Source organism: Bos grunniens, chromosome 23, assembly GCF_055505025.1.
Source record: "Bos grunniens cultivar Pamir isolate PY7600 chromosome 23, Bosgru_T2T1.0, whole genome shotgun sequence".
Lineage (NCBI taxonomy): Eukaryota > Metazoa > Chordata > Mammalia > Artiodactyla > Bovidae > Bos > Bos grunniens.
Window position 1 is genome coordinate 52,473,579 of NC_141187.1, and position 140,856 is coordinate 52,614,434.

Genomic DNA, 140,856 nt, shown 5'->3' on the forward strand with positions numbered 1-140,856 from the left:
AACCCGTTGCCAAACGTGACTGGCTCTCCCTGCAGTCACCCGCATCCCCAGATCGGTCCTCACCATTTCTGCCCCCTGCTTGCCCACCAACACCTCCCGGGCCCTGCAGGTGCCACCTCCCCTCTTGCACCCTGCCGCCCTCCCGTCCCGGCTCAGCACCGCAGTGCAGGCGACCCAGGACATCGCTCCTTTGCTAGAAACGCAGAGTAAAAGCCCAGCCTTCCAGAACCAACAAGGCTCTGTTGCCTCTGCTGCCTCCCCTCCTCCACTGGGGAGGTACCAGACCAGCCTCCTCACCAGACACTGGTCTGCCTGGCACTTCCTTGCCCAGGGCCACCCCCACTGCCTGGCAGGCTCCCCCACCCCTGGGTATCAGGGCAGCAGACTCCTGCCCCACACCCACCCCAGTTCTGGATGAGGTCCACTTGGCCACCAACATCTCAACCACACCTCCATCCTGTCCACGTCCACCCTGGGGTAAGGACGGACTTAACTCCGGTTTCATAGCACAGGATTTTCTCTTGTTTCCTAATGTTCCCAACAAGAGCTCAGTGTGGGGCAAGCACTCAGTATTTATCGAATGAAAAAAACCATCCCAGAACTCAAGCTCAAGTGTCCCGACTGAACGGGTCCCCCACACACTCAGTGAAATAAATCACGGCCAACTCTCCGACCCCAGGAAGACCCACTCAGCCTGCAGAGGGAGGGACAGGAAGGCAACTGGCCAGGACGGCCAACTTGGAGCTTCTTTTTCAATTTATTTGAAAAAAAATTTTTTTAGGGTTTCCCAGATGACACTGGTTGTAAAGAACCTGCGTGCTAATACAAGAGACGTGAAAGAGATGGTGGTTTGATCCCTGGGTCCGAAAGAACCCCCAGAAAAGGAAATGGCAACCTACCCCAGTATTCTTGCCTGGGAAATCCCATGGACAGAGGAGCTGGTGAGCTATGCTCCACGGGACCGCACACAATCAGGCGTGACTGAGCAACAGACCCGCACACATCTCAGCGCTTACCCGCCTGTGCTGGGTCCTAGCTGCAGCACGTGGGACCTTGTTCCCTGACATGGGGTCGAACCAGGGCCCCCTGCCTCGGCAGCCAGGAGTCTTAGCCACTGGACACCAGGGAAATCCTTCAACCTAGAGTTTATTCCTGAACCATAAGGCAGGTCTGCAGGCGGAGAAAGCGCATGCACAGACTCTCGGTGGTTTTGCTGCCTAGGCCTCCGTGCTCCTTAAAGCGACTGCAGGTTCTGCCTCACGTGAGCAAGTTGAGCACAGGATCCCGAAGTCGGACGTGATGCACGGATGAAGCAACGGTGCCCAGGATGGGAGGGGTCGGGGCAGACCACCAACAGATGAGCAGGTGGGGTCCCCCCGGAGGAGAGGGGTGCCCAACAGCGGGAGGGAGCTTGAGAAGTCAGTGAAGCAGAGCAGGACCCTGTGGTCCTTTCTCAGGTGCCGCCACCTGCCTTTGTCTGCGGAAAAGCTTTAGCCAAAGGCCAAGTCTGATCAGAGAGGTGAGAGAACACAGAAAGAAAGGCAAACAGTCAGGGGAGAGCCAACGGTAGCAGGTCAGTCAGGAAGCAGAGTCAGGGACCTTGAGTTCCTTCTCCAGGGCTACAGATGATATTCAGAACCATATCCCGAGCTGAAACCTTCACCAGGTGACGTCAGCTGCACGGTGATCAGACTGTAGCCATGACATAAGCTGCAGCAATTCCGAGAACTGGCCTCAAAGGAATGGGAACCAACCAACTCTGGAACTGAAGATTAACTGTACTTAAATCAATCACGATGATGCTTCAAAATCCTTCAAAATTTTTTAAAGTTGATTTTCATAGATACACAGATTTCTGAACTGTTACCTAGTGTCATTTTTCTTCCCGTGTTTACCCATCAGAATGTAACACTGACAGATGTTGAAACCTTGGATTCCAGGTGGAAAACAGGCAAGAATTGAAGAGTACTTTGAAATAGTTTTATTGGCTCATAAGACCTTTGCATATAAAAAAAATACCCAAAACACTATGCAGTATTAAACCACAATTACATTTTTTTTAACCAATTGAAACTACCCAGAATAAACATTTTTTAAAGGAAAAGAAACCTACAGAACTAAACTGTGAAATGACATGATGACTTAAATACTATGACAAAATAGATACCTCCTGATAACGTGAATCCATTGCACGAAGCCGCCAGAACGTTTCATGAGCATAACGTCGCACGGGTGCAAACGAACACAGCGTCACGTCACACACATAGCTGCAGTAGCCGTGCCCCGCCTCAGGAACGCTCGTCTCTGGCACAGAAGGCGGCCCGGGACAGCTTGCGCCAGGCCCCGCCCGGTGGCCGCCTGCGTCAGCACCGCCGCTGCTTGAAGAAGTCCACGCCCCGCAGCTCCTGCGGCAGGTACTCCTGCTCCACCGGCTCGCTGTAGGCGGGGTTGTACTTGTAGCCCTGGCCGTAGCCCAGGTCCTTCATCAGCCTGGTGGGCGCGTTGCGCAAGTGCAGGGGAACGGGTGGCAGCGGCCCCTGGTGGCCCCGCAGGCAGGCCTTGACGTTGTTGTAGGCGCTGTACACCTCGACCGACTTCGGGGCTCGCGCCAGGTAGACGACGCACTGGGCCAGGAGCACCTGCGCGGGGTGGGGGCGCCGCCCCGGGTTAACTCTGGGAGACCCCTGCTGCGCTGACATCCCACGGGGCCCACGGTCTGGACAAACCACGACAGGGAGGTGTCGCCTCCCCGAGGCGAGGCTAAACCAGACCGGTGGTTTTCTTTTAAAACTGAAAGAACTGTTTATCACATGAAATTCTTCTCAAAACCCCACCACGTAAAGCTAAGCAGGAGCTGCTCTGTCTGTGGGTGAACTTGCAGAGACATCCTGTTCAGCTCCTCTGAGGCTCCTGCCCCCAGGAAACCCCGAGCACCTCTGAGGAGCCCACATGAGACCCTGCCGACACCGAGGTCCCTCCCCCACAGCGTCTAAGCTTCCAGACGGGTCAGAGAGCCAGGCAGCCTCCTCCGTGGTCCAGGCCCAGGGAGGCGCCACCCAAGGTGATGGCACAGGGCGGGGGCCTTACCTCGCACTCGGGCATGCCTATGAAGTGACAGCCTTGGTAGGTGGCGACGGCTTGTGTCAACGCGGACGGGTCGGCCAGGCCTGCCACACATACGAACAGGGGCCAGTTAAGCCCCCGTGCACACCCCCGGGCCGACCCACCACCGCCTGCAGACCCTAACCGAGGAATCCCTCAGAAAAGCCGATCTTAGCTGACTCCAGAGGTGTGCACGGGGTGGTTACTGTGCAGGCTCGAGAACTGTTGTTTCCTTGGAGATAAGCTCTACATCCAGTAGGAAAAACAGGAGCCCACGTACAACACCCATAAAGAGCAGAGGCCATGAAGACAGTGACGGATGGACACGCTGAAGGCAGAGCACTTCCTGACACCAAAGAAAGCTAAGGCTCTGAGATCTCCTTTAAACGGGGCCTGGAGCCCTCCCTTTCTATTAACATCTCGGGAGCTCTCTGATGAAAACCAGAACACCTGACTTCAAAGCAAAATTAAAACGCTTCTTTTATTTCAACACAGGCACCTCGGAGAGATTGTGGGCTTGGTTCTGGACTACTGCAATAACACGAAAACCGAGATAAAGTGAAAACCGTGATAAAGTGAAAACCGCGACAAAGCAAGCTGCACGAATTTTCTGGTTCCCCAGCGTGCACAGAGCTTGTGTTAACAGTACACTGTCGTGCCTAAAACACTTCACTGCTCAACATGCTAACCGTCCCCCAAGCCTTGAGGGGGTCAATCTTTTTGTAGTAATGATATCAAAGAGGACTTGTCACAGACCTCCAAAACAAAAAGAACAGAGATGCAAGTGTGAACGTCTCAAGATCACCCAAGTGCGACACCACCCAAGTGGCAACTGCTGCTGACAGGCCCGTGACACGGGGTCCCACGGACCCCACGGCGACAGAGGCACGAGCTGCGAAGGCGGCCCGCACCCCCGTGGCGTCACTACAGAGGGACGCGGGGACCCGTGACTGTGGGAGCCAGACGCCCAGAAACAGAGGACAGACTCCACCAAGTCCCCGCCCCACCCAGCCCAGGACACTCCCGGGGCCCTGCCCTGCCCCGCCCCGCCCCGCCCCAGGCCTCGCCCAGGACACTCCCGGGGCTCCGCCCCACCCAGGCCCCGCCCCAGGCACTCCCGGGGCTCCGCCCCGCCCCGCCCCAGGCCTCGCCCAGGACACTCCCGGGGCTCCGCCCCACCCAGGCCCCGCCCCAGGCACTCCCGGGGCTCCGCCCCGCCCCACCCCAGATAGGCCCGGGGCCCCGCCCCCCTCCCAACTCCTGGGGCCCCGCCCTGCCCCGGACACTCCCGGGGCTCCGCCCCTCCCCTCCCCAGGCCCCGTCCAGCGTCAGTCACTCACCCACGTCCTCGCTGGCGAACCTCACGAGCCGCCGGGCCACGTACAGCGGGTCCTCGCCGCCCTCCAGCATGCGACCCAGCCAGTAGAGCGCGGCGCTGGAGTCAGAGCCCCGCATGGACTTGTGCAGCGCCGAGATGCAGTTGTAGTGCTCCTCCCCTGCACGCAGAGCCCCACTCAGCCCTGCGCCTGCGGCGCCGCAGGCCTCTCCCGGGCTGACCTCAGGGAAGCCCAAGCCAGCAAGGGACCCAGGAGGGCCTGAGCACGGTGAGCTCCGACACCTCCCTCACCCGGCCCCGCGGAGGGGCTTGTGCTGCCGCCGCTGCCACCGAGGGACGCGGGGCTGGGGAGGCGGTGCTGATCCCCGCCCGCTGCAAAGGGCCTCGGTCTCACGCTTCACCGGGTCCACGATGAAGGCAGCACGCTGGAGACCCCACTTCCTTCTAAAGGAGTGGAAATCCGACTCCAGCACGACGGCCCAGAATCACACACACCCTCGTCTACAGGGGACTCTTCATCGCCCATGTCTTTTGTAAAGACAGACTGCTGTGCTTATGATGTCGACTATTCCAGCTCAGAGATTTAACAGGAGCTGGTGTCAGGTTTGGTATCTGTAAATATGGTTTTATGAAAACAGATAAATGCACATGGCAAAATTCATTTAAAAAAAGAATAGCACAGAATAAAAGCACCAATTTCTACGTAAACTTAATTTTTAATTGTGCCTTTAAGAATTAAAGTGAAAGTCGCTCAGTCGTGTCCAACTCTCCGAGACCCCTTGGACTATACAGTCCATGGGATTCTCCAGGCCAGAATACTGGAGTGGGTAGCCTTTCCCTTCTCCAGGGGATCTTCCCAAACCAGGGATCGAACCCAGGTCTCCCCCGTTGCTGGCGGATTCTTTACCAGCTGAGCCACAAGGGAATTAAGGATTTTAACTCTCATTAAAGAACTCCAACTGAACCAAGCTACTTAAACTAAACACACACCTGAGTTCCCACGATTCCACACCAGCTGTCAGCCCCCTGGTCAGGAGGCAGAGCTGTGCCGGGAGGCTCCAGGCGGAGCTGCCTGGGGGGCCGGGTGCTCACTCACCTGCCCGGTCGTACAGGATGTGTGAGCGCTGCAGGCCCTCCTTCACGTCGCTCTCTGTGACCAGCACACGGCTCGGGGGATAGCTCTGCCCGCCCTTCTTCCCAAAGGTCTTCCGGGCGCTCAGCCGGGCCAGCACAGCCAGCTGCAGCCCATTCAGCCCGGCCCTCGCGTCCCCGTCGCTCAGGTGGGCCAGCGTGTCCACAGCCTTGTCCTCGATGAGCACTGAGGACCTGCAACACCAGCGCATGTCACACTCTGGACACCCCCCTCCTGCAGCACGCTGTGCCTCTCATCCCCGAAAGGCCACTCCCGAGCTGTCCGGGACCCCGAGCCCTGGTGTTGGGGCAAGCCTGTGCTGTTAGCGGCCAGAGACAGCGCGGCTGAGCAGAGCCTCGCCCTTGAGTCCCGAGCTTATTTCACCTGACGTTTGGTCCTTTTCCATCCGACGTTCGGTCCTTTGCATCTCCAGGTTCCACATGCACGAATTCAACCGGCCTCGGACGTAAAGTATTAGAGGGAAAAATTCCAGATAGTTCTAGAAAGCACAGGTTGAGTCTGCTGCACACTGACAACCAAGTACAAAGCATTCAGAACCTATGTGCAACGACCTGCTGCTGCTGCTGCTAAGTGGCTTCAGTCGTGTCCGACTCTGTGCGACCCCACAGACGGCAGCCCACTAGGCTCCACCGTCCCTGGGATTCTCCAGGCAAGAACACTGCAGTGGGTTGCCATTTCCTTCTCCAATGCATGAAAGTGAAAAGTGAAAGTGAAGTTGCTCAGTTGTGTCCGACTCTTAGCGACCCCATGGACTGCAGCCTACCAGGCTCCTCCATCCATGGGATTTTCCAGGCAAGAGTACTAGAGTGGGGTGCCATGCCTTCTCGGTTGCAACAACCTACACATGGTTTATTTACATCCTGTTAGGCGTGATGAGTCGCCTAGAAACAATGTTGGGAGAAACAAACATATGGGAGGATGTGCTCTGGTCCTAGGCAAACATCAGGCTGTCACAGAAGGGGCCTGCGCATCCTCCAGTCTCGTGTTCTGGTGTCCATGGGGGTGGGGGTCTCTGGATCCAATGCCTTGCAGATCCTGAGGGACAACTCTATAAGCACATCTTCATTTTTGTCCCCAGTCCCTCTGGGCACAGCAGCACCCAGGAGCTGGGCCCTGGGCTCTGGTCTGGGACATGCTGCCACAGGGGTACTGACCACGTGTGGACCTTCGTAAAAAAGGTCTAACTGTGACTCCGAGTCTAATTGAGCAACTTTTCCTATTCTGTCTAGTTAGACAAGGTGTCCAACACTTTTAGCTATATAGAGGGATCTTATTCTTTCTGGCTAGCTGCATACGTACAAAGTGAAATATAACTGTTCAAAGTTACAGCTCAGCCGTGTCCCTGCCAACCTTCAGCTGGAAATGTCACAGCAATTAATAAATCAACACGGATCATCTGAAGCAGCTACCTGGAGAACAACCCCGAAGGCCCCACTGGGCTGGGCAGGGAGTGCTCAGAGGGCGCCCTGCCTCCCTGGGGGGACAGCGTCGAGGACCCCAGGCTGCACTTGCCCTTGAAGGCCCACCTCTGGCGTCTCCCAGATGCCATGTCTCTGAAAACACTCCTCTTCAGAGCCTCCCAGCTGCCTCTCCGCCCCCAGGAGTCGGCTCACAACGGAAGGCTCTCCCGTTGGCCCGGCCGCCCCTCCTGACCAGACACTCACGCTACACACCGAGACCACAGCGCTGCTCTTTGCAGAGCGGATTCTGGACGATCTGGAGAAACACTAGACCCACCCGAAAGACAACCCACAGTAGACAACCCACACTGGGGCCAGCAGCAGAGGAGGCGCGGTGGCTCGGGGGAGCCACGGGAAGGGCACACCTGCCTGTGTCTATGCGTATGTGTGTATATGCTTGTGTGTGTGCAAGTGTGCATATGTGTGTGTCTGTGTAAGTGCGTCTCTATGTGGGTATATAAGTGTGTATGTGTGTGTGTATAAGTACGTGTTTCTGTGCGTGTATATGTGTGTATAAGTACGTGTGTCTCTGGGTATGTGTGTGTGATATATGTATATGCATGTCTGAATAAGTGTGTATATGTGTGTTTAAGTGTGTGTGTCTCTGTGTATATGTGTGTATAAGTGTGCATGTATATGCGTATATGTGTGTGTGATGTGTATAACTGTGTCTGCACAAGTGTGTATGTGTGTGTGTCTGTGTGTAACTGTGTCTGTACAAGTGTGTATATGTGTGTCTGTCTGTCTGTGTGGGGCAGGAAGACCCACACGGCCTCGACACCTCGCCCCAGAACTAGAATCCGACGGCCTTTCTCCTCGGAGCCGCAGGCAGCAGAGCGCCCACAGGACCACGTGGGGAGCGCGGGGCTGGAGGCGGAGCGCGGGGCTGGAGGCCTGAGCCAGTGTCGCAGGGCCACCCTTCAGAGGCGACTGGCTGCAGCACAGGGGTCCCTAACCCACAGGGCCTGGTGGACGACAGGCCCCACTTGTGCACACCGAGTGGGCCGACTTCAACTTCCCCACAGCCTCAGGATGGAACGTGTATTTTTAAAAACTGAGACAGATGGGAAGTATAAAAGAAAACAACATCACAAATCCTTATCTGCAACACCCAGAGAGGACAGCAGCTGCCAGGGCGCTTGCTGAGCCCCCTCTGCGAGCCACCCACCAACCTCTCACCTCACTGAGCTGGGGGTGGGCCTGGGGGCAGGCAGAACCTCCGGAACGCCCTGTACCTATCTATCCTGTGACCATCCAGTCAAGCTTCGAAAACAAAACTGGGTCATATCATACAGAGTCTGCAACCTTCATAATAAAACGCTATTTTGAAAAGCAAGCCAGGTACTCAGAACTCTCAGTATTATCCTTTTACCAAACAGGCATCATGGAAACTGTCAACACCAGAGACAAAGGGGTGGATCACCGTCGCTGTGCCACCATCGGGTCAGCGCCCAGAGGCACAGACCGCCCTTGTGAGTGACTGCACCTCGCACACCTGGGGCAGGAAGTGGGCAGAGGACAGGCATACAGGCGGTCTCAGAGCCCATCCTCACGGACAGGCGATGAGCGGGCCTCGTTCGTTATGAAAAAGGCCAATGAGCAGGCTGCGAGAAAGCCTTTAGAGACAGAGAGTTTTCCACAGTTGGAAAATGCAGTCCTCCCCTGAGTGTTTGAGGTCTGCTCTGCTCCACCGTCATCCCTTCCATCAGGTCTGGAGTCATGGGCACCAGGGTGAGTCCACCTGGTCTCCCAACGGCTCCTCATCCCCTTTCACACGAGCCACATTCCAGGATCGCCCATGTCCAAACTTTAGTCTTTCTAAAGTTTAGAAAGTTGGAGTAATAAAAGGCTGCTCAGGACAGTCACGAGGCAAGTCTCCGGATGGGAACTGACTGCCAAGAACAACACTGCACAGAGGTTCCAGCCGCGAGCCAGTTCCCTGCAAGCCAGTTCCTTGCAACCCTGCTGACACCACGCGGGTCCTCAAGAGGAGTAAATACGCTGAAACCCCTCGAGACCTCAGGGGAGGGTGAGGAGGGGTGCTCAGGCCCAGAACAGACAGGGAGGTGTTCAGGGACCTCAGCAACCAGCACCCAGAGAAAAGTGTGCCCTGAGTCCGGAGACGTGCTTTCACGACTGAAGCTTCAATGATCAATGCCCTCAGGCCCCTCTCGGCTCCTCAGTGCCGGCGTGGGTGGCTTTCCCACCCCAGCTCCACCCTCAAGCCATGCAACCTGGCCCAAGTGGGTCCCTGTCCGTGTCCAGGATTTCCTGCACCCCAGGTAATTCCTCCCACATCTGGGACAGGAGCAAACGGCAGAGGCATGCTTCTAACCCAAATAAGGGAAGATCCCTGCTCCACGTAAGGCAATCGATGGCCCACGATTCACACGCCTCTCACGATACAGAGACATCACCCGGAGCAAACGGACGGCCTTTAAGGCATCATTTTCAGTTAGTTTCTTTCCTTTTGTGGAATTGAGTCTGACTTCCAGAGTGCACAACAATCACCCTAAAAACACTCGAAAAAGTTTACGGTAACTTTTACACTAATTCTTACTCAAAGTTTTACAGGGGAAAAAAAAAAAAACTGCAGGAAAAAGAAAACTGGAATCTGAGTACAAACTCCAAAAGATTCATGACGTAAGTTTCTCCTATGAAGAAAATAATCAAAAAGCCTCTCCAGGTTTTCTGAGCCTTGATAAAAAGGTGTGCCAGGAAAAGCCCGGAACCTGTCAGCACCAAGGCAAACGCCGAGAACTAAGCCAGGGGCCAGGCGGCCAGTCAGAGCCGGAGGAGCCTCGGGGGCGCCCGGACGGGTGGTCTCTCCATCTGCAGAGACAGGGCAGCCCCTTTGCAGCCCAGCATCACATGCACCCGTCCATCCTGGAAGGACACCCTGCTCATCCGGCCCTCCAGCCCAGCCAGGGGCTCCCCCCGGAGCCAGAGCTGCTTACTCGGAGCTGCTGTTGCCGCCGTGGCTCAGAGGGTCGGCAGGGCGGCTGGAGTCCAGCACCTGGATCCCCAGGGAGTTGACGGCCCGCATTAGGATGGTCACCACAGCCTCCACGGGGAGCTTCTCAAGCACGATGACTCGGCAGCGGCTCAGCAGAGCAGCATTGACCTGGAAGGAGGGGTTCTCCGTGGTCGCCCCGATCAGGGTGATGGTCCCACACTCCACGTGAGGAAGGAACGTGTCCTGATCAGGAAGGAAAACAGAAGACGCTGACCTGCAGGATCAGCCTGCAGGATCCAGGGTGAGCTGGCTGTTCCTTCTTTTCCTAATCCTGAGTTCAGGATCCGATCAGCAACTTAAGTTGTCCACTGAGTCCTGATGTTTCAATTACAAATGCCTGAAAATTGGAAACTTGACCCAAAGTAGTTTTTCTCATATCAACAGCCGCGGGATACACCTACAATTTCATTTATCAGACAGAAGCAGCATTTTCTGGACACCAAGAAAATGCTAAGAAAAAGTGAGGGTAAGAGGCATGAAGAAGGGCGGAGGGCCTGGGCTCCTGGAGAATTAGTCACCCCCACCCTGAACCCTTGTGCAGTGACCGCACAGGCTTCACACTCAAGTCCACATTCACAAGGACCAGAAGGAAGAGCACGTACCTGCTGAGACTTATTGAACCGATGAATCTCATCAATAAAAAGGATGGTTTTCCTCTTGAAAAACCTCTTCTCGTTCTGAGCTTGTTTGATGACGTCCCGCACGTCGGTTGTCTTGGCGCTGGTTGCCGACAACGTCACAAACCTGATGCCGTGCTTCTTGCTGTTGTTGGCTATGATGTGGGCCAGCGTGGTCTGCGAGAGAGGGCAGGAACTGAGACGGAGGGATGGGCACCAGCATGCCCACCAGCAGCCTGGACACTGCGGCGCCCGGCAGGAGAGCCAGCTGAAACAGCTCGGTGTGTGTTTACACACTAAAGACAATGCTACCCATAAAGCAGGAAAAGCAGCTAAAAGCTCAGCTAATCCCAACCTCCTCTCCTTCATGTCTAACTCCGCTGATGCCTTCCGGGGGACGCTAAGATCTGCGGAATCTCTGGAAAGAGCTGCTGAATGGACGCAGCTGAGCCTGGTGGCAGGTGCGACCTCGCCCAGTCAAGAGAGCAGCAATACCGACCAGCGAGGCGCAGACCCCCGGGCCAGGGGGACCACAGCCCGAAGCTTGCAGGCAGTGCAGAAGAGAACCAGCACTTGAACTGGGGGATCAATGGTGACCCTAAACCACTTGTGACCGTCCGCTGTGGACGGAGTAAAGCAGCAGCAACGCCTCCGTCAGCGCTTCCCGGGAAGTGAAGAAATACAAGGAAAAGTGCGGCTCGGCACCTGGCGCTTACGCGGGGCTGCATACACACGCACATGCTCTCATTAAGTTTATTATTACTGTCGGCATCGCAGTGCGGCAGTAAGGATGGGGGTGAAGAGGGGCAAATGTGCTCCGGAATGAGTGGCAAGGGGGCATTTCATTTTCTGGTCACACAGCCCCATCAGACACTGCGGCTGCTCCTCCGCAAGTCCCAGCCCAGAAGCCACACCTGCCTGGCTTGGGATGGGTCACCCACCTCTGCACTGACCAGCCCAGCCCACTGCCTTTCCAGCCACGAGTCCTCTCTGAGTGCGTCCTGCTCACCGCCCCAGGGGTGTTCTTCTTGTTCTCTGCCTCTTCTACCTCTTCCATCTGATTAAAGGTTCTGAGCATCTTAAGCAGAGTTCTCGGGAATCAGTAAGGATGCTACTGCATAGCACCGAGCTATGTGGGTTAAATCTGACCAAAGGAAAGCACAAGACACACAGAGGATGAAGCTAGAAAGAAAAACCAAAGAAAACACCATCAAGGCGTCTGAATCTCACAGCTCTGAGCTCTTCTGCACCTAATGCTGGGTTTTGCTTTCCACTCTGTGGTGCTTTCTCCCTCTTCCAGCAGATAAAATGTATGTATTTAAGCACTGCTTGGCTCTCTTTCAGTCTTAACACCTGCCTCCTTAAGGCTCCTTCAGACTCCTGCTCAAGTGTTCTGGCAATGCTCTGTTCTCTAGATTGCAGTATCCTAAGTGCCCACCTCTGGGCTTGTGCTAATTCCCAAGAAAGCACTGGACACCAAGACGCACCCAATTTCTTCTTTAAAGGGCAAGGCATCATAAGAAGTTATGGAAAACAGTGGATGAAAGCGACTTGAAAAGGGAAGGAGTTCTCAGGTCAGCCCTGTTAAATAAGTACAGTTTCAAGGTTTGATGAAGAACTGTCTGCAAGAACAAAGCGAATGAACAAGAAACCCGATAGCTAAACAGAAGGAAGCACAACAGAAATTTAAAATTTTTTGCATTTTTTTTTCCCCAAAACTGAATGGACACACTCCTGAATGGGAAACTGCTCCAGGCCACCTGTCCTTCCCCAGAGAATCAGGCTACTAACAGCCAGCGGGTGAGGGCGGGGCGGGGCGCCTCGGGGCCCTGATCGGACCCCCCCATCTCCCCCCGCAGAGGGCCGGGACGGCGCGCTGACCTTGCCGCAGCCCGGTGGCCCCCACAGGATGAGCGAGGGCACCTCGCTGGCCTCGAGCAGCGAGCGCAGCAGCGTCTCGGGCCCCACGGCGCGGCCCTGTCCCACGAAGTCCTGCAGCGCGTCGGGGCGCATGTTGTCGGCCAGCGGCTTCCCCTCCAGCAGCTGCCGCACCTCCTCGGCCGCAGGCGCGCGCGGGCGGCCCCCGGGGGCCCCGAATGCGGCGGCGCCCGCGTCCGCGTCCCAGCGGCCCGCGTCGTCCTCGCCGTCTGCGTCGCCCGCCGCCTCCTCCTCCTCCGGCGCCTCGGCCTCGCCCCAGCTCCGCGGGGACGCGCCGCCCGCCGCCGCCGCCGCCGCCGGCCGCGGCCCCGCGCCCTTGCCGCCCGGGCTGCCGGGCCGCGCGCCCGGGAAGTCGGGCAGCAGGCGCGCGCCGCTGGGCGTGGGCGGCGCGTCGTCGCTCTCGCGGTCCTCGCTCTCGCCGCCGTCGTCCGGCTCCTCCGCCTCGCCCTCGCTGCTCTCGGCTGCCGTCGGCGTGGCCGGCTGCTTGAGCGCCGAGCTCTCGGACGGCCGGCGCCGCTTGGCGCGGGGCTGCGCCGGCTCCGCCAGGCCCGCCGGGTGCAGCAGCAGGCAGCGGTCCAGGTGCGCGTTGATGTGCGCGGCGGGCATGGCCTGCTGGCACACGGGGCACTGCACCCGGTGCAGCTGCGCCAGCAGCGGGTCGTCCTCCGGCCCACTCACCTCCATGGCGGCCGCCGCGCTAGGCCCCGCGCCGCGCGCCCCCGGCTCCGGGAGGCGGCAGGACGCGCGCGGCCCGGCGCAGAGCGCCGCTCAGGCCTCACGTCCGGGCCGCCCGCGTCGACCCGCCCTCTGCCCGCCGCCCCGCCGCCTCGCGCGGCGCGCCGGGAAGCGGAGTCCGCGGTAGCCCGCCCGGCCGCCGCCGGCGCCGGCTCGCACGGCCCGACGGGAAATGTAGTCCGCGACCGCTCGGCGGGCTGAGGAGCGCTCCTTTCCGGCCGGCGCGGGCAGCGGCTCGCACGGCCTGCCGGGAAACGTAGTCCGCGGCCTCTCGGCGGGTTGCGGCGCGTCCCATTCCGGTGGGCGCCGCGGGAGGTCGGCACGTTGCGCATGCGCAAACCTACCTGCGGGCCGGAGCGGTGGGGCACGCGCCGCGGCTGCGCAAGGGGCGTGGCTTTGCGCGCGGTAGGGGGCGGGGCGGGGGCGGAGGGCGGAGTCAGAGGGCGGGGAAATGCGGGTTACGGTGGACGCGGGCGGGACGCTGGGCGGGGACTGTCTCAGGGAGTCCGAAGGGCCACACACAGCGGCGGCCGGAGACACACGTCTAGCACCGTCCTCCCCAGACTGTTGGCCTTTTACCCCGAACGCGTGGTGTCTCACGGCCGCTTCGTGGTTAAACGTTAGGAACGCGCGAGCATCTCCTGGCGCCGGCGGACGAGCGACGTCGGGTTGGGACCCGCTCGTCTCTGGCCTATGGGCGAGGGGATGGCCTTCTCTGAGCCGCGTTCCTGCTCTTCTGAAACTAATTAAAAAACGTGTCACAAACCTGACTTTTTGGTATTTAGAGAAAGGAAACACAGGTGGCATGAAAACAAATTAAACATTTTTAGGGGAGAATTGACTCCTAAAAGCTGACAAGACTGGAATTTCTAATTCATCTGCATAAGAACTGCTTCAAACTTAACCGAAAGGCAACCACCTAAGGAACGTATGAGCCCCTTCTTGTGCAATGATTTTACAAAAAGGAATGGATCACAGAGAACTTGCTCTATCGCCCAGCCGTGTCCAGTGAGTCAGTTCTTGGCATCAGTTGCGCAAAGCATTGGAGCTTCAGCATCAGTCCTTCCAATGAGTATTCAGGACAGATTTCCTTTTAGACTGATTAGTTGGATCTCCTTGCAGTCCAAGGAACTCTCAGGAGTGTTCTCCAGCACCACAGAGAACTAGCATTATATAAAAGATGGTATAAAAAAGAACAGCAAAGGAAATATTTTTTCAGTTGATACTGGATTTAAAGTATGTGTTGCAACCTCCCTGCAATTGTAAAGAGGACCGAAATCCGATTTTCTGATTAGAAGAGGTAAGCAAAAATGAGAAAGAATCTTTACCCTTTGGCCGTCATACAGTTTGAAATGTAGGATCATGAACTTTTATATAACCTTTTAATTATTACCCAGAGCAAATAGCCCCTGAACTTCACAAAAGCAGGTAGTTTGAGAAGAGGTTTTCAGAGCCTAGAGAGAAATTTCCTCATTCCACCTTAGGTTTTATTAGCTGGGCCCTTCGAATTTAACCAACAGAAGGCAGATCAAAAAGAGAAAAACGGGCCTGTGAGCATGCACAGGTCTCATACACAGGGAGTACCTAGTGGTGACCGGGGGCTTGGGTGGGAGCTTAGCAGCAAACGCAGCACACCTGAAGGAAAGTGAGAGGACAAGGGAGAGGGCCTTGCGTTTCTAGGGAGCAGACAGCTAAGGCACATGTATGGGAACCCACGGGAGACACACTTAGTGTATTGAAAAGCAGGGACATCACTTTGCCAACACAGGTCCGTCTAGTCAAAGCTGTGGTTTTTCCAGTAGTCATATACGATTATGAAAATTGGACTATAAAGAAGGCTGAGCACTGGAGAATCGATCCTTTCATCTGTGGTGTTGGAGAAGACTCTTCAGAGTCCCTTGGACTGCAAGGAGATCAAACCAGCCCATCCTAAAGTTAATCAACCCTGAATATTAACTGGAAGGACTGATGCTGAAACTGAAGCTCCAGGACTTTGGCCATCTGATATGAGTGGCCAGCCAAATCATTGGAAAAGACTCTGATGCTGGGAGGGATTGAGGGCAGGAAGAGAAGAGGGCAGTAGCGGATGAGATGGTTGGAGGGCATCACCGACTTAATGGACACGAGTCTGAGCAAACTCCGGGGATAGTGAAGGACAGGGAAGCCTGGCGTGCTGCAGTCCATGGGGCCATAGAGAGTCAGACACGACTGAGCACCTGAACAACAACAGATGGGAGACAAGAGCCAGTTAGGTACGTTATATAGCTTTCTCTGGTGTCGCCTCTGGGCCCATGAGGGCCCAGGTTCCCTCCAGCGACTGTCCTGGTAGATGGGATGGGGGACACCTTTGCAAATTTATGTCCTGCTCTTAGGAAGTAAGGGGAGAGCGGAGAGCTTTTCTTGTATCAGCTTAATTACCTTCAGCTCAGTATAATCTGTGGACTTCCTGGTGGCCTGGTGGTAAAGAATATGCCTGATGATACAAAAGACTCGGGTTCAATCATTGGGTCAGGAAGATCCCCTGGAGAAGGAAACTGCAAACCACTCCAGTGTTCTTGCTTAGGAAATCCCATGGGCACAGGAGCCTGGTGGGCTGCAGTCCGTGGGGTCCCAGAAAGAGTCAGACAGGACTGAACGACCAAACAGTAACAGTGCAGTCCTCAGGCCAGAGTGACAGTTGGGCGTGGCATGTTCTGCTCCTGGTCAGGTTCTGGGGCTGCCCTCAAAATGAGTTTTGAAGGAACGTATTTCTAAATATGGAAACATAGTACACTATGATGATTTTAAACATTTGTAGAAATAAATGGACACATGGTCACCTTTAACACAAAATATTTTGAAATAGTAACAACAAACCAGGCAACACCTGTGAAGCTTCTTGAATCTTTTAATAAATGTAAAGCTTAAAACTTAATTTTTTTAAAACGAATACACACTTACTGTGAAAAGTCTCCTCATTCTCACTGTTAATATTTTAACGCCCTCTTCCAGTCTTTTAGAACGCATTTGAAGACCCTGCTGTGTACACACATACGAATGCAATCCTGTGTCTGCCTCTATTGTTACCTAATAGGTATTTTCAAAAGTTTTTGCTGTAATGGAAAGCATTTATTGTGTAATACTGAATAAAAGTTAGAAGATACAAAGCCATATAGTATAGTCCTATCTTATTACTATACAAATGCTTTGTTCATGTATTTGTATGTATAAATATTTAAAAGAAAAAAGAAAAAGTAAAAATAGAGAAGACAAAACTCTCCGTATCTCCACGTGTACATGTAGTTTACTCCTGTGGTCTCATCCATGAATAAAATCAAGCCACTTGGATGGAAGGCGAGGTGAAAATGCACGGACTTGCCCTTGAATCTGGGCTTGAGTGGGGCGTGGTGTGACCTTGGGCAAGCTGCTGCCCTTCGCAGGCTCAGCTTCCAGACCTGAGGGCGTTCGGCAACGCCTCGCAGGCCGTTGTGAGCGGTCAGCCATCCTAGGAATGTAAAGGTGTTTAGTACCTCGCTGGTCACCCGCTAAGCCCTCTGTGACTCTGTTTTCCTGAACCCTAGCTCATTCTGTCTGAAGTTCAAAGTTTTCTCCACTAGATGGTGGTACCAGAAAAATAAAATGAATAAACCATACCAGCTTCTCTATCCAGATTTAAACTTTCTTTTTTTTTTTTTTTTGATCACTGATATTGTATAGAAGACATAATGTAAGAAGACATAATGTAGTTAATCAAAGCTGACTTCTTTATAGTGGAACTGGAAGAGACCTTATCCATGAAATTTCAATTTTAAAAATTATTATTTCAAGCCTGAGATAATAATTTTGAATAGTTTTTAAAGATGTAATACCTTAAGAGTAAGACTCAGATAACCCTAGTTATGCAAATGATAAACCATTGGTAGAAGAAAGACTCAAAGAGGAAGAAAAAAGACTTTTTGAGCTAGAACAAAGGGCCATTTAAGAATTCCATCTCATGGCCAACTGGCACATGAAAAGATGCTCAACATTGCTAATTAATAGAGAATGCAAATCAAAACCACAATAAGGCACGATCTCACACCATCAGAATGGCCGTATTAAAGAAGTCTACAAACGACAAATGCTATAGAGGGTATAAAGAAAAAGGAACCCTCCTACACTGTTGGTGGTCATGCAAGTTGGTGCAGCAACTATGAAAAACAGTTAAGGAGGTTTCTCAAAAGCTAAAAATAGAGTTCCCATGTGATCCAGAAATCCTATTCCTAGGCATATATCCAGGCAAAACTATAATTCAAAAAGATACACATACCCCTATGTTCACAGCACGATTCACCATAGCCAAGACATGAAAACAATCTAAATGGTCAATGACAGATGAATAAAGATATGGTGCACATATACAATGGAATATTACTCAGCCATAAAAAAGAATGAAATAATGTTATACGGCACCATGGATATGGACCTGGAGATGATCATAGTAAGTAAGACAAAAGAGAAAGATAAATATCATGTGGTATCACTTATATGTGGAATCTAAAATATGACACAAGCGAATTTATACAAAATAGACTCACAGACATGAAGAACAGACTTGTGATTGACAAGGGGGAGGAGAACTGGGGAAGGAAGGGATTGGGAGTTTGAGATTAGCAGACACAAACTACTGTATGCTGCTGCTGCTGCTAAGTCACGTCAGTCGTGTCTGACTCTGTGCGACCCCATAGACGGCAGCCCACCAGGCTCCTCCGTCCCCGGGACTCTCCAGGCAAGAACACCGGAGTGGGTTGCCATTTCCTTCTCCAATGCATGAAAGTGAAAAGTGAAAGTGAAGTCGCTCGGTCGTGTCCGACTCTTAGCGGCACCATGGACTATAGCCTACCAGGCTCCTCTGTCCATGGGATTTCCCAGGAAACTGGAGTGGAGTGCCATTGCCTTCACCAAATAAGTGTAAATCCAGTTATAAGACTGTAGTGAATGAGATCAACGTAGAGCAATAAACCCAGGGCTTGAACGTCCTCCGTCAGTTCCTCCCGCTGTCGTGTTTTCAGCGGCCTTGGCGTTCTCTCTCTCTCTGTCCTCCGGCCCCAGAACCACGGTGGGCCGACGGTCGTGTGCGTGGCTCAGCTCTCAGACCAGCCGTCTGTTCAGTGGCCACAAGGAAAGTCTCAATGTGGCTGCGAGTGCTGCCGGGTAAGGAGCCGCCAGTACTGTCGAGCCTCGGGCGTCATCTTGCCCCTCACATTCACACCCGAGGTACATTGGACATTCTGAGCTCAGTTAACCCCACTGTGACGCACATCCCCGCCGTCTTTAGTCTGCATCCTAAAAGTCAGCCCCAGGGTCGTCCGTTGTCCTTCCTGCTGCAGGGGTCCTCTCCCCTAAGCTAGCCTCATGCGCCTTTCTTGTCCTGACTTTCCCGTGTCCCCTTCACTCTGCACCGCATCTCTCATCAAGTTTATTCCAATAAACTGTACACTTCTTGCTGCTGCACTGAGACCGTCGAATTGTTCTATTACTGGTCTTACTGGTATGAAAGAAGGGCCTTGACTTTTATTATTTCATATTTGGCTTTTATTAGTTTTAAGTGATTTTCAGTTGATACTTGTGATACAAAAAGAATATGTCTGAACTTTGAAATCAGTTTCTGGCACTGAGCTTCAAAAATCCTTGGAATTTCCTGAGTGACAGGAGAGCCAATGGGGTGACTCCTGGCGGGTCCCAGGAGAGCTTCAGGACGGGGGCGGGTCACCAGAAAGGCCAGCCACACAGTTCGAGGTTGGAACTGTGGGCCAGCCATCTCCGGGGAGGGCAGGGCCCTGCATTTGCAGCCAGTCCTGGGAGTGCTGGCCCCTGAGCCTGGAGTCTGAAATGGGCCATTCTTGTGGGGCGCTCTGCCCTGACCCATGGGTTCTGATAAAGCACTGGTGTCAAGAGAATTGAACTGTAGGATGATGCCTACTTGGTGTCAGAACAATACCGTGCCTCTTTATTTCCAAAGCATTTATTCTTTTTCTTTCTGAATTGCACTGGTCAGTACTAGTTATTATTACATTGTTGGAGAAAGCAAATCACTTTACCCCATAAAGTGAAGGGTGAATTGACAGAGGCAAAAATCCTACTTCAATCCCTGATTTTTTAAAACTTCCAGTCAAACAGAGAACAGCTGTGTCTTGGTTCCTATTTACCCTCCGGTTCATTGATCGTCCTTGACCCCCCAGGCTGGTCTGGTGCCTTGCCGTCCCTTCTAGCAGACACCCCGTGGTGCTGTAACTGCCCCCTGCGTGTCCGTTTCCACTCCTGCCCTCGACTTCCGTGACACAGGCCCGTGCAGGCCCTGAGCCCGGCCTGTGGTGCGCTGGGTGTGTCTGAACAGAACCGTGAGTGAAAGCCATCAGGCAGGCATCAAGGGCAGGCTTGACCCTCTGCCCCGAGGTTCACATCAGGAGCACAGTTTCTTCCAGAAAGACCACCCAAGTGGGGCTTTTAGTCATGGAAAGATTAGAGGCAGACTTTCAGAGAAACCTTCCATGAAGAAAAAGGGCAGTGTTCGGAGGTGGGCATGAGATGGTCTCCTGGGAGCAGTGGAGAACTGCAGCTGGCAAGAAAGACTGGCTGGCTCTGGGGAGAGCTGGGTTTTTAACTGAAGGGAGAATAGAATGTGGAGGGTGAGCCGTGATGTCTGTTTCCTTCCTGTCTTTTGAACTGAATTTGAAACCCTACAGGAAGAAGACCAGGATGGTTCAGGAGATGATGGGTGTTCTGGCCACGAATCTGGGTTGGAGGACCAGCTGTACCGCGGTGGAAGGAGGCCTCCCCCCTCCCTGCTCTGCCTTGGCCCGGGGCGTGGTGGGCTTCCCATTTGGACCCTGATGCTCCCACCATGGCCCTAGCAGCACTGCCAGCGCCCAGGGTTCTTCCAGGAGGGTCTTGACAGTGGCCTTCACCCAGCGGGGCAGGAGGGCTGCAGTCCACAGAGCAGCCGGCAGCACATTTCAGTGACCCTTGGAGGATTTCCAGAAATATTAATAAGTAGGGGGTTCACAGGGAGCTGCTAAGTGACTGGTTGGTAAAATGAGGCACGTGTAAAGGAGGATCTCAGAGACGTTGTTAAGAAGGCATTAAAATTACTATGAAGTTCAATAAATGATCCCATCAAAAGTAAGTAAATGACAGAGAAAAAAATGATCCTTGGCTTCTACTTCCACCGCAGGCAAAAATTAATTCAAGATGGACCACAGGCCCACATGTGAAAGCTAGAAGTATGAAGCTTCTACAGGGCAACATGGAAGAATATCCTCATGGCTTTGGGGTATGTGAAAGTTTGTTAGTGATGGCAAACAGCACTGCTCATTAGAAAATATATATATGAGTGTATATATATATATGTATATATTGAACTTAATTAAATTTTAAAGCATCTGCTTTTCAAAAGACATCTGTGGGAAAATGAAAACATAAGCCATAGCCTGAGAGAAAATATTTGTAATACATATGTCTGCACTGGACTTATTTCCAGAGTATATAAAGAAAATTATTGTAACTCAACAATAAGACAAAATACCCGTTTTTAAATGCACGAAAGGTATAAAAGAATGCTTCACAAAAGAAGGTACACGGATAGAAAAGCACGGGAAACATCCACAGTGAAAGGCACGTTAAAGCTGCAGTGAAACGCTACAGGCCGTCTGCCGTGCCAAGTCGCTTCAGTATTTCTGACTCTGTGTGACCCCGTGGACTGTGGCTCACCAGGCTCCTCTGTCAATGGGAGTCCCCAGGCAAGAACACTGGAGTGGGTTGCCATGCCCTCTGCTGGGGATCTTCCTGACCCAGGGATCAAACCACACTCTCTCTAGAATGACTGAAAACTGAAAAGATTGGCCACATTACATACTGTTGAAAACAAAACACAGTTGGAACTCAAGCGTTGCTTGTGCGAACATACAAGGGTAAAATCATTTTGGAAAATCACGTGGCAGGTCTCTTAAAAGGGCAAACATGCCCTTGCCACATAATCCAGTAATTCTGCTCCCAGAGGGTTTACCCAGGAGAGAAGAAAACATACTCCTGATGTGTCCAGAAAACTGGCTGGACACAGACGGTTAGCACAGCCTCGGTCATAACCACCTCGGACTGGAGACACCGCAGAGGCCCGGCAACAGTGGGATGGAAAACACAGAGTGTGGTTTATTCACACAATGGAATTCTACTTAGTAAAAAAATAAACGTACCTGCATACACAGCAAGATGGACAAGTCTTAGAAACATTGTGCTGAGTAAAATAAGCCAGATGTGAAACAGTGTGTGTGTGTGTGTATATATATAATGACTCCAATCATGTGAAAATGTAGACCAGGCAGAGCTCATCTGTGGTCTAGAAATTGCAGCAGTGTGTGAAGGGATGGGGCTTGTCGGTGGCCAGGGCTCGCGGGGTCTCTTGGCTACCACGTTTCTTCACTAGCCAGAAACTGCCTCAGGCCCTGGCCTTTTGGGTAGTGATAGAAATGTGGTGGGCTTCCCTGGTTGCCCAGCTGGTAAAGAATCCACCTGCAATGCAGGAGACCCCAATTTGATTCCTGGGTCAGGAAGATCCCCCGGAGAAGGGATGGAGTACCCACTCCAGTATTCATGAGCTTCCCTGGTGGTTCAAATGGTTAAGAGTCTGTCTGCAATGCGGGAGTCCTGGGTTCGATCCCTGGGTTGGGAGGATCCCCTGCAGGAGGGAAAGGCTACCCACTCCAGTATTCTTGCTTGGCGGGCTACAGTCCGTGGGGTGGCAAAGTGTCAGACGCAACTGAGCGACCAAGGACAGCAGCACAGAAATGTGGAATATATTGATTGAGGAGATGTCAAAACTCACCAGGGCATCCCTGGTGGCTCAGTGGTAAAGAATCTGCCTGCCAATGCAGGAGACACGGGTTTGATGCCTGGTCTGGGAAGATGGCACTTGCCGCAGAGCAACTAAGCCCGTGCCCCACAGCTGCTGAGCCTGTGCTCTAGAGCCTGGGAGCTGCAACCACTGAGCCCACGAGCTGCACCCCCGGAAGCGCGCACGCCTAGAGCCCGTGCTCTGCAGCAAAGGAAGTCACTGCCTGTGCACCAGGAATAGAGAGTAGCCCCTGCTCGCTGTAACTAGAGAGAGCCCTTGTGCAGCAAGGAAGACCCCGCACAATCAAAAATAAAAATCCTCATCACCCTGTACCTTTAAAATGGGTGCAGATTGTTTGTGTAATTTATATAAGGTTGATTAAACCCCCGCAAGATCCTGTTTCCTGCCCCTGAGGATGACTGCAGTTCACAGAGCCGTCAGTGCCACACGCTGGCAGGGATGCAGAGCGGCCACAACGCCCACAGGCTGCTGGCGGGACGCCGTGGGAAGCCTAAAATGGGCTCTTAGAAAAGCTTGCCGATTTCTTACAAAACCAAACGCGCGTCTGCTCTGCGACCCATCAGTTGCACTCTGAGGTATTTACTCCACGGAAAAGATAACATATGTGTAAAATGTCTTGTAGAAAAGTGTTTATACAAGCTTTATTTGCAATAGCAAAACAAACAAGTAAAGACCAGGATACACTGTAAATCCGCAGGTGATGGATAGACAGACCGTGGTCCTTCGTCCTGTGAAATGCTACAGTGAACTAGAAAAGGAGGGGCTGCAAAAGCACACGGGGTTCCCACAAACGCCATGCTGAGGGGACGAAACCAGCGCAGAGGGCACAGGCAGTGAGCCCCTCGCAAGTTCAAGAGCAGGCAAGTCTAGGGAAGCCGGGTGTTAGAAGTCAGTGTCGCTGAGACAGGAATTGACTGAAAGGGGCAAAACAGGAATGTTACGTGTGCGGGTTGGGATGTGGTCTAACCAGGAACCAAGCACTGTTAACAAATTTCTCCTCAATTAAAAAAAAAATTCAAGGGGTTTCCATTTCCAGTAACGGCAGCTGGGAAATTCAGATAGACCAGTATAGGCAACTGCTGAAAACAAGTAATAATGCTGAATAGAATGGCTTACAAATCTTCTTAAAAGTACCAGAGACCTGATACAACAGGAGCTTGCTGTTTTAGTTGCTAAGTCGTGTCTGACTCTCTGCACCACCATGGACTGTGGCCCGCCAGGCTCCTGTGTCCATGGGATTCTCCAGGCAAGAATACTGGAGTGGGCTGCCATTTCCTCCCCCAGGGGATCTTCCCGACCCAGGGATTGAACCCACATCTCCTGCATTGGCCGGTGGATTCTTTACCACTGAGCCATCAGGGAAGCATGAAAATAGGAACTATCTGGGAACAATCCGAGGGAAATGCAAATCCAGACAGAGCAGAAGGACCTGAGCACAAGAGGTCCTTCTGCCCCGAGCGCTTTTACCAATTCTGCCAATTCTGAGAGCGTCCGTCATGCGCCCAGGGTCTACCCGAGTGGAGGGCTCACCCTCAAGCAGAGGGGCCTGATAGTCCTCGCTCCCCCTTCATGAAGCTGGCACCCAGAGGGCAGGAGCCCCGGCAATGCTGAGCAGGAGGCAAATCCAGCCCCACAACCACTGCCCCTAACTATCACACTCATTTTTTCTGGCACTGTTAAATATTCTTCTATGCGTGACTTAATAGAAACATAATGTTCTTTCTCATGGAAGGATAACCAGCTTGTACTTATGTTCTATCTCAGTGTTTTAAATGTAATAAATAACGTCATCATCGATAACTTCAAAGATATTATTTTGCAGTTCTATTTCCTTTGGGGCAAAAGTCCTAGAAGTGCAATTGTGGGTCACAGAGCGCGGCAGAATGGCCTTCCCCCAAGAGGAGGGCAATTCCCACTCCGACCAGAAGTGCAGGGGTGTGCTGCTCTGCGCCCCCAGGCTTCGTGCGCGCTCAGAACGTTTCCCGCATGACAGCTGGGACTCGTAAAGCCCTTTTACCGTTCTACCAGCTGCCACGGTCCTCATGCACCAAGAAACGCCAATACTTTTGAATATGTGGGATAAAACCTAAAAACCTATTATGAACCATTACATAGTAGCCAGATTTATTTTCTCCCTAAAGATACAACTGTTACCCTTGATAAGAAATAACACACCCCTGAGCATGTGGGGCGTCTTCACCCAGCTCCCCGCCAGCCACCATCACCCTCTTGGCTACAAAGTTCTCCCGTGGAAAGTTTCTCTCCTCAACCTTACCCTCGGGAAAAGCAGGCCAACGTTTGGTCAGAAGAGCATGGCTTGGGCTTTGCACTTCTGTAATTTCATGCGTCATTCCTGTCATGAGCTCCTTCTAGCTCTTAAAATTCACTTCTAATTTAGAAGGTAGAAAAGCATCCTCAAGAATGGAAACGTAAATATACCCTTCCTCAAATTCCAGCTGGAAAAGATGATGATTCATGCTGTGCAACAGAGTCTCTAACATTTGGACCTGAACACTCTCACTTTTCCCAGTTGTTTAGAATGGACTCAACAGAAGCGTGAATGCTACCTCACAGCAAGTGTTTTATTTTGTTCTTTCCTTCTTAGGCTTAAAGAATCAACGGGAGGAGATGTTCTTGTGGAACGAGGCAGAACGAGGGGCACGAGGCAGAGAGAATCCTGCGGGGTTGGGTTGGGATTAGAGAACTATAAGGATGAACTCACAGCTCAAGAAAGTTATGCTTCCAGCTCCGTCCACGGAAAAGGACCGGACAGTCCAGTAGCTAAGAGCCCTCTTGCCTTGGTCTTGGTTTCTAAATGCCCTTCTTCCCTGAAACGAACCAGGGCTGCTCTGAGAAATGGCAGATTCTAGAAGAGCAGGAAAAGGACGTGGGGAGCTTCGGCGTCTCTTTCTGCCAGAAAGTCAGGAAGTGCCCCCCTAGAACAGCAGGGGTATGTCAAAAGTATTTTGACCAAATCCGGGACAATTTGAGCATCACAATGAATAGCACAGGGCATGTGTTTTATGTTCAGAAATGATCCTGAAAGGAAGGGTATCAGGATGGGGATGGAAAGCTTCTTAATGAAGAATATCAGTTAACAAGCGTAGAAAATGATGGAATTCAGAAATCACTTCACAGTCAGTGTGGTGATAGCCGATTCATGCAAGAAAGGATACTTAAGTCACAGAGTGATAGATTGTTGTGGAATGGGATACCCATAAAATCTCACAAGTTGCCTATTAATTGCAAAAGGAAAAGGATAATTTTATTATGGAGAAATCTAGCAGACACTTCCTAAATCAGATCACCAAATTATATGATTACTCACGGTGCAAGCCTCATCACGTACCACCTGTCGAGACATTCTGAGAAAGACGTGCCATCAGTGACGTGGTTTTCATGCCCTGTGGTTTACCTGGTTCAAACTATGAGGAAAGATCCAGCAATTCAAATTGAGAGACATTTTACAAAGAAACTGGTCTAAAGTTAAAAATATAAAAAATATCAATGTCATGAAAGGTTAAAAAAAAACCTTGGTTTTTGTTCTCTGAAAAGATAAAAAGGAGACTGAAAAGACATGTCAACAAAACGTGCTGTGTGATTTTTGGTTGGATCCTGTGTCTTATCTCAGGAGACATATGATAATGTATTCGGGGTAAAGCTTCATGAGGTCTGTAACTCAGAAAAGAGAGAGATGGCAAACATTGAAAATAAAAACCTTGGTGAATCCACGTGCAGGGTGTATGGATATTCACTGTACTATTCACGCAAATCCTCTGTAGGTGGTAGGTTCTAAAAATATAAGTCGGAAGGAATGGAACATTTCTAACGAAAATTATACCAAAGTGCTATGAGCTTCAGAAACGTATTTCTGAATTATGAATGGTATTGAGCCATGTACTTGGCTCCTGTTGAATATCATATATGTTTTCTAAGCAGTAGATTAACTCCATGACTTGTATTTACATTTTACAAGAAAGTTAAAAAAAGATATAATTATGTGGACGAGTTGTACAACCTTTATAGAAGTAATGAACTGGAACATTATTTGGTACTTCTGAGGAGACCAATTTTTAAAGGGCCCTAGATGTATTTTTATCTAGTTTTTTTCAATCCTCCTATTTTCATTTTTTATTACATGAAATTTAGCTACTTACTCACTGTCACCTGGACATTTTAAGGGTCTAATATCAGCAGGGTTGTAAACAAGTCCGAATGTTCCATCACATCACTGTCCTCCCGGCTCAAAGCGTCCTCTCCCCAAGTAGAAAGTAAGAGATACAAATTAGCTTTAAATTTCTGTTAATTTTCTACTAATTATGAAACCCTACACCATGCGACATTCCTTCCAGGAGAGAAGAGTGAGATCTTGGCTCTTTCCCACCCACCGTTCGCTCTTCCTTTCTCTGGCCCGAGATGGCCTGGCAAGCGCAGGGTGTGATTTATGACTCCTCGGGTCCAGCCTAGGTCACCTGGAACAGCCGGCCACCAACTGTTGAGTGTCTCTTTTTTTCCTCTTAACAAGTTTCCCTTTCATTATTTATATTATTGGGTTTTCTACTTTCTAAATTACTTTTTTGAAGTATAATTTGCGCACCCTACATTTCACCCATCATCAGTGGACAATTGAACTACGTGTTAGGAAACACACTGAATTGTTCAAAATGTTTTTTGAACGTTTCCGTCACCTGAGTAGATTTTGCTTACAGTTCATCCTTGTTCCTACTCTCAGCCCAAGGCAACTCGAATCTGCTTCCTGTGTCTACAGATTTGCCTTTTCTGGACATTTCATACAAAAGGGAAGTTTCAGTCTGTCTTTCTGACTCTCTTCACTTAGCACAGTGTAGCCAGGGTTAGTGCTGCATTCACTTCTACTGTTGAGTAGTATTGCATTTGAATGGCTACATGGAGTACTTTTCTCCATTCACTGAATCCGCTGCTGGACACTGGACTGTTTCTAGTTTTTGGCTGCTGTGAATGACACTGCTGAACATTTGCATGCAAGGCTTTGTGTGTTCACGTGTTTTCATTTCTCTTGGGTAGATGCCTGGGAGAAGAATTGTTAGGTCAGATGGAGAATAACTTTAACAAACTGCCAACCTACTTCCTAAGACCTGAATCATTTTGCATTTCCTCCAACATGGGTGTTGAGGGCTCCAGTTATCCCACGTCCTCACCAACGTCTTCCTGCATCTGTCTTTTTATTATAGCTCTACAAGTGGGTACGAAATGTTATTTCCTTGTGATTTTAATTTGCATCCCTCTAATGACAGATTTTTGAGCATTTGTGTGTGTGTATTAACTATTATATATTTTCTTTTATAAGATGTCCTTCAAATCTCTTGTCCATTTTTAGAATTGGGTTGTCTTCATATTGTTGATTTGTAAGAGCCTGTGTCAGGATATGAGTCTTTTATCAAATATATGGTTTCACAGTATTTTCTCCATGTCTGGAGCTTGTTTTTCCATTTTCCAATGGTGTCTTTTGAGGAGCAAATTTTGAATTTTGGTGAGTACAGTGTATCAATTTTTGCTTTCCTGGATCATAGTCAATGATGCTTTTTGAAAGGAAAGTTTAATAGCTGTGTAGATCGCGGGGGGCCTTTCTTTGCATTTTGATATTTATGAAGATGGCTGCACTCCTGTGTGTACACATGCAAGAGCCTTGCTGTTCTGGGGCCTCAGGATGCCGAGCAGGCGCAGGAGCTACCAGCACTGCCCAGGCTGTCTTTGCACCAGCCAGCACACAGAGTCTCTGGCGATGCCTGCCTCGCCCGCTCCATGACGGCACACTCTCTTGCTGGTCAATGTCCATTGAAAGCAATCGCAATTTCTATGGCTCTGTGGAATGACGTTTTCTAAGGTTGAAGAAAGTGAAAGTGTTAGCTGCTCAGTCGTGTCTGACTCTTTTGTGACCCCATGGACTGTAGCCCGCCAGGCTCCTCTGTCCATGGAATTCTCCAGGCAAGAATACTGGAGTGGGTTTCCATTCCTTCTCCAGGGGATCTTCCCGACCCAGGGATTGAACCCAGATCTCCCGCGTTGCAGGAGGATTCTTTACCTTAGATTAGTATTTCTATAAAAGATTTGTGGCTCCAAAATAAGAGGCAAATCCAGGGGAAATGTCTGGAGCTGTTTCTACCTCTCCTGTGAGGTTTTCCACTCGTGCCATCTGTAGAGACGCTCGGCTCCGTGGACTTTGGGGGGGTGAGGCGGGGAGGCCCCAGCGGGTGTGCCTGCTCTGCCTGTTTTTCTTGGTGGTCAGCATCGTGCCAGGCTGCTTGTGCTCGGCGCTGCTGCTGCTTAACTTCAGAAGACAAGCAGCCTGAGAGCAGTCCTTTCAGTTGACTTTTCCTTTAGGTCAGTTGCTGCTGCTGCTGCTAAGTCGCTTCAGTCATGTCCGACTCTGTGCAACCCCATAGATGGCAGCCCACTAGGCTCCTCTGTTCCTGGGATTCTTCAGGCAAGAACACTGGAGTGGGTTGCCATTTCCTTCTCCAATGCATGAAAGTGAAAAGTGAAAGTGAAGTCACTCAGTCGTGTCCGACTCTTCGAGACCCCATGGACTGCAGCCTACCAGGCTCCTCTGCCCATGGGATTTTCCAGGCAAGAGTACTGGAGTGCGGTGCCATTACTAGGACAGTGAGGCACAGTTAAAAACCTTCTCTCTAGTGAACTCTGGTATTTTGGTCACCTGATGTGAAGAGCTGACTCATTTGAAAAGATCCTGATGTTGGGAAAGATTGAGGGCAGGAGGAGAAGGGGACGACAGAGGATGAGATGGTTGGATGGCATCACTGACTCAATGGACATGAGTTAGAGTAGACTCCAGGAGTTGGTGATGGACAGGGAGGCCTGGTGTGCTGCGGTTCATGGGGTCGCAAAGAGCCGGACACAACTGAGCAACTGAACTGAACTGAACTAGTGATCAATCAACAGATGTGTATTGAATACATATTGTGCATGAAACTGTCTGCCTGTGATAACTTCATGTCTGCGACCGGGACCTCTCCCCTGAAGTCCAGGTTTCTGTCTCACAACCTATGCAATTCAGATATCTAACAGGCCTGTCAAACACGGAGGGCCTGACTCCCCCCAGAGTCACGTCTCCATCACCACCAACCTCAGCTCCCTCCTCCACATGCTCAGGAAAAAACGTGGAGAGTCATCCTTGCCTTCCGGCTTCCTTTCACTCCTCACATCCAATCCATCGTAAATCCCGGTGGATCTAAATGAGTATAAAGTCCTGGGTGAGATTCCAACGTGGAATAGGAACATCAGGGAGGAACTCATGAAGCCTGAATAAAGTATTTGTTTTTGCTGTTGTTTAGTCACTAAGTCATGTGCGACTCTTTGCAGCCTGCCAGGCTCTTCTGTCTGTGGGATCTCCAGGGCAAGAACATTGGAGTGGGTTGCCATGCCCTCCTCCAGGGGATCTTCCTGACGCAGGGATCAAACCTAGGTATCCTGCAATGCAGACAGATTCTTTACCATCTGAGCCACCAGGGAGAGAATGCCATCAAATTAGCCGAAGGCCACTCACCTGGCTTTCTCTGGGTGTGGGGATTTGTCACCTTATCTGTACTTCACAGTTTAATTACTCTGAGGAAACTGATAACCTCAAGTCAGTTCAGTCTTTTCCATTCTGTCACGTAATCTATCTTTCACAAACACATAATATTGTGAAGTTACTCTGCCTGAAGAGCAAAGTTCTCTGGTCCTAGAGAAACATCCAAAGTTTGGCTTTTTAAAAGATTTTATATAATTTTTATATTCTATTCAAAATGAAAATGTATTCTTATTTAATATGGAAAACACGGATCTGAATTAAAGATAAGAACTTAAATCTTTGAAAAGCAAGAGGCCACTAGAGATGGGTTGGGGTGGAGAGAGGGGGGTCGGCAAAGGCTCTGAAAGACGAAAATGGAAGGATTGTAGGATCACCGGTATCAGTTTTATTTTTTGGGGAATCGAGGTTTTACGCAACTTCAGTAAGTCTAGGAATCCCCTGCTGTTGGGAGCAGGCAGGTGGTTTGTTGGCACTGGATTCCCTTTTCTTGGCTGAAGACGGGGAGAGGCAGAGTGTTGTTTGCAGGGAGAGTTTGTGAAACCTCACTCCTGTTCTTTGTAACTCCCCCGCACGCCTGTGCCTTTGAACTTTCCCTGGAGCTGTAAATAGCTGGAGATGTTGCAAATAATCTTAAGCACTGAGAAGCTTAAAACTGTCGAGTGCTTTTGCTGGCAGAAGCTCTCTCCTATTGTAGTGGGATGTGTTCAAAGTGTAAGGTGGGCCAAAAAGGTGGGCTTCCCACGCTTGAACCCTCCATCTGGGAACGTGCTCGAGATGCCAAGACCAAAAAGGGAGGCAGAGCGGGGCGTGAGATGGCAAAGACAAACGCAGCTCTGTCGTCCTGAGGCTGCTGCCATCGTGACGTGACAAGAAGGTGAAGGTGATATTTCATCCACCGTTGTGGTGCGTCCTCTCCTTACCTGACCTCTGAAATGGAGCCATCGGCTTTGAAAAGCCTGGTGTCTAAAATTAATATTCTTCCCCATCTGACTAAGAAGGCAACAGCTGAGCAACATGAGATCAAGGACCATCTGAGTTTAAACAGGGGCTCAAAGTGGCATTCGAGAGAGAGGCTACTTCCTCCCGGAGTGGACACTTGTCTTTTCAGAAGACTTACTCTGATCGCAAGGCAAGACCTTTACCAGGGGGTTGAGTAGTCGTTCTGAACTCTGCAAACTCCCCTTTATCTGCTGGAACTTGTGCTCGACGCTTGGAGTGGTCTGGACCCCAGCATGTCCTCTTATAAATGGTAATAACTCTATTTTCTTTCTTTCTATGTTGTCTTACATAGCAAGTTTTATCAAACTCCAGGCAGAACTTAATGTTTAATAGTTCTCTGCAAAATTTTTGTATCTTGGACCCAAGCTTTTGTTTTAATGTGCTAATTTTTATGTGGCTTCCTGAGCCAATTTGAGCACCTTCTACAATGATGTATTAGATTTTAGTTATAGTTTGTCTTAGACGTAGCTGTGAAATTCTTATTATAATAACAGATTTTTTCAGGGCAACTTGTAAGAACACTAATGATGGTCTGTAGTATATTTCACAGAGCTCTGGTTGATCCTGTTCACATTTTAGTGTGGATAAGTTTATGGTCTTTCTACGGTTGAGTAGAATTATGTAGAGCATTGGATTTTAAATAATTTAGAATTTCAAAGTATCATTTTATTATACTAAAGGAGTTGAGAAAATGAAAGATGAAGTTTTGTGGGGATAATTACAGATGATTTCAAATTGAGAAAAAGGAGGAAGAAGCAATTTCCAGAAAATCTCCAACAGGGGGCCTCTGGAGGGAACCAGCCACAAATTTGCATCAGCTCCCCGAAATGGTCAGGAGATGCGTGGATACAGACACCCTTGTGGGGCTTTAGTATCGGAGCAGTAATGAGCCTATTACTTCGTTTGTAAGTAATAGTGTAAGTGTTACTAGTTGTAACACTTGTAAGTGTATCTAGTGTGTGAAATCTTCAGTGAAGTGTAAGTGTATGTAGGGTGTGAAATCTTCGGTGCTCAGCTGCTAATGACGCAGAGAAGGGTGTCTGGGAATCTCGCCTATGTGAGAGGACTGTTAGGAAGCCAAATTCTTTTTAAAATAAACATTTTAAGACGTAGGCAGCAAAAGGCTCTGAAAATGGCGCATTTGGTGAGACCACTCCCCCGAGGGGGCAGAATCCCCAGGGGAGGCCAGGGGGCCCATTCCTCACGCAGCATGCCCTTCCCATGTCCTTGTCCAGGGCCAGAGGGGCAAGGCCAGCAAGCCAGTTAAACCCGAAGAGACTGTCTCCTTAAACCGGACGCTTAGCCTAGATCTTCTCTGAGGCAGTGAGGGGGCCATCAGCCGCCCCGTGACGCTCAAGTTGCTTCTCAGTATTTGCTTTTGTAGGAAAAAGAAGGGAGAGAAAGCTTTTTCCTTTCAAAGTTCCAACGTGTGAAACTCAAGTTAATATTTGCATTTCTCTTCCTCATTTGGGGCCCTTTCTCTAGTTAAGATAGAAGCAACCTCAAACTTCCCGCTGTACATTTTCCCAAAGAGTCAAACGTGTGTCTGGGTGATGGGAGCTCTGTCTCTCCCCCTTGCAGTGGAGAGAAGAGTCGTGATGACTGTGTCCTCATTCACAAATCAGAGACCGAGGGGGCAGAGACCACGCTCCAGACACGAACTTCCTTGGACTCACCACCAAGATGCTAACAGTGAAGAGGCTGGAAGGAATCAACGCGTGTTACTGCAGTGACCAGCTGGAGAAGATGGCCTTTTTCCAGTGCATGGAGGAGGTGGAGAAGTGCTTTCTGGAAGAAAGTTCTGGTGAACAAGATCCGAGATCTGGAAAGAACCAGGTAAGCCACGCCCGTCCGTATCTGTCGGACGGTTTTCAGATTCTGTGTGTCGTCACTGGTGTAGAATTAAGGAAGCTCTAGGGACAGGCAGACCCGAGCTTCGTTCCCTGGAGGTGTGCCTCCAGGTGGGTGCGGTCGCCACTGGGAGGCCTTTGAATGTGCAGCTCTCCCTGTGGGCGCCACCATGCTGGGTCACGAGGGTCGTGTGGAAGCGCAGTTTCTTAGGAGGGCTGGTTTGGGCATGCAATCTGGAGAAGCACGTGAAGGCCACAGCTGCTCTGCAGACGTTTCCAGTTCCCTCAGGACCCCGAGGTCCCCACGGAGTAGGGGTCAGGGCTGTCGACAGTGGCCGCTGGCGACAGGCTGGCGGCAGGCCCCGTCCTGGCAGCCGGCTCTTCGGGAGGTCCCTCGCCGAGCGTGGGGGCTACTGCTCTGAGCGGCGGATGCCCCTGTGTGCCAAGCACCCAGCACCGGCTCCGTCACGGTGAGGGGTGTCCTCGGGAGTGGACCGGCGGGCTCTGTCCCCTGCTAGGCCCCCTGGGTCCCCTCCCCCTCCCTCCCGGCTGGAGGGGGCCTCACCTGGAACTTGTTTGTCACCCTGCCCGACGCCCTCCTCAAGGTCGGGACCCCATGTCACCCACCTCGCCTGCTCTCCTGCTCATGGTACCAAACAGGCTCCGAGAACGTTTGCAGAACAAACAGGCCTGTTTAAGTGTGCCCTGCATTCCCCTGGGTAGGGAAGATCCCCTGGGGGAGGGCATGGTGACCCACTCCAGGGTTCTTGCCTGGAGAAAACCGCTGACAGAGGAGCCTGGGAGGCTGCAGGCCAAAGGGTCGCAAAGAGTCGGCCATGACCGAGCGACTTCACTTTCACTTTCCTCTTCGTCCAGCTTCTGTTCCGAAAAACCCTGTCCAGGTAGGAAGGGCATTTCTAATGGTACAACAGATGGTGGAGCACAGCTGTTAGGTGTGAAGAGGGGAGGAGTCTTTTCCCTGTGAGTACAGAGAGATAGACCTTGCTGGATAGGGGGAACGAGTCGGGCTGAGAGTGGTGTTTGGAGACTGCCCTTCCCCTGTGGGCTAACATCTTGTCCCGCATACACCAAGAAGACACTTCCTCGGCAAAACTGAAGTCAGATCCGAGGACTTCCTCATTCGGGCTGCTTGTGATGCAAATGAATAATCAGAAGGGTTTCCTTTTCGTTCATTAATTTCTGTGGAACAGGGGAGACAAAGTATTCTTATAGGCTAACTTTGAAAAAACCAATGATTTGTATAGTTTTTTTTTTTTTCAAAGTTCTTTTTTTTTTTAATTTTATTTTATTTTGATATTTGGCAAAACTAATACAATTATGTAAAGTTTAAAAAAAATGATTTGTATAGTTTTTATGAGTTTGATTAGGTTTCCAGGATGCTTTTTCGCCAAGTTCTGTGATACAAGTTTTGTAAGCAGGCAAGATGGTACTAGGTGGAAACACGAAGATTTTCAGGGAGTTTTGGTGATGATCTGCTCCAGAGAAATCGAGTGAGTGGGAAGTGAAATGCTTTAGGACACTTCTGAGGGAACGCCTGAGGATGCTGGCCCTGCGGTCCTGACAGAAGGTCCTGTGTGATGGGTCTGATGTCTGGCGGCGCCTGCGCCCGGCGGTCACGGCCGCGCGGAAGGTGGGGAGGAACCGCCGCGTGTCCCATTCAGTTTCTCGCCGAGTGGCTCAGGGCCCAGAGGTGTCGGCAGTCAATCTCCCTGTCTCTCCCTCGCCCTGCGGGGGACGGACGGGCCTGGACGGGAGGCACAGAGCCCTTCTCCTTGCCGTGTCTGCCAAGGCCACAGGCCCCGGGGCCCTCGCTGGCCCGGTGAGCGGGTGCCCGGGCGGCCAGCAGGCCTTGGCAGGGCTGGGAGGAGAGGGCCTTCCAGCGGCTCGGATGTCGTCAGGAATGCAGACGGAGCTGGGCTGACACGTCTCCATCTCCTGCTGGGGCCACGGGAAATCTTCACAATCCCGGGCCTTTCTCTCCAGGGACCATACAAACATGCCCACCATGACTCTCTCCACCTCTCCTCTGTCTCTTCATCCCTCCTCTCTTTAGGAAGATTAGCACAGCTAATCATAGTAGGAACCCTCACTGCGCTGCCCTGAGGAGAATTTACTCTGCGTTGCAGGCGCTCTGGTGACAGGCACACTGCTCGGAAGGCCTGAAGCACAAGCTCTTTCTAGAAGAGTCTTTTCTCGCCTAACGAGAACAAACTGCGCGTTCCACAACTTACATCCTTCGACACAGTTCAGCGTAGCTCAGATTCTTTTCCTGCTCCTAACCAGGTTTCTCTGTCACTCATTTTGCCTCTTCTGGCTTTACTTTTGCCTCTCTTCCTCTCTTCCTCTGATTTTTTTGAATTGATAGGACACCACATTTTCTACTTTTGTGCTGTGTTTTGTTCCTTGTGCTTTCCAACTTCCCTTCTGATTGTTTTTGAAAGGCTTTTCTTATATTCTCTTATATTCTACATACTGTTCAAAATCGCCTAAGAAGTGTAGAATTCTAAAAGCTTGTGGCGGAAACACTGGGCTTCCCAGGCGGCACTGGTGGTAAAGAGCCTGCAGGAGACGGAAGAGATGCGGGTTCAGGCTCTGGGTCGGAAGATTCCTTGGCGGAGGGCGCAGCTCTCCTGTGGGTGGCCGCAGCTCTGGAGTGGCTCCCTGAACGCACTCCAGTATTCTCGCCTGGAGAATTCCATGGACAGAGGAGGCTGGAGGGCCATGATCCATGGGGTCGCAGAGTTAGATGTGACTGAAGCGACTTAGCACAGAGCAGAGAGACTATGATAAACCAGCTGGAAAACCACACAATACGGTGTTGAAACAAAGTGAAACTTAAATGAGGGACGTGGCACGTGTGAGTCATGGTCTAATAGCTACCGTGTGCGTCGTTAACTCGGAGTGGTAACGACTCTCATAACTGTGATTAGCAGAATTTCACAGTCAGATCCAGCGTTTCCTCTTCTGTTGTTCTGTTACCCGTATAAATAACCACCATGCTGTATTTCCCTCAGATCTGACTTGCTGTCTGATACACGCAAACACACACACACACACACACATTCTTTTTTCCCAGTGGAAGACCAAGGAGCTCCTGTTCTCAGCAACCTGAGTCCGTTCTCCCCTGCGGTTTTCTGCCCCCTCTGCTGCCCCACTGGCTCTACGCACCCTGCTTTTTCTGCTCAGGCTTGTGTGTGCTCACCTCCTGTCCTCTGGTCCTCAGCCCCTGCTCCCCCAACAGGCACGGTCCCCAGGGAGGAAGGGACCGTGCGGAGGTGGCGGGGGGTCACAGCTCCCGGAATGCTGAACCACTGGGCACAAATGCTGCGAAGACCAAACAAAACAAAGTATTTATGATCAGGATGTGAGTAGGCAGAGCAGATTGGGACAAAGCCTGGGTCTCCCTGTTGCGATGGCAGTCGGCGCATTCAATAGCAGGCGGCCCTTCCTGCCTCACCGCGGTGAAATTGTACTATCAGCGGTGGTCACCGAGATTATAACTTGGATCTCAAAATAACGCAGCTGCGGGCGGAGGGTTTGTTATGTTTGAAGCCGTGCGCCCCCTCCCGCCCACCCTGTGCCCCTCGCCCGCGTGGCAGGAAAAAGCTCCCTGGCGGCGGCCCCGTTTCCCTGGTGCCTATCGTCCTTGAACGGGAGACTAGCGTGCTCTCCACAGTGTCACTTGCTGCCAGCCGGCCTCCCTCTACCCTGCACCTGTTTCCGATCTGTCACCCGGGCCATCATATTTTTCCTTTTAAAGAGGCAGATTAGCCGTTGATGGTGTAACTGGAACCGTCACCGCGGGGTCCCGCAGACCCCGCCGCTCAGCACCGCCTCCTGCCCGGAGCAGAGTTCTGCCTGGAAACGAGCTCGTGCAGGGTCAGGGCGGGAAGGGTAGGATGGACTTGTCACTCAGAAGAAAAGGCGTTTGGATTGCAGGTAGCCTGTGCCTTCTCTCGTCTCCCGTCCTCTGGCGTGTGCTCCGGTCCGTGATGACCCGCGGAGGTCACCGACAGGCGCCTGCTCTTGAGGACACCCAGGTAGTAACGTGGCCGCTGTCCTGGCTGAGTGTTTCTGGCCGGGGAACGGGCTCGCCCCGGCAGACGGAATGCATGCCCTGCCTTGTCCTCCCCCGGGAAGGCCGCCCTGCAGGGGTGGGATCAGGAGAGGTATGCAGCCCTTGTCAACATCTCCAAGTCTCCACCAACTTTCGGGGAACCTGGAGGCAGTCATTCCTGACGTGTATGAAAGCTGGCGTTCTATTTTTGTCTGTGAGAGCTAAAAATAATGTCAGCGTGTCCTCTTCTACTTCTTATGTAACTGAGGGAGATAAAGTGGCACCAAAGCACAGCGTCCTTTCCCCTTGCTAAGAAGTGTCTGCAGAAGAGTGGCCGCCTCTTCTGAGCAAGCTCCCGAGCACAGACGGCCTCCCTGCCTCTTCCTTGGGACCTCTGCCCCTCCCTGCCTTTCCTGGGAGGCCACAGCTGCTCTCAGAATGGGCTTCAGTCAGGAAAACAGGAGAATTTTGAAGTAAGAGAAAGAATTCAGATTCTAAAGATTTTAGCGCTTCCCAAGAGAGAGTATTGTATCTGGGAAATCAGTTCTTCCTACTTGTTTAATTCTTTCATCAATTAGCATAGAATGAGTTATTTTTAGGATAAAGGAGGCAGTTTAGCAAATACTCTAGGAGGTGTTCTGAGTTGCTTTTCCTACCGGAAGTGGTTGTCAGCAGAGCTGCTTATCGCCGTCTCCCCCACCGCAGGGACTTCTGGCTTTTTTCTGCTTAGTCAAGCCCCTTCCTTGAAATCGTGCTGTCCCAGACGCACTCTGTACCTGTGTGTGTATTGCAGGTGGTTCTGTGCTTTGTGCACGGAAACAGTATGATTTTCTTCACTTCTCCCAAAGAAGTAATTTTTGCCTCTTTGGATTTGGCCCCTATTGAAAATGCGTGAATTTATGGTTAAAAGTCTCTCCCGGGGAGTTGGCTGACATGTGTCTATGCCGGCATGTAGATATCTGTCTTATTCAATAAGAAACCACCAGCTCTGCATCTGGGTGGTGCTCGGAGAGCCCGGAACTCGAGGAGCCAGGTCCCCGTGGGGCCCTGCGCCTCTCCGGGGAGCCGACAGGACGAGTGTTCCTGTCACTGGTGCCCAAGCCCGGCTGTGTTTGGCTGTTGCACACATGCTCCGGGGGAGTTGGCTGATACGTGCCTGTGCCTGCAATAGACTTCTGTCTATAGGGGACGCACGGTAAAGAACGGCCCCTCCCCTGGCTCTGAGCGGTGGCCCCCAGGAGTGTCCCGAAGGAGGGGCCGGCAGGGAGCTGAGCTCATTAGGAGTGCTCTGGTGTGTGTCTTTTATAAAATGTCGTTGTAACTTTCTAACAGTAAGGAAAATGTCTCTTAAATTAGGTTTTACAATATACCCTCTTCTCTTTTCCATTGTGAATGGTTATTTGGAAATGCGGGCGACCTCTTGTCTTAAGAGTGTCTACAAGAGCAGTTTTAGGAACTCCCTTTCCAGGGTGTCAGAGAATGCCATCTGGACGTCAGTCTTCACTGAAGAGGTAAAACCGTGGAAGGTATCCTGACACCCTGGGAGCACGTCTCTGCTCGTGTGGAATTCTGAGAGTCCCAATCTATGTCCGTGTCATTTGGGTTCTCAGAATCGTTGAAACTGTGATCGTTTTATGTCATTTGGTGGAATAGGGAAAAAAAGGTCTTATTTTCTCTCTCTAAAAGTTAAATCAAAGTAGTAAAATTTACAAACATTGCAAATCAAGCCTGTGATTCTGTTAGAAAATGATGAGCATATGGATAATGAAATTTCTAGATACAGTTGACCAAACTGTGTCCCGATCCACTTACCTAAGACATGACGACTGTAAAAAGCACGTTTGTCTATCGGGGTTTCCCAGACCAATTTTTCTCACACTCCCTTCATGATTTTTGCTACATCTACACATTACTTTTACTCCTGTTAGTTAATATAATATTTTCACACATCAAGTCGTTAAAAATATTTAGCAAAAGCAAGAACAGAGTGGAATCACAGTTTCGATGTGCTTATTCTAGATTTTCAAATACACAGTAACACACGTAAATAAATTTGAAAATGGTTTCTAGTTTACAACCCCCACGTCACCCCAAGCTTCTAGTAAAGAGGTGACTTCACGTCACCGTTGGGCACTGGCCTCGGGCTGCCGTGTCCAAGTCTTCCGCCTGGGCCGTTGGGCACTTTGGGCTTTATTTTGAAATTTCTGCTCAAAACATAGCAATGATAACAAAGACAGGGAGTGATAAGCAGACAGTGGTGGCAAGCGAAGAAGCCCAAAGTGTCCCCCTGAATGCAGATGCATAGGAAACTGCCAGGTCAGGTTCACCTGGTGCCCCTCGCTGGTTCTCCCCGCTGTCACTGAGGTCCCGGCAGACAGTGGGGCCAAGGCGGGCGTGCATGTGGGGTGCTGGGGGTGTCCTAGGGGTGCACTCGGGGACGGGGAGCGGGGACCCCTGATGGCTGCACCGCCGGGCAGGAGGGCCTCAGAGGGTGAGGCGGGGGCACGATCCTCTGCCTCCTGTCACACCAGGGCCTTCTGCAGGGTGATGCTGCTGCTAAGTCGCTTCAGTCGTGTCCGACTCTGTGCCATCCCATAGACGGCCTCCTACCAGGCTCGCGAGTTCCTGGGATTCTCCAGGCAAGAACCCTGGAGTGGGTTGCCATTTCCTTCTCCAATGCCTGAAAGTGGAAAGTGAAGTTGCTCAGTTGTGTTCGACTCTTAGCGACTCCGTGGACTGCAGCCTACCAGGCTCCTCCGTCCATGGGGTTTTCCAGGCAAGAGTACTGGAGTGGGATGCCATTGCCTTCTCCACTGCAGGGTGATAGACCCCCGGCATTTCCAGCTGTGTGTGGGTGACCTGCACCCTCAGTTACAACTTTGGTCAGGGAGAGACACGGGCTGGTTAGTCCACTGACGGTGCAGAAGCGACAGACCCAGCCCAGGGCTGCCCTGTGAGCGTGGCTCTGGCTTCGTCCCCCCGGGGTCCCGGGGAGCACAGGTCACTGTGGCATTTCCATGATGGTTACGGGGTCAGGGGGCCGGGAAGCACAGACCTTGGAGGTCAGCTGCTGCAGGTCTTTCTCTGAGGGCAGCCTTCTTCACAAGTGGCTGGGCAGCCCTTGGCAAGCTCGCTACCAAGTTCCCATGTGGATGCAGCCAGCAGCCGTGAGGCAGGCCCTGGGTCTCGCAGGCCCCTCACAGGGTGGCTGACCTGTCCTGGACCCCGGCCTCTGGCTTTGGTGCCACCTCTTCCTGACTCCCCTGTTCTTTAGGCTCCTGCACTGGAAACGACCCCCCAGGCCTCGAGCTGGGAGCTTGGAGTCTGAGCAACAAGGCTGGGGTCGTGACAGGCAGGCCGATGCTCCAGTCCGTGACCAGGTGTCAGGAAGTTCTAGAAAGAGGCAGAGAGCAGACTGGCAGTGAGGGGTGTGTGAGCCCAGTCTCCGGGTTGTTTAGTAGACCTTCAGCTTGTAGGCTTTGCCTTGCAAACATGAGTGGAGAACACGGACGCCACCCTTCCTGTTACTGTGCTTTGTGCACCATTTAGGGCTTAGCTGATGAGATGGTCGGTACACGGCGAGTGCAGAGAAAAAAACCGAGCCGGGCAGTCAGGCAAGAAAAGGAAATTTATTAGAGGGAAACGAGAGGGTGACTGGCCCTTAAGGAGAACCTGTGTCCTCCCTTTCTGATGGGGTCTTTCTTATACCCCGCCAGTGAAAAATTCTCGGAAGGGATGGTCATGTAGTGGGAGGTCTGGAATCTGATGGTCTCGCAGCTTTAGAAGGTAGGCGCCAGTGAGAGAACGTCGTTTGGGCAATCTGTTCAGTCTCAAGGGTCACTGTGGTTGTATTCTTCGTTTGCGAGGTCAACATCATGAGCCATCTTATCAGTGAGGCCCCACGTGGGCCCTATTAGGTGGATGGCGTCACCGACTCAATGGACATGAACTTGGGCAAGCTCCAGTAGACACTGAGGGGCAAGGAAGCCTGGTGTGCGGCAGTCCATCTGGTCACAAAGAGTCAGACGTGACGGAGCGACTGAACAAAACAGAACAGGGGGCTTAAAATTAAGGTGGGGCTAAGTATAGAGATTAACTATGAAGACAAGATTTTAATTCATGAATGTATTTTTTTTCTGCGTCCCAGAGAAATGGCTCTCCCTTCTGAACAGCGCAGAAGCTGTATGATGGCGCGTCCCCTTTCAGCTGTGCGATTCCAAGCCCAGCTCTGATCTGTTTGGCGCTGGCAGCGCGCAGGTGCGCCAGACAGTTGACTGCGGACACCTGACCGGCAGACAATGGGCACTGGCAGGGGCCGCTCCGCCCGGGCCTGGCCCAGGGCACCTGTCAGTTCCGGGGCCGCGTCCAGCCTGGGCGTCTTTGAGTCCAGCGTTTGTATGGTTTGCAGGACGGTTCCCCGATCTGAAAGGGGTTGGAGCTCCCTCGGGCACCAGGGGCAGGACGGAGGCAGCAGCAGGAGGTGTAAGCTCTCAGAGCCTGTGCAGGCCCAGACTCCCGAGTCTCTCAGGCCCCTTGGGTTCTCAGGAGAGGGCTCAGAAGATGTTCAACATGATGACCGTCCAGCCTCCACCCTAACGAGGGGTGTTCCCAAAGTGCCCAGAGAAGGGAAGGCTGGAACAGGCCAGGGAAACACGTGATGAGTCTATGCTGACCAGCTCCGTCTGTCCTGGGACCAAGCAGTTCTCACAACGAGGTCCCTGGCCCCCCTGGGGGACCCTAAGACTCTTTTGGAAGTCTGCATGGTCAAAACTGTTTTCTCCTCTGTTCTAAAATTTTTGCCTTTTCCGCTGCTTTGACTCTTGCACTGATGACATCAAGGCAGTGATGAGTAAGACTGCAGCACCTCTGCACAAAATCAGGCCTGGCACCAGCGTGTCCTAGCAACCGTGGCGTGTTTCCCCACCAGACACTCAGACACAACAGAAAGCTTTAGTTTCTGTTTTCTAAAGAGCCAGGTTCCTTAAGAATTTACTTGGTGAAGCAGGAATAAAAATGCATCTGATTACCTGTGTCAGAGCTGAAATATTCACTTAAATATTCACTTTGTGCCTGAATTCTATGCTTATTTGCTCAGTGAAGAATCTCCGAGCACCCACTGAGTGAAGAGGAGGCAGAGTTTGATGAAACGGGGTCGTTTATTTAAAGGGCTCACAGAGCCTGCAGCTCAGCATGCTTACACAGAGGGGCTTATGATGGGGTCTTCCTGTAGAACCCTCGAGGGCTTCTAGTTATTTCAAAATTTAAAAATGGATGATGACACGAGTAAGGTCTTGTTTCTTCCCAAGCTTCTAGGATGAGCATGATGAGTTGACAGGATAATAGAAGCAAGTTTCTGCACTCGTAAGGCTGTGTTTGTATTTTACTCACGGCTGCCTGATGTGAAAAGCCTGCTCACTGGAAAAGACCCTGATGCTGGGAGAGACTGAGGGCCGGAGGAGGAGGGGGCAGCGCAGGATGAGACGCCTGGACGGCATCACTGGCTCAGTGGACCTTGTGGGCACCACCGCCATCAGCTCTGACGGCCGTGATCTCCAGCATTTGTGCTGTTTCCTGTGTTCCGGGCTCCGTGCTCAGCTCTTCATCCCAGTCAATCCTTACAGTGGTCCTGTGAAGCTGTGTAGTTGCTGTTTTATAGATGAGTAAACCGAGGGTCAGTGAGGCCAGTCACCCAAAGTTACAGCTCTGTGCCACGATGCTCTGTCTGGATGGATTAGTTAGTCCCACACATGGAACGGGCAACGAGGTTCATTTGTAGGCCATTTGGTGTTGCCGTTCAGTTGCTAAGTTGTGTCCAAACACTTCACTGGAATTTAACTCACAGACCATTTAACTGGATTTAGTTTTCAGAAATCAAGCATTAAGTATTTGAAAACCACCTCTGACGAATTTTCCAAGGACAGCTTATATCTTCTTCACGTTATCGGATGTGCTTCTCACCTTTGCTGTTTGGTCAGTTGCTCTCCTCCCTGATGCAAACACAGCCAGACTGGGTAGACAGATTGAAAGAAAGGGCTTGTTTCTTTTTCTCAGCAAATTGAGGCTCTTTTCTGGAACTGATGTCACAGTGACCTCCTGTGGGAAGAAGCTGCAAAAGTTGCCGCAGTCCTGCCGTGGGGTCAGAGCACTTTTGGCTTGTCCTTCCAACTGGGTTTTAAAAATTGTTTAAATAATTCATTAATTGAGGGATAGCTGATTTGCAATATTATATTGATTTCAGGAGTACAACACAGTGATTCAATATTTTCCTATGTCCGTTTAAAGTTGTTACAAAGTCGTGGCTTTATTCCCGTGCTGTGTGGTGCGTCCTCATTGCTGGTCCATTCTGTACACCGCGCTTCTCGTCTGTTAACCCCACACCCCTACGTGCCGCCCGCCCTTCTCTCTCCCGTTTCGTGACCGCTGGAGTCTCTTTCTGTTTGGCTTCTGCATTCATTCATACAATGTTTTAGATCCTACATGTAAGTGGTATCATACAGTATTCCACTGAGCAAATGCTGTCTAGGTTTGCTCTTTTACATGATATTTACATGTTGTTTTACATGATATCATTTCATTCTTTTTTAAGGCTGAGTAATATTCCCCTGCATAAACACACACACGGCATCTTTATCCATTTGGCTGTTGATGGGCTCTTCCCTTAGCTCCACACCCTGGCTGCTGGAAGCAGTGCTCCAGAGAAGGCTGGAGTGCGCGTGTCTTTCTGGGTTTGTGTTTTTGTTTTCTTTGGATTGAAAGATTGTCTGGTGCTATATTTTTAGTTTTCTGAGAAACCTCCGTGCTCTTTCCCACAGTGGCTGCAGCTTCCAGTTATCAAAACCAGTGTCTTGAGGCTGCCGTCCGCCTGTTCTCAGCCACTGATTCCTGGGCAGAGGAGAAGCCAGGAAACAAAACGTTGGAACTAATGATTTTCTCAGACATATAATAAGGCTGTAAAATTATAAGCTAAATGCTGTGTGTCAGCGTACCTAAGATATTTAATTTCTTTGTTGTATAATACATAACAGTTTTTATAGTCTGTAGTTTATTAACTGTAGTCATAAGTCTGGACTCTTGAATGGATCTGACTTTCCACTACCTTTAGCTGGTGGACGATAGACAGGGAAGGTGGACGATCCAGGGACCAGCTTGTCCCGCTTTCACCGTGCTGCTCGGTATTTCTGCAGGTGCTTTACACACACTGTACTTAGTGAGAAAGTGCGAGGTGAGCCGTGGTTGCTGTGCGCACAGACTGGTGTGAGACCACAAGCGTGGATTTCACGTCCCCTGTGCTGCCTCTATGACACTGAGCGTATTGCCCAGCCTTTCATCTGCTTCCTCATCTGGGGTCAAGAGTACCGCCCCCAAAGGCTTGCTGTTGTCTAAAGCAGGCTACACAGAGCTTGCTGTGGAGAGAGGCTCACAGACCACACGTGGGTGGGCGTTGTCCGCAGAGCTGGCTTCCCCCCTGGGGTCTGACTGCTCTCCTGCCGAGAGCCCCACCGTCCGCCTTCCCGAGGGACTCTCCTCCTCTCCTCTCCTCTCTCTCCGCCCGGGAAGTCCTTCCCAGTCCCTGGGAACAGGCTTGGAGGCCTCATTCTCTCTCCTCTCCTGGGCCCTTGCGGGTCCTTCTGTCCTTCAGGGCCAGATTCAAGCCCACCGCGGTTGGCTCTAATCCAGCCTCCCGCATCGCCCTTCCGGGACGCTGTGTGCCCTGTGCCAAGTGTGCGGGCAGTTCTGATGCCCTTTCTGGTAATTACCTTGGGTTTGGCCTCTGCTCCTGAAAAGCTGGGGCCTCTTCCCCGGGGGAGCCTGCTCTAGTCCATCGTGCCTTTCACGGCACCTGCGTCACGCGGGTCCAATCTGTTTGTGTTCTAGTTATTCCTAACACGGTTTAGGGACTGTTTCGTACTTTAAACCTTAGACGTTAGGATAATTATTAATATACTTATTTCAACTCTTCAAACAAAGTCACGGGCAGGGCCAACCTCCAAAGAGCAGGATATCTGGAATAATATCGGTGGGGGAATTTTCCCCAAGAGTCCCACGAGGATGTGCTTGAGTGCGTTTTACTCATCTTGATGCGGGCAGGGTGGCCTTGGGAGTCAGCGTGACCTGACACACAGATCAGAGCATCGCCCCGCTGACCTGCTGCCTCCTTCTCTCAAATACAAATTTGTCTACCAGCCTGTATTCTGAAAATGCTCTCACAAAATCCAGGGAACATTGTTTACGGTCATGGCCGAGAGGCATTGTATAGATTCTGAAGTCTGTTTTGAGATTAATTTTCCAAGAAAGAATAAGTTTATTTGAACACGGTTTTTATTTGTTTCTCTGAGGTATTCTGATCTTTAACAGTCATCGTTTTCTGTGTGATGAAGATGGTCATTCACCACAGACCAGAACCTTGTTACTCAAAGGGTGGTCCATGGCTTGCCAGCGTCGCCTGTGAGCTGGTTAGAGGTGCAGACGGTCAGGTCCCTCCCAGACCTGCTGGGGAAGAATCTGCATTTTAACAAGGTCAATTGGTGACTCCTGTACTCATCGAAGGGTAAAAAGCGGTAGAATATTCACTGCCTCCTGCAGTTGACGGATGAAGGGTTCATTCACGTTTACTGTAAAAAACTTCCTGGCAGGAAAACAATCGCTACCACGGTTGTGAATACACGCTTGCGTGTTACAGGCATGTGAAAGCGTTAGTCACTCAGTCACGTCTGTCTCTTTGCGACCCCATGGACTGTAGCCCGCCAGGCTCTGCTGTCCGTGGAATTCTCCAAGCAATAATACTGGAGGGGGTTGCCATTCCCTTCTCCAGGGGATCTTCCTGACCCAGGGGTCGAACCTGAGTCTTCCTCACTACAGGCAGACTCTTTATTGTCTGAGCCCCGAGGGATGGCCTTCATCACACACATGCGCACACACACACGCACAACACTTGTGTGCATGCGTGTACATGCATGTGTGCGTGTGGGCGTGTGTGTATTTAGTGTGTACATCTTTCCAGGGGGTTGTCAGGCTATTTCTTGGGAACCAGACAATATCCTTTCTTGAACATTTTAAGAACATATTTTCCTTGATAAAATAAATAGGTCTAAGAATAGTTCTTTCCATTAGATTTCTCAGGCAGACAAAACACAAAACTAGTACTAGGGCCAGTTAGATGAGCTGCGGGAGGGACATGCGAGGTGCTGGGCGTGGCCTGCCTCCCAGTTAGATCAGCTGTGGGGAGGGACATGTGAGGTGCTGGGCGTGGCCTGCCTCCCAGTTAGATCAGCTGCGGGAGGGACATGCGAGGTGCTGGGCGTGGCCTGCCTCCCAGTTAGATAAGCTGTGGGGAGGGACATGTGAGGTGCTGGGCGTGGCCTGCCTCCCCGTGAGGTCACTGGTCCTCTCCAGATGGACCCCAAGTTCCTGGCCCTTTTGAAAGGCAGGGTCCCTGACGAGCTGCTGTGTTATGGAAATTCCTTGGTCAGCCCTTGTCCACAAGGCAGCAGGTGATCTAACTGAGAAAAGGGATCATCTGTGAGGCCCTTCTAGTGACGGAGGCCCTTCTAGCGTGTAGGCATAGCATCTTGTGGGAGGCGGCTGGATCCAGGGCATCTATTCAGGGAGGCCCTGCTCCCGAAGCTCCCAGGGTTGGGGGGAAGGTCCCTGTGTCTGGAGCTCTGGAGTCCGCCTGGGTTCCGCCCCTCACATTGGACAAGTGACCTTGACTCTGAGCATGTGTGTGGCTCTCTGATATTTGCTCATCCAGGGCATGTGTGCTAAGTTGCTTAAGTCATGCTCGACTCTTTGTAACCCCATGGACTATAGCCCGCCAGACTCCTCTGTCCAAGCAATTCTCTGGGCAAGAAGGTTGGAGTGGGTTGCTGCTTCCTCCTCTAGGGGATCTTCCTGACTCAGGGATTGAAGCTGCATCTCTTGTATCTCCTGCACTGGCAGGTGGGCTCTTTATCACTAGCCCCTCCTGGGAGGTCCCAGGGCAGCATTTCCCAAGCTCCTGCAGATGAGAATAGCCTGTACGTGGTGGGTATTCCAACCCCAGGCCCCTGGAACCACAGCGCCAGGCTCCCCATGAGGGACCTGTGCCTCTAACGCTCTCTGGGGCTCCTCAGGGACCCCATGTGCCCTAGGGACCCCACCTGGTTCCAGTCCAGCTGACTCTCCTTCCCTCTCTGGGCTAGCTGGCACCAGAGGACACCCACTGCCAACTGAAAAGATAATGATGTGTCTCTGCTGGGGGTTGGTTAGGCCGTAGAACAGATACGATACTTGAAATATTTGGTCTCTGTGTGTGATGTGCACTCATCATGCATCTCTTCTAATCAAGTTACTCTTGTGACCCCTGACGTCTCCTTAATTAAGGCTGAGCACAGCACGCATGTCAGAGGGCTCTCGGTTCTGAGGAACAGGTGAGTGCTGGCTGCTGTCATCGAGTTTCTTGCCCTTCGTGTGCTCGCTGGGTCTCTGGGGATCGTGGTTGCGTGGGAGGCGTGGGGACGCTGGCTTTGTGTGCGTATCTCCACTGGGTCTCTGGGGATCGTGGTTGCGTGGGAGTCGTGGGACGCCGGCTTTGGGTGCGTGTCTCCACCGCCACCACAGCTCTCTTACCTTTGTGTTAGTTGCTGCAGTAAACATTTTGTGCCGTAAGTTGGGTAGCAAAAGAGGATTCATGATGATAAAATCAACAGATTAAGAATCTTAGCAGAAGGAAGATGTTACACAAGGTTTAAGGAAGAACCGGTGGTCGGGTCACCCTGTGTCCAAGCAGGTGGATGGGCCTGTCTCTGTGGAGAATTACACTGAAGCGGATCTTCCATGAATCGACTTGAGAGACTGAATGAAATCCAACCTGAGCGCTCTGGGCCCTACACGTGTCCACAAATAGCTGGAGAGGGCACCCGTGGACAGCGGGTCAGGGGAGGTGGCGGCGGAGGAATGTTTGGGAGGAACATCGAAGACCAGGTGGAGAGAAGGCCTGGCTTCTGCAGCGTGAGGCCTCTGGAGCGGACACGAAGGATGGGGCAGTGCCTGTGGCCATTCCTGCAAACCCTCCCCGTTTCCAGCTCTGGGGCCCGAGTGACAGCCTCTGCTTCCCTCCCAGAGTGCCGGTCCCACACCAACCTGGACACCAGTGGCCTTTGGGCTTCCCTCAGCACGGCCCGCACAGAACAGCAGAACCTGCAGGTGGGGCGGGGGGTGCCCTTTGGAGCTGGTGGTGAACTCCGTCAAGGCCAGGACCCAGCTCAGACAGATGCTCTGGACGGGGTGGCCCAGCAGTCTGTGACCAGAAGTGCAGAGACTCACAGGCTCCACTCAGGCCGAGTGGAAGCCTTTGCTAAATGCCTCCCAAGAACCATTCCCGCTGGGCTCCAGCGAGGAGGACAAAGAAATGCAGTTTGCAGAGCCCAGTGTGCTAGCTGTCAGCCACTCCGGCGCCCACATGCGCTGAGGGTGACCTGGGCGTTGGTGATGCTGCCCTCCTTGGGGCTGGCGCGCAGGTGTGCCCAGTCTGCGCGGAAAGCGCTCAGCGCCGCAGATGCGTGACACTGCGGCTCCGTCTAAAAGATCATCGTTTAGCTGAGGTTGAAATGTCAGGCTGTCTGGAGCAGGAGGAAAACCAGATGGGCAGTCCCAGCTTGGTTCCTGGGGCCGGAGGTTCTCTGTGCTCGGGCTGAGTGTCTGGGCCGCGCCTGCAGGCGGGCCCCTTCAGGGCTGTCTCAGGTCTCACTTGGGTGAGCAGAGCGGGGTCAGCCCAGGTGCAGGCGGGTGTCCACCGACCGCTCGCTGCAGCGAGGGGTGGGCCCCAGCCAGCCATTGCGACGGCCACTCAGTCTTTGCTGCTGCTTCTCTTCTTGGCCAGTCCCCTTAATGCTCAGTTCAGAGCCGAGTCTCCAGGTCCATTTGGAATAGAAGAGACACTGGGTCCGTGAAGCTGGACTCACGGAATCCGGCTTTTGCCCCGCTACTCTCTGAGCACGCAGCGGGAGTGCAGGGTGGGCGACATGTACGCCCGGCTCCCCTCTGCCCTCAGTCTTAGGGAGCAGGCAGGCGAGGAAGGGGCGTGGAGGGCTGAGAGCGGAGCGGGTGTAGGGGGGTTGCCTAGTCTGGGGGCACTGGGGAGGTCCCCCGGAGCAAGTGGCGTCTCGGCTCTCACCTGACACGCTGGCATTCAGGAGGCGCTCAATAATTAAGGCTCGGAGTGAAGGGGGAGGCAGGCGTCAGGAGAGGAGAAGACACCCTTGCTGACCGGCCCGGCCAGGCCGAGAGAGCGGGAACCTCAGGGCTGCCCGGAGCCCGATACCAAGGTGGGGGCACCTCCCCCAGCTCCGACTTCCTGCTCACAGCCCTGCCTGTGTTTTATCAGCCCTGAAAGTTAATTCTGGTGGTTCCAGGCCTCATTCCTGGGACTTCTTAGAAATGAAATACACTTGGTGCCACTTCCCCTCCTTCTGAAATTACTGTTGCTATATTTTTAGTACGTTTTAGGGGAGTAAAAAGCATTACTTACCTCTAGTTTTCCACATAACCACTTCTGATGACTACCCCTTTTAAATAGCTTTTTTTTTTTTTTTCAGGCCATCCAGCCTGAATTAACTTTTCTGTGAGAAAAGGTCTTTCGTGGTTTATAAATTTTCATGCAGGATGCTAACTGCCAGGATATTCTTGGATCACAACCAGAGGCTTAACCAGCCTCCCTTAACGATGAGACGAGGCGGGCCTGAGCCGCACCTGGACACAGTGGCTCTTTCATGGTCCACGTTCAAAGTCATGGCACCTCCCGGCTCAACCTCAGGACGTCAGGAATTCTCTTTAAAAACCTGTTTCCTGGAAATGGGTCTTTGCTGTGCTAATGGATAATTTTTCACTTCATATTTTTTTAAGGTGCATAAATTCTATTTTTTCCCCTGGCAAATAGAGAAACCCCAGGGTATTGGGGTGTGTGGTAAGAGCCTCCTCTGTATTAAACAGGACAGAGCATCCCTGTCCTGGGTCTTTAAATATTTCATTAGCAACCGGGGGTTCTTACACTGACTCCTTCTTCCCTGTCCTCCCCAGACACTGGACTGATTATTTTGATTAAAAGTGCTGAGTAAGAGAATGTGGCCTGAGAATTAGCCTCGTAAGTAAATGCCCAAGGCTTTAACCACAGAGGGACCTGCTCTGGGGCTGTTTAGAGTTCTCTATTCGACGTGCCTTTAAGGGAAGCTGGGTTTTTGAGGCCTGACTTCCTCCTTTGTTTTCTCATCCTTTCTCCTCCTGCGCTGAGTGATCCTCCTGGGCTCGAGCGTCACTCCAAGCTGGCAAAGTTCCTTGGTGCAAAATTTTCAGAGCTGCTCCCTCTGGGCAGTAGATTTCCTTCCCTGTGCTTGGTGGCCTGACGTCCAGGCCAGCTGGTGACGCCTGTGGGAGAAGTCCCTTCCTCCATGGGCTCAGCCCCGGGGGCTCAACCACCGCTGACCCTCGATCCACCCGTCTCCTCCCCGGGCGGCTTTGCTCAGCCTGTGAACCACACACAGCGGACATCTTGCTGGAACGGCGAGTTTGCTGTCAGCCAACTATCCATTCGTTCCTGGGGAACCGCTGACAGCTTACTCCTAAGACTCCAAATAAAACAATGCGTTTGCGAAAGACCATGGTGGGTTTCCCGGGAGGACGGTGCCTGAGGAGGTGGATGGTTGCTGGACGCGTCCCCACCTGGATGGGGCAGGGCTGCTTGGCCCAGGGGTTCTGCTGGGAGGACTGGCTCCAGTGACCCTTCTGGGTTATGTCAATGAAAAATCACAGAGGCCGTGGCTCCCAGTGTGGGTTTTAAGAGGCTCCTTTGTAGTTCGTCAAAAACTGCTTTCCCAGGGGTTTTGGTGTGTAAACACTGAGACATACCTCCGAGCGGGAACCTCCTAGAAGGAAACAAAATAAGGCCTTCAGCGTCTCCCCAGGAGGTTCAGAGTCACGACAGCACATCTGATGAGCTGAGCCCACCGTCTGGAAAGTGTCCCCAGAGGCCTAGGAGGGCGTCTGGCCCAGCGCTGCAGGCAGGGGGCGGGCAGGGCTGCCAAGTAAAGGTCAGGAGCCCCTGCAACCTGAACTCCAGAGGAGCAGTGCATCCGCTTTAGCGTGCGTGTGTCCGTGTAGTATTTGGGGCATATTTATACCCCACAGTTCCTCATTGCTTCTCTGACTTGTTCAAATTCTGCAGGACCTCCTGTTTTCTCAGTCACACGGTAACAGGGCGCGGCCTGTGAGCACGCTGCACACGAGGTGCGTTGTGATCGTGGCCACGGGCTGACGCTGGAACCCAGAGGCCAGGTGTGGGTGCAGCTGGTGGGCTGGAACCAGGAGGGTGTGGGGACTCCCGTGGCCCACTGCAGGGGTGCTGATGTCCTTACAGTGTCGGGGGCTGTTAAGGCCCAGTGGGGGAGAGGGACACGGCAGGGCTGCAGACAGGGAGGCCTGGGGCCACTGTGGGGGACAGAGAGAGGCTGACGGGGAGGCAGGGCTTGATGGACTGGTGTGAGGTCAGAAAGCAGCAGGTGTGACTGTCCTGGGTCTCCACATGGGTGACGGCCGGATACACAGGACTTGTGGTCAGCATGGTAACCAGGGGGTAAGAGAAATGGCCCCACAGCCCCGCTGGGTTCTGAAGCCCCAGCCTGACCTGGTAGTCAAGTCACAGGAGAAGAAGGGCCCCATGGGCGCTGGGTGAGGTGGAGGTGGCAGGAGCCCAGGATGCAGGGGCAGGCTGGTCGAGGCCCCAGGCGCCGATGAAGGCGTGAATCTCCTGCAGCTGCAGTCACCAGATGCTCTTCTGTTGACCCCCTTCTTCAAATGTTGCCTGACGGGCTGGGCTGTATTACAGACAAGTGAGTGGCCCCTCCTGAGTGGTGGGGGCACTTCTCATCCCTGCAGAGAGCAGGGAGGAATCGCTGACCCCCAAGCTCTACGTCTGAGAACAGTCTTCCCCCAAAACAAGGACAGACAGGCTGCCCGCCCAGGACCGCCGCCCAGGGCCGCCTGGCCCTTGTGGGGACCTTGGTCAAGCTGCGATACCTGCTGACCTTTAGAAACAGAGGCAGGCGCTGCTCCCTCCTGCCCAGTGCCCTTGGAGTCCTGAGGCACTTTCTGGGCCCTGGTTTGCCTGTGTGGAGGGGAGGCCACATGACCTCCTGGTGGGTTAAGCAGGGGCCACCGGGCTGTCTTGCGTCCTCAGACGGCTGTCGCTACCAGTGGTGACGTAGCGGTGAGACATGGGCCAGCCCCTCCAGACCAAAGCCTCAGATCTGTGCGAGTCCTGCTCAGGTGATTCTTAGGGTTCTACAAGCTTGAAACGCGTTTCTTGTGACAGAGCGTCTGTCCTCAGGGGTTTCCCAGCCCCTTTCCTGGTACTTCCCCATTTCCCTTCTCAGTTCCCGTTTTTATCCCCAGAACCTTGTGGGGCTCCCTAGGATCCCACTCCTTCCTTGTGACCAGAATTGTGGAGCAAGAGAATCCAAGGGCCTGTGTTTGATTTCCTGGTGGATCGCTTTCATTTTCAAGTCTGATTCAGTTAAAGGAGCCAGTTCTTCAAGAGTCATGAAGATTGACCAGAGAGAGCAAATTCCTGAAGCTCTTGGGGTGCCACCCATCTGCCCACATCCATGTTCCCCGAAGCCCCACAGGGACTCGACGGGTACCCCACTTCAGAAAGCAGCGGCCTGTGACATAGTCACAGCTCAGAGCATCAGGGATTGGTCTCTCCTGCCGGGAGGGAAGAAGCTGGCAGTAAGATGTGTACACAGAGGTCTGTTTTAGCCTGAAGGACCGTTCAGTTAATTACAGTTAATTACGTCATCAGGTCTGAGGCTCCTCGATCCCCCGTGTCTCCCGCCACGGCTTTTGTCTTCTCTGAGTCCGGCCACAGGGGACAACATCAAGGGGGGATTTCCTTAGGCGGACGCCTGACACTGGGATCTGGTTTCAGAAACCACTCACCTATGGTCTCAAGATACTTGAGCCAGTTCCTGGCGAAAGGCGCCGGCGCTGTGTGCCCGACCCCCTTCCTCCCCGCCACCCACTCCGTCTGCTCTGCTGTTACGACGTCTGTCTGTAACCTGAGGCACCTTGCGTTTTCTGCAGGCCTGCAGCGACAGGGTCTCGGTACCAGTTTTGGACGTCCACGGCCGTGTATGTCGGAGAGGCTGGCTGCTTCCTCGCTTCTTCAGAAACCAGCGCCCTTACCTCTGGGCTGACATGTGCAGCTGGCAGTGAGGGGAGCTCTGCTTGCTCCCCGGTGAGACAAGAGACTCTCGAAGACAAGAGGCGAGGGGCACTAACCCTGGTGGACCAGGAGGACCTTCCGGATACTGGGGTCTTTCCCTAGGGAGGCCTGGCTGAGCCGCGAGCTCGAACCTGGACCCACGTGTCAGGGTATCACAGAGGGAGCCGGGATGAGATGCGCTCAGGGCCACTGCCAACCGCGGGGTCTTTTGTTTTGCTTCAATACGGAGTCCTGGTGTTTGTTCCCTCGGTACATATGAGGTTAGCGACTGACCACAAACGTTTGAAGGATCGATTTCTGTGATATGAATATTTTATTAATGTTTGGCAAAAAAAGCCCTTTTTCCTTCCCCACAATTTTCCAGAAAGCTATCACTGACTCTTCACATTTTTGTTCCTCAGCTAGGGTAACAAACGGTGTCTAAATGTCTTCCTGCTTGAGTTAGGGCTTGAGTCAGCTGCATCAGAGTCAGAACACCTTTTTCAGAGCCCCATTGGACCCAGACCCTCTGGGATTCCTGTTGTTTTCCCCTAATATACCCCTGTCCAGAGCAAGCCCCCTCTGGACCCTCGGGGGCAGGAGCCCCAGGACGCAGGGTTTGGTGGTAATGTCTAGGCTACCGAAAAGCGCCTGTGAGTCCAGCCCACCCGTGCAGGTGCCGGGGGAGGAGCAGAAACGCCGTTCCTGGCCGCAGGGCGTCGAAGGGGGATGGCCATGTTCAGAATGGTCCACCAGAGAGCCAGGGAGATGGGGACAGAAACAGACAGAATCGCTTTGTGGAGAAGAGCCCAGAAACAGTGAGGCTCCCGCAAGTGCTAACAGCCTCAGGAAGGGCGTCTGTCTAGCCGGGGCTGCCTGGGGCTGGAAGCCCCCGCATCCCAACCGCTTCCCCGTGAGCTCTGACTGAAGATGCCAAAAGCCAAAACCGTGGCTTTATGAGGTGCTCCTGCTGGGCTGCGATGGAGAGGGAGCATGGAAAATAAGACAAAGAGCACACGCAGACTCTGGGGTGCCAGTGAGGGCGGGAGAGCCCAGGAGAGCCTGGGGTGAGCGTGGCCCTCAGCGTTTCTGAGCAACCTTTGCGTCTCCTGTTCTGCCGAATGTCCTTGCATCCTTCCGTCTGGGAAGCTGACTTGGGCAATTCCATATTCTCTCATTTCCGTTCTGGAACGCCTAGTATTTGAGTGCTGGGTCTCCTGGTCTCGGAATTTCTTACCTTTCTCGTCTGTTTTCCTTCTCTGCTCTGCTTTCAGGGAGTTTTCTTTATTGTGGGGGTTCCTTCAAGTTCTCTCGTCAACTATCGGAATCGATCCCAACAACTCTTTCCTATTCTCTGAGCACTTCTTTTATGTAAATCCTGTTCTAGTAACAGAGATTGAACACGTTTCATGGGCGTATTGATGAGTTTTCTTTTAGTTTTTTTTTTCTTGCATCACCTCTGCTGCCTCCAACTTGCTTTGCTTCATTGGTTTTAGCCTCTGGTTTTCGTGCGAGGGCAGAAATGCCAGCACTTGTGGGCATGTTAGAATTACCAGGAAATCCTTAAAAACTCAAGTGTCCAGACCACAGGCCAGTTGAATTATAATTGAATTATAATCTCTGGGACTAAGATGAAATACTTAGTACTTTTCAAAGCTCTCCAGGGTTCTGTGGATAAGCCTGGTTGCTTCTCCACATCCCTCCTCTGCTGTCCCGAGACTCCGCTCTCCTGTCTGGGTCATTCGCCCATCTGCCTCCCGTTTCTAGTGTTCTGTTGCCGCCGTGTCTCCTCATGTTATCTCTTGTTTCTGAGTGGGTGTCACCCGTTTATTGCTGTGGTGGTTTTAACAGGGTCTGAAGAAGGCGCAGAGCGTGGAGTAAGACAGGGAGGAAAGGAAGGGCTCTTAGAGGACGTCAGTTCCAAACCAGGAGGAAGGGTCCTTCTAGTTCAGTTCTGGTGGATACGGACACAGGTACAGCTGTATCAGCAGTGATTTTACTTTGCTTCATTTATTAAAAACGGGGCTATTCCCTGAAAATCCACCCAGATTTTCTTTGACTACGAGAGCCCTGGCACCACCCTCGTCTACAGTTAAAACTTCACAAGGTCAGTGTTTACTCATTTATGGTTTAGTCACTAAGTCCTCTTTGTGACCCCACGGACTGTAGCCCGCCAGGCTCCTCTATCCATGGGGTTCCCCAGGCAAGAGTACTGCAGTGGGTTGCCATTTCCTTCTCCAGGGGCTCTTCCTGACCAAGGGATCAAACCCAGGTCTCCCGCATCATAGGCAGATTCTTTACCAACTGAGCTACGAGGGAGTCCCTACTGATTTATAACTAGTGATAACAGACTTGGTGCGAGTTTGCTTTTCTCTATTTGTTCTGGTTAAAAAATTAGTGTAAACAATATTGCAAACTGGTAAACTGATTAAGAGAAAGATATTCAAGGATCTTACTAGAACTTAAATGCAGGAAGATGAACAAGTTGCTGTGACTACAGATGCTGCTGATCTGGTCTGCTCTGCCCTGAACCACACTTCAGTAGCTGTTAATCTGTGTCACTGAATTAACAGAACTGGAATAAAATTCTTCCTTCTTTTTAAACAGATTTCATAATTTTATTTTTTTACATACGTTTGGTCTGCCTGAACTTGGGACTGTGGCGTGTTTAATGAAAATAACAAGAAGACCAACTGTGAGGTGGAACATGTCATTTCTAGTTAATAAACCAGTAAACACAGGCAAGGAATCCCGGCTGTAAAGCACTGCGCCTTTCCACAGTCAATTAATGCAGAATTATTTGGCATGTTCAATTCTGTAGCTAGGTGGGAGGTTGGTGTATTTAATTGCGCTCAAGCTCACGCACTTACCTATGAAGCAGGGCTCTCTTTCCTGCTCTCAGGGCCGGTAACGGAACCCGGGGCAGCGGTGCCTCGGCCGCCCCGCCCCGGAAGCACGGTTGGTTTGTCTCCCCCACCGTGACCCCTGCCCTCTCCCCCTCTCTCTGTCTTTCCTTCTTCGCTGATGAACTTCCAGCGCTCTGGTCCCTGTGCCGGGGCCAACTGGTACACTTTCTCCCATGTGTGGGTGGATGTGACTCAAGGATGTGAGCCCAGACCTAGCTACACATCCTGCCTTTTGAAGGGTGTGGGTGAGTGTGTGTGTGTATGTGAGTGTGAGTGGGTGTGTGTGTGTAAAGTGTGGCTTTCTCTCAGAAGCCTGGGAGTTTCGCTCACTCCTGGCTGGTCTGTCTACCACAGCAGTCCTGAGTGGGGCCAGTGGAGTGAAAGAGAAGGCAGGGAGCCGGCCTCGGAAAGTCACACGAAGGCTCCAGTGGGACTGGTGACATCCAGCCTTATGAGTGTGAAATTTACAGACTCCCAGTTTCCCCAGCAACACAGCTGCACCTCTTTTGTTTCCTGTTGAGAAAATAGATGACTAAGAGCTATTTTATCCATCAGTTCTGTCAAATAGGCTTGACTTTTGCCAACCACACTGGTGTGACCGAACATGTGAACGACGGTCAGAGTCAGTGCGTGCCCGTGTTCAGTCAGCTGCCGCTTAGGGATGGTACGTGGCTTCTAGAAACAGAAGGGCTTCCCTGTGGCTCAGCTGGTAAAGAACCTGCCCGCTGTGGAGGAGACCCAGGTTCCATCCCTGGGTTGGGAAGATCCCTTGGAGAAGGCAATGGCAGCCCACTCCAGTATTTTTGCCTGGAGAATCCCATGGACAGAGGAGACTGGTGGGCCACAGTCCATGGGGTCGCAAAGAGTAGGACACGACTGAGCGACTTCACTTTCTAGAACTCACACTCTAGTGAGTTGAGTACATGAAGGTTTAGACCCTGAGAGTCTAGACGTCCAGAGGTTTGGTTCACAGCCAAGCTCTCTGAAATGCTCTGGCTTCTCCCTCACGGCCCCAAGGAGGTTACTGGGGCTCCTGCCACGGACCTGCTTTCCCTGTAGCTTAAGGACTGGAAGGGCAAGAAGTTTTCCTTGAAAGCTTTTTACTCTCTGATGCTTATATCTCAATGGCCAATCCTTCTACAAAAGAGGCTGAAGAATGTAGTTTTTTAGCCGAACACATAATCCAGGTGTCTCTTAGAGGGAAGACGGGGAAAGGACATTAGACAGACTGCTCGCGACCTGTGACATGGTCTGTCCAGAGACCAGGCCGAGTGAGCGCATGGGTCCGTGGGCAATGAGGGGCTTCTTCACACGTGGGCCAGAGACCCCAGCCCCGGTGTCCCCAGCACTCTGACTCCCCGAGACTGGGGTCTTGGGTGCTGGGTGTAAAGCATTTCCCAGAGGAGGCAGCTCATAGCAGTAAACGGAATGCTGAATACGGAGAGAGAGGAGATGGGTGCACATCCTGAGGAGGCAGCTCATAGCAGTAAACGGAATGTTGAATACGGAGCGAGAGCAGGTGGATGAACATCCTGAGTGATGCTCAAGCTGGACAAGCTGCTTGACTTCCTGGAGGCTCAGCTCTCCCCTGCCAGGAGGACACGCTCACCTTTACTCCCGGGAGGGCCGAGATGAGCCGGGGTCTGCGGACGTGTCTTGGCTGGGAGCCTCGCACACGGTGCTGCTGACTCAGCGGCCTTTAACCTGAGGAGCTGGGGTCGCAGGCCCACCCCGGACTGGGAGACCCCCGGACTGGGGGACCCCCGGACCGGGCAGATGTGAGCTGCTGGACCTTCACCTGGAGTCCCACACGTGGGTGCTGGGGTCGACGGCCACAAGGTCATTCCCAATGCCAAATGGCGCCTTGTGAGCCGCTCGGCCTGGGGAGCAGGTGCAAATCGGATCTCGCGAGGCGCGGGCCAGTGCCCGCCGCAGCCCACCCGCCCTGGGCTCTGCTTGCGAGTCTGCTTTGTGTTTCAGGAGTTTCGTTTTTATACTGGCTCGTTTACAGATGTTTGATCAGGTGTGAACTTCTACCAAGAAGACTATAAAAAAGCAATTTAACCAGGGAGTCTGAAATGCCATACGAAGGGTCGGCCTCTACACGAATTACGTACTGGACTTTAAAAATGAACAAAGTTGCTCTTTCTTTTTCATTTCCTTGCGAAGCTCCTAGAAGGAAAGTTCAGGAGTTCACTTCGCCTGTTCGGGGCAGCTGTCCCAGCAGCCACACTGTCCTGTCTGACCTCAGTTCTTCTCTTTTCCTGACACGGCCTCTCCCTCCTGCTCACCAGGCAAACACCTGGGTATGTTTTCAGGCCTGGCTCAAGGGGCAACGCCGCCTCAAAGCCTCCATAGCCAGGAGCCCCCGGAGGAAGCCCTCTTTCCCCTGGGCTGGGGTAACCCTGCATCTTTATCGTAAGAGCGTCAGGCGCTGATTGAGAGCTTACCACGTGCCAGCCGCTGGTCTAAGTGCTTCACATGCGTTCACTTCATGCTCATGAACGCTCTGTAAGGTCAGAACCCTTATCATCTTCAGCTTACAGATGAAAATTGAGGCACAGAAAGGTTAAGTAGCTTGCGCAAGATCACACAGCTAGAAAAAAAAAGCCAAGGCAGGACATTCATCCAGTCTCTTAAGCAATTATAACCCATACAAGATAATTCTTTTAATAATACACTTCTCAGTTTTTCTCACTTGATTATAAGAATTTTCTGTCAAGGGCTTTGTCTTATTCCTCTGAACATATTCAGCATTCTATCTTGAATGGATGAATGAATGAAGGGGTATACACATACCAGCATGGGGAAACAAATGCAAACAGTACAGGAAACTTGAAAGTGATGAGAAATTACACTATGGCTCCAACTCAAGTTTCTCTCCACAGTGCATGCTGTTGAATTTCCTGTGATTTCTTTTAGGAATGCCAGCCTATATGTATCTGCTTTAAAGAATTCATCCAAGCAGGATCAAACTTGAACACATTCTGTTCATTCCTAGTACATACAGGGCTATTTTTAACTTAGCAAGACTGAAAAGCGTTTCCCATCCATCCACCGTCCATCCATCCGTCCATCAGCAGACGCTTGAGTCTCTTCCACATTTGGCTGTTGTGGATAATGCTGCTGTGAACAGGGCTGCGCAGATACATTTCTGCATTCTTGCTTTTAGATCTTTTGGGTGCACCTCAGCAGCGGGACTGCTGATCGTATGGTGGCTGTCTGGTTGAATCTTTGGAGAATCCGCCTCACCCTTTGCCCTGCTGGCTGCGCCATTTTATGTTTCCACCATCAGTCCACAGGGTCCCGATTTCTTCACGTCCTCACCAACACTTACTGGTTTTATGCTAGGCTCCCAGGCGCGATGGGTGTGGGGCTTATGTTATTTTACTTCTCTGCCCATGTGGCATGTGGGATCTTAGTTCCCTGACCAGGGATTGAACCCATGGCCCCTGTAGTGGAAACTCAGGGTCTGAACAGCTGGACCGCCAGGGAAGTCCCCTGGCTTATATGACTCTTCATTCAAGAAAAATCATCCTTCACCCTGGGTTTGGGTGGGAGTGTTTTAAGGAGAAACAACAGAAGCAAAGCTCTCTGTGGGACGTGGCTCAGGGCGTGTTTGTCAGCCAGCGTCTGGGCCCAAATAAGGGATCCGACCTTTAAACTGGCTGGGAAGTGCTGCACCGCCCCGCCAGGCTGACCCCCAGCGACCTCCCCGGGGATTCCTGAGTGTTAAATTGTGCCCTGACTCTGGGTGGGAACGGCCTGCTCTAACAAAATGCTGGTGACTGCTTTGTGCTGGCGTTTATGGCAACGAGAGAGTGTTCTTCCAAGTGTCGGGGTCAGGCATGGATACGCCTCCCGGGAGGAGGTGGACTTGCTCCGGGCGGTGGAGTCTGTGCAGACAGCTGACCCGGCTGTTCTGGGGACCCTGCATCAAGCTGGTGTTTGTGATGCTTTTCTTTTTCCAAAAACACTTCCACATTCGTCACTGTATGTCAGCCCCTCAGTGATCTTTAAAACTAGGGGCGATAAGCCAGCGTCTCTAACGTGGAGCGCTGTCCGCAGGGGGTGCAGCTGGTTAGCAGAAACACCCCTAGGATCCAGCCTCCTGACTGTGGGCCAGTGATCCATCTGACAGAGATGGTCCCCTCCCAGAGTTAGGATTTCATGCCTTTGAAGAGCCTGCTTTCTTCAGGACTTTTTCTGGCTTCAAGCAAAGTACCCTGTCGAGCAGTGGCAGAGGGCAGCTTGTATCTGGCCCTTTCTCTGTGGACCCTGGTGGTAAAGACCAGCTCTATGAGGATGGGCACAGCCCTGGGGCCTCCCTAACCTTGGCAGGTGCCACCTAGTGCCCCTCACAAGCCTTCAAGACCAAGGCTGGTTAACTCTGCTCAGCTTAAGGCTAGAGACCTCTGCTGATGACTCTCATGATGGTTAAAACCAATGTCTCCAAGCATGAATGCCATAGACTGAGGAATGCCCTGGGTCTCCTCTTGTTGCTCTGCGTAGCTTGAGTCAGAGATCACGGGAAGTTCTGTGTCATCAGAGAAGGTCTCTGAGTGACCGGTGGTTCCCAGCTGGACTTAGGGCGGCCTGAAGTAGGTACAGGTCTGAGTGGCCCTCCCCAGGCTACTTGCACAAACACAAACCCACGCATAACCAGTCTGTCTTCTGGAACTTGCTCTCTGTGAGCTGAGTGGCCGGGGCACCGGGGCTCATGGACACAGCAGGTGGACACCACTGATGGACAAAGGCGGCCAGCTGAGCGTGGTGGCGTCGCTCCACAGAGGTCATCCCCGGCTCAGGTGGCCCCTGCTGAGAGTGAGCCCCGGGGCATGATGAAGCTGTTGTTCCAGGGACAGCAGAGTCAGCGCCCGGGGGTTTCAGGTTTCGTGACTGTTAGTGGGAACACGGTGAAGGTTTCCTCAAATAGACGGGCTCACAGCGTGTCCTTTTCTGCTTTAAAACAAAAGAGGAGAAAAACCCACCTCACATGCTACCTCTGACATGTTATATACTTACTTGCAAGATGTATGCCTTTGATTGATTATTTATATCTTTACAGAAGCACCTTCTTTGTCAAGGATACTACAACTGGAGGAAAGAGCTTTTGTTTCCAAGGAAAAACAGTCATCGGTCACTCTTAGGTCGCTCTTCAAAATGACTCCCCAGAGCCTACTTAAAAATTACAGACCCGAAATGTTGCCTTATGTCTTTTAAACCAGAGATACCCAACGTTAGCATTACTTAAAAATAGTTTTTAATTAGTGGATAATGTTACACATGAGATGCCCTTCCAAAGCATCTTAGCACTTTACAGCTTCTCAGATGATACCACCCTGTGAGAGTGTGTTCTTGAGCCCTGGGCTGACTCCCCACGCAGAAGCTCCTGAAGGGTAACCAGGTTTCCTCCTGTGTCATGCTCAAACACAGTTTGAAAATAAAAAGTCTTGCCCTCATTTCATTCCATCTTTACTGAGCCAGAGGTAAGAGAATTTCATGAGGAAGTTTGGAAGTAACTGGTGACTTGAGGATATTTAGAATATGGACCATCTGAGGGTGAAGACAAGGACTGCTAAAAAATACCTCCACAAATTTGTAAGTTGCATTCATCAAGGAAATGTTGTGCTAAACTCATTCTTTCTTCTCCTGAGTTATTAAACTGGCTGACGTGAGAGTGCCGTGACTTAGATAAATTTCCACAGCTCAGTTTCTTGCCGTGTCTTGTGGGAAATGCAGAGGCATGTGAACTGGCCAGCAGCAGAGCGGTGATGCTGTGGTTGGCTAGAGAACTATCCCCAGGACAGAGCCCGGGGCCGTGGTCCTCAGCGTCCTTCCTGCTGTGGCTCGGTCGGAGGCCCTCTGTTCCCGCCCTGACTCCTGTGCGTGGCTGTGTGCAGACCAGCTCCCTGGCACTCAAGAAAACACACCTCCAGACCAGTTAGGGTGAGAGATATTATTATGAGAATAAATGCACCACTGCGATCTGGAAAACGGACGGCCAGCAGATTTCAGTACCTGGGACACAATTAGTACCAAAGTGTTTGAGCATCTGTGAGGGACCCTAAGTAAAGCAGGCTGTGCTGTGACCTTGCCCTTCGTCTCAGCCTGCGCAGCATCTAAACTCCAGTGTTAAAGACACTGTAAGGCGCGCTTCCAGTCTCCCGGGGAGGCCCGGCTCCACAGCTGAGAGCAGCCTGCGTGAGAGAGGCGGCTTCACATCTCCAGGGGAGGCTTTCAGGACCGGAAAACCTACAGATGAGGGAAGCTTTAAGCCAGTACATACAAGTGGTTAATTTTTAAAAATGAAGCTTTGATGTCCCATCCAAAAGTTTTCAAAACAAGGCTTGATTTCTATAAGTTTTGCTCCAAATGGACTTCTCTGATAAACAGACATGTCAACATGATCAATTACTATTTGGGTAAATATTTTAAAGAACTGTAAGAAATTATAAGAAATAACTTGTTATTCTATCCTGCCTCTGGACGGCTAGTCCTTGGACGATGGTGACACCGTCTTGCTGGTTGTCTCTTCACCCTGGCTGTCTCAGGCACGTGCCATAGAGGCTTGGTGAATTAAACGCTAGTTCACAGACCTTGCAGAGGAGTCTTGGCTGTGACAGAACTCTCCGCTTAAGACAAAGTTTGCAAATTAGATGGCTAGGACCTGGAGGAGGTAACCCCAGGGCAACTGTTCCCCACCCTTGACTGTGCGTTACTCACAGGAGCTGCCCAAGAAAATACACAGGGCGCCGCTTAGAATGGAATTTCAGAGAACGAACGATTTTTTTTGGTAAGGGACACACATTAATAATTATTTGTCATTCATCTGAATTTAAATTTAACTGGGTGTCCTGTGTGTTCCTTTGCTAAACCTCATAAGTCTAAGGCTTTAGAAAGGGTTGAAACGAGGTTCTCACTTTGGCGGTTTGGCCTGGGATGGGGCGCCAGGGCTGGGGTGCTTCAGAGGCTCTCCAGGTGACTATTCTGCAGGTGGGGTCGCGGGGCGCTGTCCTGTAGGGTACATTTCGACCTTAAACCTGTTCTCATGACCTCCAGTTGGAAGCATCTGCGCCTCCTTTCCGAGGTATCCCGGGCCTTAGGACCCCAGGGGCCAGTGGTGGGGGTCTGTGGCCCGCAGGCCTGGGGAGAAGCGGGAGCTGTGAAGTGGCCTTGACATCTCTGCCCTTCCTGAGACAGCGGAGCTTTACCCTGGGAACTTCTCCCTGTTAGAATTCTCCCGAAAAGAAGTGTCTGTGCCCAGGCGCTGGGCTCCTTGGCTCATCTTGCCATCACAGATGCTGCTCCCAGCTCTGCACGGTCCTCAGAGGTGATGCTCAGCCCCTGGGCACCCTGAGTTCTCAGGAGGCCTCCTACACCCGAGTTCCCACACCAGGGCACCCCACAACCCAGGGAGGCCTCAGACTAGGAGAAGGGCCAGGCTTTGCTGGCCCCTCCAAGTTTGATCGTGTATGAGAGCCGAGTCTAGGCCTTAAACCCTTCGGACTCCCCACTGGAGAATGCTGCTGCCTCCTGGGGCCCAAGCCCAGCATCGGGGCCTGTCAGCCAGGAGCAGGCCTTGCAGGGTTTGTCTTCCCAGCTGGAATCCACAGCGGTGTGTCTCTGGATTCCCGCTTGCTTTTCTCTGCTCACTTGGTGGTGCTGGTCACACGCCTGAACTGGGGAGCTTGCCACGGCCTTGGGTCTGAGGCAGGCGAGGCTCCTCTGAAGACAGTGCCCAGTGGGAGGAAGGGGACTCGAGCGTGAGGTTAGGCCTGGCCCTGGGTTTCTTTGAGCCGGACACCACGCCTCCCTGGCAGCTCCACAAATAAGACACAGCACTGTGGATGGAGACTGGAACCCCTGAGGGCAAGCCAATGCAAGTGTAAGATGGTGGGTTTCATTTTAGATTTGTACGGTTTGAAATCCTGATACCATGACAAAATGGTAAGATCTAGTAATCATTGGAATCATGGGATTAAACACAGAGTTCTGAGCTCATTTGTGTAGAGTTTAGTTGAAGGTGTCCGTGAGTCCTCCAAGGAGAAAAAACTGGGGCTCGGTGCTCACAGATGTCAAGCACACGGAGGAGAAGCTGGGAGCTGCGTGATAATGGCCAAGGCAGGAAGACGCGCCAAACAGCTGTCAGCTCCTGATCACATGTGGACCCTGAGGACCGCTGCTGCGATGAGGTCTAAGATGAAGGCACAGCATCGCCTGCGAGGATGGGATTGTCTGCCATCTGATAGGCGCGTGGCTGATGGAGGGAGGCTAAACCGTTAGATATTTTTACTAGTGACCTATCAGAGATGCTCATTTAGAAAGAAACCAGATAGCATTTTCAAGGATGTGAGCTCTGTAGGAAAATTACTGAGGTGTCCTAGCCAGAAGACAAACCCGGTCTTAATAAAGACTTCTGCACTGAGGCAGCCGTGGAGGGAGGAGGCCAGAGCTTTTAATTTGAGTTGGAGTACAAAGTAAGACGCCAAAAGATTAAGTGGAAGGAACATATAGTCCTGGATATAAACAAAACACAGCCCTGTGAGAAGCCCAGCGCTGGCAGAATCCTTGAGCCTATTAGCAGCTAATTAACTCCTGTGCTAGCTCGGGCTAATGAGACCGATGGCCTGGTCACAGCAAATCCGAGAGGGGACAATTCCTTCTGTCTTGTTAGTGGGGGGAATGGAAACGGGACACGTGGCTTTTTTCTTTTTCCAGGGCCGAAATTCACGACGACAAAGGCTACACTGTATGGCAGATCTGTGAAGTTAAACTTTAAGATCAACTCCTTGGTATCCTCTGAAAAAAATGATTTGAAAAACGACTTGAAGAGAAGCTAACAAAATATAATGCTTAAAGGCAAATTTAAAAAAACAATTTTCATCAGAGAACGTGACTCATAAGCACACATTTTTGTTATTTCTAAGCGTAAGTACGTTTATAGATTCAGTCAGCTTTCCCAGCTTCAGCTTCGGAGCTGGTGTTCTTTGGCTAGTACTTGAATTTAGTAAGGAAACTTATTTAGCATTATGAATTATTAAAGCATTGTTTAGAGGCAGTATATTTAGATATAAAGATGAGACTAATTCTATCAAAATTCTTATTTTTTAATTTTGATAATGATGTTAGGTTACCTGGGGGAAAAGGTTATGTATACTTTCAGACATGAATTTGGTTAAATCAGTATAGATGGGAGCAAGGTTTAGTAAAAATATGGATGATTATGAAATGCATATGAATAGTATGCTGTTTCATTAAATATATATACATATATATATATCCATGTTATAGTTTTAGTTATTTAATCACTTGAAAAGAATTCCTACATTCTAGAATTTTTGAGTTAAGGATTTTTTTGCAGCTGGAGTCCCTATTTTATAGAACATGGATTTTCATAGGAGTTGGAATCCTCATCTGGTTAATTTTCTTTAAAATTAAAAAAAAAGCCCCACATTTGACTTCGACATTAATTGTTATTACTTTTAGGAGAGAAAAAAATTTGAGGTGCTACTAAGAGTAGACTCATAAAAAGGACTTAATATTTTTTATAACATTTAAGCGAGAAACTGAGCTTATTTATTTTTAAATAACACTACTTCTGTGTTAAATAGGGAAAATTGTGCCGATATGAGTGGCTTTGTGGAGTGAGCAGAAAACGAGCAGCAGCCAAGTGCTAGCGGGTGAAGCAACGTCCAGGCTCAGACGTGGCCGACGCAGCCACAGCAAGTCACATATTTGTGTAAATGTACCCCAGCAATAATGAGGTCAGCTTGAAAAATATATTGCTTATAACTGAATTAAATCAAAATGAAAAATTTTATAGTGATTGTTAAACGCCAAATTGAACTGATCTCATTAAATGTGAAATTCAAGTATATTTAGACTTTTGCCTAAATTTTAATACATGAAAATAATGAGACATGACCAGAAGAGTTGGAAAAAGTTACTTCTAACTTTTTTTTCTTTTAGCAGTCTCTCATTTCACAGCTTAGATGTATTTTCTGGAGTTGGATGAAGTAGCCTAGCGTGTGAGCCTCCAGCGCGCCGCGCGTCGCAGTGAACAGAGGACGGGCTGCCGGCGTCGGCCTGGAGGTGGAGCAGACGTGAGCGTTCTGCTCGTGACCCGTCACCTAGTGCGGTTATCTTTCGTGTGAGTCAGGTTCACAGAGAAGAAAGAGCTCATTAAACTCGAGGAGGGGCTGCAGTGGCGTGGAGTGAGCGTAGACGAGGTTTATACGAGGTTGTAACTGAAAACAGACTTCAGTTCTGGGCTTGGGATACCCACAGCTGCAGCTTGCGTCCAGGCGGGTGCAGTGCCGCGTGGGCTGCGGCCAGCTGTCGCCTCCTCGTGGGCATTGATTTATCTCCTGCTCTTCCGGGGGCAGTCTGGCCAACAGTCTCCAGGAAGATGGATGAGCAGCTGGGTGCTGTGTTGCTTCCTGTGGAAACCCACGGAGAATTCCAGGTGGGCCCCCACAAGCCCAGGAAAGTAGGCCAGCCCCTCCTCGTTTTCAGACCCTGTCCAGCCCCAATCTACTCCATTTGGATACAAGTGCAGGCACTGACAGAGTTTCCTTAATCCCCACTATTAGGTCTTATTTGAGAAGAAGTTTTCCCTCCAAACAAAAGTAGTCACTTTAAAGTTTACTGGACCTGTGTCCTTCTCACTCTGGCGACCCGATACCAAAAGACAGATTAATGCTTCTGTTTATACCGGTTCATAACATAAAACAATTCTGCAGTTGCCTGTTCTAAGCGTCTAGAGACCTGCTGTGTAGTAACACAGCGGGTAAGGAGAGCTGTGTGCACATTTGGAAACGGTACTGCGGTGGGCGGGTGTTTAGTGAGAGGAGAGGAGAGCACAGTCTGTGACGCATGAGTCCAGTTGGCACTTTAGGGAGGACGGCGTTGTGGGGGAAGTAGCCAGTACTCACAAGAACCATCGCTTTTAGCAGAAATGCTTCCGCTAATTGGGTGCTCTTTGGTAAAGAACCCTCCTGCCAATGCAAGACACGGAGATGAAAGAGACATGGGTTCAATCCCTGGGTGGGGAAGATCCCCTGGAGGAGGGCGTGGCAACCTACTCCAGTACTGTTGCCTAGAGAATCCCGTTACAGAGGAGCCTGGTGGGCGACAGTCCATGGGGTCACAAAGAGTCAGACATGACTGAAGCGACTTAGCACACAAGATTAAAAGCTCCTACAGTTGAGTGGAGCTGAAAAGACTCTCATTTCTCTTCTCTTCAGCTGAGCTGACTGGGCCTACGTGCTCTTCAAGGTCTCTTCAAGTTCTAGATCATTTTATGATTTAGTAAGTTTTCTATTTCTTGTTTTATTTTGAACGTTTAAAACACTGTGTTCCTTCACTGTGACTTGTGTGGCTGGGAACACAAAACAGTGACGTATCCAACCCACCAGATTGGGAAGCAAAGTACTTTCATTATCTCAATTCCTTTAAAATGTCTGATTTAAGCCTGTGGTGTTTCATCTAAGGCAATTTTGTAGGTTTCTCCTTGCTCTGTCTTTGGTCATCGTGGAAAATAAAAAGCATTTTTTCCGTAATGAAAAATGCTACCTTTCCACATGTATTAGTTTTGTTCATGGACGAAGCGATCTTTTTGTGAACAAGAGATTGTTATTCTTATTGGAATCAGTGGATAGCGCTTTCTTTTTAAAAAAAAATAAATGTATTTTTAATTGGAGGATAATTGCTTCACGATATTGTGCTGGTTTCTGCCAGACATCAGGGTGAATCAGCCATAGGCATCCATGTGTCCCCTCCCTCTTGCGCCTCCCCCACCTCCCAGCCCATCCCACCCCTCTAGGTTGTCACGGAGCACAGCACGGGCTCTCCCTCTTACACGTGGTGTGTATGTGTCTCCACGCCGCTCTCTTGATTTGTCCCGGCCTCTCCTTCCCCCACGGTCCATGCATCTGTTCTCTCCCACTGAAGCAAGGTGGACAGGCTCAATGCCAGCACTGCCCGAGACCAGGAATTCACAGAGGAGCTGAAGTGCGCATCTCAGGGGTCAGTCCCAGAGCCCCTGCCCCTGAGCAATGCTAGGGAAGGGGCCTCATCACACTCCATTCCCCTCAGACAGAGGGGAGATGCGAGTCTCCTGATAAAGGTCCCGAGAGATCACCCTCCTCCGTGTGGACAGGGCCCGAGGCAGAGGGGAGAAATCAGCTCTGTGGAAGCAACTCCCTCACCAGCTGAGAAATGGAAAGAGAGTCACGTACAAACAAGCACACACGTTTCTGTGATCTGCCCTCAGGACACCTCCACACGGCATCTGGTTATTAAATCATCATCACGGCAGAAGAGCGATTCCGAGGACGCAGGTGCCTGGAAAGGGCCCCCAGAAGCGGTTTCTCAACCAGCAGACAAAGATTCGGAGAGTGCGTTTAACTCCACAGGCTTCAGTCCAGAGTCAGCGGCCTCGCAGACGCTGAGAGCCGCAGGGGCGTTAGAGCATGCGGGCCGTGTGTAGGCGGGCTCCTTGGTCCCAGGACAGGTGCAGGGAAGGGCTTCAGTGTCCGAAGCAAAGGCACTGACTGGGCACCTGGTGTGGCGTCGAGCTCAGCGATGCACAAAGAAAGCTAATCAGATGTTTCAGAGGAAATCACTGCGGCTTGCTTTTGCCTCCTGGAAAATTAGGTTTCATGACCCTCATGAAGTAAAATGTGACCGTGCCAGCACCCGCCTCTAACCTTGTCTCCTCCCATCATCGCAAGTGCTCATTACGTCTGAAGCACGTAAGGCAAGTTGCACTCAAGGTCTGCGTGGTCTGCATTGCTGACAAGGTCTCGGGGGAGCTGGACACAGACCTACTCTGAGTAGAAGGGACCAGCCAACTAAACCTCTGGGCAGAGTCATCACAGACAAGTGTATATCTACAGCATTCGCATAACATTCCAAGTTCAGAGACTTCTCAGAGACGCCTTTTAAAGCCACTTTGCTTTGTAATATGCTTGCAAAACTTGCTGCCCTGGGGAAGCTGCAGAAAGGCAAACCATGGCAGGTGCAGCATTTTGCTCAGTGATTCTAAGCTCGGATCTCTGAACTTCCCTTAAGCCCAGGGGCTACACAACCCTCCCCCTGGAGAATGCTGGGCTCCCCAGAGAACGCACCCACCCCCGTGAGCCAGCTTCCCAGGGGGCTGGGCTGGACCGCTCGCCGCTTCCTCGGAGCAGGACACAGGAGATGGAGCGATAAAAGCGAACATAAAATAAAAATTAAAGCGCATACGGAGAACACCACGTGAAATGAATCCTTATAAAACTGTCTGCAGTGGAGAAAAATCAAAGGGTTTTATTAGGTGATGAAAAAACCCTGTAAACTTCATGTGGAAACATTCCAAGGTCGGGTCTTGTGTTGTATAAGAGAGTTATACTAAGTAAGACTCATTTTAATCAAATGCACATCAAGGAGCTCAAATCCAATTTGTACCTGAGTTTGAAATTGGTTATTAACACACACACACCCCCCCCACCGGTGCCATTCCTCAGCAACTTTGCAGGTGCTATTCTGGGGACAGAGGCGGCCGCGACTGGGGGTTTCAGATTCACTTTTGTGTGAAGCGTACAAATAACTCCACGCCCTGGGAGGCAGTGTTCCCCACTGCAGCCAGTCTCCTCTCTGCTCACCGGCATTTGCACGGACGAATTCAGTCCCTTGCGATGGCCACATTTTGACCAGGAAGCAAGGCGAGGATTTCAGGGGAGAACAAGGGATGTGGGTGGGAATGTGGGCTTTTCCTTGGCTCCTCCCTCTCCAGATCCCTGCAAGATCATCTTGGAGAGGGGTCTGTGGTCTGCTGGGCAAGCGCCCCTAGACTCGTTCCTCGTGTGTCCCTGGTGGCCGGTGAGGAGGAGGCAGCAGTTTGCTAGATCATCCATCCTGGGGAGGATCGAAGACCCTTGATGGTGGGAGGGAGACGGCAAGGCTGAGGAGCACAGCCTCCCCAGTGTCTCACTGTCGTTCATGCTGCGGTGGGGCTGCCAGGGTGGTGAGCAACCAAAAAGTCCTCCAGAAGCCAGAGGCGTGGGCCCCGAGTGGGCAGAGCCCCGGCTCCCAAACCTGGCAGCTCTTATAGTGCACAGGGCGTGGCTGGGGGTCAAAATGTCAGTCTCCAACCCACTCTTGGAATTTTATGAGGCTCTCGGGAGCACCCAGGCACTGATGGTTTTCAGCCCCCTGCCCAGGTGGTTGAGAAGCAGCAGGTCAGAGCAAAGGAGGATCTGGGCAGGTGAGAGGGTGGAGGGCGACCGGAGGGTGGCTAGGCAGAGCCTCGTTGGCGGCTCCTGGGAAAGGCAGCAGTTAAGGGCAGAGGGCCCAGCGTTTTCTGCTTAGGAAAGACAGGAGAGGTGGTGGAGGGAAGGAAATAAGAAAGTATGAACCTCTTTAAGACGTCTGAGGTGAGTGTGTCTGTCAGCAGTAAGAGGGAAAGTAAAGTCTGTATGATCCACATGCCCGTGTGCCTGGATCTTAGGCCGTCGTTGCTTAGTCGCTCGGTCCTGTCTGACTCTTTGTGACCCCATGGACTGCAGTCCACCAGGCTTCTCTGTCCATGGGATTCTCCAGGCAAGAATACTGGAGTGGGTTTCCATTTCCTCTCCAGGGGATCTTCCAGACCAGGGATCGAACCCACATCTTCTGCATTGCAAGCAGATTCTTTACCACTCTGCCAGCCCAGATCTTTAGGAGAAGAGTCTTAATTTATTCCCGATTAGTTCTAACCAGTTCTTTTAAATCAACAAAGGCAGGCTGGAGAGGAGAGTGGAAGAGAGGGTGTATTTTCAACAGTCAGTGTCTCTAGTCCACAACCTGGTCCCCAAGCTGGAAGGGCAAACCAAGGGTTGGCCTCTCCCAAAACCTTGGGTCTTTACACGCCTGTTCAGGACCTTCTTGTGGCCCACTTGGTCACTCAGCTATAGCAGGGGTTTTGGGGGATGAGACAACATGTGCATGCCCAGTGGCTTCAGTCGTGTCTAACTCTTTGAGATCCCATGGACTGTAGCCCGCCAGGCTCATGGGATTTCCCAGGCAAGAACACTGGAGTGGGTTGTCATTTCCTCCTCCCGGGGATCTTTCCAATCCAGAGACAGAACCAGAATCTCCTGCGGCTCCTAGGTTGGCAGGTGGACTCTTTACCACTTGAGCCACCTGGGAAGCCCAGACAAAGCTTGAAAGTGTGTGAAGTAAGTCAAGTCTGTTCTCCGTGAAGAGTGGGAGCGCATCTGAGCAGGGCAGGCCCCACCCACCTTCTCTCACCGTAGGGGCAGTGACCCGGCGCTGTGCTGCCTGTTTACAAAACTGCTGATTCATCTTGTAATCAAATGAGGGTAAAATGATCCAGGTCTCTGCCCTTGACACAGGCGCCCATTAGGCTTTCCTGAACCAGCACCGTTGATTCTGGCCTCTCTCTTGACACACACCTGGGAGCAGTCATCTTTCCTTGGTGGACACAGCAAGAGGCTTTGGTCTTCCTGGCGGGGTCGTGTTCTCCTGTGACCGCTGACTGTCCCTGATGTTTTCTGCAGCCCAGGGGGTGTCCGCCCAGTAGCTCTGAGGTCCAGGTTGGCACTTCCCTCCCAGGTTTGGTCCTGCCCTGTCCTGCCAGGCCCGGCACGTTGCTCAGCAGGTTGTATCTGCCGGGGACTGTAGGAAGTTTTCTTCCTTAAGGTCCAGAGAGTTTGCATGTGCGCCGAAGATGAAGAGAACCAGATTTCTCTTACAGATGATCTCTACAGTTATCTTGCAGGAGCAGGTGAGGAGACCGAGTTTCAATATTTCTTGTGAAAATTCTTTCCTTTGTCTTGTTTGAGGCTCTGTTTTCCTCTCTCCCCTGTAAGGAGCCTAACCAAAGTTTAACAATTTAACATTACAGCTTTTGTAATTTTGCTTTTGTTTTTCTAAGGCATTGGTTAAAGTTACCCAGAGTGCTCGCTCACCTTGGCCCCTCAATAGCAATAATACACCCTCAGCTCAGCATACAGGCAGTTAGTTTGGTCGTGTCCCATTGGGATGTTAAGAAAACGGTTTTCTGAGGCAGCTATAATCCCCCCACAGAGAGCCGCGGCGATCCCGTAAACCAGCTTAGGGATGCAGACTGTCAGCGGCGCCCGGGGAGCCCGTCTTCAGTGGTGCAGCCTGATGGGGCTTTCCTGCCCGGCCACCAGCAGTCTGGAAAGCACGTTTTCCTTCTTGCGCATGGGTTCAGCAGGCCTGCCGTGCGGTGCCACAGAGTGGAGTGCAGGGAAAGGTCTGTGCCCCGGGCGAGGATGGTGCCCGGGGTCAAAGCTTCACCCTGAAGTTTTTGTTCAAACAGCAAGGAGAACTACAGCTGCTGCCTGTTTGGAGTTCGTCGGGTCCAAGCTCCTCTAGATGTCAGTATGACACAGGGAAACGAGCTATGACAGGCTGTGGCAACGAGGGAAGACCTTCTTACATCATTCAAAGGGGAAGGCGTACCCGATACACAACAGAAGGGAAAAAAAACAGAGCCTCACTTGGAAGCTGGGCTCTCACCTTGCTCAGCGCCAATACTTCTCCTGTTGGTCAAATCAGACCGTGGCACCTAGCGCGTCCTGTGGGCACCCACCACCGACATGGAGACGGCCCTGGAGGCAGCACCTGGGGTCGTGGGCACCCACCACCGACATGGAGACGGCCCTGGAGGCAGCACCCGGGGTCATGGGCACCCACCACCGACATGGAGACGGCCCTGGAGGCAGCACCCGGGGTCATGGGCACCCACCACCGACATGGAGACGGCCCAGGAGGCAGCGCCTGGGGTCGTGGGCACCCACCACCGACATGGAGACGGCCCTGGAGGCAGCACCTGGGGTCGTGGGCACCCACCACCGACATGGAGACCGCCCTGGAGGCAGCACCTGGGGTCAGCACGCCACGTTATCCATTCTGCGTCTTTTGATAGACTGAAACCCACCTACACACACCAGTTTTCTTTCCTGAGTCCCCTGTGCTTTTACCATCACATTCATGCCATCCAGTATAAATCCAGAAGAGCAACACCTGCCCACCAGGGATTTTCACTCCAGAAGAGAAGCATTGAAAGACAAAGCTATCAGACATCTGAATTTGTTAAACTACCTTATCTGACTCAAAATCTGAATGGAATTCTCTTTCTCTCCTTTCTGCCATATTAATTCTGATCTTCTGACTGATGAATATTTATTTCTTTTCTTATTTGTTTCCATCTGATGGCATTTTCTTGTAACCTTTTGTCTTCTCTCCTGTGGTGCTGGCTGTATGGTAGATATCCCATCAATATTAATGATATACCTCGCCTATAATCTTCTATTTCTTTTTTCAGAGTGACAGTACAGCTGCAGTTAAGAGTTAAAATCCTGGTTATGCCATTTCTGAATTATATAACCCTGTGAAATTATCCAACTGTATTATAAAATGGAGTTAGTAGTATATATCTCGAAGTGTTCCCATGAGGAACCAGAAATTACTGATGTAATGTACTCAGAAACGTGCCTGGTGTGTAGTCAGTACTTAGAATATACCAGCCACCATCATCACCATCACCACCGCCGCCATCATCACCTCCACCAACATCAGTCCCTGAGTAAATGCCAGGGACTCAGAGACGAATCTGTCTTTTTGCCCACTGGAGCCCTACATCTAGTGGGAAGTTGATGATAAAGACATTAGGAAAGCGTTGCGTGCTGTTTGGGGTGGGGATGTGCTGGCCGCTGTGCTTGAACGCAAAGGGAAGCTGAAGGCCATGGTCCTGGCTCTCACTAAAAAAGAGAAAGTTCCAGACTACCAGACTCTAATCTCTAATTTTGGTTTTCCGCAGATTTACTAAACATGCCTCTGTGTTTGAAGGTCCTTATCTGAAAAATGAAAGCGCTCTGAACCCATTGCACTGCCTCTTGGCTTGTTTAAAAGCACGCTTATAACTTGTCTTGACATCTGTGACCTGCACTTACATAGTATTTTGTGCTTGTAAGTCACACACAGGCAAATTTTGCTCTTTCCAAAGTGAAAAAAAAAAAAAGACTGATTCTTTGAACACCCATAGAATTTCATTAATTTATAATGCATAACTTCAGAACTTGTGATAATCTGGGTGGACTGGGCTAATGTTTACCTTTTATGTGGTATTTAAAAAGGGTTTGGTAAACTAATTCGGAGAAAGTAGAACTGGGAGAAGAACGCTCATCTCCTTAGAAAGGGGCCGTCTGTTCTAAGTGGCATAGAAGCCTCTTTTATGAATGCTTACTGTAGTCTTCTACTTTCTGATTTGCAAAACCTATTCACATAGAGCCTCTGATTTTTATGTGAACAATATCAAGACAGAATAAGCAGAGGTCAAGGGTGACATACACATTGTCAATATCCTTTAATCTATCCAAGAAGATGGGCCTTCTTCTACAAACAATGCCAGAGTTTTATAAAACTTCTTTTAAAACATTCACTTTCAAATACTCTAGTTGCTACAGGGCTTCATCTATTCAGACTGTTCTGCCCTCTAAATTACTATCTATTTTTGGCATTTTTGTCCGTGTTTGAATTGTGTAATGTAGTGGTTCTCAATCTGGGGTGAATTTGTCTACCAGACATTTAGCAATTTCTGGAGGCATTGTTTTTGGATATTTCACCTGGGGGTTCTGTGGACATCTGGTGGGCAGATGCCAGAGATGCTGCCAAACGTCCTGTAATTCTAGAGACATTCCCCACAATAGAAACTTCTCCAGCCCCAAGCGTCAGGAGTACTGTGGTCAACAGATCCTGCTATGATGTGTAATTCACATTGCTGATTACTCCATCGTGTCCCCACAGGCTAAGGAGCAAGCGTGGTCACTCCCTGGCCTGAAGGACACAGCACCTGCCACCACCACCGATGAAAGGACAGCGGCCCCTGCAGGTAACCTTTCTGTGAGATTAGATATTGATGAATGAAGAGGGCTCCGTCACGCAAGGCCTGTTGTAATTCTTATCCAGAGGAAGTTACACTTTCGTGAAGCCCTGTGTTGGGTCAAGAGCTGCTTGAATACCTTTATCTGATTGGCTTTGGGTCCTCCTAGCTGCAGACCAGAGGATCTCTGGGGGCCCGGCCCTCAGTCCATTGGCCACATGCTCTCCTACTTTGCTTTCCAAAGCGTGTATCTGCCGATAAAGAGAAGCCTGAATAGAGGTGCCATTCTGTGAAGCCAGAATGACACCGGTCACATGCGCCCTTCATTAAAATATTTTGTGTCCTATGGTGGCTTTTAGAGAGATCTTCCCAGAAGAACCTGCCCTCCTCTGAGGAAGAATCGTTTAACAAGCTCGACGAGAAGCAGGCTGAGAAGACCCCTGCATCTCTAGCTCAGAGAAATTCCGCCACATGTCAGACAGAAAGACCCCGCGATAAACCAGGAGATTCTGCCCTCAGAAATTCCACAGAGCCGAGAAAGAGTGAGGACGGAAGAGATATTTCATGCCCAGGGAGACTGAGCCGACAGGATGCTCACAGCTCTGGGGCTGAGCGAGGCTCTGCGGATAGAAATGAATGTCTGGTGTTCAAAGGGGAGGAAAAGAGGCTTCGTGCTAAGGGAGAGCCTGGCGACGGAGGAGCTAAAGAAGCTGGAGGATCCGAGATGCCGCATAGAACAGGGCCGGCCAGGAGTTCACATAAAGAGCAGTGTGTTGATAGAACAAACGGTGGTCAGCCCCATGGAAGGTAGGGTTTACAGCGGTCGCATCCCCAGCCGCCGCTTTCTGTAGATCTAGGAGCCGTTGCAGTTTAAGGCCATACTGAAGGATTACTGAAGGGACTCTTTAAAATGACGGTTTAGAAGCTGCTTCCCCAGTGGTGAATTTCTTGCCATTATTTTTTCTTTTTGCTGTGACATTTTCCAGCAATTTATCACTTTCTATGTCTCCTACCAACTGACAGACAGATATGGTGATTACCAGCAATCACATTTTGTATTTTCTAAACATCAGGTAAAAGTTTCTTATTTTTAGCAATATAGAGCACATTCTTCCTGAGATCAATAACTGAGCAATGATCAGATTGATCAGATGGTACCTTGGCTGCTTCCCAAGCATTATGAGGACTGAGTAGGTTATTTAATGCTTCATCCTCATCTGCGAAGTCTCACATAGAAATTCAGGCAATTACGCAGCCAATTAAAATGAATGAATCTATGTTGTGATCAACCAAGTATCTACTTGAAACAAAGAGCTCCCAGATCCAAACATCTATGGTGTTTTTTAGGGATTGAAGATATAATTCTTATTTCCTTTTTGAATGATGTATTTTGGAAGCTATTTGTAGAGAAGTCTAATTTTTCAAGAGTTAAATGTAAACATTAATGCTTACGAAGGAAGTCCATCACTGAAGACATGGGTTTAGTAGCGTCTGGAGGTGTTGGAAAGTGGACATTAGGTCAATTCTTTCACCAGCAGAGGCTCCTCTCACTGCTGGTGCTATTCAGAGACCATTGCTTTTTTTTTTAATTGCACTTTAATGCGGTCGTTTCCGTCTTCTTTAAGGAATAAAGTGGAAAATGAAGATCAAATTAGTTAGGGAGTCATAAAATGACTGCTGTTGTAAAGGGTCTGTGGACTTGCCATGAGGTCGTTAGGGAGCATCTCTAGGATGTGGGCTATCTCCAGCTGCTTGGGATGATGGGGGTGCACCCAGCTCCATCTCACCCCAAAGCCTGACATCGCCAGCTCCCTGTCTTGAAGCTTACATCCCATCAGCAAAGCATCGTCGCGAGGAAGCTTTCCTGCTCAGAAATGTGACCATCTGAGAGTTTTCTCTTGGGAACGTTGAGAGCTGTGGCTGGATTCTATTTTCCAGGCGTGTCAGCTCCGTAAAAGCCATGCCCCCGTCACGAGCCGTGGGAAAGGCAGCGACAATACCCGTCTTGCAGAAAGCTGCTGCAACACAGGCCTCGGGAGGCGGGAAGAGGAGAGGCAGCGAGAAGAGCTGGGTCCAGGAGGAGATCAAGAAGAGCAAGACAGGCGTGGCGGGTAAAGGAGCCGGGGGCCCTCGGAGCACGCCGCAAGCCAGCCGCGCTGGGGACTCCCTGCAAGGCAGAGCCCCCGCGCCCTCTGGAGCAGAGGCCCCCAGGCAGCAAGCTCTGGAGACCCCCCTGGGTAGGAAACGACTTTGATTCCAGCCCTTTGAAGCATCTTACCTTTTCCAGCAAGCATTTCTGACTAAATTTCACTTAGACTAATGTCCCGCAGGATGCCTTACAACATATCTACAGCATTTGTGTTCGTCACTCCACCACTGTTTTGGGTGGCGGTTAAGAGACAAGTGCCACCATGAGGAATCTTTCCTAGCTGCTTCATTTTGCAGCACATTTATGGTGTGAGAGGAGAATGTCCTCATCAGATCAGATGCCCAGAGATTAATATCAGTATCTGAATCTTAAAAAAATATGAACTCTTGGCAGAGTGCCTAGCACAAGATAAGTGTTTAAGGATTACATTTTGAATAAATCGGCTCACTTCCCTCTGTAGCCTTTGGACACATGTATGAAGCTGCGTGCAGTAGGTGATTAAATAATGAATAAATGGAGAAATGAATAGGTTCATGGCAAGAAAAGTTTTACAGTAACTCTGGAAAAGTGAAAAGCGTACTGGAAGAATATTAGTAAGTAACTATGTATTTTAGGGCCTTGCAAGCTGGCGCAGTGGTTAAGAACCTTCCAGTCAATGCAGGAGACACCAGTTTGACCCCTGGGTCAGGAAGATCCCTGGAGAAGGAAATAGCAACCCACCGCAGTATTGTTGCCTGGGAAACCCTACGGACAGAGGGCCTGGCAGTCTACAACCCACGGGGTCACAAAGAGTTGGGCATGACTTAGCGACTAAACAGCAGTGTATTTTAGAACAGATCCTGCTGTAGACTGGAGGTTAAACGCCTAGGCTGGGAGGTCGAAAGTGGGAGAAATTTGCGAGCTGGAGAACATGCACTTAGGCAATGTTACAGGTGTTTTGTTTCTAGTCAGGAAAAGTTCATCTTTGAGCTTTGTGTTTAGTCGCTCAGTTGTGTCCGACTCTCTGTGACCCCAGGACGGTAGCCCACCAGGCTCCTCTGTCCATGGGGATTCTCCAGCCAAAACACTGGAGTGGGTGGCCTTTCCGTTCTCCAGGTGATCTTCCCAACCCAGGGATCGAACCCAGGTCTCCTGCATTGCAGGTGGACTCTTTACCGACGGAGACACCAAGGCAGCCCCTTTAATCTTTAAATGTGTCTTAAATAAAGGCTAAAATATTTTGGAAAGTCACGTTTAGTAATATCAAACCTTTCAATGATGGAATAAATTTTTCATTTTTTCCCTCTCTACTTTAATTAAAATTGTGGACTTTACCAGTTGTGTGTTTTTTTTTAAATGGGTCAAACAGTGTCAGGGGTTTGAATGTAAATGACTGAGACTTGGAAGCATTACCTGTTTGGACGTTACGTGGAGATCTTTGATTGTTTTGTGGTTTCTGAAAGCCGTCCCGGGGAAGCTGGGGGCTGAGGTCCTGACAAGCTTTCTCACAAGTGTCGGGGTCGCCTTCATGACCCACAAATCACGATATGAAATGAAGGTCTGTGTTCCCTGGATCTTTAGAAACCCAGGGGGCTGCTCGCGTTTTGCTTCTAAACGAGCACGTTGGCACGTGGGCCGCTTCTCACCAGCACTTCTCCTCTCGCCTCCCAGCCGACGCCCCGGCACCGCCCGCGCCGTTCGACCACCGCATCGTGACGGCCAGGCAGGCCGCGGTCAACAGCTTCTACACCGTGAGCAGGACCGAGATCTTGGGAGGGTGAGTGCCGCTCCTCTTCTGCACCCTCTTGACAAGGAGGAAAGAGTGCTTGCAAAGACACAGGTCTTTTTTTAAATTCCTACGTGTTTCATCTTTCTATTTTTACTTTTCTTGGTTTTTGTACTGATTTTTCATATTTTTAAATTTATATTGGAGTATAGTTAATTTATAATGTGTTAGTTTTGGGTGTACAGAAAAGTGGTTCAATTACATCTATATATTTTTTTTTCAGATTCTTCTCCATTACAGGTTATTATAGAATACTGAGTAGAGTTCCATGTGCTATACAATAGGTCCTTGTTGGTTATCTGTTTTATATACAGTAATGTTTATATGTTAATCCTGAACTCCAGATTTAGAACCACGCCACCCACCTTTCCCCTTTGGTAGCTGTGAGTTTCTTTTCCAGGTGTGTGAGTCTGCTTCTGTTTTGTAAATAAATTAATTTGTATCGTATGTTTGGACCTCATATATAAGGGATATCATATGGCCTTTGTCTGTCTCAGTCTGACTTAGTTCACTTAGCACAATAATCTCTAGGTTTGTCTATGTTGCTGCAAATGGCATTATTTCCTTCTTTTTATGACTGAGTAATACATATAAGCTGGAATCAAGATTGCCGGGAGAAATATCAATGAGCTCAGATATGCAGATGACACCACCCTTATGGCAGAAAGTGAAGAGGAACTAAAAAGCCTCTTGATGAAAGTGAGAGACGAGAGTGAAAAAGTTGGCTTAAAACTCAACATTCAGAAAACGAAGATCATGGCATCTGGTCCCATCACTTCATGGGAAATAGATGGGCAAACAGTGGAAAGAGTGTCAGACTTTATTTTGGGGGGACTCCAAAATCACTTCAGATGGTGACTGCAGCCAGGAAATTAAAAGACGCTTGGTCCTTGGAAGAAAAGTTATGACCAACCTAGATAACATATTAAAAAGCAGAGACATTACTTTGCCAACAAAGGTCCATCTAGTCAAGGCTATGGTTTTCCCAGTAGTCATGTATGGATGTGAGAGTGGAATTATAAAGAAAGCTGAATGCCTAAGAATTGATGCTTTTGAACCGTGGTGTTGGAGAAGACTCTTGAGAATCCCTTGGACTGCAAGGAGATCCAACCAGTCCATCCTAAAGGAAATCAATCCTGAATGTTCATTGAAAGGACTGACGTTGAAGCTGAAACTCCAATACTTTGGCCACCTGATGCGAAGAACTGACTCATTGGAAAAGACCCTGATGCTGGGAAAGATTGAAGGAAGGAGGAGAAGGGGACGACAGAGGATGAGATGGTTGGATGGCATCACCGACTCAATGGACATGAGTTTGAGTACACTCCAGGAGTTGGTGATGGACAGGGAGGCCTGGCGTGCTGCAGTCCATGGGGTCGCAGAGAGTCAGACACGACTGAACTGAATCTATATACCACACATTCCTCATCCCCCAGCTATTGGTGGACACTTAGGTGACTTCCACGCCTTGGCTGTTGTGGATAGTGCCGCTATAAACAGAGATGGATCTTAAGAATTTCATAAATGTTTGTCAGTCTCACCCAGAGAACCAGAAACATCATATACAGTTATTTTAAGTGATTTTAACCATTTCTGAAAACTGTCGCTGATGCCGGAAAGGCTGATGAGGTGACTACCCTTCACGTTTCATCTGCTTCACTTCCCATGTTGTCCTGTCCGGAGTGAGAGGAAAGCAATGTGAGTCCCCAGGAGGTTTAGAAGCTTGAACGCTGAGGAGCAAAACGTAGAAATGTGTGAATGCTGTTTATCTCATGGCACAAAGTAAATATTTTTTTTTTAAATTATCGCTGGTTTTCCATTTGCACTGATACCATGTGAGTTACCGCCATTCATTTCGGTCGGTGACGTGCCCTGCAGAAGGACTTGCTGGCAGGACATCCACACAGATGCCCTTCCCGAAGAAGGAGGAGGCGAGTCCACCAGGGAGGAGGGACCTTCCTCTCCCACTTCAGCCACGACCCCCCGAGAGGTCCTGTGACTCCCAGTGTTGATCCCAACAGCAATCTATGTAAAGTAAGAGGCGGAGAGCAGGAAAACTGTACATGTATTCAACACATAGACATTTACTCACAACACAGGGAGAGCACGTGTGGTTCATAGCGAGCGTGTTTCTGCCTGTGGTCAGGGGTGTGGCTGACTCTGCGAAGCCCCTCCTGGGTTTTCCAATCCCGTGGCTCCTTTGCCCTCTGTCACAGGACACATCCGAACTTTCTCCTCCTCAGCCGGCTGATGGCAGAGAGGCCCCCGGCCTGTGAGGACAGTCGAGGGGGACGGGGCTTCCGGAGCAGGCAGCGCTGCCTGGGGCCCCCTACTCTCACGGCAAGCATTAGCTTATCAGGGTCTTGAGGAACGAGGGTAGCAAGCCAGCCACCGTTTCTCTAAAGGAGGAAAGTTTTTTGCAGAAGCGGCTTTGGAGCAACCCCAGGGTTTGTGTGTGTTTCTGGTCAAGGTCTCTCGGTGACTCTCAGAGCTCCCGGGGCAGCGCGGGGTCTTCTCTGGCGGCTGCAGGCGGGACCACCCGCCCATCGCCCCATCCCAGGCTCAGTGAGGAGCTTAGAGGGGTGGTCAGCTGGGCGTGCTGGCCTCGTCAGCGGGGACCTCCTCTCCGTCGGGGGCGAGTTGAGGCGCAGCCCCTTGTCCTACAGAGTCGGCGGGGCCAACCCCCCAGGGCCAGGATCCTGGGGCCCCCACGCCCCGGCAGGCCCCTCCATTTTCCTGGGGTTCCTTCCCCACCTGTGGCCTGTGGGGTGATTAGAGTTTCTGCTCATCATGGTCAGTTATTCCTAGCATGAGGTTATCAGCCTGGCGGGCCAGCAGGGACCCTTGAGGCCACCTCCCGCCCCAGGCCTTGCAGGGTGAAGCCTTCCAGAGGAACGGAAGGAGCTGAAGCTGAGCAGTGACGGGGCACCACGGCTGGGCCAGGCCGATCTGGGGGCCATTGCTAATTAAGGGAAAAAGACCTTTCTTAATGAGGAGCCACATCTGAAGCGCCCGGGGCTGTGTTCCTGGGCTCCAGGAGAGAGAGCACGTCTGGAACAGTGGGTGGGATTGATGTCACACTTGGCTGTGCTTACGGTAATGTCACTCCACCCCCACCCCAGGACGCATCTGCTTCTGTGCAAGGAGTGTGGCTGAGTGGGGTGGGCTGGGGTGACCTCCCCCCAGCTCCCCAGCCGTTTCACTAAGTCAGGAATCACACCAAGCAAGAAGACTGCTCATGAGTGTGTATTTGGGGAGGTGGTGACGTTTGTAAGAAGCTGCCTTACGAAGTGCATTTAAATTGATATCCAAGCTCAAGTGTGTACTGTATGCTTTGATTAAATGTGTCTATATGCAATTTTGTGATTACTTATTTATTTATATGCAGTTTCCAAAAATAATCTGACTTGCCTGACCAATAGCCTGTATCATTCTTATGCTTAGAGAACCTAGCTTGTTATATTCACATGCATTCAGAAAGATTCTATTTTCTCTACGATAGAAACCCTCAAATTTTAGGGTGCATGAGAACCACCCAAGGGATGTTGTGAAAATGCAGCTTCTGGGGTATTCCCCAGCCTTCCTGTTTCAGTAGGGCCGGGACATCACCCCCAGGTGACTCTGAGGCCTGTGGCTCGTATCAGAACTTGACCTGTTCTAGGAGATTTGGCAACAGCAGGGGCACGTTAGGCTTGCTCACTCAAGTCAGAAAGAGGGGTGCCGGAAAGCTTCAGTGTCCACCGGGCAGCGGCTGGACCGGGGCCCTGGCGGGGACAGAGCCTCACCTGGGCCACGACCTCTTCTCCCGCAGTGGGCGCTTCGGCCAAGTTCACAAGTGTGAGGAGAAGGCCACAGGCTTGAAGCTGGCGGCCAAGATCATCAAGACCAGGGGCGTGAAGGACAAGGTAAGGCCCACGCAGTGTGGACACGGTGGGCTGCCATCCGCCCAGTGCTAAACCAGCCCTCCCTCCCCCAGGACGACGTGAAGAATGAGATCAGCGTCATGAACCAGCTGGACCACGTGAACCTCATCCAGCTCTACGACGCCTTCGAGTCTAAGAATGACATCGTCCTGGTCATGGAGTAGTGCGTCCCCCATCCCCTCCCCATCCTACGCGCACATCCCCAGCACACCGCCCTGTCCTGCCTCCAGCTGGACCCTGCTGGACCCCGGGATTCTGACTTGCATGTGTCAGAACTGCATCCGCCGCGCGAAGGAAATTACTCAGGAAAGGGTCTCCACGTGAGATTCTGTTGCTAAGCAGCAGGACGACCACACAGGTTTAGCTCCGTATGAGCTGTACTGTCGAGGCCCTGTCTTAACTCTTGCTCTGGGTACCCTGGAGGGGTGAGCCTTGAACTGTGTCCTACTTTTGACCTGATAGTGAAAACAAAGCTCATGTCAGACTCTTCTAAGTAGAGCTAAGAGGCTTCTGTTTAACATCACCTTTCTGGGGCCATCCCTCATGGCCCAGTGGTTAAGACTTCACCTCACCACGCAAGGGCTGTGGGTTTGATCCCTGGTCTGGCAGCTACAGTCCCACATGCCTCGTGGCTAAAAAAACCCAAACATAAAACAGAAGCAGTGTTGTAACAAATTCATGAAAGACTTTAAAAATGGTCCACATCAAAAAAATTATAAAAAGTAAAATAAAATCACCTTTATAAAAACTTGAGTGTTTAGTTAGAAAGTGAGTCATTCTAACCAACACTGAATCCGTGTCTGCGACTCACTTCAGCTCCCCACCCCCAGCCCCCACTTCGGGTTTTGCTTGTCATTGTGCGATAGGAATTTCGGGTAATGAAACATCCAGCATGAGCTCCACACGAGCACTTAATCGCTGAAATCAGCCTGGCCCTCCAAGGAGTCTGGAATTCCCTCCACCCCTGCCTTCCTAGCGTCCTCCTGGGCCTCCGTGCTCCTTAGGAGATGGCAGAGGTGGGCCCACCCCAGAGCCGCAGCCCCTGCAAGGGAGGGGCTTTGAGACTTTCCATTTGAGCAAGTGGTGGGGCTCCAGTGACAGCCATCACCGTCAGAGGCATCTAATTCAGAAGGTAGAGAGACACAGCTGCAGACACATCCGGTGGGCGGGTCAGCGGCGCGCAGACGCGAGGAGCAGGTGCTCGTCGAGGGCGCTGACTCGGAATCGCCCCCTCTCCCCCGCAGCGTGGACGGAGGAGAGCTCTTCGATCGCATCATCGATGACAACTGCAACCTGACGGAGCTCGACACCATCCTGTTCATCAGGCAGATATGCGAGGGGATAAGACACATGCACCAGATGTACATCCTCCACCTGGACCTGAAGGTAGGGCGCGCTCGGCCTCAGGGGGACGCGAGCCCTTCCCCCAGGCGGGTCCGTGGTCCCTCGGGTACTGGACACCCGCTTGGGAGACGGAGCCCGTCGCTGGGTATGTATTCGGGAATTTGAAGACTCTGGACTCTTAGCCTCATCTCCCTATTCCCAATTTCTGTCACTCCCTGGTATGTGCTTGTCTCCATCCTTAGGGACTGCTGTTGAGAGTCTTATTGTAAGTTGCTTATGTTAAAGGAACTCATAGGGAGGTGGTTTCTACCATCACACCAGCCTCATCACCACCATCCTGGTTGCATCCTCTCATCATCTGAGTAGGTGGGAGGAATTTTAGCTGACTCAGAGTTCCCTGCTTGTGGTCAAACTCCCCAGCTCTCCAGAATCCCCAGCAGTCCTCTAAAACCCTCCAGGAGGCTCTGGACTTCAGGGATTATTCTTCTACAAGCGTGCTGGAGCCGGAGGGAGGATGCCATGGCAGCATGGGATCCAGGGCAGCCGGGGGGAGGTGCTGAGAGGCTGAGGGGCAGAAGGGTGGTGGGGGGGCTGGGCACCCCCCCGGGAGCGGTGCGAACCTGTTGTAAATGGTGGGGAGCCCACCCTCTTTCTCCTCTTATTTTATGACCTTTCCCTCTCGCGCTCTCTCCCTTTATGAAGTCCCTGTAATTCGACTGTGCATCCTTACGACCAGTGAAATACGGGCCCAATAACTCCGAGCAGCTCTCATGTCCTCAAGGCATCTTCCTGTGTGGCTCGGTCGTTTCTCATTTCCCTGTTTGCACAGTGTGACACTGAGATAAAATACACATTCTGTAGAACATACCATCTACTGCAAGTCATCAGGGATCGCGGAGCTAAATCAATTCAGCTTCCTTGAATAGGTTTCCATGGGCCTCCGTTCCTGTAACTTGGCTCCTCTCACCGTCCTGATTTACGCGCTTGCCTCTCCCATCCACAGAGCAGGAGGAAGTGGTCGATGGGATGACCGAGCCAGAGGTTAAAAGTCATTAGCAGAGCCCATGGCTATGAACCGGTTTGATAATGCGCACTTTCACGGAGCATTTTCATTGAGTGTAGATACTCTCTGAATATCCCTAACGGGGTTTGATTGGCAGCTGAAGCGGGGACCTGACCCGTCGGAAGTCAGGCAGCTCCATATGTGGCTTCAGAATGTTGACTGAGGACTTGCATGGGCAGTTCTAGTTGTGGCTCGTTCGTAAAGATGCAATAAAGACGACGGCTGGATGGGTCATCAAGGACCGGGCGCCCTTTCAGAAAGCTCCTTGGAAGGAGAGGGGCCAAAAATACCAAAGGCTTGTCTCTCTGTAGGGAGATTATAGGTGGCTTAAAATGGTCTCCTTCCTGCATTTTTTGTGTTTTGTAAATCTTATTCAATGAATATGCTTTAATTTTATAATTAGAAAAAAATTAACTTTCTGAAGTGCCCTCAGAGCTGTTTTTTTTTTTTTTATTCTGCAAACAATTCTTTTGTGTCGTGGTGCTTTTTGGCAATTGGACAGCTTGATACAGGATCAATCAGTTATGTAAGCACGAGGCCAAGTCTTCCTGTGCAGCACCCACTTCTCTATAAATTGCCTTTGCCTAGAGACATCTGTTTTAGAGATATTTTAGAGAAAAAGCTTCCAATGACATTATTCCCAACCAAATGGACAATTGAATGTTGACAAGCAGACACTCCTGGAGCAGGAAATGGGAACCCACTCCAGTTCTGTGGCCTGGGACAGAGGAGACCGGCCAGCCACAGTCCATGGGGTAACAGAGTTGGACACTACTTAGTGACTAAACCACCACCACCAAGCTGGTGCTAGCTCATCTCATAAAGTGTTGCTGTGTTTCTGACCTCACTCTACCCTCTCCTCCACCTGGACAGGCAGGGTAGGTGGGCAGCCATGACCCCATGTGAAGGGTGGGACGTGGAATCCTGGGGACTTGGCACCTCGGCTAATGCCCCCTCCTAGCGCTTAGGGAAGATTTGGGATGAGTTAGAGCTTGAGAGTTCAGGCGGTTCTTTGAAACCTTTATTTCTCTTTTTAGGATGAACTTGACTTTAAGTCAGATCCCCTATTTTTCCCATCCCTCAGGTCTTCTGTCCTAACGTAGGGAGGTGCACTTGTCAGATGTTCTATAAATACCGAGTTGCAGGGCTATCTACCTCTCTCCTCTGCACCCCGAGACCGTCCCATTGGCAGGGCCAAGTCTTTCCAGAGGCAAGCTCCAAGGGAATGCTTAGTCAAGGCTTTTAGGCACGGAGACCAAACTCAGCAACTCTCTGGAATCGCCGAGAATGAAGAATGAACGGGGGCGGGGGAGTCCTCCCCTCACAGATGACTTTCCCATAGACTGAGCTCAGGGAAAGCCTGGGGGTCAGGGCTGCTCGCATGTGGGTGCGTGCTCGGTGTGGCCGGTGGAATGAAGCAGGCCATTTCTCCTGGAACTCATAAATCCTCGGGAAAAATAGTCCTCCAAGAAGGGGAAATTCATACTTAATAATTTTAGGGGGGCGGATGTCAAGTCTGAGACGGCCTCCACCAGGCCATTTGGAAAGTCCTGAGGCAGGAGGCCTTGGCCTGAACTCAGGCATGGTCGTCAACGGCAGAGCTGGTGGGGGAGGGAAGGCAGGGTCATGCGAGCTTGGCAGGGGCCCACAACCTCATCCACCACATAATTAAAGGAGAAAATACCCACGCAGACAAGCCCGCCCCAAAGTGAAAGGCCTGATATGTTTTTCCTGAGCATTGTTGTATTTTTAGTTGTGGTTCAAGGACAATTTGAGTGAAGGATGGTTGTTTTCATTGCTAATGTGTCTCTTTCTCCTGGCAGCCTGAGAACATCCTGTGTGTGAATCGGGACACTAAACAAATAAAAATTATTGACTTTGGATTGGCCAGAAGGTATGTCAATTTGGACATAGGTGTATGAATTGAGTTAGAGAACATGATGGGTGATCTTTCTTTGCAAAGATAAATCTGATATACCCCTTGGTTTCATATCCCTGTTTAGAATTAACCAAAATTATGTTTCAGCTTTACTTTGCTGGCTTCAGAATTTGAACGTTTAGGAGTTTCTACAGTGCATGCAAGAAAAATATGGAATATTAAAACCTAGTACAGTGCAGTTATTAAATGTTAAGACATTAATCCATAATTTGTGAGAGTTTGTCTTAGTCTTTTGCATTTGGTCCATCTGTAAAGAGAAGACTTGCCTTAAAAAAGTAATTGTGTGAGCAGGATTGCTCACAGGGTTCAGGCAGAGATGAGCTCCTCAAGGGAACGGAGTTTACTCGGACCTCAGCGCGTGAGTGAAAGTGTTGGGCGGTCGTGAACGGCCGCGTCTTCTCTATTCATTAAACTAGGCTTGTTTGAGCTGTCGACAGGGCACAGTCTGTTCTCACGGCTCCTTCAGTCATGTTTCATAATTCATAATTCAAGTGTTCTAATTATTCCGAGTGGCTTTTCTCACAACCATTTCAGATTATTAAGGATCTCTAGGAGAAGCTTCATTACCGTTTCAGACTCTTCAGGCTCTCTGGTGGGAAGCTTCGTTACCAGTTTCGGACACTCTGTCTTTAATATACGATTTCCTTCAGTCTGTTTACATTAACTGTGCTGTGCAGCTGCAGTTATTTTGCTTATAGACTGCACCCTTTCTGTTTTCTTGAGTTTTGATTTTTGGCTGACCCTCTTCATTCCTCTGTGTTGTCTCCTAAATTTCAGGTACAAACCCAGAGAGAAGCTGAAGGTGAACTTTGGAACTCCTGAATTCCTCGCCCCTGAAGTTGTGAACTACGATTTTGTCTCCTTCCCCACTGACATGTGGAGTGTGGGCGTCATCACCTACATGCTGTAAGCACACTCCCAGCCCCTCGGACACTTGTTCTCAATCGCCGTGTAAATTCCATTTGCTATTTTGAATAAAGCCCTAAGTTAGATCTTTCAAAGATAAATAACTCTGCCCCATACTCAGGTACTTCCCATGTTCTGTTGAGTCTGGTGGATAAAGGAGTAAATTCTTTAATCATCAGAAAAAGTAATAGTCTCTCTTCTTCACTGATCACCCAGATTCCTAGACCACCATCCTATGCTCTAAAAGGAACTTAAAAAACACCCCCAACTGTGTCCTGATCCCCTGAGTGATGAAGCAGCCTCACTGTCCAGGGGTGACGTTCCTGGCGTCTGCCATCTGAGGACGTGATGGCACTCTGTGGCAAAACGCGTTAAAAGGGCATCTGTGTTATTCTGTGAGATTCGTGTTTGCGGGTAGCTGTGCCTTCACCACAACCACTGCTGATAAACAAAAAATCATGCTCGCGAGTCGCTCACTCGTGTCCAACTCTTTGCAACCCCATGGACTGTAGCCCACCAGGCTCCTCTGTCCATGGGTTTCTCCAGGCAAGAATACTGGAGTGGGTTGCCGTGCCCTCCTCCAGGGGATCTTCCCGACCCAGGGACTGAATTCACATCCTATGGTAACTCCTGCATTGCAGGCCGATTCTTTATCCCTGAGCCTTCTTTCCATTTTAAATGACAGAACCAGGAAGGCACCTGTCTTCACAGAGTCTGAGGGTGTTTAAAGGCTTCTCACCCTGGACGCCGTGTCTTACAGACTCAGCGGCTTGTCCCCCTTCCTGGGCGACGACGATGCCGAGACCCTGAACAACATTCTGGCCTGCAGGTGGGACCTGGAGGACCAAGAGTTCCAGGATGTCTCGGAGGAGGCCCGGGAGTTCATCTCCAAGCTTCTCATTAAGGAGAAGAGGTGACCGCATCCCCTCTGGGCTCAGGAGGAGGCAGGGCGAACAGAGGCGGGGCCCTGGGGCCGAGAGGACCGCAGTCAGGGAAGTAGCCACCAGCCCCGCGGCTGTCTCTCTGGTGCACCTGTGGGGCTGTAGACACAGTGACTCTGGTGCTCTCCACCCGGTCTCCTGAGGCCTGGAACCGCTGTGATCGCGGGGCTTGAGTGGGGCTAGGGGGCTCCACGCCGCTGAACAGTTGTTTCATGGGAGAGCCTGCTGTGGGCCAGGCCTGCTGCTGCTCTCCAGACATGTTCTCTTTACCCACTTCCCAGTTCCGTGGGAGGAGGGCATTATCAATCATGTTCTTTGATGATACTCCAAGATCACATGGCCGGTTAAGTGACAGAACCAAGAATCAACACAAGGCCGAGCACGTGACTGTTATGTATGAATGGCCTGCTTTCTGTCTTGCTGATAATTCAGAATTCAGTGGATGAAGGGTACTGATACTGAAATACAGGGGATCACATTTTAGGATCATAGAAGGGGTGGAGGACTGTGATGAGCCAAACATACTTTTCAGATGATCCTGTCTTAAATATATAATGACAAAAGATAAGACTAAATAACAAAAATTTTAAAAAAGACAACTCCCAAAAACAGAAAAGAAAAATACAAAGAAAAAAGAAAACAAATTAAAAATAAATAAATAAAAATAATTTTTAAAAAAGTTTTAAACAAAAAATGGAAAACAAAAAACCTCCAAAATGGAAAAATAATGAGAGAAAATAGAAAAATAATAAAACACATAATGGTAGATGGCATTTAAGATGTTCATGGCCAACAATACTTGCTTTATTTTTTATAGCTTTTAAGTTATATAACCACCACCATGAACCAATAGACAGGTGGTTCGGCGGGGTGGGGCCGGGGCTGACCCCAGATGCTCCTTGCCCTGCACTTCACTGTCCCTGATCTTCCAGAAATTGTATCTGGGGCTTTGAGGGCAAATGTATAAAGCCCAGTTCCTGGCTTTAGGTAACTTGTGATCTAATAGAAGAGACAAGCAGTTTTTAGTTCAGTTCAGTTCAGTCGCTCAGTCGTGTCCAGTTCTTTGTGACCCCATGGACTGCAGCACACCAGGCCTCCCTGTCCATCACCAACTCCCAGAGCTTACTCAAGCTCACATCCATTGAGTCGGTGATGCCATCCAACCATCTCATCCTCTGTCATCCCCTTCTCCTCCCACTTTCAATCTTTCCCAGCATCAGGGTCTTTTCAAATGAGTCAGCTCTTCACATCAGGTGGCCAAAGTATTGGAGTTTTAGCTTCAGCGTCAGTCCTTCCAAAGAACACTCAGTACTGATTTCCTTTATGATGGACTCTTTTGATCTCCTTGCAGTCCAAGGGACTCTGAAGAGTCATCTCCAACACCACAGTTCAAAAGCATCAGTAGTAAAGAACCTGCCTGCTAAGCAGGACACATAGGTTCAATCCCTGGGTCGGGAAGATAGAAGTTCAATTTATGAAGCTCAGACATCTCATCAAGAATGGTTATTTCTATTTGAAGGAAGATGTTCAGGTAGCATCAAGATTTCAGAATTGTTTGTCTTGCTTGTCTTACCAATAGTGTTACCCTGATGGGATTGGAAGGTAACCTATCCCTGATACTAATGCCATGGGAGACAGAATTGCCTGGCAACTTGACACGAGGCCATCTGGTCTCCGCTGGGTCCCTAATAACCGCTGCCTTTCCCTTTAGCTGGAGAATCAGTGCTAGTGAGGCTCTCAAGCACCCTTGGCTGTCGGATCCCAAGCTCCACTCCAGGCTCAGCACGCAGGTAACCACGGCTGCTGTTCTCCCTCTTCTTTCTAGTCGGCTTCAACCTTCTGACGATCAGATGCTAGCGGCACCTCAGCCTTGAGTGAAGCTCTTTCTAATTAGTCTCTCACAGCCTTCTAATCTTGTGCTAGCGCTAAATTGCTTAAAATGCTTTTATTGAGCAATTTGTGCTTTTTAATGATGCTAACTACACTAGAGAATTATTTTCAGCAGAACTATGTATTAGGTTTATTATTTAATTACTGTATCCATTGCAAAGTGAATCGTTTCATCACCGTAACCGCACCCACACTTACACATTTAGCCTCAGGCATAGGTCACATAAAGTTTTGGAGAATACATGTTAATGTACATTCAAGATATATCTCCTACATAGAACTCAAAATTCTAACTTCCCTGCTTGCCTGGTTTAGTGTGCTCTAAGCACCAAAAAAAAAAAAAAAAAGAAAGGTAATATTCAGCTTGGACAAGAGATTAATGTAAGTGCATGGGAAGGAGACTGAATGGTGGGGTGTACCTTGAGAGTGACCCGGCCTCCCCGTGTGGTCACTTCTTATGCAAACTCCTGACCGCCTCTCACCGCCCTAGCCAGCGCTTACATCTCACTTCCCTTGTCAGTACCTCCAGCACAGGTCTCTTTCCTAAGCTTTGGGCCCGAATACTCCCCTGTGAGCTGGCCATCTCTGCTTGGATTGTCTCCGCTCCCCCCTCCACCATCCTCACCACCCTCCCAGACCCCAACGCCTCTCTGTGCCCCCTCTCCCTCCCCCAGTCCCCTCAGCTCATCCATAATTTTCCTTCAACGTCTGCACTGATTATTCCTGGAATCTGTACAGTCCCCACCGTCAGGATGGTTGTCTAGGCTGAGGCCACCTGTCACCTGAGTGACTACCATCGCCTCCTGCCGACGTCCACATCCAGATCACCGTGGATTATATAAACAGCACAGAGGCAGAGGGGTCGCATCTAAGCAGCTTTCCTGAATATTTAGTGTGGTCAGCGGGGCGCGATCCCGGAGAGGCGGCGGGCAGGCCCTGCCGTCACTCCCTGTGGAGGCGGCTGGTCGGCCTCGTACACCCCCCTCCCCTCCATCTTTGCTCCTCCGGGGTTTGGAGTGCAGCTTTTCCACCGACCAAGCCCTGGGATGACTGTGCCCCTGGTACTCATTTTTTCCACATCCAGTTTTTATTGAAATTACTTCTAAATTCGGCATCAGTTGTAAGTTTTATTTGTGTCTGAATATACCTTTCCTTGATAATTGGTACTGATGTCAAGTAAAAATAGGCTGATTCCCTGGTAGGTACCTCACCCAGACGGCATAAACTGCTTATTAGGGTTACCAACCTATTCTGGGCCAATTTTCCACCCATGTATTTTTATCCAAGCTTATTGGTGTCCAAATACACTTTGACATGGTGGACAATATGGAAACCACAACAGATAATTAATGACATTATACAGTGTAGAAGTGTTTAAAAATATTTTTTAGATCATACAACAATAACAAAAATCACCTTTTTGTTATTTTATCCAACTGCTGGTACCTAAGGTGAATAGATATTTCAGGGATGGTGAGGATTAAACAAAAAAAATTCCGTTGTATAAATCCTGTTAGTTACCGTGAAAGTTATAATTGTACAGCACTGCGCCAAGCACTGTTCTGATGGCTTCAGGGAAATGAACTCATTTGGTCCTCAGGTCGATGCTCTGATTCAGACATGCCATCATTCCCTTTATGTGAAAGGGCCGCTGAGGACAGGGGTATAGACCCACCCATGATCCCACCACAGGCAGCAGACCCTGGAGTCGGGTGAGGCTCCCCACTCTGCCGTCCCGCTGGAGGCAGGCTGCTGGGCCAAGGGGGCCTGTGACACTTCCAGGACCACCCTGTATGACATCTTTCATGTTACTGAAGGATAGCACTCAAGCTTAATATATTTTATTTTTTGGTGAAGTATTGAGAATAATTTTTTCTAGGTGATTCACTTCTGGGAGAATCTTGTTTCTATGTCCTGTAGAACCAGAATTCAACTTTATGTTGACAATTCAACTCTTACTCAAACTATTTAAATCTAAATTCTGATATTTCAAAGTTTTCATAATAAACTTTTATTTGTCTCTTTTCATTGTTTCATGCTTAAAAGCACTTCCTGTTTCCCAGCCACTGAGCATGTCCGTGATCTGTGAACTTGGAAGGATTCTCCCTCTTAGACACCGAGGCCTGCGGTCTCCACCTCCTGAGCTGGGCTCATAGGGCCAAGCCCACCACCCGCACGGGACTCACTGCGTCAGGCACAGCCTGCAGCAGGGCCTCCCGGAGGGCAAACCCGTGCGCTCTTGGCCAGCACCTGTGCAGACACAGTTGCTGCTTTGGGGCTGGGGCGGGGAAGCAAGCAGGTGGGGCCGATGCTGTCCTGCCGCGGCTCATGACCATCCAGCTCTCCTCCCCGTCTCCTGGGCGCCGGTCTCATTCTCTGCTCCTGCCTACCGAGCTAATGACGATGGACGTGCTCAGAGCCTGCGTGCGCCCACGCTCTTCCCTGTCACCAAATCATCCCTTCCTTAATTATAGCTCTGACCGTATCATCCCCTGATGAGAGAATCTCCCAGTCTTCCCCTCCTTGCACCCTGAACCCCCATGCCCAGCAGTTCAGGCCCCCATGGGTGCCAGTGTTGGGGCCCAAGTCCTGGGCAGTGTCCGAGGCCCACTCCCAGTGCCCTTTCTCCAGGACGGTCTCCTCAGCGCCAACCAGAGGGACTTCCTCTGTCCTCCGGAGCTTCTCCCGGGGCCCTTAGCTCTCGTCTGCTGGCTTGAGAACATCTGCAAGCAGCCATGTCTGTGTCTGGCTCATCCCTGTGGTCAGTCTATCTTGACTCTCGTGCTCCGTCCGCCTGAGTCTTGGCTAAACACACACGTGTCACAACAAGGGTCATGGAGCGCGAGTCTCTCTGCCCATGACTCCGAGGGGAGGAGCGGTGAGTGACGACAGGGGCGTGGAGGGGAGCGCGGACGCCCTCGAGCCGGACTCTGCGGCCGTGAGCCACTCAGGGTCCAGGGACGTGTCTGCAGGAACCCCTGCCTCTTTGGGTATCGTCAGACCGCGTCAGTCTGACCCTTCTCGAAATGTCTTCTTGGTTTTCCTAGAAAAGGAAGAATTGCTGCTCTGATGCCCGGGACCTGGCGACCAAATAGTGTCCGGAAAGTGCCCTCTTGAAAGGTTGGTCTAAAGGGGCCTCTGAGCCTAGAGAGAGGGTGGGGAGAGTGTGGCTGGCTGACCGCGAATGCAGCGGGGTGCGTTCCCTCCGGGGGAGGCCCCGAGGCCAGGAGGCTGTGTTTGGGTCTGCTCTGCTGTTTCCTAGCAGAGGATCCTCCGTCTTGTGATTTGTGGACTGGGGACAGTCTCATTTCCCATGTTTGTAGAGTGGCTCCACTGAGACCATCCAAGCAAAGCCAGAGACCAGGGCTCGGCACACAGTAGGTACTCAGGAGGGCTCCTGGGAGTCCTTGCAACAGTTGTACATAGTAGGAGTAGCAGGCGAGGGAGCGCTATCTGCAGAGTCGGGGAGTCTGAGGACCTGCCCAGGGGCATCCCCGGAGCACGGTGGAGCCTGACCCTCTGGGGAGTCAGGACCTGCCCAGGGGCACCCCTGGAGCACGGTGGAGCCTGACGCTCTGGGGAGTCTGCTCACTCTTCTCCTTCCGAGCTGTTGCCAGGCCCAGACCCCATCTTGGACCCCAAGGAACTGCCTCTTCATACAAAGCCTCTGCCTTGCTTAGAATTTTGTCAGAATTATTCAGAGAAGGAGTGTTACACACGAGCATGTGCTGTTACATCAATAAATGGTCCAATTTATGGCCTAAAAGGGGCTTCCCAGGTGGCGCCAGTGGTAAAGAACCCATTTGCCAGTGCAGGAGACATCAGAGACATGGGTTTGATCCCTGGCTCGGGAAGACCCCGTGAAGGAGGGCAGGGAAACCCACTCCAGTATTTTTGCCCAGAGATTCCCATTGATGGAGGAGCCTGGTGGGCTACAGCCCATAGGATTGCAGAGAATTGGTCATGACTGAGAGACTGTGCACACACACACACACACTCACACACACACGGCCCAAAGGAGAGGCCGAGGGCGTGCACTACCCCAGAGGGCTTCGAGAAGCCCCAGGACCCCGCTGGCCCCGGCCAGCCACCCCGTCGTCTGGGCTGCGAGTCCTCGGCCCCCGGGCAGCTCGGCTTCAGTGGCCCTGCTGGACTCGAGCCTCGTGAGGCGACACTCTGCTGCCTGCCTGTCCGAACTCTCACCCTGACTTGTATCTACTCTGGCCCCGAGGTTTTCTTGGTCTGTTGCCTGTGTGCGCTCTTGCAAGCTGCCTCAAATCTGTTGAGGAGTAAGATGGGGTAGAAATAAATCACCAAATCATCATACAAGTCACGAACCAGCATCGGCGAACACCCTGGCTTTGGCACGACGTTCCCTTACTGGGGACCCTTTCGCTTGTTTGGAGATTGATGTGACGTCAACGGGAAAGCTTTTGCTTTCTACATACAAAGACCATTCTTGTTTGTACAGACTAGCAGGGGGTAGCCTCACGTCTGGTGCCACGGTGGAGAAGGAGGGCCATCTGCACCCCCTGAAGTGGGCATCCCGGCTTTGCTGGGAGCCGTGAGCCCGAGGTCTGCGGGCAGCGCGCCCCGGCGGTCCTTCTCTCCCCCAGCCCCGCCCAGAGGCAGCTCTGTTCCCAGCGACCACAAACCCTGAGGGTTTGCCGCAAACCACCTTCCCACCATAAGCCCTGGGCAGGCTCTGGGGGCTGGTGGGAGCGAGGTCACTGAGTGCCAGGAGGTGCCCAGGCAGGAGGCCTGGCGCCAGGGGCTGGTGGGAAGGATGAGGCGAAAAGGCAGTGGGTGACGGTTCAAGGAGGTTTGCTCTTGAACCCAAGGTGATGGAAGGTGGTGGCGGCCAGAAGGACAAGGACAAAGGGTTGTGGGTTTTCCCCCCCAAACTTCAAGCTTTTTGTTTTGTATTGGAGTATAGCCAGTTAAAACCGTCGTGGCAGCTTCAGGTGAGTGGTCAGGGGACTCAGCATGCGTGTGGGTGTACACGCATCCATTCTCCCCAGACGCCCCTCCCATCCAGGCCAGCACATGACGCCGAGCAGCGCTCCCTGTGCTGGGCCGTAGGTCCCTGTTGGTTATCCTCTTTAAAGTGTGTACGTGACTTTCCCAAATGACAAAGCGCTTTGAGCCGGTTGCCCTGGCAATGCAGCATCTTTGTTGCAGATGCTCAGCGAGACCACTCCAAACCTGGCCTGGTCCACTCCGAGACGGCCACTCGGGCTGGCCAGCTTCCCTTCCTGGGTCCCCCCCACCCCTCCAGGGGCCACAGAAACCCACCTCGGTCCCACCGCATGTCCATGCGATGCAGGTGCTTCCTGGTTTGCTTTCTCACTTTTTTTTTCTTTCTCAAACTAAAATGTAAGGTTAAGAAATTAATGCTGGGGGCAGCCTTCCTTGAGAAGGATGCTGTGCTAAAAGCAGTAGACCGTGCTTCACAATCTCTCCTGCCAGGAGGAGCTTGGAGTTTGGCAAGACATAACATGAGTAAAACCAATTTTGAGATAATATTGATTTTTAAAATCTGGTGGTTGGAGATGATTCCTGTGGAAAAAGAGCCTTATGAATAAGGCATAACCCGCAACGCAAATTGAGGACAGAAATCTCCTGCAATTTGTCAGAGGTTTTTTGATGGGCTGAGGAAGTGCTCTAAAAACAAACCAGGTGGCGTTTCGTTTCTCCTTCCTGCTGCTCCGTGGCCAGCCCAGGAGACGCGCGCCGGGGCCAAGCCCTCGGGTCTACAGGGAGGACATGGGTCATACGTGGCTGAGACAGATGCAGAGAGTCCCACGCGCGTCCCCAGCTGTGCTTTGATGCCAACGGAGCTGGCGGGATGCAGGGTGGCAGCGGGTGGGAGCTGGCTGCACTTCAGGCGAAACAAAGAGGCCTTGTCCTTCGATCCTGCGCGTGGTACCAAAATATCTTGCATAAACTGAGCACACACACACACACACACACCCCACCCAGCTCTGGTAAGCAGTGGATCCTTCAAGGAGTTCCTTTTTTTTCTCACAGACACACATACATTATAAAAAGTCATCTGTGGTTTTCCTAAGGGGCGCAACCAACTAATTACAATTTTAAAAGCCTTGCTGAATTAACAAGAGTCATATTTTGTTTGCTTTGCAGGAAAACTGCTGCGGTTGCTGCTGCCTTGAGAAGATTTTTGGAAAAATCAGCAATTCTGATGCCTTGACCCCTACGGAGACTGGTGGCTCTGGGCGGTGGGGAGGGGAGGGTGCCACTCTGAACTCTGAGCACCTCTGCCAGGCTTGGGGGCGGGGGGTGCTGAGAGTTGAAGCCCTGGAGGCAGGCAAGCCTGCGCCCACCCCAGCCCCTGCCACACCCTGCGGCCGGGAGCACCCAAGAATATGGTTCCCTGCCATCCTGAACTTAAAGCTTTCTGTCTTTGTTGCTGGGGCCCAGCAGGCCTCGTCTCTGCTATGTCTCAGATCACTAGAGTGGTCATACTGGAGCCTGAGCTGAGGGTTTAAAATGTGTTGGAAGCAACAGCAAACTATTATCTATAGGATGGATAAACAGCAAGGTGCCACTGCACAGCCCGGGGGACTGTACTCAGCATCTCAGGATAGACCGCTGTGTGTGTTCACGCTCGGTCGCTCAGTCCTGTCTGACTCTTTGTGACCCCACGGACTGTAGCCCACTAGGCTCCCCTGTCCATGAGATTCTCCAGGTAAGAATACTGGAGTGGGTTGCCATTTCAGGCCATAATGGAAAAGACTATGAAAAAGAATGTATCGCTGTTCGGTCGCTCAGTTGTGTCCGACTCTTTGCGACCCCGTGGACTACAGCACGCCAGGCCTCCCTGTCCTTCAGTATCTCCCAGAGTTTGCTCAGACTCACTTCCATCGAGTTGATGATGCCATCCAACCATCTCATCGTCTGTCGCTTTGCTCCCTTCTCTTCTTGCCCTCAGTCTTTCCCAGCAACAGGGTCTTTTCCAATGAGTCAGCTCATTATAATGGAAAAGAATATGAGAAAGAATGTGGATATATGTTAAAAAAAAAAGTTGGATACATTTAGAGAGAGAATTTCCTTTCAAAGGGGTGAGTATGTTGCCAGAAAAAGTTCTAAGTCCGGTGAACCCTTGACCGCTTTGTTTCTCGGACTTTATTATTTTGATTTGACTGAAATCCGGTGAATCCAACTGATGAGTAACTTGCTTTCTGGAATATACGCTTTCTTTGAATTCTGAGCAACAGGATCAGAAAGCCTATTTTCCATTTGTTTTGCCATCTCCTCCAAGAGCAGCAGTCTTCCAAGCAGCTGGTCTACTTTCAGCTGAGGGACACAGGTTGTCACCGTGCACTTGGCTCTCTTCTGAGGGAACCGTCATCCACGTGAAACACGGGCCTCGAGAGGCAGTGCATGGTTAGTCTGTCCATTCATGGCCTTGAGAGTAACGTTAACTGTCCCGAGAGCTTCCCTCAACGCAGCTGGAATGAGAAGGACTCTGGTGAGTCCTTCAGGGGACAGTGCTGGGCTTCCTGTCGAGCAACCTGGGTAGAGAGGACCAGTGGCCACGCCACGTGGCGGCCCTTTGGCTCAGCCCGGCACAGGGCACCTCCACTCGGACGTGACCCTGATTTCCAGCTGGAAGCTCTTCCACTCCCGAGCTCTAGTGCCATTTCTTCACATGTAACAGGGGACCCGAGCCCTGCTGCAGAAACAGGAGTTGCTTCTCCAGGAAGCTGAGACGGTGGATGCCACGCCCATCACTTACTTCTTAAGCCTCTCTCACATTTTCCACTTCCAAATACCTGTTGTGTTGAGACCAGCTATAATAATGTCTTTATTTTTAGCTTAAGTCGCTCTAGGCTCCAGTTGTCTCGATAGTGATGAAACCAACTGAGAACAGCTCCGGGGCCCCCTGGGTGAGGGGGTTCTGACAGGCGCTGACAGTTCACCGTCCTCTCTGATCCCACCCGGGCGTCCTCCTCACCCGCCCACGTGTTTCGGGGGCGGGGGAGGCGGAGACAGAAGACACGTGTAATTAGTTCAGGCCTCTTGCCAGCTCACCGGTAGTGCAGTGCGAAGCGTCTCTTTCTCCTTTGGGCCTGCGCGCTCATCCAAGGCTGGCTTCTCCTCTTCCTGTTCTGTGATTCTGCTTCGTGTTTAATTTAGTTTCCTTAAAACACACATGCGCACACAAGGCCCTGTGACTGACGTGTTATGTCACCACTCTGTCCTTAGCTGCTGGTGTTCATCGGGTCTGGAAAAACACGAGGTGGTCCAGGTTTCATGCTCAGCCCACAGAGAGCTGCATCCGCTCAACTGCTGAACGGGACACAGGGGTCTGATCGGAAGCCCCTCGTGGAGGGTGTGTTCTGGCCCGGGTGTGGGCTCCCCCCGGCCCACATGGAGGACCTTCCACTGGGCTTGGGGTCTCCTCAGTCCTGGTCACCTTACCTGGTCCCACTGCATGCGGAGGACCCAGCTGGGGCCAAGTGAACGAGTGCTTGCTTGCCAGATTCACCCACTGACGACCCTGCAGTCAGCGGGCGTGGGCTTTAGGGTTTAGAAAGGAGACTCTGCTTTGAAAGCGGCTCTCCTTAGGCTGCATAGTTAGATTTGCACGCTTGGCTGGGGAGTGCCAGGGCGGGGTCCAGGGGGCTTTCTGAGGGCGCTAAGGACAGTGTGCTGAAGAGCTGATGATTGCCCTCCAGTTACACGAGATGGGGGGTTCCCGTCTCCTGCTCAGTGGTCCCCTCCGTCCACACCCTCGTGTCGCTGCGGGATGCGATGATTCTTACGGGAAATGGGGTTTGCACATCATAGGAATCAAACCATAGGAGCGTGTGGACCCAGAAGCAGAGTCTGGCCGAACCGGGGTCCTCGTGACCCCTTTTCTCCAGAAGTCACCAGGGCCGAGAGGCTGTGCTGGGCTTCCGCCTCCTCTCCGTGGACGTGGTGGCCTTGCTCACTCCTTTAGGCTATCGCTGTTTCTCCAGCAAATGGAGAAAATCAAGTGACAGGGGGGTGGGGCATGTCCCCCAGGCTGGGGAGAAGGAAGCCGACAGGGACCCAGAGTCTGCTGCTGCTTAGAAACCAGGGAGAAAAGGACCATGCTGTTCACGACATAACCCCGCCCCCCCCCCCCCCCCGGCACGGACTCCCACCTGGATTAACCGTGGAAACCACTTCCGGGTTGAGGTTGGCTGACTCGTGTCTTTGGGCGCTGTAGAGTTGCCTGGAGTCACTTTCTGTCTGACTTGACATTTTTTTGCTTTCTTTCCTCAAAGATGCAAATAGGCGTGATTTGTCATGCGAGGCCGACTCTGATATGATGTAGTCTCAGATCTGTGAGAACTAATGTTTTCACCATCTTTATGGAAATTAGTACAGCAGCATTTTGTCCTTGTTTTAGAACCAAATATGGATTTTTATACGAGGGAAACGAGCAAGACTCTCCTTTTATTCGTTTTTTGTCCTTCTGTTCCCACGACCCCAACTCCAGCCTCTGGGTTGTGGGAGGGCCAATATTAGACTTGAGCCTGTTGGGTCTGGACTCCAGGCCAGTTGAGGGGCCTCCCTTGGAAACTGGTCTGTGAGCTCGTAACTAGGGGCAGGCGGGGTCGAGCTCAGCTCTCTCCCCTGGAGACTCCGTCCTGGGTTCAGGCCGTTCCTCTGTGCCCACGCCCTTCTCAAACTGGCCACGGTGCCCTCCTCTGCTTTTGCTCCACCTTTTAAAATATTCTACTTCTTTCTCTTTTTCTTAGATTGGAATCAAAGTCCGGCTTCTTATGTATCACCATGTTCCCCTAGAGCCTCTCTGAGATGAAAATTATGTTTGCAAAATGCGAGTTGCTTTCTGTCCTAAAGGACTGAGATGCTGCACTTGGTGGGCGGGACTTCCTGAACCAGAACGACTTCTGGGCCTTGTGTGAAGCTCACAGCTTCTCACCCCAGAGGGTCGGTGTATTTCTCCTCCCAGCTCCGATTCAGGCAGGCGCGTCGTCCCTGGCGGTCCCTCTGTGGGCGGTCTCACCGTGCGTGAAGGCTTCTCACTCCCCTGCTGCCCACTCGAAGGGGCGGAAGAGCCCTGCGGCGTGTGTGCCGTGTGGAGCCCCGCACGGTCTGCAGTCATCCCGGCGCATAGGTGCCGGTGAGCCCTCTGGACGACGTTTTTCCACGCAGACAAGAAATAAACACGGAGTCCCGAAGCCGTGACTACGCTTACCGTGTGCATTTTCTATTTCTGGTGTAGTTCTGTTCATCTGTACTCCTTTTCCTTATACAGATGTGTAACAGTCATATGTACGTGTCGTATTGAAGAATAAACTCGGACCTTGTTTATCCTTTGGTTAATGAGCTGATCTGTGGATGTGGCAAACGTGATGCAAGCGCTCTCCTTTGGACGAGGATGGCGTGTGGCATCTGCTGATAGCAAGAACCCAGGCTACACGCACAGGGGCCCGAGACCATGCACAGGAGCCTGGGGAAAACTGCTCCCCCAGCTCGGACGCAAGGAGCCGACACAAGCTGCAGGGGCCCGAGACCATGCACAGGAGCCCGGGGAAAGCTGCTCCCCCAGCTCGGACGCAAGGAGCCGACGCAAGCTGCAGGTTTCCCCCAGTTTTAGCGCAAAGACACAGACTGACACACACAGAGCCCCGGTGCCGGCACCGCGGGAGAAGTCACGCAGGCCGCTGGCAGCTCGCCTTTCCTGCAGCTCTGGGCGACTCCTTAGACCCAGGGCGGTGTGCGTCACCCCAGAGGACCTATCGCTGAGGGACTCAGGAGGAGACGGCTGCCCAGCCCGGGGCCACCAGTCGCCTTCCCGGCTGGAACGCTGCTGTGAGGGCTGCCCGCCTAGGCGTTGTCTGAGGGTGACGTGGGGCAGGCCAACATCACTAGTCTAGCCCCCCAGGGTGGCTGCCCACCCATACTGGCTGGCACGGTCCTGCTGGGAGCATTGGACCCTGTGTTCACAGAGACACCCTGCTACTCACTCGAGACTCAGGCTTCCCCACCCGGCGTCAGGCCAGGCCCTCTGACCTCTTTCCCGGAGGAGGAGCCCTCCTGGGCCTCTGTGATGTCGTGACACAAACCACAGCTCTGTGTCTGACCCGGGTCCCAGGTCCTGGCCTGGGAGCTCCTAGAAGCCCCGGGATTTCCTGAGCGTCCACAGCTGAGCTGTTGCCCTCAGGTGATTCTGGGCGGATGAGGCTGGTGGTCTGAGGACCCAACCACAGGATTGGCGGGGGGCTGGCACCCTCACCTGGCCCCCACCACCCCCGCCCCCAGGGACGGGGAAGGAGCTGGGACAGAGCTAGCACCGGTGGCCGTCACCCCTGGGTACTGAAACCTTTATTAAAAACCCTGAACATAGGGACCTGGAGAGGTTCTGGGTTAATGAACATGCTGGAGGGGGCGCACCCCAACTCCATGGGGTCAGAGCCTCCTGCTCTCAGGACCCGCCCAGGCCTCGCCCTTCTGGCCGCTTGTCTGTGTCCCTCACTACGTCCTTTGTAGCACCCCGGGAGTAGGAGGTGAAGGGAGTCCCTGGGTTCTGTGAACCAAGCATTAACTCAGGTGATGGAAGCTCAGGGAGGCGTCTTGGGAAGCCGTGATCTGTAGTCGAGTTGGACAGAAGCCTGTCCAGGGGTGGGGGGGTCTAAGGGACTGAGCCCGGAACCGGGGTCTGCGCTGACTCCAGGCGAGTGTCACAACGGTTGTGTGCGGAAGCCCTACGCGCTTGCCGTCAGAAGTGTTTCAAGGAGAGACACAGTGTTCTTCTGCCTCCAGTATGGGCACAAGCAGGTCAGGGTCCAGTTCCGCCCTTTCCCAGGAGGGCTCCCCCGCTGGGGCCGGGGGCTCTGGCTGCTCCCTGTCCTCCTGCGGGGAGGGGACGGGGCGGTCTCCCTCACCTGCGTCCCAGGGGAGGTCCCATGGTCACCTCCCCAGTCCCCTCTAACAGGCGACCCCACCCCACCTTGGATCCAGACCCATCAGGGGTTGAGAGGGTTTGGAAGCCCCCCTTCAGTAACTCTCTGCTCTTGCTCCCAACACGGGCATCCCCGAGAGCTTGTCTGTGTCCCCGGATGTTGCCGGGGACAAATCGTTTCTCAACAAAGATGCTTACCGGTGCACGGGGCCTCGCCTGCAGAGCTTGGCACCCTCAAATCTCACTCGTTGTTAAGTGACTGATGGCAAAAGTACGGATTATTATGAATAAGCAAGATTTTCTTTGCCGTGTGTCCTCATGATTTTAAAATTATTTCCCCTGTGCATATGCTCAACTTGAAAGAAAACAACCCAACGAGGATATTCATAATTCCTGCTAATTAATGTCTGAACTCCTTCCCCCTCAATGACATCACACACCTGTTCACTGTAAATTTCCCAGAAACTTTTTATACTATATTAATGTTGTCCAGAACTTGGACACACACCTGAGGTTTTTCTGAATTTTAATTATTCTCAAGTCAATTTTAATATTCTGAATAATTTCAGACTTGCCCATATGTTTAATAAAATTGAACTCTAAAACATTATGAAGTTTTCCTAGGGTTTTTTTCAAAAGATAATGTACAGTCAGCCTTTATAAATGCTTTAAAAATTGTTTTTAGAAACTGCTTTCACTGAAAAATTTCCGATTTGTCTCAAATCTTGTTGCACAATTCAGTTAGTGGCTTTTCTTGTGAGCTCACAGCTTTCCAAGGGGACAGGAGTTTTGCTACTCTGTCAAGACCGCCTTCTGCTGACTTCTCGGGTGTCGGACGCTGTGGTTTTGATCGCTTTTCCTGCAGCAGTTTTCACGTTGCTTCTGCCTCACCCAGGAGCTATTCAGTCCCAGCTGTGCTACCTTAGAAGTTTGTCCGACATCCACCTGTTTCTTAAAACATGTTTGGTTAAGGAATTTCAACACACAGGATATTACTTTGTTGTTATCGTTTAGCCATTAAGTTGTGTCTGACTCTTTTTTGACCTCAGAGACTGCTGCCACCGGGCTCCTCTGTCCATGGGATTCTCCAGGCAACAACACTGGGGTGGGTTGCCATTTCCTTCTCCAGGGATCTTCCTGACCCAGGGGCTGAACTCAAGTCTCCTGCGTTGGAAGACAGTTTTTTTGTTTGTTTGTTTGTTTTTTTAACTGCTGAGCCACCGCAAATCGGGTAAAGATGGTTCCTGTTGTGACAATCTACTGGGACTTGAAATTTCAGAATAGTACTCTTTAAAATAGAAGAGGAGGCCTTGTCCGTATCGGCAAAGTAAGGTTTCCATTTTGTCACAGTAAGCAGCAAACAGCGTTTACTGTTTAGCCTTCATACGGGAGTTTTATTGCACAGTAACTTAAAAGTCTGGCTTCCCTGGTGGCCTGGTGGTAAAGACTCGTCTGCCATTTCAGGAGGCGTGGATTTGATCGGAAAAATTCCCTGGAGAAGAAAATGGTAACCCACTCTAGTATTCTTGCCTGGGCAATCCTGCGGACAGAGAAGCCTGGCAGGCTACAGCCCATGAAATTACGAAAGAGTCAGACACGACTTAGTGACTAAAGAACAATAACAAACTTAACAGCCGTTTTATTAGTTATTGGTAGTTACTATGTGGTAACATTAAAGAGGCAGCTAGCAACAAAAATTAGACTTAGATGGGCATATGGGGCTTCCCTGCTGATTCAGCTGGTAAAGAATCCGCCTGGGAAGCAGGAGACCTGGGTTCAATTCTGGGTGAGGAAGATGCCCTGGAGAAGGAAACGGCAACCCACTCCAGTATTCTTGCCTGGGAAATCCCATGGACAGAGGAGCCTGGGGCACTGCAGTCCATGGGGTCGCAAAGAGTCAGACTCGACTGAGCAACTAACACTTCACACTTCAGAAAGGTACAGACGGTTACGGACTTTCTGACGCTAAAAATAGCCTTTCTGTATGTTCACCTGTTGGTCATTCGGGTTACATCCAAATTTTAGCTTTTACAAATAAAGTTGCTGTGAACATTCCTGAGCGGGTCTCCGCATGAACGTCTCTTGCTGATGAATCTGGTTTGAAGTTTATCAATTTTATTGATCATCTCAAATAACGAACCCTTTCCCCCCATCGGTCTTCTCTATTAATTCTCTCTTTTCTGTTTAATTGCTTTCTATCCTTATCGTTTATATTCCCTTTCTTTTCTTTACTTTGAGTTCAGTTTGGTCTTTTTAAAAAATTTTTTGAGGAGGAAACATAGGCTGTGTATTTGAAATATTTCTTCTTTTGTAATGCGGGCACTCAGTGTGAATGATTTCGCTGTCAGCCCGAGGAAGCCTGTGATACAAGGGGGAGGCCATCCAGGTGGGATCATAAAGCGGAGTACCCAGCTGTCTCCTGATAGCACTGCCTGTGGGGCCCTCTCAACGCGTGTCCTTGCAGACAAAACCAGGAGCCCCTTCATGACTACACTCCCTGGAGGCAGCCCATGGAAGAGCCGTGTCGCTGTGTCATTAAAAGTGAGGTTCTAACATGCTTCAACAAAAGGCTGGCACTTGCCATCTGCCTCTACAAGGATTAATTCACAAACTGCCATGACCATTGACCTTCAACACCCTCTGAAATGAGTTCAGGGTGGAGATCAGGAATGAGGCGCTCTGTACTCTGGGAAAAACTGCCAGAACACGTCTTTAGATAGTTAGAGATTTCCAGGAGAAGATTTTATGAGCTCAATTCTTGCATCTCTTCATGTCTAGAAAAGCACTAAAATCTTCCATGGTGACGTCTGCTCCTCGGGACCAGCAGTGACCTTCACAAGCCGGGCAGAAACTGTCTGCAAAAACGTGTGTTTGATTGCGTGAACTGCCCTCAGCACGACCGCGTGTACGCAGACCTCCCACCTGTGCAGAGCCGCCTCTCAGAGCCATCTGACACGCCGCCTCCCGCCTACAGTCTGCATTTTGCCCCAGATGAAACTTAACTCTCACTGTGCTTTTTTTTCTCAGTCAACATAAGCATTGGTGTTTACCTGCCTGAAAAGTCAACCCTCTGGCGTACCACGTGCATGCTCATCCCCGTTAACTAAGCAGATGTTTCGTACAGGATCCTGGGTGTAAGATTTGCCCTCACTCTCTAACTTCATCTCCACGGTAACCTGTGTGAGGTGTTGGCCCTACGATAATGCCATTTTTCACACCAGGAAGCTTCGTCCTCCACAGCGAGGCTGAAGGTCATTCTCTGTGAGCGTGGACATGGGTTTTTCCTAAGGTCTTTCTGATCCCAAATCACAAAGCAACCCTCTCCCTCTTGACTGCGTCCACAGCCTGTGCACAGATGGGCAGGTGATCCCTGACGAGCAATGGCCTGGTGAGGTGGCCCCCAGTCACGGGGCAGGGAAGAAGCCGGGTGAGAGCTACAAATCTGAGAAACTGCGATTCTCCCCCTTGTGAGAAATGCGTCTTCTCCCGAGGGCTTCCTGGCAGAAGCTGCCTCAGCTTATGAGATGACCCTGCGGTGGCTGTGGGCACACGGTCAGCCCGCACCCACGGGCACTAACAGGCAAAGTGAAGCTCTCCTTATGCCTGTATTGTGTCCTATTGTTTGTGAACACACACACACACACACACACACACACACGATTTCACCCTCAAGCAAACCTTTAACAAAGGTTAAGTTAAATGATCATGAGTTCATACATCAAACATCGGAGCACAGTTGGGTTAAGGGTGGAAATTTGTTTAAATGCACACAGACACACATGGGTGCTCACAGGTAGAGCTCCCTGAGCGCTCCCTTGTAGCATCTGTCCTGAAGTGGAAGACGAGGATGTGTCTGGTGGGGGGGTCACCGGATGCCCCCACCTTCTGCGCGGCCAGGTGAGTGCTCACCAGGTAATCATTCCCGGGAAACGTGTTTCCGGGCTGCACGTGTTAGAAGTTCTGACCCATCATCTGTTTGAGGATCCATCTGTTCATTCGATGAGGAAGCAGTGCGTTACATCTTCACTCTACCTGCTAGTCTGAAGCTTTGTTCATGTCCGTTGGCCACCCTGCAGCGGCTGAAATCAGCGCAGGTTTTTGTTTTTTATTAAATGTTGACTCTGCTCTGGGCGAGGCCAGCCTCGCCGTCACCCAGAGTGCTCAGCAGGCCCTGGGAGTCCCGGTGCAGAGGAGCACTGCTGTTAGTAAAGCTGGCCGTGGCTCAGGGCTTATCTGTGCTCCATCCCCTCACCTCTGGGCCCCTCTGCGCTGCTCGGGGCTCCGGTTCTTCTCTGTCGGGAGGACAAGGGTTTTGTTCCAGGACGCGAGCTCCGTGGAGACTCAGAGACGCCTGTCCAGCACTCTGGGCTGGAGGGGCCTCTGCAAAGCAGGCCGGGAGCATCCAGCTGAGGTTTCAAACATGGCAGAAACCAGCTGGTCGTCCCCCGTCTCCAGAGAGGAGTTCAAAAAGCCCAGGTGACGCACAGGCCTTCGGCAGGCGTCCGGCCGCCCGGCGCTCCTGTTACACTCGTGCACGTCCGGTCCACCAGCCCCCGGAATGAGGCTGGGGTGTGGGTTCTCCCTGTAAACCTTGGGTTCCAGTAGACGTGGGGCCCTTGTGGCCCCGGGCAGGAAGTGCGCCCCTGGCCTGGAAGAACTGGACACCGTTAGACCTTCTCTCATGTCTGTGCAACAATTCGGCTTAAGTCTAGGGATGAGAGGTGCAAGGTAACAGCCTCACAGCTCTGATTCTTCCTGCCTCAGGGAGACCCTCGCCGGGACAGGGACCTGGGACCAGAGGGTGACAATGTGGGAAGTCCTTGCGTTCACCCTCCTGCCTCGGAGCAGCACGGACGGGCTCCCCAAGTGCCCCCGGGTGGTCCCTGCCCTCGTAGCATCTCAGAGGGTGATGGATTTGTGTTCTCTTTGGCCAGAAAGACTTTCCCTGCTGGTGTCCACGCTTGGACTCTACCTGCAGCTGAAGCCGCACCCTCAAGCCACCTGGGTTCACGGTGGCTGCAAGGGCGCCAGCCCTCCCCTGGCTTTCAACGTGCAGGACCCCTTCCTGAGTCACAGGAAGTAACCTCGTCCAGGTGGGCACAGCCCTGGAGCAAAACCCCAGGGACCCTCAACCCAGGGGAGCTGGACCAGAGAGAGACGCCCGCTTCAGCCCGGAGAGAAGCAGGGGCACACTCCCCACCCCGCGCCCACAGCTGGTTCCCAGCAACAAGGGATCCATGGGCCCCTCTGCCTCTGGCTCTCCCACGCCCCGCCCCTCACTCCTTCCCCATAAACGAACCGTGTCCAGGCTCACGTCTCAGGATCTGCTTTCAAGATCCCTCAGATGAAAGCAGACACCACGGTGAATCCACACGCCAGCAGGATCACCGCCTGCGCAGGGCACTCCCGCTCACGCTCACGTGTGCCCACGGACGCGGGGAGGAGGAGGTCGAGTGACTCGGTTTCCTCGCAGCCTGTCCCTGCGGCTCTGCTCGGAGCTCCCGGGCGCTGCGTGCCTTCCCTCCGCGGTGGTCTCCCGCCCAACGGGCATCTGCCTTAGGTTTTCAAGACACCCTCAGTGCTCCTCACGCGTATCAAGGTCGGGGACCACTCACTGCAGAAGGAACAGGGTCCAAGCAGAAGCTGCTAGACCGTGAAATCCGAGGAAATATTCTCATGGTAGGAAGGATGAAGACGTGGGTTTTTCACTGGGAAACAGGACTCAGCTGATCCCCCGGGTGGTTCCACTGAGTCTACCCTTACGGTTTTTAGCTGGGGAAGCTCTGCCCACCTTTGCAATTCCATTCCTTCCCTATGAGGATAGTCCCCACTACTGTGGGGTCCTTGGTTCCCCAGTGCCCCCACTTACCACCCTTTAAAATGGGCCCATAACCGAGGGTTGTTCATCTTTGTGACTCTTTGCAGAGAGCATTAGACTTTTCAGTAGGAGACTGAGGGACTGAGATGAGTGCTGAGATGTGAAAATAGAGATGTTCCCTCCAGATTATTTTTATCTTGTCTTAAACACTCAAACACCGAGACAGGCAGACCAATTAAGCTTTCCTGGGAAGCTGTGCATGTCTTCCAACCACAGCAAGTCTGGGGTTATAATTCCCGGCTCCCTACAATAAAATCGTTTCAAGGGTAAATAAAAGGCCAGTGAGAACAATGGCTGGTTGAGAACAACTGTCTCACAGTGACCACTTCGTACACCAACTGTGCGTGAGCAGATCCTGCCGGCCACAAACCGGTTCCACTGGGGCGACCGTCCGTGGCGCTCACTCCCAGGCCTGGTGGAGCCACACTGCCTCCCCCGGGTCATTTGTGTCTTGGTCTCATTCCTTTATAATCTGAACAGTCCCCCAGCCTGGCGGCCACTGGCCTTCAAGGCTGATGTGCGTGGGGTGCAGGGGCTTCGCAAGGCCGCAGAAGATCCAGCCTGGCCGCTGCTGACCTCTGGATGCCGCCCGGGCATTAGTCACACGGTCCCCAGGGTCCCCGAGTCCTGGGGGACGGCCCCCCTCCTCCAGCTCCCAAGGTCCTTTGGGGGGGGCGGGGGGAGCAGAAGAAACAGGCCCGTCACAAGGCCACGCAGAGGAAACCTGACCGCCACGTCCAGTACAGCACGTCCTCCTCCGAGACGCTGCAAGAAGATCACCCTGCACAAAGCCCCCAGGCAGGGCGTGTGAGGGTCTCACTGATCAGAGGAAGGCACTGTGTCAGCTCAAACCCGTCAGAGCCTCCATCAAAGAAACAGAGAAGCAACGCTGGCAGGAAAGCGGAGCCGGGGTGCCCTGCTGGCCCCGGTGCCCTGTTGGTGGGGGTGCGGCATGGGCAGCTGTGAGGGCAACAGCACAGCTGTTCCTGAAACCTTAGATGTGGAGTTAGTCCATGACCAGCAATTTCATTCTGCGTGTGTGCCGAAAGAGGGAGAAGCAGGACTCAAAGCAGGTGCCCCGCTCACGGCAGCAGCACCCACAGCATTCACGGCAGCTGAAAGGGGGAGCACCCCACCTGTCGGTGGACGATGGGTAAACAAGACGTGGTCCATCCACACAGTGGATCACGGTCCAGTCTCAGAAAGGAAGGAGGTTCCGACACGTGCTGCAGCATGGAGGAACGCTGAGAACATCCTCAGTGAAATAAGCCAGCCACAGAAGAAAAAGCTCTGCATGATTCCACTTGTACGAGCTCCCTAGAGCAGATTCATAGAGACAGAAAGTGGTTTCCAGGGGCTAAGGGAGAAGGTGGAGTGAATTTTTAATGGGAGAGAGTCTCAGTTTTGCAAGAAGAGCTCTGGAGACGGTGGTGATGGCTGTACCACTACGTGACTGGTCTTAGCACCACTGACCTGTGCGTGTTAAGTGCTTAAGATGGTAAGTTTTCTGTTGTTGTGTTAGTCGCTCAGTGTCTGACTCTGTGACCTCATGGACTATAGCCCTCTGTCCGTGGGATTCTCCAGGCGAGAACACTGAGTGGGTTGCCATGCCCTCCTCCAGGGGATCTTCCTGACCCAGGGATTGAAGCCGGGTCTCCTGCATTGGCAGGTGGACCTGTTACCATCTGAGCCAGCAGGGAAGCAGAAGAAGAAAGCAGCTCTCCACCCGGGGACGAGGCGGCCTCGAGGTGGAGAATCTGGTTTCCACCCCCGAACGTGCTCACGCCGCCCTGCGCCCACGGCAGCTGCTCGTCCTCTGTACAGGGGGCTCTGGCCAGTTTCTCCCGGATTCGAGGAGGGGCGAGCACTCGGTTCCCGCCGTTCGGGCCTTTGCCTATTACTCCCGTGTGTTTGGGTTTTACTTTTCCTGACCGTGACACTTCTGGCTCTGTTGGAAAATGTCACGTGGTTCACACCAACGTTTCTATTCAGCAGGTGTGTAAGCAGCAGAGAATGCACGCGCAAGGCCACTTCCACGTCTCCCTGGAGTTCACACCCATTGCTTTTAAGGTGGGTTTGATCCATAATGTTTAGAGCACGTCCTCTTTGGAACCATCGTACCTAAGTGTCAGTCGGGTTTTTTTCTCCTTTACTGGTTACTTTTACGAGGCTGTTCCCTTGAAAGAAGCTCAAAGAGCTTTATATAAATCCATTGTATGAATCTTTCTCACACAGCAATGCGGTAGAGCGGGAAGTGGTAAGGCTCTTCCAGTTATGAAGAAACAGTCGAGGGAGTGGAAAATTCCAGAAGGAGCACGCCTCCTTGAGCTGCCATACCCCACCCTGATTTCCAGATATGCCACGGCTTTTTCCTCAGTCTAGACTGGAGACACTTACAGCGAGAGGCTGGAACTTTAATGAAACGCTCTGTTAGAGGCAGACTTCTTCAAGCTTGGCTTACACATCCAGGGTCACGCATGCCTTTCTCACGGATGTGTGGATGGGGGCAGAAGCCAGGTTTCTGGCTCAGAAAGAACCTGAGTTCTGAGTTTAGACAGGAAGTCCTCAGTCTGAATAATTAAACTTAAAACCCGGCATTTTTACGTAACACAAAGGAAGCACAAGCTTTCATTCCTTTTCGAGTTTCATAAGCATTTTTGGTCGCTCTTGTTAACAGAGATAGCAGCGTCTTAAATATTTTGCTTATGAAAAGCAACATTATAAAATGCCCTAAAAAAGTCTATTCTTTAGTGCGCTCTCACTAAAAAGAGCTACTCAGAAATTCAGCTCACTATATGGGGACCAAAGAAATAAATAAATTCAAAGTCTTAAAAAATGAGATTTTTATCCTATGCTTCTTCCCAGCTTGAAGGCTTCCGGGGGAACTCTTTGGATTGCGGGGTTATGTTTTCTCTGGGATTGTGGTGGTAACACTGGTTCGCGTGCATCCTGGGGCGCTAGCTCAGCTCGGCCACCAGGTGGCACTGTGGTCATTCACCAGCGCCCGCGGCACCCCGGCCGGCGAGGTCGCCCAGGCATGTGCAGCCTCCGGTGCTCAGCCTGCGCTCCGTTATTATTTTTTGATTTATAAAGCGCCATTCCTCCGCAGATTCCCTGGCCGCAGCTGCTTTGGAGAAGGCTCGCAGAAGCATTACCCAGCAAGGGGAGTGACCCCGGCAAGGCGTAAGGTGGTCTGACGGACGCGCGCAGGTGGACATCTGGAAAGAAATCTGCTGACCCAAAGGGCCCAGCGGCCAAGGCCCCGGCCAGCAGAGGAGGGGTCAGCCCCGGGGCCACCCGTGTCCCAGCTAGCATGGAAGGCAGTCCCTCCAGTGGGCACACGCGCAAATCTGTTCCCGTAAAAGATAGAGGCAAGAGTTCTTTCGGTGGTGAGCAATCGAAACATTGCAGCTGGGACCTGCTGGGCCCGGTTCAGCCTTTGTGTTCCATCCAGAGTTGGGCTGGCTCCAGGCGCTCGGTTCAGTCTGCAGGGAGCCAAACACGCTCCTCATGGTTTAGGGAACTGCTGCAGTCGAGACCCTGAGCGGGCCGGGGAGCTGGGGACACCAGGGACCCTGCCTCTGGGGACAGTGCTATGAACAGGGCGGTCATTACAGGTGGAGCCTTTGTAACAGCAGCCGAAAACTTATAAATCCAATTCTAAGTCATGACTGTGCGAGCCAGAGGGGAGCACGTTGATGGGATGCAAACGAAAATACAGAAGCTTGATGAAAACAGCACGACTGTGGGAGGCCAAGTGGAACCGAGGGCTGCGAGCTGGCGGTCCGACGACACGGGTGGGGGGGGTGACCTCCAGTGGTGCGGGCACCCACATGCCCTGAGCCCCCGCCCATCAGACCCCGTGCTCTAAGCCCCGCCCCCCATCAGACCGCGTGCCCTGAGTTATGCTAAGCAGTTCTCCCAGCAGTCTAGTGTAACAGCCGTTGTCATCACTGCTTTACAGAGGAGGACCCTGAAGGCCCGATGGTCAAGATTACATGGCCAACGAGACACGTCTGGGAGCTAGAGCGAAGGCCCCTCGGCTCCCAGGTCCCTTAGGGGCACCGCGCTGCTTCCTGAACAAAGCGGAGCGGGCAGGCATGGCCGCACAGAACCTCCGAAGGGTTCGCCTGCATCCCGCAGGCCTTCCCGCTGGCCGAGAGGAGGAGCGTCCAGAGCTCGGGGCCTGTCTGCCCTCCTCCCCAGCTCCAGGCGGGAGCCGGGCTACTGTGAAGACCCGGGCCCAGGGGTCTCCTGCGGTCTATTCTCTGCTGGTAGCCACTCGCGGAGTGCGGGAGAGAGGAGGAGACCCTGCTGGTCACTCCTGGGGAGCCTGTCCGACAAGCGGTGGAGAGTGGCCGAGCGCGGTACCCGCGGCCATGGCCTGTGCACATTTGATTGGGGGATGATAAACTGCGCACAGGAAACTTGCTTCTTTCATCAACTCAAACAGGGAGGGAAAGCTTGAGCTCCCGGGAGGAGGAGGTGGGAAGACGGGGAGGCTGGAGCCCGGGCTGCCCTGACTGAGTGGAGGAGCGAGGGGAGCCGGGAGGACGTGGACGGATTTGCTGAGGACGTTATTGATGAGCAGAGTGCGGATCCCTGGCCCTCATGGGACGTCTAACCTGACGATGGGAAAGACGAAAGAGCTGGTGAGGACTGGCCTCCAGCTGACCTGCCAACTTCTGGAAAGAGACAGACGGCCGCAAGCGGAAGGTGCCGGGCCAGGGGAGGAGGAAGCAGAGAGCAAACGTGGACGGTGCCCGTGGTGAGGCACAGGGGCCTCTCTGACCCACCATGTCTAAGGAGCCCCGCAGAGAGGAGCTGGGTGCTGGGTTCTAGTGGAGACAGGCTGGAGCCAGGCCGCTCGGCGTGGGGCGGGTGGGCTAGGGTGGGCTCGCACTGGCGGGGGCTGCACAGTCGCTGTGGCTTCACACGCCCGCTCTGGGCTGCTCGTCAGTGTGGCCGAGAGAGCCACACCCGGACGGAGATGCGACACCGCCTTCTGGGGTCCACAGCTAAGTCTTCCCACCTCCCCCGACCCCTGGTGACATGGAGGCTGTGGAGGAGAAGCAGAAGGAACATGGCCTTCTCCGACTTTGCTGGGGCTGATCAGTGTCCAGTAAGTACCTTCTTTGAAAAATGACTTTCCCCAGCAGGTTGTTTTGGAAGTGAAAGTGACTCAGTTGTGTCCTACTCTTTGCGACCCCATGGGTTGTAGCCCGCCAGGCTCCTCTGTCCATGGGATTCTCCAGGCAAGAATACTGGAGTGGGTAGCGTTTCCCTTCTCTAGGGGATCTTCCCAATCCAGAGATTGAACCTGAGTCTCCTGCGTTGCAGGCGGATTCTTTATCAGCTGAACCACAGGGAAGTCCGGTTGTTGGGAGTGTTAGAATTTTTTAAAAAATTGACTCTTCTCCGAGTCCTATTCTAGCTGTGTGGCTGTAAGTTATGCACGTGAAGCGTCAGACCTTCCCAGGAGGTAAACACTGCCGTCTCCGTGCTGAGATGTGGACACGAGGCCCCTGGAGACACGGGGTCACTTGGGGCCTTGGCTGCTGGTGGCAGAGCTGGCATTGGACATTGGGTCTAGACTCAAAACTTGGGGCACTTCCTCCTTATTTCCGTAAATACAAAATAAGAAGAAATAAGAAAACATATCTCATTTGTTTTGTGCACACAACATTATTGCTTTTATAAAATATAGTCTGAAAAATCATCTGAAATGTCATCAGCCATCAGCAACCAGGAACATTTCAGTGATTCTCCATGAAGACTGCATTCATTTGCTGCATTCAATTCACTGCTGCATTCATTTCAAGATGAACTTGTCAATACACAGGTTTCTCCTTCTTGAAAACCGATTGCAACATATCTCATCGACCGGAAGTGTCTGGCTCTTTGGTCTTCAGGTTTGCCCAGTGGGGTGGGCTTGGGGTTTCCATAGGGGGAAGGGCCTCCCTGGCTGCAGGAAGCCTCACTCCCGTGTCTGCCCCCCCCACCCCGCCCACTGGGGCAAGGCTGCTGGGAGCATCTGTGGGCTCTGACCGGCTTCCGAGAGGGGGTGTGATCTGCCTCTCGGGACAGGATTCTGGGGACGGGTCCTGGAAAATGAGAACCACGTCCACCCTCATCTGCCTTGACTGTGGGGATTTCCCTCCAGCCAGGCCCTCCAGGAAGCACTTTCAATATTCCCTAGAAATGCCACGAGGTGACATGATGGTCCATTTTCTGTCGCTTGGGTGGGCGCACAGCTGAGAAGGGCTAGGGTCTGCCCCCAGGCCTCTGTAACTTGGAGCCTGTGCTCGGCGTCCGTTCAGTGTGTCCCTGAGTCACGTCACCATCGCTAGCAGAGGCTTGTGTGGGAGAGGTCTACAGGAAGGTGCGGTTTGGGGGTAGGAGGAGTTAGACTCAGCAGACACACACACAGGTGTGCACACACCTCGCACCAGCACGGGGCCTCCCTCTCAGAGGAGCCTATGAGCGAGCAGCCTGTGCTGGCTGGGACTCAGAGCCCAGTGCCCGCCCGCGTTTGGGAGCCAGCACCAGCTGTGAAGGCGCCTTTGTTTTCCTTATTGTGCAAAAGGTGTTCTGATTACAATGTGTTTTTCTGAGTCAGACGGGGGAGGTAAAATGTTGGCTATGAGATGGTATTTGTGAAATCCCAGTGGAAGAGATCATAAAGTGACTTTAGTGCTTGTTTACGAATGGTTTTGTGATCTGAAGGAGAACAGACTGAGCCGTAGTCACTTAGAGAATTTCTCTGGCAGGTTTGTAAATGCTGATGTTCAAGGAGGTCAGAAGAATGAATAATGAGACAGCTGCTTGGGGACTTGTATCAGTCAGGAAAATGGGTCCTGCTGCATAACAAACAAGCCCCTGGGTCTCCTAATGCAACAAAAGCCGATCTCTTATCCAAGTGCAGGCTGGCCGGCTCACAGGGCAGCTCTCCTCCCAAGGATGAGTGGGGATCCTGGCTGTTTCCCCTGCGGACCTGCCAGGGAGCGATCAGGTTTCAAGGCTGCCACACTGAAGAAATGAGGGCCTGAGGGCGGGTGGGGTGCTTTGAAGACCATATTCCGACGCCAAAATCAGAGGTTTGCAACCACTTCAAGAAGGACAAGCTCTAACTTTCACATTTGATGAAGGCACCTTGAAGAAATGTGAAGGTTAGCTCTTCTCTCACGAGTATAGGAACATATTTGGGAATAACAGGCCCAGAACTGTGGAAGCGGAATGGAAGTCCGTGATGAAAAGGAGCTGTCGTCAGACCTGGAGCTCACCGGAATCCAGGGCGGTCTCGCCTGGGATCGCTGCTTGGTTACCTCTGCACAGACTCTTCCCAAACGATGGCTCCGTCATGGACTCCTTGTGGACGCATGTTGGGAGGAACCAGGATCCTACCTACGACGACCACCGTCTGCAAAGAGCAGACATCTTGTCCCTCATGCTGCAGACATTTTTTATGAAACAACCAAGTTTCACCAAGGAAACTGGAATCCTTGGGTTCCTTCTGGACCCCACTTCTTCTCCACATCCCTGCCGCCCCGCCCCTCCCTCCTTAGAGGACACAGCTCTGACTAACTTGCCGCGGTCCCTTGTGGGACACTGGTTTAGAGACTCATTGCACCGCTGTTTTCCGTAATAAAGGCATAGGGTTGATTTATGTATTTTCAAAATTTACACAAGTGACGTCCTGTTGTGTGCATTGTTAGGACCACTTTGTATATTCAACATTTGGTTTTCAAGAGCTGTTCAAGGCGTAAACTTAATTGTTCCTTTTAATAAATATTTTGTATTCCGTTATATTGGCTCTTGATGTTGGAAATTTAGACTGTCTTCAAATTCTCTTCTTACAAACTAGTTAGTGAATGATTATCAGGGTTCATCAGAGAAATGGAACCAGTAGTGTGTGTGTGTGTGTGTGTGTGTAAGTAATTATGTCTCTATACATATAGATATAGAACCCACTTATACTTAATATATATAAACACATATTTTTATATGAAATGGTTGTAATATATACAACAATTCTCAGAATGCTCAGCTCAACTTTGAAGCCTCAATTCAACAAGGATCGTTTACATTTTATAGGCTCAAACCCCCAAAAGCAAGTCCTCTGGCTTAAAAAATCCATTCGTAGCAACTCTTCCAGCCCCGGGCACCCGAGTAGTCACCGAGGTCCTCTGTGGCCCCGCCTGCAGCATCCGTCTCCTCTGTCATCCTTGCACCTCAGCTCTGGTTTCCCACCTCAGCGCTGCTGACGCAGGGGCTGAGGAGTCCACACCTGGGGGGCTCCTGGTTTTGGAGGCTGTTAAGCAGCCTCCCTGGCATCTGCCTGCTCGATTCTCACACTCCCCAAGTTGTGAAAATCACAGCTGTTTCCATTCCCTGCCAAATATCCCACGAGGGCAAAACGGCCCCAAACTGAGAACCAGTGACTTAATTAAAACCCCTCGGTAACGTCCCCATGGCAGATGCTCTCAGAGAAAACGCCAGCCCGCCCACTCTGCCCGCAGGTACTGGGTGGAAAGGGGAGAAGGATGTGCAACCTGATTGACCCTCCAAGGTTGCCCTTGAGGTCTAGGTTCTGAGTTTATTTCTCTGCTGGCTACACTTAGGAGGGATAATTTCGTGAGTAAAAACGATATGGTCAAGACAAATTGAGAGCAAATAAAGAAAGAATCTCTTTTTTTTCTATGGCAGGAAATGATAGGAACCTGAAAGGGAGTTTGCTTAAATTTTTGTCTCCCTAATTTAATTTTCTCTGTTGTTTTCCCAGTGGGGACCAGGCTTCCAGATGTTACCGCTGCCTTTTGATGTTAAGGGGGCTCCGGACAATGAAGAGCCGCAAGCATGAGCCCCCTTCTCCACAGGCCAGACGCGCGTCAGTCACCACCACCTAAGACGCAGGGAAGAATCTGGAAGAAGCAGAAATGTTTTCCAAAGAAAACGCACGTCGTGAGGTCCGTTCACAGGCTATTTTGACCCTAACTCAAGGGAAAGTTTTCCCCACGGCCGGACTCTCAGTTAAGCACATTTTAGAGAGTCTGACCGCTGACTTTTCCTGCAGTAGACTAGGAAAGAGTGGGCGTCACAGAAAAGTGTCCTGAAAGCAGAGAAAATGGTTGTTACCCCCTGATGGGAGAAGACAGAATAACAGAAACGGGAGCAATAAAAACCATCTCACGACCCCAAAACCTCAGGGGCCCGAGGTTAGCTAATATGTAGCATAAACTGCACAAACACTTCATTTGTCCCCTCTCCCTCCATGAGTAATGTTACAACGCTCACAGCGCTGGAGGCTTATGGGCGATGCTGAGTCTTTATCAAAGCAAGTTTCTCTTATGTTCACGATAGTCCTGCGGGCAGGGGTGATGGTCTCACACGAGTGTGAATGTGTGTGACCACCACTGAACTGCACGCATAACCCTGATGAGACTGGTGAACATTATGCTGCGTGTGTCACTGTTATGTAAAAAATCAGGTCTTAGGAGGACTGAGAAGTGTGTAATGTATTTTGGAAAAAAATAACCAAAACATTTATGATTCAAAATAAAACTGTGCTGCCTAGGATAAGCAGACTCTCCTCGTGAGACACTCAGGAACAGTGTCTCCTTTATCACAGAAACTTGATGGTCACGATGTCTCTGGAATTTGCTCAAAATCAGCAAGCGAAAAAAAAAAAAAAAAACACAGCAAGGAATCAGGTCCTAATAGAAAGAATCGGATGTCATGATTTGGGGACTGGCTTTTTTAAAAAAAAAAACTCTGACAATGAAATACGACTACAAATCTTGTGGTTTGATAATAGAACTTAAAAAAAACCCATGTTGGATGACTGGGTCCATTTCTGCGGCTCCTCTGAGAGTGTGAGCTTCAGGATTCCACCTTTACGCATCAGGATGAAGGATGAATAGGTGGACTGTCTGCCTTGACGACGGCGAGCAGATTCCTGGCGGCCCGCACCGAACACAGCGACCCCCGCGGGCCCCTCAGCGACCCCAGCGGGCCCCGGGGAGCGGCGGCTTCTACTCAGAGATCCGACCACTTGCTGTCATTTGTCACCCTGTTGACTGCGGCAGTAAGGACTCACTCACGCTGCTATCATGGTGCCAGGACCACGCCAGGGACTTTCTGAGGAGCTTTGTCCCGTCACATGAGAAGGTCGGATTGGGCGCTGCCTGCTTCCTGCTGTCTGGTCCTGCTGTGTGTTTCGCTCGATGTTTCTGCTCGTCCACATTAAAAGGGGAGAAGTCCTGAAAGCACAGACTATTGACCAAGGTGGGGCAGGCTCTGGAGACTCAGCTGACTTGGATTGACCACTGGCCCTCTCATAATTGTCTTTTTAAGGCTGCTGCTGCTGCTGCTGCTAAATCGCTTCAGTCGTGTCCGACCCTGTGTGACCCCATAGACGGCAGCCCACCAGGCTCCCCTGTCCCTGGGATTCTCCAGGCAAGAACACTGGAGTGGGTTGCCATTTCCTTCTCCAATGCATGAAAGTGAAAAGCGAAAGTGAAGTCGCTCAGTCATGTCCGACTCTTAGCGACCCCATGAACTACAGCCCACCAGGCTCCTCCACCCATGGGATTTTCCAGGCGAGAGTACTGGAGTGGGGTGCCATTGCCTTCTCCATCTTTTTAAGGCAGGGAGCTTCAAACCTTTTTTTTTTTTTTTCGGAGAAAATTAGATCTCAAGTTTGGGGTTGGAATTCTAATTTTGTTTTTGTTTTGCTTAGTGAGAAATTTGATGTTCTGTAAGTGACTTTTAAAGTTATTTCTTTTTTGTGGCTGCGCTGGGTCTTCGTTGCTTTTCTCTAGTCGCGGCGAGTGAGAGCTGCTCCCGTTGAGGTGCACGGGTTTCTCCCTGCGGTGGCCTCTCTCGTTGCGGAGCATGGGCTCTAGGCACTTGGGGTTCAGTAGTTGTAAGATGGGGGCTTAGTTGCTCTGCAGCCTGTGGGATCTTCCCAGACCAGCGATCAGTGCATCCCCCGTACTGGCAGGCGGATTCTTATCCACTGTGCCGCCAGGGGGTCCCTGCAAATGACTCTTAAGTAAGCACTATTTGATGGGGGCGAGTAGATTCATCCAACTCTTCCTTCCCATCACATGTGGCTCTCAAAGTCTGGTCCTCAGTTAGGACCAGGGGAGGAACTGGCACAGCTGGAGGCATCCTCTGCTCAGCAGAGAAACAGAATTAGCCCACAAGTCTGAAAAACTCAGCCGTTGGTCCGCGTGGGGGCTCTGGGCAGCCAGCGGGGATGGAATTCTCTGAGGAAAGAAAGGATTTTTCTGAATCATTTCCTCAGAAGGGAAATAACCACCCAATTTTAGCCTCAAGCTTTCAAGTTATTTCTCCAAATCTCTGGAGGTTTTTCAGATCCAGTTCTGAAGGTTTTTATAAAAGCGAAATGGCCCTGAGATCTCCTGTCCAAGTGCAGAGCCCCTTGCTGAATGGATGGGGTGTGATGCGGTTTTCTGAGAGCTTGTTTGGATTTCAGGAAGTGAACGAGATAAGCTGAATGGCCTTTTCCTGCTCTGACTCTTAAAAAAAGAGTCTTGCCCAAAAACGCTTGAAAGAAACCACTGACATTTCCTAACTTCAAAAGAACAAAACTCTAACAGGGGAGGAAAGAAAATCACAATTAGAGGCCCAGGATGCAGCAGAGACACAGCCAGTGGTAACGCCAGTGGGGACAGATTTAGAATAAACACTCGGTGCCCCAGAGGCTGTGTGTGCATCTCGTTTTGTTTTGTATGAACGTCCCTGCTAAGAGCGTGACACAGAAACACACCTGTCTGGTCTGAAATGTTTCCCTTGCCACCCTCCTCCTTGCTTCTTGCTTTGCATTTCACTGTCAGGGGAGGTAATCTTGGCGTGTGTGTGTGTGTGTGTGCGCGCGCTAGAGGCTGTTTCAGGGAAGTTCTGTGTTGGTAAACGAGGTGGTTTAGGGCTGAACGTCATTTCTGTTATTTTTGTGGAGAGATGGAAAGTCAGTGTGATGCCCTGATCGCCGCATGACATCCTTCAGCATGGGCAGAATTTCCAGGGAAGCCCACCCCAGCCACCCCTGAGCAGCTCCGGGCTGGACTTTTCACCCTGAGAAAATGTGGTTATTTCAGACACCCCTCATCACCCAGTCCTGAGACGCTCGGCAAGAGCAGGGGAGCAACACCCAGCCTCTATTTGAGGGCAGGAGAGGAGAGCCAACCTCTGCCAGGCCTGGGCCGAGACCCGGGGCTTCCCAGAGCCCTCGCCCACAAGCTCCAGTGCAGCCTGTGAGACGACAGGTGACCCGTCCCCCCTTCCCTGCATGGAAAGGCGTGACTCCGGTGTAGGTGTGGCCTTATTCTCGGAGTCAGGGTTCACAGGCGATGTGAAGAGATGCAACGCTCCCTGCCATGGCTGCATCAATCCTTGAAAACTCAAGGAGGCTCAGCTCCGGGACCTAAGAGCTAAGGTCCAGAAGATCAGGGAGTAAAAGCCAGTTCCTTCATGGCCTCGCCGACTCGATGGACGTGAGTTTGAGTAGACTCTGGGAGACGGTGGAGGACAGGGGAGCCTGGCATGCTGCAGGGGTCGACCCTCAGGGTCTCAAAGAGTCAGACGCGACTGAGTGACTGAATTACGACCACAACATGCTCCGTGGCACGTTCAGGATAGGAGAGTAGACGTGAGAAAGTAGCGAGGCGGTGGGCATCCACAGTCACTCCAGAAACAGTCCCTTCCCCTGGGGGCAGGTGGGGGGCCTGTTACTCTCCTCAGCAGGAAAGCACCTCACAGCTGCTCTGCCCGGAAGAGCCCTCAGCCTGCTCCCGGCCCCACTCGAGCCCGGCCCCATCGCCGTCTCTCTCCCCCATCTCCCCAGGCATTTGCTGTCAGGCTTGGAGCATTTTCCTCCTTCCCCCATGACCCCACGCCCTCAGAAACCAACTCTGGCCAAGTTACTCCTTGGCCTGTGAGAAGCCTGGAGACCCTCTTCAATCCAAAGGACATTAGAAATGGCATTTTCTGACCCTCCCTGGACCGGGCTCAAGGGAGTGACGTCTTTGCTTCCCGGTCCCCTCGATGAGCTCCTTGGAGATGCTAGTCCCGGTGAGTCACGCCTGCTCAGCACTGTCGGGGCTGCCTCCTGGGGGGGCTCCTCCTGCCTAAGCAGGGGGCCAGCCTTGGCAGCCCCTCCACCCCACCTCACACCACCCGAGGGGCAGGGAGGGGGCTGGGAAGGGACAGGACCCTGCCTTTCCTGGCACCAAGTACTTCTCTCATCCCTGGAAGCGCTTTCCTGCTGAACTTCAGAACGCAGTTATTTTGAAGTCAAGCCAGGAAAAGCTCTGGAAACAGTGATGGGAGCTTGTGCTGGAAGCCGAGGACACAAGCTCCATGCCGACTCTCCAGGCCTTATTTATTTCATGATCTGGACTAATTTCTCAGCTGTAATCGACACCACCCACCACCTATGAACTTCCCAGAAACGTCCGGCAAGGGAGGGGCGGGACGAGCAGGAATGCCCGTGGCCGCCAGGCTCCAGGTCCAATCTGTCACGGCCGGCTCCATAATTCATGTAGACGGCCTCCTCAAATAAGCGGAACTATTGGCAGCGAACGGTCGGAGCAAACGTCCCAGTTTTATTACAGGACGGAGTCTGTTACACGATCGGGTTGCAGAGTGAGTTGACGTGTGAAGACCCAGCTAGCCTTTACATTTCGATATTTTGCTCATCTTGGATTTCTTTGGTATTAATTTTGATCTTTGAAAAAAAAGTATTGTACTAGGAAACTTAAATGCGTATTACTAAATGAGAGAAGCCAATCTGAAAAGGCTTGTGCTGTGATTCCAACTCAATGACATCCCAGAAAAGGCAAAACTATAGACACAGTGATGAGATAAGGGGCTCCCAGGATTGGGGGGCAGGGAGGGAGGGAGGGGGCACAGGCGGGGCACAGAGGAGCCTGGGCGGGCCATTAGACTCCTGCGTAGGACGCCGCAGTGATGAATACATGCCATTAAGCATTTGTCCAAACCCTTGGAATGTATAACACGAGGCATGAACCCTGATGTAAACAGCGGGCCCTGGGCGCTGACCGTGTGCCAGTGTAGGGTCATTGATCATAGCGACTGTACCCCAGTGGGGGTGCCGATAATGTGGGAACAAGGCATGGGGGGGTAGGGGGCAGGCAGGAGATTTCTGCACCTTTCTCTCAAATTTGCTGTGAACCTAAGACTTCTCTAAAAAATAGAGTTTGATACAAACATTGCATTAATATGCTATTATCTGGGACATTACCGTACGATGGGGACAGAGTTTCACGAGACGGAAAGAGTCCCGGGGAGGCAGAGATGGGACGGGGCAGCATGACTGTAAAGCTGCCGAATCTGAAAGTGGTTAGAGGCGCATTCTGTGTTGTGTGTGTTTGATCAGAACTTCGACACGCCATTTATCTTAGTGACGGAGTTTTTCACCCCCCCCTTCGCCTTGAGTTGGGTCCTTCGGGTCTCACCCTCGTCCTGGCCCCACTTCCCAACCTCTGAGAATCTGAGCGCTGCGGGTGTCAGGGGAGTGAACCGCCACACCGCAGGGGCAGACTGCCTACGCCTGATGCAGACAGCAACCTATTTTATTTTGTTTTTCTTATGCCTGCTGCTGCTGCTAAGTCGCTCCAGTTGTGTCTGACTCTGTGCAGCCTCACAGACGGCAGCCCACCAGGCTCCCCCGTCCCTGGGATTCTCCAGGCAAGAACACTGGAGTGGGTTGCCATTTCCTTCTCCAATGCATGAAAGCGAAAAGTGAAAGTGAAGTCGCTCAGTCGTGTCCGACTCTTCGCGACCCCATGGACTGCAGCCCACCAGGCTCGTCCGTCATGGGATTTTCCAGGCAAGAGTACTGGAGTGGGGTGCCATTTCCTCCTTCAGGAGATCTTCCTGACCCAGGGATAGAACCTGCGTCTCCAGGGCCTTTTCTTTAAGAGGAGGCTCTTTGGTGTAAAATCATTCTTCTCAGTCTGGCTTACCTTGTATTGAATGTGCATCAGAAATAGAGGATGAGAGTGAGTGAAAACGATGGAAGATAGCCGTGGAAGGGTGCACAGGGGGCTTCTTTGGCGGCTCAGATGGGAAGAACCTGCCTGCAATGCAGGAGACCTGGGTTTGCTTCCTGGTCAGGAAGCTCCCCTGGAGAAGGGAATGGCCACCCACGCTAGTGTACTTGCCTGGAGAATCCCATGGACAGAGGAGCCTGGGGTCGGGGTGTGTGTGGCTAAGTTCCTGGGGTCACAAAGAGTTGGCCATGACTGAGCAACTGACACTTTGGAAGGAGGCTGTATGCATTTCCCACTGTGGAATCATGAACAGCACAAACAGTGGCTGAAAGCTACGGTTTGTCATCTCGATGTTACTGATGTCTCTGTGGATCAGACGTCCAGTGCGGTCTGGCGGCCTTCACGTCTGGAGTTTCCAAGCTTATGCTCCTCATTGGCAGGATCCAGTTCCCTGCGGTTGCAGGACTGGGGTCCTTTTCCTGCCGGTGTCAGCGGAGACTTGCTCTGAGTTTGCGGGGGTCACCTCCTCACCACGGGCCCTTCCCCTCTCAGTTAGCAAGGGCATGTCAGGTCCCTCTCCTGCTCTGAATCTCTGAGCCCACTGGGTCACCTCCCCGGGGTAAGGTCAGCTGACTTGGGAGCGTACTGACATCCGTAAAGCCCTTCACAGCAGTGGTCAGGTTCACCTTTAACCGAATGGCTGGGAGGTGTGCACACACCGCGGATGGAGGTCTTGGAGCCTGTGTCCTGGACTTTGAGGGGAACAGTTTTGGGGTCTTAAAGTCCTGTGCTGGCTCCAGCCTCGCAGACAGCGTGCCTTTACTCTTCATTAACCTCAGAGGGCCTCGGCACTGAAAGAGTCGTGCCTCCAGGGACAAGAGAGAGCAGTGTGATGCTTGCTTTGTTCCAGGTCAGTTTGAGCCTGGGACAGGACCACCCACGCAGGTGATAATTGTGACGATTTTCGTGGTGATCAGATTACTGGTTGACCCCGTCCCCTCCTGTCACACCAGGCCCCCAAACCCTCCTCAGATGGAAATCATTTTCAGAACTTGACCGTGCTTCAGAGGCAAAGCCCTCACTAGCCACTTACAAACACCATTTGGCGTCCACCCCCGTGTTCTCTGAGAGCGCAGTATCTGACTGACGTCTGCACGATTACTGCGGGGTGATACGCCTCATGGGTGCCTATCTTTCTAACGGAAGTGGTGCAAAGACAAAGAGAAGCATGTAGATTACCAACTTTGCAATTGGGGTTGGGAGCACTGACTGAAGTTTATTTTTGTTCTCTCCAAGCAGAAAGGCTGTGTTCATAGGGCAACTGTGGCAGAACACCCTGCCTACTTATAGCCTCAGAATACTCCGAACAACTGAAAACCCCTTCTGGGTGGTGCGTGCTACATGATGAACTTTCACTTGTTTTAAATTAAGTTTCTAAAGCTCCCTATCTGCTCAGGTACCGAGAGGAGAGCGTCTCCTGCCAGAGGCCTGAGATGTGAACTTTGGATACAGCTGGCTGCTGTCATCCAGGAAAAGGATGAGGAAAGCGTTCCTTTCCAAAAGCTCGGTCTCAGGTTTCAGGGGGGTTCGCGACCCTGCCCTCCTCCCCTCACCCCGAGACCCTCGCTGCCTCGCGAGTCCCTGTTACAAAGGCGGGGCCCTGTGGGGGCCTATTTGCCACCTGCTGGCTGCGCTGAGCGGCACCTGGCCCCGCCAGCCGGTCAGCACAGGGGCTCATGCCTGCCGCTCGCCTCCCAGGTGGGCTTTCCCGCAGCCCAAGCTCTGCAGTCCCAGCCCGTTCCTCACGGCTCCCTGTGGACCCCTGGCCTTAGCACCCCAGAAAAAGGAGGGCCTTTTCGGCCTGGGCCTTCCTTCAGACTATCTCGCGTACAAGTATTTGCCAGAATTCCTCCAGCTGCTCCCCATGGACGCTGGCTGTTGCCGGCATCATCTTCTTCATCCTTCGCTTCCTCTTTCTCCCCCACCCTCTCCCACCGCCTCCTCCAGGGAGCCCTCGGAGCATCTGTCCATCCTGAAATGAGGCCCACTGTGACAGGCACACTCTGCCTCTCCCACAGCCCTGTGACTCCATTGTTTTTGCCCTCCATGGATTTTTGACAGCCTGAGTTTATCTTGGCTCATCTTCCTTCAGTTCAGTTCAGTCGCTCAGTCGTGACCGACTCTTTGCGACCCCATGAATCACAGCACGCCAGGCCTCCCTGTCCATCACCAACTCCCAGAGTTCACTCAGACTCACGTCCATCGAGTCAGTAATGCCATCCAGCCATCTCATCCTCTGTCGTCCCCTTCTCCTCCTGCCCCCAATCCCTCCCAGCATCAGAGTCTTTTCCGATGAGTCAACTCTTCACATGAGGTGGCCAAAGTACTGGAGTTTCAGCTTCAGCATCAGTCCTTCCAAAGAAATTCCAGGACTGATCTCCTTCAGAATGGACTGGTTGGACCTCCTTGCAGTCCAAGGGATTCGCAAGAGTCTTCTCCAACACCACAGTTCAAAGGCATCAATTCTTTGGTGCTCAGCTTTCTTCACAGTCCAACTCTCACATCCATACATGACCACAGGAAAAACCATAGCCTTGACTAGACGGACCTTTGTTGGCAAAGTAATGTCTCTGCTTTTGAATATGCTATCTAGGTTGGTCATAACTTTCCTTCCAAGGAGTAAGCGTCTTTTAATTTCATGGCTGCAGTCACCATCTTCCTTCTGTGATCCTGAATTCAGTGACACTTCTGGCAGATAACTGTCCAAGTCTCTTCAGACTTGCTGGAGGCAGCCCCAGGCCAGAAAGAAAAATGGTCTAGGAGCCCCTCTGGCTTCTGTGCGCCCAAAATGTAAGTCATTAGAGGAGAAGAGGTTTAGGATGCTGCCAGATGTGCTTGCCAAAGCAGGAGGCACAGCCAGAAGAGAGACTCCTGGGGCAGGGGACAGGGTGGGGAGGGGCTGCTGGAGAGGCGGCAGGCCTCGCCGAGGAGTGGTGCCCACGGCCTGGGAGACCCCGGCTGCACCCAGGTCTCTGGGCCGTGTCTCGGAGGGAAGAACCGGATCAGCCCCAAAGGTCCCCGGTGGGACCCACCTGTCCCTTCCTGGTGGCTTTTACAGGATGGGTGTTTGCTGTAGTATTTAAGAGCTTAGTAAGAAATACTGTTAGCCTACGTCTAATGACTTCTTTTGCTTGAAAGTAATATTTCTTTTTTTTTTTTTCTGAATATAACAGAATTTTCATGGGTTTAAGCCATGCTTCCTGTTGATTAGCAGGAAACAATGCTTTTTGCTCTAGTTTTCTAGCAACATGTTATACACCCTACGGGTTTTGACGAATGTTTGATGTAATAGGGTGTTCCAGGTGGTGCTAGCAGTAAAGAACTTGCCTGCCAATGCAGGAGACTTAAGAGATACCAGTTTGATCCCTGAGAGGGGAAGATCCCTGGAGGAGGGCATAGCACTCCAGTATTCTTGCCTGGAAAGAATCCCATGGACGGAAGCGCATGGTGGGCTACAGTCCATGGGGTCACAAAGAGTTGGACGTGACCGAATTGACTAACACTATGATGTCATGTGTCCCCATGACAGAGTCATATAGGGTGATTTTGCCCCTAGAATCCCCTGCGTGCCACCGTTTATCCCTCCCTCGTCCACCCTCCAACCCGACAATCATTGCTCTTCCCACTGTGGTCTTTTTACATGGTTCTGCCTTTCCCAGAGTGTCACATCCCTGGGATCGTACAGCACATAGCCTTTACAGATTGGCTTCTTCCATTTAGCAATATGCTTTTAAGGTTTGGAGGCAGAATTTTTATGCAGCAACAGATAACCCAAACACTTGACATATAACATGTGTGTCAATTAGGAGACCAAATGCGATCCACACACACGATTCTGTTGACCAAAGGCCAACTGACTGCAACCTCTAAGAAGAGGAATGTTTCCATGACATCTCAGTAGCATGGGTTATGAGATGATACTCAGGGCAAGGCACGTTTATCTGGAGACAGTTCAAGCCAGCAACTTGCTCCAAAGTAGAGAAGTTCAGCCGAATGACCACTGTTACAAGTTAATACCAATTTGATGCCATCATTACACTCTTACGTGATCAAACCAGTAAATTATAAAGGAACTCAGTCCTGAATATTCATTGGAAGGACTGATGCCGAAGCTGAAGCTCCAATACTTTGGCTACCTGATGGGAAGAGCCAACTCATTGGAAGAGACTCTTGCTGCAAAAGATTGAAGACAGGAGGAGAAGGGGATGACAGAGGAGAAGATAGGTGGATGGCATCACCGACTCAATGGACGTGAGCTTGAGCAAGTTCCGGGAGTTGGTGAGGGACAGGGCGGCCTGGTGGGCTGCAGTCCATGGGGTCACAAAGAGTCGGACACGACTGAGCGATGGAACTGAACGGAACTGAACTGAGTGCCATCATCACACTGTTACATGGCATGAGGTTTTACTACCACTTTTCCCCAGCTACACACGTGGGAGTGCTAAGAGGCTCGGTTGTGTCCGACTCTGTGACCCCATGGACTGTAGCCTACCAAGCTCCTCTGTATGTGGAATTCTCCAGGCAAGAATACTGGAGTGGTTTGCCATGCCCTCCTCCACAGGATCTTCCCAACCCAGTGATGAAGCCCACGTCTCTCATGTCTCCTGCATTGGCAGGCGGGCTCTTTACGACTAGCACCACCTGGGGAGCCCCTCCTGATAACACGCACACACACACACACACACAGAGTGTTATTTTCCCTACAGAAGCAGGAAGTCCAGCTGTTTTGAGACAGAAATATTTAACTTTTAAAACAAAGAGTTTCCGCCGCCCCAGATCAGAACCCAGGAAGGTCTGTTGGGCGTCCCTGGCCTCGGGCTGGCCGTGGCTCTGCGCTCACTGGTGGGCGGCCCCGGCCTGTCACCTGGCTCTGCACCCCAGCTACTCCATTCAGCAAACAGTGAGGTTACAGCAGGCGGCCAGCAAGATCTCTTCCAGTTCCTGACCTGAAAGGCAAATTCAGCAAACTTACTGACCTACATATAAAAATCTCATGAGAATCAGTTGCTTTCCTGATTTGTAGAGAAAATTGTCTACATTACAACCTTTTACCAAACTCACCTGGGGTCTCTCAGAGTAAAGCCAATCCCCATGCCCATGGGGGCCCAGACTCCAGACGGAAACCTCAGAGTGGGCAAACCCCCACAGCGCTCCACGAAGGCCTGGCTCGTGAGTGCAGGGTGAGCAGCTGGCCATGAGTTCCCATTTTTTCTTTAGCACAAATTTTCTTTAAAAATGAATTGACAAACGGGGAGTTATATGAAGTACATGCAAGCCAGGAAATGATTCTGGCTTTTAGAGAAGATTTTGAACAAGAGTAGATGGACTATAATAGTGATTATAAGGTTTATGGTCATCTGTTCATTCTTCCTTCAAAAAACCAAACACACACAAAAATATACTCAAGCCCATCATCCCTTCCCATGGTCATCTCACATCTCTAGTTCCCACTTTTCACAAAATAGAGCTTTTCTTAGAAAAGCTATTCCTGCACCAGCTCAAGAAAACCCTCATCGGTAAACTGCCCTATAGCGCACCTGACGTATTTTGGTTTACGATGGCTCCGCACTTCTCTCTCTCTCGCCTCTCGTGTGAGTTTGGGGTGCCTCGTGTCTGTTCCAATGACTGTTGGAGCTTCTTGAGGACAGGAATTAGATGGTCTGTGTTGTTCCCCACGTTCGAATGCTGGGCGGTGTGCAAACAACCAAACCAAACGTAACGTTGACAGTGTGGGGGCACATGGCCTGCCCGCTCACACCTGTGCCCCCAGGCAGCCCAGAGGGCACGCCTGGCCCCTACATGGCCAATAAAGAAGTTTCCAGAAATGTGGTCACCACGTGAGCAAAAACAGAGGCTGGAGTGAATGGTTGTGCAGTGTGTTTTGAGCTCTGAGCTGATCTGCTCATGATTCCAAAACAGCCATCCTGTTCAATAAAAAGATTCGCTAAGTAAATAAAGCAGCCCTGAGCTGAGTAAATATCCATGAGCCCACGCTGATATAAACAAAGGATTGGATAAATAAACAAATGGCGGAAGAGAGACAAGTCTTCTCTGCAGAAAATTCCAAATGATTTATGGAGACGTTCTGTCCTCAAGGAGACAAAGCAGAGCCCCAACCCCTAAGTGTGTGCTGTGCACAGAGGCTTCCTTCCAAGGAGGACAGTGTGTGTGTGTGTGTGTGTGTGTGTGTGTTTGTGGCGGGGCTAGGGGGCTAAAGCAGCTTCGCAGCGGAGAAGCCTGGGGCTGGAGCAGCTTCGCAGCGGAGAAGCCTGGGGGTGGAGCAGCTTCGCAGCGGAGAAGCCTGGGGCTGGAGCAGCTTTGCAGCGGAGAAGCCTGGGAGAAACAAGCTCAGCCCAGGCTCAAGGTCAGTATTGACAGTGACAAGTCATCGTAACTGTATGTACCCCTGACAGGAGGTGATGAGAGTGGCATATTGCCTGTGGTCTTCCTCCCCAAACCATAATCCCAGCTTATCATGAGGAAAAAACCCTGGACATTCCACAAAATTCCCAATCAGCTCTCTTCAAGGTTGTCCAAGTCATCAAAAACCAGAAAAGTCTGAGAAACTGTCACAGTCCCGAGGAGCCTAAGGAAATGGGATGGCTACATGCAATTAGGTGCCTTGGAGGGGATCCTGGGACAGAAAGAAGATATCAGTTAAAAAGTAAGGAAATCTGAATAAAGTATCAGTTCAGTTCAGTTCAGTCACTCAGTCGTGTCTGACTCTTTGTGACCCCATGAATTGCAGCACACCAGGCCTCCCTGTCCATCACCAACTCCCGGAGTTCACTCAAACTCATGTCCATCGAGTCCGTGATGCCATCCAGCCATCTCATCCTCTGTCGTCCCCTTCTCCTCCTGCCCCCAATCCCTCCCAGCATCAGAGTCTTTTCCAATGAGTCAACTCTTCGCATGAGGTAGCCAAAGTACTGGAGTTTCAGCTTTAGCGTCAGTCCTTCCAATGAACACCCAGGACTGATCTCCTTTAGAATGGACTGGTTGGATCTCCTTGCAGTCCAAGGGACTCTCAAGAGTCTTCTCCAACACCACAGTTCAAAAGCATCAATTCTTCGACGCTTAGCTTTCTTCACAGTCCAACTCTCACATCCATACATGACCACTGGAAAAATCATAGCCTTGACTAGACGGACCTTTGTTGGCAAAGTAATATCTCTGCTTTTCAATATGCTGTCTAGGTTGGTCATAACTTTCCTTCCGAGGAGTAAGCGTCTTTTAATTTCATGGCTGCAGTCACCATCTGCAGTGATTTTGGAGCTCAAAAAAATAAACTCTGACACTGTTTCCACTGTTTCCCCATCTATCTGCCATGAAGTGATGGGACCAGATGCCATGATCTTCATTTTCTGAATGTTGAGCTTTAAGCCAACTTTTTCACTCTCCTCTTTCACTTTCATCAAGAGGCTTTTTAGTTCCTCTTCACTTTCTGCCATAAGGGTGGTGTCATCTGCATATCTGAGGTTATTGATATTTCTCCCGGCAATTCTTGATTCCAGCTTGTGCTTCTTCCAGCCCAGCGTTTCTCATGATGTACTCTGCATAGAAGTTAAATAAGCAGGATGACAATATACAGCCTTGAAGTAGTCCTTTTCCTATTTGGAACCAGTCTGTTGTTCTATGTCCAGTTCTAACTGTTGCTTCCTGACCTGCATATAGGTTTCTCAAGAGGCAGGTCAGGTGGTCTGATATTCCCATCACTTTCAGAATTTTCCAGTTTATTGTGATCCACACAGTCAAAGGCTTTGGCATAGTCAATAAAGCAGAAATAGATGTTTTTCTCTCTTGCTTTTCCAATGATCCATTGGATGTTGGCAATTTGATCTCTGGTTCCTCTGCCTTTTCTAAAACCAGCTTGAACATCTGGAAGTTCACGGTTCATGTATTGCTGAAGCCTGGCTTGGAGAATTTTGAGCATTACTTTACTAGCATGTGAGATGAGTGCAATTGTGCGGTAGTTTGAGCATTCTTTGGCATTGCCTTTCTTTGGGATTGGAATGAAAACTGACCTTTTCCAGTCCTGTGGCCACTGCTGAGTTTTCCAAATTTGCTGGCATATTGAGTGCAGCACTTTCACAGCATCATCTTTCAGGATTTGGAATAGCTCAACTGGAATTCCATCACCTCCACTAGCTTTGTTCGTAGTGATGCTTTCTAAGGCCCACTTGACTTCACATTCCAGGATGTCTGGCTGTAGGTGAGTGATCACACCATCGTGATTATCTTGGTCGTGAAGCTCTTTTTTGTACAGTTCTGTGTATTCTTGCCATCTCTTCTTAATATCTTCTGCTTCTGTAAGGTCCATACCATTTCTGTCCTTTATCGAGCCCATCTTTGCATGGAATGTTCCCTTGGTATCTCTAATTTTCTTGAAGAGATCTCTAGTCTTTCCCATTCTGTTGTTTTCCTCTATTTGTTTGCATTGATTGCTGAGGAAGGCTTTCTTATCTCTCCTGGCTATTCTTTGGAACTCTGCATTCAGATGCTTCTATCTTTCCTTTTCTCCTTTGCTTTTCACTTCTCTTCTTTTCACAGCTATTTGTAAGGCCTTCCCAGACAGCCATTTTGCTTTTTTGCATTTCTTTTCCATGGGGATGGTCTTGATCCCTGTCTCCTGTACAATGTCACGAACCTCCGTTCAGTTAATAACGACGCTATCTATTTTGTTTCATTAATGTAACTAATGTACCAGATTCAGTTCAGTCCAATTCAGTAGCTCAGTCTTGTCCGACTCTTTGTGACCCCATGGACTGCTGCACGCCAGGCCTCCCTGTCCATCACCATCTCCGGGAGTTGCTCAAACTCATGTCCATCAAGACGGTGATGCCATTCAACCATCTTAACTTCTGTCATCCCCTTCTCCTCCTGCCTTCAATCTTTCCCAGCATCAGGGTCTTTTCCAATGTGTAAGGTTAATAATAGGGGAAAATGGGTGTGGGGCATACAGGAACACTCTGTATTATCTTTGCAATTTTTCTGTAAATCCAAAACATCCTATTAAAAAGTATTTTCTTTCAAAAATATCCAGCTGAACATCTAGGGTCAAAATCTGTTTTGAGTTTGTTGAGTTGACCAGACATTCCCATGTCTCGATTGCATTGTGATCATAGCAACTTTTTTAATTTCAGAGCTAACAAAAGATACAAATATGACCCAGACCCAGTTTTCAAGAAGGCACAGCCTCACTCGACAGGCGGAAAGGGAGCCGGGCGTCTGTGGCACCGGCATTGCTGAGGCATTTGTGGGGCTGCTCCGTGGTCACCGCTGGGCACGGATGGACAGCGGCCGAAAGCCCCCGGATCAGGTCTCCTAACAGCTCTGGTTCCTTCACTGGGCTCAGGCATATTCTCTTGCTCCTCAAAGGAATTCACCTTTTTTCTCTTAAAAAAATGTGAGATAAGAAGGCAAGCTGGGGAAAGAGCTACTCTCCCCGGAGTCAAGTTCTCAGCTTGGGTCGGGCGTCCAGGACAGAGGCTGAAGGACTGGAGTCCTGCCTGCCCTGGACGTCTGCTGGTTTATTTCTTTCGTTTTCACAATACTCACCCAAGTGTGGCTGGCTCCGCTGAAACAAATTCCCCGAATGTCTCGTGAAGCTCTGCGTGATTGTAGAAACAGAGCCACGGTATAGGGCCTACTTTATTTATTTCTTCTCTTGGCCAAAAAATTTTCCAACTACTTACTTATTTCTTTGAATATATATGATGGTCACATGGTACAGAGGGCGTGCGCTCAGTTTCTGGGACTGCTGTGACAAAGTGCCTCCAGTCGGTGGCTCAGAACAACAGAGATTTATTGTCTCACATCCTGGAGGCAGGAGTCAAAATCAAGGTGATGGCTGGGCTGTTCCTTCCAAGGTCCAAAAGGAGCCTCTGTTGCAGGCCCCTTCCTGATTTCTGAGGGTGTGCTGGTAATCTTTGGGGTTCCTTGGCTTGTAGAAGTGTCCTCCAAATCGTGCACGCTCAGTCGCTTCAGCCGTGTCTCTCTGCCACCCCATGGACTGAAGCCCACCAGGCTCCTCTGTCCATGGAATTCTCCAGGCAAGAATTCTGAAGTGGGTTGCCATGCTCTCCTCAAGGGAATCTTCCTGACACAGATCTCTTACATCTCCTGCACTGGCAAGTGGATTCCTTATAACTAGCTCCACCTGGGAAACCCCAGTTGTCAAGATTCAGTTACCTGGTCTGCACCCTTGGACCGGGTTATTGAAAGATTAGGAAAACCTCCTGTGGACTTGGAAAGATCACAGATGTGGGAGATAGATTTTGCTTCCCCGGCCCTTTATTTCCTCTCTGTTTGTTGCTCCTGACCACTGAGTCCCTGGTTCACATTAAATCACATAAACAGGGATGTTCTGATATTCGGTGCCCATCCCTACCCCATTCTGGGCCGGGCAGACGTTTTCTTAAAGGGTCAGAGTGTGATTTTTCCAGGCTCTGTGGGGCCAGATGGCCTCTGCCACAACCACTCAACTCTGCCATTTGAAAGTAGCCACAGACAATCCTCAGACATGTGGGCGTGGCTGCGTTCAAATAAAACTTTATTTGTAAGATGAGGCTGGATTTGGCCCCTGGGTCACGGTTGCTGGCCCCTGTCTCTGTGAAAACTCCTGGACCTCACATTCTGTGGGACAGCAGCTGACACCGGCCGCCATGGTCTCGTGGAGTCCTGGGTCCTCCCCAGCAAAGAGCGAGGCGAGGAAACTCTGCTGGGGCCCCCAGGAGCCAGCATCTGGCCTCTGCCTCCTCCGCATAGCAGACTGCTCCAGAAACAGCGCTGTCTTTTCAGTTATTTGCAGTAACCAAGCCACCGCATTCGTTAGGAAACACCAAATACATCTTTCCGCCTCCCCCACCTCCAGTGCTGCCCGAGGTAATGAATATCCAGCTTGGAAAGGAGAGAATGTGGGCCATCTCCCCCAGCTGTCAAGGGCCAAGACAATTAGGCGAAATTCTTTCTCTCGCCTCCAAGTAAAATCTTGGACAAGATGGCAGCTGCCTCAAGAGGGCACCCCCCCCCGCCCCCGCCTCCCCGCCAAAGCCATTTAGATTTGCCAGTGTTCCATGTGTGGGGCTGATTTGTAGGTTAAAAATATGCAGTGTTCGAAAGAGGGAGTCATTTATTTCTTGACTGACCTTGGGCCTTGATTTATCTCAAAACAGAGAGAATTTTCCTCTTGGTAAAGCAGGGCTCATTCTTTCAGTGAGTCCTTGAAAGCTCATGCCATCAAAAACAATCCATATGCTGAATGCACAGAAACACTCTGAATGTCAGGAAGGTGGCGGGGGAGAGGCTGGAGGCGAGGAGACGGGCGATGGGAAGAGGCTGGGAGATCTGGGGGAGGATGCTCGCTAATGACGCGCATTTCAGGGAGGGGAAGAGCCTGCGCGGGGGAAGGATGAAGGTGGTCCCTGCCACCGTGGCGGCGCACCCTCCTGGGTCCCCTCCTGGCCGACCTCCCCCTGACTCTGGGGAGGGCGGAGAGGCAGCCTGTGTCCTCGCGGGCAGGGCCTTCCTGTGACCCGCCAGGGACCCCGCGGCCCTTTCCCACAGCCCTCCCCTCGAGCCCTGCTGCAGCTCTCCGTTTATTTTTTCAGGTGAGTAAACTCCGTATCAAATGCTGGTTTCTCAGTTGCTTTTAATTAGGCTTCTGGGCTCCACTCTTTCATCTCGGTGAAGTCTGCGCCACTTTTCCCCAGCTATTTTTGGTCCTAAAGCCCGGGGTTTGCTTTCATTCAGCTAATTGAAGGCACACAGGAAAGGAGAGAGGGGATAATCCTGATCAGTCGACGTTTCTGAAGGCTGTGATAAACCACACGTTTGTTCAGCAGCAGAAAATCACTTTCAAAATGTTAGCTCTGCAGCCCCTTCCCTGAGGGGCCGGGATGCGACCCACCAAGGTGAAGGTCACAGGTCAGGTGGGGTCCCAGGAGCCCTGAACTCCTGGGGAGGCTGGCAGGCGGGTGAGATGCCCCCCTGTGGCCAGATAGCCCCTCCACGATGTTCCCCTTGGTGAAGGTTCAGGCAGACAGCCATTAACGTCAGCAAACAGAGCAGACAGTGACACCCTTGAGATGAACAGCCAGCCAGCCATCAGGTGCTTCTTAAATCTCAGAAAGGAATATATATCTATGTCTACAGACCCTTGAAAGCCCCTTGGACTGCAAGGAGATCAAACCAGTCAATCCTAAAGGAAATCAATTCAATATTCATTGGAAGGACTGATGCTGAAGCTGAAGCTCCAATACTTTGGCCACCTGATGGGAAGAGTCAACTCGTTGGAAAAGACCCTGATGCTGAGAAAGATTGAGGGCAAGAGGAGAAGGGGGCAGCAGAGGATGGGATGGTTGGATGGCATCACCAACTCGATGGACATGAGTTTGAGCAAACTCTAAAAGATAGTCAAGGAGAAAGAGTCGAACACGACAGCATCTGAACAAAAATATATATGTGTGTGTGTGTGTTTGTGTGCATACATATTAGTAAAATTTTATCAAGTCTTAATAAAATTAAAACATGATAAAAATTAAAAGGTACTTTTTTGGCCCTTTGGGGCAAAACATTCTCTGAAACTATATTCATGAAGTATGTACACTTTTTTTTTTTTGCTGTCCAACTCTGCGACACTTTGCAGGGTGTAGCCTGCCAGGCTCCTCTGTCCACGGGATTTTGCAGGCGTGAATACTGGAGCAGGTTGCCATTGTCTTCTCCAGGGCATCTTCCTGACCCAGGGATTGAACCCTCATCTCCTGCACTGCAGGTGGATTCTACCCACTGAGCCATCTGGGAACCTTCTCATTTATTTATTTTTTTTTAACCAAGCTATTTAGTAAATTTTAGATCTTGTCAGAGTAATACAAATAGGTTTATGTAGGGCAAATATTCAGTTTTATTGCTGTTATTCTATCTTTATAATTGATAGATACAATTATGGATATTCCATAATGTTTCTACAAAGTGAAAAAAAACCCTCAGTTTTTTTTACTAAAAAAATAAATCATATTTATGCTTGTATCTTAATATACTGTTGTCCCCCAAGTCCACTCCCAGAGACAAAACAGTACAACCAACCAACTGCTAGAGTTGGATTTATGAGAGACTTTATATCTTTTTTTTTTTTAACTACTTCTGACTTAAGAAATAAAATACTTACATGGATCCAAGACAATCAATTGACAATAAATTCAAGATTCGTGTTAAAGTAGGCTTCATAAGACAACAAATGGAAAAAATATTTGCAAGTCATGCAGGCAAAGGGGATATAACTAATACCTAAATCGTTCCCACAAGTCCATGAGAAAAAAACCCAGTGACCCAGTAGAAAATGCTTAAAAGAACACTTTACAGACATTTAAATATATGAGTAGAAAAGATGCTCAAGCTCACCCACGAGTAAAATGCAAATTAAGCTAGACTGAGATTTCATTACCCAATTCCTAGTTTGTTTTTTTAAAAAAAGGATAATGTGCTGAAGCTGCAGAGGAAGAAAAAGTCACTCATGAAAAGCTGATGGAAACATGTTGTTTCCAACTTCTATGGGGAATTTGGCAACAGATATTAAAATTATGAATGTATATGCTCTTTGGCCTGAAGTAAGTTATATTTATTTTATAAATATATTAATTCAAGGGAGAAATAAAATATGTACAAGGTTATTCATTGGTATTGGCTGCAACAGCAAAAGCTTAGAAACAACCCACTTTTCATCAGTAAGGGACTTGTTAAATAATTTTGTTATAACCCTACAATAGAATATTATACAGCTGTAAAAAATGAAGGGTCTCTATCAAATAGTCTCCACTACATATTATTAACTGAAAAAAAAATCTAGCGTTGTAATTTGTTAAAAGAAAGTGAAAGTAAAGCATTAGTTGCTCAGTCGTGTCTGACCGTTTGTGACCCCATGGACTGTAGCCCACCAGGCTCCTCGTGGAATTCTCCAGGCAAGAATACTAGAGAGGTAGCCATTCCCTTCTACAGGGGATCTTTCCAACCCAAGGATCGAACCCGGGTCTCCTGCATCGCAGGCAGATACTTTACCATATGAGCCTGTAGGGAAGCCAATGTAATACGTAATGGCTTGCTAATAATAGGAGATAAAGATAGATATATTACTAGATGATAATGACAAGGAACGAAGGCAGAAATAACCAGTGTCTGGGTTTGCGCTTGTTTGTAACAATATAAAGCAGCTCCGGAAGGACGTGGAAGAAATACGTGCCTGTACAAGGGCTAGGGAAGGTGCAGAACCAGAGTGGAACGGTTTTCACCACACGCGTTATTATAGGTTAGATTGTGTCCCTAAAGATATGCTGAAATGTTAACCGATGAATGGAACCTTCTTTGGAAATAGGGTCTCACACTGAAGACGCAATCACATTAAAACAAAATCATTCTGGATTGGGTGGCCCGAATCCAATGTGACGGTTGACCATACTGGAAGGGAAAGGGCACACACGCGTACATGGAGACAGTCAAGCGAAAACGAAGGCCGACCCCGGGAGGACACGGCTGAGCGGCTGCACGAGCGCTCACTGTCTCCACTTTCCCTACATCTGCACCTGTCTTCACGGAGGCACGTGGCTGGACGGCAGGACGACAAGGACACAGACGGGACCCCCCACCCGGCCTGGTGTCCCAGGACGAGCTCTCCGTGTCACCACGGGCCCGGGGGCATCTGAACGCACCGCCAAGTGTGTGGCCGGTGGCGAACGCTGACCCGAGGTGGCCTCGTCCTGCGTAAACACGGCGCTCGGTTCCCGGAAGAGCCCAGCCTGCCCTGCGAGAATCGCCGTCATGACCCTCCTGCCATCGGCAAGCACGGACTGGCCTTCTCCCCACCGTTGAGGCAGAGAATGAAAGCTGAAGGGACCTTCTCAGAACTGGGGCAAGCTGAGGTTCCCCTGCTGTTCATGCAGAATTAAATGCCTCTGAGCCTGACGGATAACTGGCCCAGCAGTGGACGTTTTGATCCCCTCTAATTCCCTAATGTGTTTCTCAGAATATTTTGGATTTTGGTTTATTTTCTTAAGCCAGTGAAGGACCTCCTTATGTTTCCATTCACTTTAACAACGTTTTTGGTTTTTTTTAATGATTTTTTTCCCCTCCTGGAGCCGCTGCTCTGCGAAGGAGGTGCAGTGAGGCCTTGGGGGGATCCGTGTGCTTGTGGCCCATTTTCTCTGACTTGGAGACAGTTTCGAATGAGACCCACTGCCCGGCCCGGCGTCCGGCGAGCAGGTACAGTGCCGGCACAGGCACTCTGGCTCTGTGGTCACCTGGCGGCACATCCGGGCCTCGGGCTCTGCCGGGGTCTGGGGGCTCACCCCTGCTCTCCACCAGCCGGGCACTCTCCACCTCCACTGGCACAGCTCTGACCCGGGACCCCCGGCACTCAGCAAAGTCATCACCCCAGCTGCCCCCAGGGGTCTGGGCGTCCCCCCTTCCCCGTCACCCAGTGGCCCGAGACGCGGACGCAGGCCTCTCAAGTCTGCATCTTGGTGACCAGGCCCTTCTTCGGGCAGCGCGCCTGAAGGGCCCGCCAGGAAGCTGGCCACGAGGGCCCTGCGTGTGTCCTGGGACCCCCCAACTCCGCGCCGTCTCTGGCTTACGGGGACGCCCGAGTCTCGCTCTAGTCTGGGCCCATCGCTCTTGCCTCAGTGTCACCGAGACCACGGTCGTCTCCATGGTCTGCAGGACAGGCCTCTGACTGCCCCTCCAGCCCTGACGCCGTCGCTGAGGGTGAAGCGCTGTCTCCTGGGCTTTGCCCCACGGTCCCTAGGGAGCCTGGGTCTGTGCCACCCGCCTCGGGGTTGGCTCTGCCTGCTGAGGAGAGCTGCCCTGCACCCTCCCCGGTGCTGTCCTGGGGGAGGCCCCTGCTCTGCCCTGCAGGCTGCGGCCGGCTGGGCACCTTCTGGCCTTACGTGCCGGGTGGAGCTGCTCTGGCAGACCGGGGTCCTGGGCTCTCAGCCTCCCTGGGTCCAGGGCTGGGACAGACTGGGCTCTGCTGCTTCACGGTCGCTTCAGTCATGTCCGACTCTTCACGACACCATGAACTGTGGCCCACCAGGCTCCTCTGTCCATGGGGAGTCTTCAGGCAAGAATACTGGAGTGGGTTGCCATGCCCTTCTCCAGGGGATCTTCCCCACCCAGGGATGGAACTCAGGTCTCCCGCATTGCAGGCAAATTCTTTACCATCTGAACCATCAGGGAAGACTTAATATATAATTAATATAATATTCTTGTATTGATGAATAACATTCTTATATTATTGTGCTAAATATGTCCCAATATTGATAAGGTCCACCTGGGGTCTCGTTGATAAGATGGTTCATGATGTTGACCTCGCAAACAAAGAATAAAACCACAGTGACCCTTGAGACTGACCAAATTGCCCAAATGACGTTCTGTTTTCTCACTGGCGCCTACCTTCCCAAAGCTACGAGACCACCAGATTCCAGACCTCTGCTTCGTGACCACAGGGCTCAGCTACAAGCTAAAAATTAACCACCCCTTCCGAGAACTCTTCACTGGTGGAATATAAGAAAGACCCCGTCAGAAAGGGAGGACACAGGCTCTCCTTAGGGGCCAGTCACCGTCTCGTTTCCTTCTAATATATTTCATTTTCTTGCCTGACTGCCCGGCTTGCTTTTTTGTCTGTACTCGCCGTACAAATACGGAATATCCCACTGGCTTTTCTTAATATGCACTTAATGATTAAGACGTCTTCAGGGTCTTGGGATCAAGGATATGCTGAGTGGGAGGTGGAGAGGCTGCAACTGCCTTCAGCCCTGGCACAGTCAAAAGGAGCTTCAGAAACCATCTCCAGTCTCCATGAAGCTGGGGCCTGGATTCTGGCAGGAAGACATCTGGTTCCTTGCCCTTGGGCTCGGCTTCTGCCAGGCAGGCAGCGAGAACACACTTGTGCACATTTTCAAACGCCCTTGTTGGCTCCGACCTTGGCAGCCCAGGGCTGGGTCACAGCAGCAAATGTCTGGCAAGTTACCAAGTGTGTGTCCTGAGACACTGGTCACTGTAAGGGCCGGAGGCAAATTCTGACCCAATGGGCTCTCGGCGCTGGTGGGAGGGGAGCCGTGTGTGCGTGTGTGTGTGTGTGTAGGGCACTAGATTCTTGCATCTGAGAGGCCTCGCTGTCTGCCTCTGCGAGGAGCCGTGTGTGCGTGTGTGTGTGTGTATGTGTGTGTGTGTGTAGGGCATTAGATTCTTGCTTGAGCTGCTCTAATTTGGGGTGTTTTGCAGGTCTGCTG

The 140,856-nt window shown here is 51.3% G+C and overlaps 2 protein-coding genes and 2 long non-coding RNA genes across 17 annotated transcripts; 2 read left to right on the forward strand and 2 right to left on the reverse strand.

The window, feature by feature from the left end:
- Window positions 1-1,966: 1,966 nt before the first annotated feature.
- WRNIP1 (WRN helicase interacting protein 1) lies at window positions 1,967-13,460 on the reverse strand. The gene is made up of 7 exons (XM_086370483.1): window positions 12,566-13,460; window positions 10,670-10,861; window positions 10,009-10,250; window positions 5,535-5,764; window positions 4,443-4,598; window positions 3,088-3,167; window positions 1,967-2,639 (listed from the first exon to the last, which is right to left on the reverse strand). The coding sequence occupies exons 1-7, from the start codon at window positions 13,304-13,306 to the stop codon at window positions 2,364-2,366; spliced, it is 1,917 nt and encodes a 638-aa protein (XP_086226609.1). The 5' UTR covers window positions 13,307-13,460; the 3' UTR covers window positions 1,967-2,363.
- A 16,947-nt stretch (window positions 13,461-30,407) lies between these two features.
- MYLK4 (myosin light chain kinase family member 4) lies at window positions 30,408-101,013 on the forward strand. Of its 13 annotated transcripts, XR_015152640.1 has the most exons (16): window positions 30,860-31,045; window positions 32,421-32,631; window positions 74,686-74,770; window positions 75,121-75,568; window positions 76,700-76,998; window positions 78,561-78,666; window positions 82,487-82,580; window positions 82,652-82,761; window positions 83,843-83,984; window positions 86,829-86,899; window positions 87,722-87,850; window positions 88,611-88,763; window positions 90,503-90,581; window positions 93,729-93,801; window positions 96,826-99,037; window positions 100,437-101,013. XR_015152640.1 is itself a non-coding variant. In XM_086370486.1 (15 exons), the coding sequence occupies exons 2-14, from the start codon at window positions 32,479-32,481 to the stop codon at window positions 93,774-93,776; spliced, it is 1,917 nt and encodes a 638-aa protein (XP_086226612.1). In that variant the 5' UTR covers window positions 30,424-31,045; window positions 32,377-32,478; the 3' UTR covers window positions 93,777-93,801; window positions 96,826-101,013. The 13 variants fall into 13 exon arrangements, 11 of the variants coding, with proteins under 11 accessions (XP_086226617.1, XP_086226612.1, XP_086226619.1 ...); XM_086370486.1 differs by having other exon boundaries at window positions 30,424-31,045; window positions 32,377-32,631; window positions 96,826-101,013; XM_086370485.1 differs by having other exon boundaries at window positions 96,826-101,013.
- Window positions 33,911-36,901, reverse strand: LOC147347864 (uncharacterized). Its single transcript, XR_015152644.1, has 3 exons — window positions 36,381-36,901; window positions 35,869-35,990; window positions 33,911-35,225 (listed from the first exon to the last, which is right to left on the reverse strand). It is a non-coding gene; the product is annotated as an uncharacterized LOC147347864 (long non-coding RNA).
- LOC147347865 (uncharacterized) lies at window positions 64,585-67,434 on the forward strand. 2 transcript variants are annotated; one of them, XR_015152643.1, is made up of 3 exons: window positions 64,585-64,794; window positions 65,478-65,630; window positions 65,836-67,434. It is a non-coding gene; the product is annotated as an uncharacterized LOC147347865 (long non-coding RNA). The 2 variants fall into 2 exon arrangements; XR_015152642.1 differs by lacking the exon at window positions 65,836-67,434 and having other exon boundaries at window positions 65,478-65,741.
- Window positions 101,014-140,856: the final 39,843 nt, after the last annotated feature.

What these genes read in the sequence shown, in the direction of transcription:
- WRNIP1 (XM_086370483.1), bottom strand. Translation starts at nt 13,306, where the DNA reads ATGGAGGTGAGTGGGCCGGAGGACGACCCGCTGCTGGCGCAGCTGCAC. An exon ending in GGCGGCAACAGCAGCTCCGA is followed by an intron (nt 5,765 to 10,008) that starts GTAAGCAGCTCT and finishes CTGGTGTTGCAG; the next exon opens with GTCCTCAGTGCTCATCGAGG. An exon ending in GTTCGCCAGCGAGGACGTGG is followed by an intron (nt 3,168 to 4,442) that starts GTGAGTGACTGA and finishes TATGTGTGGCAG; the next exon opens with GCCTGGCCGACCCGTCCGCG.
- MYLK4 (XM_086370486.1), top strand. Translation starts at nt 32,479, where the DNA reads ATGCTAACAGTGAAGAGGCTGGAAGGAATCAACGCGTGTTACTGCAGT. An exon ending in ATCGTCCTGGTCATGGAGTA is followed by an intron (nt 82,762 to 83,842) that starts GTGCGTCCCCCA and finishes TCTCCCCCGCAG; the next exon opens with CGTGGACGGAGGAGAGCTCT. An exon ending in GGCGTCATCACCTACATGCT is followed by an intron (nt 87,851 to 88,610) that starts GTAAGCACACTC and finishes CGTGTCTTACAG; the next exon opens with ACTCAGCGGCTTGTCCCCCT.